This window comes from Eptesicus fuscus, chromosome 16, assembly GCF_027574615.1.
Source record: "Eptesicus fuscus isolate TK198812 chromosome 16, DD_ASM_mEF_20220401, whole genome shotgun sequence".
Lineage (NCBI taxonomy): Eukaryota > Metazoa > Chordata > Mammalia > Chiroptera > Vespertilionidae > Eptesicus > Eptesicus fuscus.
In genome coordinates this window covers 46168183-46312361 of record NC_072488.1, presented here as the reverse complement: position 1 = coordinate 46312361, position 144179 = coordinate 46168183, and the positions used below count along the sequence as shown (strand labels likewise).

At 44.5% G+C, this 144179-nt stretch overlaps 1 protein-coding gene and 2 non-coding genes across 6 annotated transcripts; 1 reads left to right on the top strand and 2 right to left on the bottom strand.

The window, feature by feature from the left end:
* Window positions 1-1155: 1155 nt before the first annotated feature.
* Window positions 1156-1364, bottom strand: LOC129151977 (small nucleolar RNA U3). Its single transcript, XR_008558684.1, has one exon. It is a non-coding gene; the product is annotated as a small nucleolar RNA U3 (small nucleolar RNA).
* A 51190-nt stretch (window positions 1365-52554) lies between these two features.
* Window positions 52555-111300, top strand: EVA1A (eva-1 homolog A, regulator of programmed cell death). 4 transcript variants are annotated; one of them, XM_054728244.1, is made up of 4 exons: window positions 52555-52818; window positions 81290-81423; window positions 88335-88500; window positions 109955-111300. In XM_054728244.1, exons 3-4 carry the CDS (start codon window positions 88449-88451, stop codon window positions 110329-110331), a joined length of 429 nt encoding a protein of 142 aa, XP_054584219.1. In that variant the 5' UTR covers window positions 52555-52818; window positions 81290-81423; window positions 88335-88448; the 3' UTR covers window positions 110332-111300. The 4 variants fall into 4 exon arrangements, with proteins under 4 accessions (XP_054584219.1, XP_054584217.1, XP_054584218.1 ...); XM_054728242.1 differs by having other exon boundaries at window positions 88332-88500; XM_054728243.1 differs by lacking the exon at window positions 52555-52818 and adding an exon at window positions 80810-80827 and having other exon boundaries at window positions 88332-88500.
* Window positions 111301-113684: 2384 nt separating this feature from the next.
* Window positions 113685-113791, bottom strand: LOC114233724 (U6 spliceosomal RNA). Its single transcript, XR_003619879.2, has one exon. It is a non-coding gene; the product is annotated as a U6 spliceosomal RNA (small nuclear RNA).
* Between the last annotated feature and the right edge of the window lie 30388 nt (window positions 113792-144179).

The window sequence follows — 144179 nt, the reverse complement described above, 5'->3', positions numbered from 1 at the left end:
AATATGTATATAATAATTTATAATATAATTTTAAATTATTTTTTTTAGATTTTTAACATAATGAGTAAGAAAAGAGGATGCAAATTCAACGATGATCTAAGAAGTGAATTTCCTTTTATTAAAAAACCAAAAACGATTACAATATAGACCAAATTTTTAATCAAGAACCCCCCCCCCCCCGCACCTCCCCCCACCCACCACCACCACCACCCCCCGCCCCCGACCGAAACCGGTTTGGCTCAGTTAGTGTCAGCCTGTGGACTCAAGGGTCCCAGGTTCGATTCCCAAGGGCATGTACCTTGGTTGCGCACATCCCCAGTAGGGGGTGTGGCAAGAGGCAGCTGATCGATGTTTCTAACTCTCTATCCCTCTTCCTCTCTGTAAAAAATCAATCCCGAGCCCTTGTCTTTTCCCAGTTTAAAGCTCTCCATAGTTTTCTGTTGACCATGGGATGAAAATCAAGTTCTCAAAAAGCAACCAACCTCTGCAGCCTCCTCCACACTCCACTTTGCCATCCTGCAGATACACGAACTCTTACAACAGCCTGAGAAGAAAGCCATGTTTTGAGGACAGAATTCAAGGTACTGGGAGGAGATAAAAACAGTAATTACATACTGATGTGGACATTCAGTGAGAAGATATTGATTCAAAAATAAAACAGTATTACACACACACACACACACACACACCCAACAGTATTACATACTGTTATACAAAAATAAGCAGAATGGCCCTGGTCCAGTGGCTTGGTTGATTGGAGCATCATCCCATACACCAAAAGGGTGCTGGTTCGATTCCCATTCAGGGAGTGTACGGGAGGCAACTAGTCAATGTTTCTCTCTCTAAAAAAAATAAAATCAACTAAAAAAAAAAAAAAACAAACAAAAAAAACACACACACATATCCTTGGGTGAGGATTTAACAAAAATCTAAAAAACAAAAACAAACCTGCTTTCCCTGATAAAGGAAATTTTTGGTAAAGAGTATCAATGAGGAGTTAAACCTTTAATTTACCTTTGTGAGAGTTTTATTACAAAATATACCAAATAAGAAATTGAAATAAAGCAATATAACCAGATGTTACCCCTTCCCTTGACCGGAAATGAAACAACCTTGAGAAGGAAGAACAAAATGCAAGCAATTACATCAGAAAGAATCCCTCAATCTGTGTCCTCTGCCTTTAAGGAAGAAAAGAACAATTTTCAACAGAAAGGCAGAGGTCCACCAGGTGGCACTACTGGCCAACAGCACACAGAGAGAGCGCCACAGCTCTTCCTCGGGGTTTCTAATGCCCCATGCTCTGCTCCTTTCAGACCCTTCTCTAGTTACACACTATGAACAGTGGTCCCTGAAAGTGTAGTCTTAAGCACCTGCCATTTGCCTCTGTTGGGACTGGGAAGCCTATTTATGTTTTGTTGATGGGGAGAGTTCTCCCATCCTCCACCCCCACCCCCAGTGGAAAAATATAATTATCATTACGCTATGCAAATTTAACAAAGCACTTTGGACTCCAGAGAGATCTTAGGACACTCGATACCAGTGAGCAGGCAGTGATATGTCTGTGGGAAATTGATGGTTAATTCTCAGTGGCACAGAGGAGGCCGAGAGCTGTGAGGTGGGCAGAGATGAGCCACAATATACTGGGATTAAATTTCCACTCTTCCTAGGGAATTGGTGGCAGGGCTGACGGTGTTGGGACTCCGAACAGAAACAGAGTGGAATCTAGATAAAACTATACTTTTCACATGAATTTCAGGGCTGAAATTTCTCCCTGAAACACAGACAGGTCTTGTTTTCTTAATGCTGCACAGTCATACTAATTAATGGGGGGAAAACCTGGAACATCTGTGCTTATTCATCAGGAGATGGCCACATGGCTCCCTTGTTTCCTGAATGAGGTCTGGAAAAAGAATTACAGATGTGGAAAGAAACAACGTACTAGTTGAAAACTATAAGCAACAAGAGGTCACTGGAGGTTGACTGCAAGGAAAGAAAGAACAGACATCAAGGATCACACTCCAGTCACACTTGCTGCTTCAGTATCTTCTAGAGAATCTCCTAGGGCAGTGGTCGGCAAACTCTCATTAGTCAACAGAGCCAAATATCAACAGTACAACGATTGAAATTTCTTTTGAAAGCCAAATTTTTTAAACTTAACTTCTTCTAACGCCAATTCTTCAAAATAGACTCGCCCAGGCCGTGGTATTTTGTGGAAGAGCCACACTCAAGGGGCCAAAGAGCCGCATGTGGCTCTCGAGCCGCAGTTTGCCGACCACGGTCCTAGGGCTCCCGTGGAAGCCTTATCTCCTCAGGCAACACATTCTACTCAGCAGAGATCCCAGCTTATGTGTTGTTTCAATAAGCATCTCTTTGCTGATGGCTTCTTGATCTACTTCTTCCCAGACACCTGCGCCCAGCTTCAGATACATACCTGTAACATCTGCACGCTTATCCCAGTCCTATGTGTACTGGGACTCAGTGCATCCAACCTATCATTCATCTGTTTCATTTATTCTGTCTAAGACTTAAAACAAAACAAAACAGAACAAAACTACCAGGCTCAGCCAGTATTGCTCAGTGGTTGAGAGTCGACCTATGAACCAGGAGGTCATGGTTCAATTTCCAGTCAGGGCACATGACTGGGCTGTGGGCTCAATCCCAAGTGGGGGGTGTGCAGGAGGCAACCAATCAATGATTCTCTCTCATCATTGATATTTCTATCTCTCTCTCCCTCTTCCTTCTCTGAAATCAATAAAAATATATTTTTTTAAAAACTATCAGAACACCTAAAAGAAACAAGTGTATTAAATTGCTGGACAAGGAGCACATACCAGTGAAAAAGTTCACTGAGAAGTTTGCAGATGGGGAAAAGTTTGGAAATTTCTAACTGGTTTTGCTAATTAAGGGTTAAATGAGTCCAAATGTCTGTTCCATTGTTCACTGGTCAGGAACGGTCTTCCCATAGGTCTGTTAGGGTCTGATTTCCCAGGAGCACTTAAGTTGAGTGAAATATTCAGTGTGATCATCTCCAAGGCAAGTGTAAGTGAAAAATTTTCCTGTGACAATTTTTCTTTTCTTAAATGTTTGCAACTAAAAATCAATGGTGGGGTTAAATCTGAATACTGCTTGTTTTGTAACTACAGGATAGACCCTTAAAATGAGATTTCTGTGCCAAAAGGTATGTGGATTTGGGATTTTATTGGAAATTGTCAGAACGCCTTTCCAAGTATGATAGCAATTCACCCACCAACAATGTGTAGGCATTCCTGTTTATTTCCTCTTTGCTTGTTCGTCTTGTTAATTCTTTAAAATGTTTTTAAATTTAAAAAAATTTTTGTCATCTCAGGTGTGAAAAATATCTCATTCTTATACTAATTTACATTTTCCTATTAGTGAGATTGAGTTTCTTTTTGTAGGTTTGTTAGTTATTTGCATTTCTTCCTGTATCAATTACATGTTCACATGCTTTTCACATTTTTTGGGGGGGTCTGTTTGTAAATAAATGTGTGACCTCTCTTTGGGTATTAGATATACTAATCTGTTACCTGTGTTAGAAGTATTTTATTGACTGTATTGTTGGGGTTTTTTTGTTTGTTTGTTTTGATTCCATTTTCTTTATGATAACTTTGATCATTTATGGTTAAAAAATAGTAGTTCAAAACAGCAGTCCTCGAATAACATAATATTGTTCAATGTCGTTTGGTTATAATGTTTAAGGAGATGCTGTAGGAACTTGACTTGTTTACATCAGTTGTCCTGTGATGAAAGTGGTTCTGCTATATATCACTTCACTTAGAGTCACGGGACTTACCGAAGATGTTAAGTGAGGACTTAGAGAGTATGGCAATCTTTTCCTTCATGGTTTCTGGACGTTGTGCCTTCTCAAGGATTCCTCATACCCACAGTTTTCAAGTAGTCTTATAATATCTACACAAATACCCTCATCCTATGTGATTTTCATCTTTTCTCGTGTTATTTTTCTTTCCCTTGGTAGGGTGCCCAAAGAAATGGTTTATGACCCTCCTGCAGCCTGGCAGCCCTTCTGACTCTCGGGGACTCTGTGGTTGGCTGAAGCCCTCGACTTCACTGGAACAGGGTATTTGGTGACGCCATATGCCAAGCAGGAGCCAATGCTATAATGCCCAGACTCTGGTGACGGGGGATATGGGTGGAGGAGTAGAAGTAGAGAGGTGTGGCTGAGGCCAGCTGGCATGGAATTTAGCACCCTAGAGAGGAATTGGAGTGGGCAGAGAGTGGGTACTGAGGACCCACTTTTAGAAAGACCTCAGATGCCCACTTCCTGTTGGGTCCAAGTGGCCACTGCCTCTGTCTCTCAGAATGATACACTTCATGGAGGGTAAGGAAGTTTGAAGACTTCCACCTCCAGAGCGGAAGACAATGAACTTTGCCTTGTTAGTGCCCACCGTGTGGGTGTCCGGCCTTTTCCTACACTTGTAAGCCCACGCGAGATAAGAGCTGAATCGCCCCTGTTCCTGTCCCTCTGAGATACCAGCCACGCCTGTTACTTCCCCAGGTGTGGGGAGTGGGCCCTGACTCTGCCCCTGTCCACGGTGCTGGAGATGCTCTTCACACACTCGCCTCTCACAAAAACCTGCTAGACACTGAGCCAGAGGCAGCCTGCGGATGCGGATGAAACCATGGTTGAGCAGGCCAGACTTTCTGCGTGTCCTTAACTGGCCGTGTGTGAGACTGGGCATCACCAATGAGCAGCTCTTGTATGGAGGACGCACACGGTACCCACATCAAGGTAAGCGCAAGAGGGAGACCCACAGGCTGCTGTGTGTGGCTGCTCACCTACTCTTGGTGCTTCCCCTGATCCTTTTTGCCGTTATGACCTGGAAACCCACCACCCGCTCTACGTAAAACATTCATATCTTTCCACTGCACTATGGAGTGATGTAATTCTACCATGGAGTATTTGGCTCTCTCTTTTTTCTCATTCCTAAAGTCCTGCACAAGAATCTTGTGTAGCATGTGTCCACAACAGACCTCAGGAGAACCGGCTTCGCTCACATCACAAAGGACAGCCTTACCCCCTCACTCCCCCTCTGTCTTTTTTGCTCACCTCAACCACTTCGTTAGGATGCATGTCTCCTCCTCGGCCTGAGAATCCTCTCTGGAACATGGTGCTTTTCTGTTTGTTCTTCAGCTGCACTGGCATGGCGAAGCTCGGGCAAGAGTTGCTCATGTAACTGGATCTTTAGAATAAACTAAGAATGCTGCTTCCTGCCTTGTTCAGGGATGGAGAGGGGGCAATTTTGGCAAAAGACAAAGGAAGTGTAAGCAGAGTCCATGGGGAAAGACCAGGAGAGAGTGGTCACATAGAAGCCAAGGGAAGAAAGAATGTCAGGAAGGAGGATGCTCCCTATGCTTAGAAAAAGAAACTCCCTGGCAGAGATGATGAAAATGTGGACATTTCAAGGTGCCTGACCACTTTGGGTTCCTAAATGGAGCAGTGTTTACCGAGGTGGGGGCAGGGTGGGGGGAGGGGACAAGGGTAACAATGGAGCATGCCCAGTAGGGAAGAGCATTTTTGTTTTATTGTTGACACTATAACATATGTCCTCATTCCCACTTCCAACCCTCAATCCCCCTTCCCTCTGGCCATGGCCACCCTCTTGTCTGTGTCTATGAGCTATGCCTATATGATCTTTGGCTACTCCCTTCAATTTCTTTCATCCAGACCCCTCGTCCTCCCTTGCCTCAGGAGTATTTTATCACTGACATCATTTATAATTGCTGGTGCATGATGATAATAGAAAGCAGACCAACATTTAGTTAGTTTTATTATTGTTTTTAAATTCTTTACCAACAAGGCACTCTCTGATTGCTTGCACCCAATCTCATCTCCATCACTCCTATGGTACACCACTGAAATGGAGGAACCCATTGGGAATATTGCATTTTCCCAATTGGGATGTGTTTGGGACAGGCAGAGAGAGGACCAGAACTAGAAAGGAGAGCTCTAAAATTACCTACATAATAAAGCAAGTTATTGATTCTTAAGGAATACCTGAAGAGAGACTCATGTCTGACCTAAAAAAAAAAAAAAACCTGAAAAGAGAACACCTAGAAATATGGAAATGTAAACCCTCTCCATCACCCCAAACTTTGGGAGAAGCCCTGTAGATAGGCTTGAGGTTGGGGTAGATGGCAAATCATGGAAATTGGGGCAGAGAAAAGAGCCCCTCATGGGACATAAACACAGTGATATAAAGAATTCTCAGAGATTTGGGACTCAGAGCCAAAGAGACCAGGAGGAATCTGCAGGAATCTTGGAGAGGGCACCCGACTTCGCACAGCGTCGCATGCAGGACAGAGCCTTGTGGGTGTCGGTGTAAGGAGGTAGAGAGCCATAGGCTCCCTCTTGGCTTCAGTGTAGTAAGAGGGTGAGGCAAGTGGGCCCAGAGGGGGGAGAGGACAAGGAAAGAAAGCCTGAAGCAGGCAGGCCTGGCCTCTAGGCCTTATGCTCATGGTGTTGGGTCCTTGAGGCTGGGAATAGTAGATCAGACAAAGGGACCTGAGCTGGAAGACTCACAGTGATACAGTGTGGCTTTGGCTGGTGGGTCCCATGGGACAAATTTCTCAAGGACTAAATCCGGCAGATAGAGCAGTAAAAACCAATTTGAGATTTCGATTTCAAACATTACTCACAGTGTGCCTTTAACAAAAGTTAATTGCATGAATTAAAAAGAAAATAGACCCTGGGGGAAGTGAAAAGTGATGAAAAGCAGAGGAGGGGAGGTGGGTGGGGGGGGAGGGGGAGAGAGGACATAGAATCTCAAATTTACATAATTTAGTGGTGGATAGGGTTGGGCTCAAATAAGTCCTGGGGTAATTACTGTGGGAACCCATACCAAGCGCTTAGTGAGACCTACCGGTGTCAAACATGCTAAGAACTGGAAATAAACAATCGAGTAACACCAGTCCTCAGCCTCCTGGAGGTTCTGTTACAGAGCATATATTTCTGAAAGGGAGTGAAACCCGCCTTTCTCTTGCTTCTCTACCAATGATTTCCCGACAATCCTTCAAGACTTGGTTCAAATCTTACTTGCTCTATGAAACCCTATCCAAGAATTCCATGAAGAAAAATTAGTCCTGGTGGGGAGCTCACTTAGTTGGAGCATAAATCCCATATGCCAAGGTTGTGCATTCAATCACCAGTCAGGGCATATACAAGAAGCAACCGATGAATGCATAAATAAGTGGAACAACAAATCAATGTTGTTGTTTGCCCTCTCTCTTCCTTTCTCTGCAAAAACAACAATTTTTTTTAAATTAGCTCTTTTTCCTATTTGCACTTAGAGCATTGTTTTAAATCTGTATTCTGTTTGTCTTTTATTGCTACTATCTATTTCTATGTTTGTTTTCATCAGTAGACTGTGCAGAAGAGAAAGATTTTGTGTTGTTTGAATGTAAATCTGTTGGATGATGATGTTTACTAAGATGTGCACATTGACTCACGAATGGGTGGTGTCAACAGTAGATGAGAAGCAGTATATTCTAAAACTGGAGAAGAAGAGGAAAGCATTAAAGTGATCCACACATTATAAAGATGAGTAATGTTTCATAAAATTTGTTTCCCTTATCTATGTGGGTGTTCTGAGTCAGAGTGTAAAATGTTCTTAGTGAGGATTTTTAAATATCAAACACTGGAAACTCAGTTATGGGTAGACCCTAGGAAGAAAACCAAACCCAGAGGTTCTGAAGCTTTCAGACCACAGCAGACCTATACCCCACACAGAGAACAGTAGGTGATTTTACACATGTTTATAGCTTAAATGAGCAAATAAAATACCTACCATGTCATATGGGTTATGGCAGAGATCACAAACTATAGGCATACCTCAAAGATATTTTGAGTTTGGTTCCAGACCACCCTAATAAAAGGAGTTTCACAATAAAGCAAATCATAATCTTTTTGCTGGTGGAGGGTCTTGCCTTCAGTTCGTAAAAAACAATGCAACATTTGTGAAGGGCAATAAGGCAAGGAATTGGCCAACCCTGGGTGGGGTCCTCAAGGCCCCAGATGTCAAAACATCACAATGCAGAACAAAAGGCTTGGTTAATACACATGGCCATATAAAAACAGAGCAGGCCTGATTTGGGCCATGGGCTGGATTGCCAATGAATGGGCTAAGAAAACAAAGGCAATGTCGAATATCAAAGGTGTGTGTGTTGTGAAAAATAAAGACTTTCTAGTGAATGTAGTAAATCATGAGGCTTCTTCATCCTTGCCAGTAAACAATGAGGAAAGAAATAGTAATTTATGGTAGTAAGAAACAACCCATGCCCGTTTAAATTTAAGAAAGACCTTTCCCTATTTGGCTGATGTAGTCCGTTCATTCTGCCCCTGTAATGCCCAGACCATGATCATTCCCTCGCCTGCTCGTTCTTATGTTTACTTAGAAGAGCAATAGCCAGAGAACTTGGAATTCTAAAGTAGCTATCAACTTGATTATAGCTTCACAAGCCCTCTAGTAAAATGTTAGTGTGATCTTTCATCCCGTCATTCTAACCAAAGCTAAATTAAAGTTTTGAAGCTCATAACCTAATCATAGTGTTGGGAATGCCTCAAGGGCAAGGATAGTTAGTTATTTCCTTCTCATGCTGCTTCCTGGCTCACATCCTTTCCCGGGCTGTGCATTGCAGTCAGGAGAAAACCCCACGTCCTGCCGGTGGCCCTACGCCATCCTGACCTGCGCCTGCCCCTGCTGTTGTTCTGGGTGCATCTCTTGACAAGTTCCCTTTCCTCAGTAGCCACAGTGATGGCCTGGAGAGCCCCAAATGTGGCCTTTTATTTGATGCTCCTCCGCCTGCAATAATTTCCATCCTTTCCTCATCTCGTTCCTCATTCTTGAGGTCTTATCCATCTCATCTAAATCTTACCCATCTCCCCCTGCAAGTCTTTCTCATAGCTGCCTCTTCTCTTCCTTCACAACTTGCTTCAGTACAATTATCACTGTAATACCCTTTTATTTATTTTTTATTGATTTCAGAGAGGATGGGAGAAAGAGAGAGAGATAGAAACATCAGCTGAATCATTGATCAGCTGCCTCCTGCACACCCCCTCCTGGGGACCAAGCTCACATGTGACCTTCTAGTTCAGTGGTCGGCAAACTGCGGCTCGCGAGCCACATGTGGCTCTTTGGCCCCTTGAGTGTGGCTCTTCCACAAAATACCACGGCCTGGGCAAGTCTATTTTGAAGAAGTGGCGTTAGAAGTTTAAGTTTAAAAAATTTGGCTCTCAAAAGAAATTTCAATCGTTGTACTGTTGATATTTGGCTCTGTTGACTAATGAGTTTGCCGACCACTGTCCTAGTTCATAGGTCGACACTCAACCACTGAGCCACACTGGCTGGGCTGTAATACGTTCTAATGTGTCCCTCTTCCGTTAGGTCCCAGGTCCTAGAATGCTAAGGGTATGGTATACGGTAGTGACTCAATAAATATCCACTGAGTGGATGAATAAATGAGTGAATGAATGAGTGAGCAAAAGCAAATGCCTAGCAGCTTGAGGAGCAGGGAGAAGCCTGAGTGCTCGGTAGGAGTGAGCCCTGTGCTGTGGGTACGGCCTTGAGTACTCCCAGTGGCTTTTAAATCCTCGTTCACATCTGAGAGATTATGAAGCAGCAGCAGCTTGGAGAAAAGTATGTCATGCAGACGCTGGGAGAGAATTCCCAGGGAGGGAGGGAATAGAGAGAACTTTAGGGCACTTAAAGGATGATCGTAAGGGTACAGACAGGGGTGAGCCAGGCCCCTCCGTGAAGCTCTGTGACTGTATGAGACACACAGTCCTTATTTAGTGTGGTCTGACTACAATGCTAACACACCCTTAGGACACTCTCCTCAGCAACAACCTCTTGTCACAGTTGCTTCCCTGTCACCCAAGCATCAGCTGATGGCTTTACTAATATGCATAATAGCTCCGTTATTCTGGATATGATAAGCAAGGGAGGAGTATCTACACTGTGGGCAGATTTAGCGTCACTCCTTTTTTCTACTTTATTTTCAACATGTTCTATACTATGTGTGTGCTCATTGGGTAACAGAATAAGAGGTGAACGCACAGTTCATACTCAGCTCTCCTTTTCACCACGAGCTCTCTGTGCAGCGCTGCCTGGACAGCTGTAGGGTGGTGTCAAGCACGTGGGCTCCGGAGCAATGGTGCTGGGTTTACATGTTGTGCTTTGTGACCTTGGGCTTCTCACTTAACTTCTCTGAGCCTCGATTTCCTCATCTAAAAAAAGGGGGATAATCGGAGCACCCATCTCCTATAGTTGTCATGAAGAATTAATAAGCAAATATATGTACAAAGTTCAGAATGGAGTCTGCAGCAGAGTAAGTAACAAAAGTAAATGCTAGCTATCATTACAATTTGTATCTGAAGTTAAGATGTTTCCCCCAGTCCATTGGAGTGCCTCCCCCAAAGAAAACATAGTGAACCTAATTTGACACAAAATGCTAACAAAACTGTATGCATTACTGTAGTCATTTACAAGACAGTTTAGAATAGCTTTTATTCAAAATAATAAAAATGGCCCTGGCCGTGGCTCTGCTGGTTGGAGTATCATTCTGTACACCAAAAAGTTGCAGGTTCAATATCTGGTCGGCGTTCGTACAGAAGGCAGCTGATAGATGGCTCTCTCTCTCTCTCTCTCTCTCTCTCTCTCTCTCTCTCTCTCGCTGATAGATGGCTCTCTCTCTCTCTCTCGCTGATAGATGGCTCTCCCTCTCTCCATTCCTCTTCTTCTAAATATCATAGAAACATATCCTTGTGTGAGAACTTATAAAGGAACAAAATAATAATAAAAGAAAACAGTTGTGTTGCACAAAATGTCGCTATGGGGAGAATCCAGCCCGGACTTTGGGAGACCGTGGCTTGGGCCTGTTTAGACCGCCCTCTGGTGAGGACCTCGTAGGACCGCTGGTGGCTGGAGGACCACCATATTCTCACTTAACACAGCAAAAGGAAAATACGTGCTGTGCACACAACCCCTCCTCCCTGCGTGGGCCAAGTGATTGCCAAATGAAGCTCTCTGTCCCGTTAGTGAACAGCCGGGGGATGGGCTGGAGGGAGAAGGTGTGGAATGGACTCCAGGTCTGGTTGTCAGATGCGCCTCGTGGTGCGGACCACGGATCTCCATCATGCTGTACAGCGAGTGCACAGAGCGTTCGTTTAACCCTTAGGGCAACTCTCGATGGGCACACTGATCCCCGTTTTAATGATGAGGACACTGAAGGGCAATGACATAGTAAACAACACACATCAACGGGTTGAGTCATTCATTTATTCAACATGCAAAGTAGATCTGGGAGCAAGGAGGCTGGTCATCCCTCATAAGGGTGCAGAGTGCTCTATGAGAAAACCATCACAATACCATCTTGTGATTCCTGGGAAGAAATTGGGGGCTCCAGTGGACTGGGGGAAACCCTCAGAGATGGCATTTTATACAGATTTGGCAGGAAGAGTCCCCAGAAGTAGAGCAATTGAGCTAAGTCTCTCTCTCTTTTTTTTAATTTTAGAGAGGAAGGGAGAGAGAGACAGAGACAGAGAGAGAGAGAGAGAGAGAGAGAGAGAGAGAGAGAGAGAGAGAGAGACATAGATATGAGGTAGAAACATCTATCAGTTGCCTCCTGCATGTGCCCCAACAGGGATTGAACCTGAAACCTGGGTATGTGCCCTGACTGGGAATTGAACCTGCCACCTTTTGGAATACGGGATAATGCTCCATCCAACTGTGTCACACCAGTCAGGGTGAGCTAAGTCTTTGTCACCACTGCCAGGTGACAAAGCTGGGGAATCTAGGCCTCCTGCCTTGTAAAATCTATCTTGTGACATAATACCTTAAAATATCAATGTGACCCATGATAAACTAACTATAATTCTATATATTTCATCTTTGTGCTTTAAAACTTTAACTTTTAAAAATTAATTCTTTTTCACAATTTGAGATCACTTTTAAAATTTTAGAAATAAGGAAAAATAACAAATACGTTTGGGTTTCATATTTCAGATCATTTTCTGCATAAAGAACCATATGTGTTTCCACCTAGCAAGATGTCAGGAACATTCTCCATGTCAGCAAGAATGGACCTTTGACATCATTTTTACTGTTTGCAGAGTGTCCAATCCTGTGCTTGCACCACAAGTCACTGGGCTGCCACCCTGCTGATGGGCACCGGGGCTATTCACTGAACAACGCTGAAGCTGTGCCACCTGAGCTGGACAAGTGGCCGAGACAGAGGCGCCTGGGGACAAATCAGGTGCTAACCACTCAGTGACCCACCCTTGTCTTTCTTGTAAGTTATTTGCCTTAGATTTAGCTGCAATTTTGAAAGCCGATCTGGGTGTTTTGCAAGAAAAACAAATAAGCAGAAGTGCCCTCGGGAGCCTGAGATGCAGACATGGTTTGTGTGCAGTGAAATCTCAGAGCCTCGCGCCGGGAGGGGAGGGGCTGGGGCAGGTGAAGAAGCCAGAATCCCAGACTCTTCATCTGCTTGCGGATGAGTTCATCATGGGGGTAGATTCTGAAATGTAATACAACCTTGAACAACAATGAAAAATCAGCCGAAACCGGTTTGGCTCAGTGGATAGAGCATCAGCCTGCGGACTGAAGGGTCCCAGGTTCGATTCCGGTCAGGGGCATGTACCTTGGTTGCGAGCACATCCCCAGTAGGGGGTGTGCAGGAGGCAGCTGATCGGTGTTTCTCTCACATCGATGTTTCTAACTCTTTATCCCTCTCCCTTCCTCTCTGTAAAAAATCAATAAAATAAAATTTAAAAAAAAAAACAATGAAAAATCATAGGATATTTTCCATGTCTCCGAATCTTGCTTGGAAAATGAAATGTATGTCCACAAAAAATAGTGCGTTTATATCATAATAAAACACTTACATAGTCTCTGAGTTCCAACATGGGTGCTGTGAAGAGTCTCGGTGGTGTGACCTTGAAATCAACCGCTGGCTGCTGCTTCCTTCCTTCCCTCCTTTCCCCACCCTCTCCCAGTGGTTTTTTCTGAGTGCCCACTTTGTGTCAGGTGCTTTGCTGGCACTAGGAGTACATAATGGCATTAGGCAGACCTGACTCATGAGGACCTTTTGCACAACCGCTCAAGGCAGTGGCTACAGAAACAAATCCATGGTGCGTGGTGAGCCCACTGCGCGTCGGTCTGAGGGCAGCATAACTGTGACTAGGGAAGACAGAAGTCCGCAGATGCCTGAGCTGAATCTTTCCAGGAAACACGGGGGAAAGGCTTGTGCAAAGCCGCTGAGGGTGAAATCACAAGCCCTACAAGTGCAGGGAAAAGTACAAGGCATCTGACATGTTGGGGACCCCCTGGACGTGGGGCTGAGGCTGGAGAGTGAGCAGGGCTTTGTGCCACAGGAGAGGGAGCCATCTGAGGATTCTTCGTGGAGAAATTACACGATTGGTCATGGTCTTTCTTGGTTCTTTGCTTGGTTTCAAGCATACCCTGCCCTGAAACTGCCTTCCAGTCTCCCCTTCCTTTTCATCTGGTTAACGTGCATTCATCCTCCAAGTTTCAGCTCAAAAGTCACCTCCAAGAATGGGGTGCCCTTCCCAGCACTCTGCTGGACCGCATCTCCCCTGGTCACGTACCAGCCTCACTGTGAATACACAGCCTGTGCTGGAAACAGGCCTGTTTGCTCTTGGATTCTTGCAGCTCCCCGCTGGGCGTCACACTCTGCAGCCCTTGCAAATGACAGATCCCAGGACCACTCGTCAATTGGCTTCCTGCTAGGTTGGGCCAATGGGAGGCACAGGTGGGAGAGGGAAGGCCAGGGTGTGTCTCTGCCTCTCTCTGCTTGGCGCAGCACCTCTGGCAAAGCCTGCAACTCCTCCCAACCCCCAGCTCCTGCAGGACAACCTCTCTCTCCACAGTCAAGTTCCGGCCCTGTGGCCCCTTCTTCCAGGCTCCGATAACACCCCCCCTCCTTGGGTACCTCCCACCATAGGGACCTCCTGCGGCCGTTGCTAATCCTGGGTTGCTTCATTGTTCTCTGCTGGCCTTCTGGGCTCACCCTGGACCATTGTAAGTGGTCCTCTGCATTCCGTTCCCTCTGTGAGCTCCCTGGCATGGATCCTGCATTTCAACTGGATGCTGATGTGTGCCCAACAGGGGTGCTCGATCCACGTGAACTGGGCGAATGCTCAGGAAGAACACTCCCCAGGGAGTGGGGGGCCAGGCTGGGGGGGAGGGGACTGATACAAGGAGGTCGCTTGGAGGGTATTGCAGTTGTCTAAGCCCTGAGGCCTGGGCTGAAGCAGATGCAGCAGAAATGGCAAAGAGGAAGGGAGAGGATCCTGAGGCAGGAAGAGTGCCACCCAGCAGACCTGTGGTGGGTGGAAACCCTAGTGGGCTGGGTCAACTCAGAGATTCTCAATTCACTCACTCAAAGGCGGGCTCCCTTGTCACTCCACTGCACCTGTCCTTTGTCAGGAAGCTGGAAACCCCCAGGGACTGGACAACCCTGATGCTTAAGCAGTCCGTACTCCATTCAATTTGGATTGTCTTTCGTTTTAAATATGTGTTTATTGACTTTAGAGAGAGGAAGGGAGAGAGAGAGAAATAGAAACATCAATGTTGAGAGAGAATCATTGATGGGCTGCCTCCTGCACGCTCCCTACCAGGGATTGAGCCCACAACCTAAACATGTGCCCTGACCAGGAATCGAACTGTGACCTCCTGGTTCACAGGTCGACACTCAGCTACTGAGTAAGACTGGCTGGGCAATTTGGATTGTCTTTAAGTGATCAATTAATTCTTGGGTAAGGCTACTGGCTGGGACTCCATTCAGCAAAGAGTATGGAAGGGCTCAAGATTGCTCCACCAACTCCGGGTGCAATGTGGGCAGATGTCTCTCGTTTTTCCAGCTTCAAGGCAGGGAACTTCCACCTACCTAGCAGACACTCAACTTCTCCTTGAAATCGCTCCTCTCACCTACCCTGTAAGATCCAAGGTCAGGTGTGTGAAGGAGAGCGCGCCGGAATCGCTGTGTCCGCCGCTGCCACACGGTGGCGCTATTGAACAGCCCCTCCGCTCTCCACAAAGCGGCTTTTGTCCGTGTCCGGAGCAGCCTTGCAGGTTCTCCCAGGGAGGATGACCCCATTCCCTCAGGGTAACCTCAGCCAGGGGTGACCCCTCTAGAGCTCACGAGGTTGCCGCTCAGCTGAGTTCTGCCGCCGGTTTTCTCTCACAGCCGCCGTCCAGGTGCCAGCTGGTCCCAGGAGCCCCAGGGCAGACCAGGCTCCCAGGATCCCAGCAAGCCTTTGTTTTCAGCTCAACACACAGAGCTCCCCTTATCACCTCCTCTTCCTGGATATCTGGGCTACTTGCCATCCATCTAGACCTCTGAGATGTGTCCCCTCGGCGCCTCCCTAGGGGATTCCAGATGCCCTAGCTCTTCCCTCCCTGCCCCTGGCCTCAGGGGAACAGCCCCGGAAGGCCAGTTGGTTTTTCTGGGGGAGTCTACAGGCTGAGAAGTTGGCGCTTTGCTCGCTGAAGAAAGGGATTGCAGATGTAATCGTTTAATCTTTCACAGGCACCCTTCTTGTAAGTCACGCTGTCTCAGAGTGTGTCTAACAAGCTCTGAGATCTAGAACCATCTGTGGCCCTGACCTTCACAGCCGAGCCCTGGGAGCGCTTTTGACAACCGCCCAGCAGTCCGACCCCTCTGACTTCAGGAAGTGACCTCAGATTCCCAGGGCTTGCTCATGCATGGCAATTAGTGTTCAATGCTTCCAAGAGCAAAGGGGAGAGTCCGTGGAGGTGCGGAGTGGGGAACCGAGTGTTTTTGCTTCCCTGATGGAAGTCACGGGGTGCTGGGTGTCATGCCGGTGACTAAGCCGCCTCTCACCTTTACTGAGTCGGAGTCAGGCACCGAGGGGAGCACAGGGCCCCCAGGGGGAGACAATACACCCCACGATTCAGGGTAACAACAGCTGCCACCTTTGGACACGGGCTGTATGCAAAGCATCCGGGGGAGCATGCTGCACCGGTTATTTCTAATCCTCAAGACCACTCTCTGTGTGGATATTCATTATCGCCATTTTACAGATGAGGAGGTGTGGCTCAGAGAAGTTAAGCAACCAGCCCAGAGTCACACAGCCAGTCATTCGTGACGCTGGGATTCAAACCCAGACCGTAGGACTCTGCAGCTCATTCATCTCCTTTAAGCCTATGTTATCTCTGGAGAATGGCGTCCACCTTGTTAATCTGGTGTCTTCTTTTAGATCTCCGTGCCTTTGCCCTGCTGCTCCCCTGCCTGGAGTGTCCATGGCCTCCCACCCTCCCCAATGGGGGAGTCTGACCGTCACCTCGGTGGATGGAAGAAGGCGAGGGCTCCCGCAGCACACAGGTGGAGTTAGGCATCTTCTCCTCCCGGTTCCCATTGTTCTTGCCCAGGCACCGGAGCATTGTTGGAGGCAGAGTCATTGTTTGTTTAGGCCCGGGGCTGCCTGGGTGGGCGGGGAGTTCCCTTTCACCCAACACAAAAGCAGATGCCAGGCATGATCAGAGCCCCAATCATCCAAGAAGGAAGATCTGAAGGGAGTCCGCAGAACCCCCAAGCCAAAGGGGGTGCTGGGGGGAGGGGGTGAAGCTGGGGCCGGGAGCCAGGAACCTGGAGAGGCTAATGGGAGCAGGCACTAGCAGGCAGGCCCCAAGGCGCAGATCTAGCACAGCGCACACAGATGGTGGGTTCTCAGTAAGCGGGTGATGAACGGCGGAGGAATGGATGAAACAGGATAAACAGCCTTTATTCAGCCAAACCTGAGGCTGTATTTGTCACAGGCAGTTACCGCAGTCTGGGTTGATGTCATAATTCCTGGGAGAACTCGTCATGCTTCTGGAACTTCCCATGTGCTTCCCAACGGCCCTCCCCACCAGTGTGACCAGAGACCTGGGGCCCTGGAACTGGTAAGCACACCGACCACGCTGGCCAGGCGCACTCTGCGCAGCGCCTCCCTCCCCAGGCGCCTGTGTGCAGCGCTGGGCACAGCGGAGCCCTCCCCGGTGAGACAGGGTGGCCCAACCCCTCATTTGGGGGCCAGGCCCTACTCCAGGCCATGAGTCTAATTGTGCCCAACACCCCCTTGTTTTTCTAACTGGGTGTTGGGAATTTCCTTGGTTAAGCCTCAGGTCTTCCCTCTTTCGGGATTTAATGAGCTCATTTATTTTTCTTTTTCACTTAACAGGTTTTAGGGCTGGTTAATGAGTGGTGGGTTCTCTTTAAGAGCCAAGTTGGGCCAAGCTCAGGGCACTTTTCTTGCCATTTCCAGCTCGCAAGTCCCCAGTGTCTCATCTGTGGAAGTTTCTGGAATACAATGACACACAGGCCTCCGGGGCTTGTTTTATTTTTCTTTCTTCAGGCATCTTCGCTGGCACAGTTGTTTCCAGATGAGCTTGTGCTTTCTAGAGAATAGAAGCTGTTGAGCTTCAGGAGAAGAGATCATTCGTTTAAAAAATATTTTCATTGCTTGATTGATTTGGGAGAGAGAGGAAGGGAGAAAGAGAGAGAGAAAGACATCTGTTCATTCACTGGTTGACGCTTGTATGTGCCCTGACCGGGGACCGAACCCGCCACCTTGGTGCATTGGGACGATGCTCTAACGAACTGAGCTACCTGGCCAGGGTGAGAGAGCATCCATTTTTAAACACAGCGTTTCCTCTCTGAGTTTTGTCTGAAGCTTTTGGTGGACTTTGGGGTGGGGGTGCTGGTTGTGAATTCCAGGGAGACTTGCCAGAAGCTGTTTAAACCTCCTTTGTGTGAGGCTGTTGTGAAGAGCTGCCAGGAGGGAGCACTAATGGAAGGAACTTGGACGCCTGGCTGTGGTGGTTGGCACTTGGGAAGCTTCCAGCCCCGAGAGGATGAGAAGGAATGCAGGGGCTGCATGGCAGGAACAGGAATCCACAGCCTCAGAGGCTGACTCCGTTCCTACAAGCTCCTCGAGGTATTGACTTCACGGCTGCTTTGTTGAATCATGTACCACAGAAAGTTTATCCCAAAGAGTCTCCTTGTGCATTTATCCATCCATTCATCCGTCCATCCACTTATCCATCCATCCACCCACTCACCCATCCATCCAATAAACGAAGTCTGAGCACTTACTGTGAGGCACTGTGATTGCAGGAGCAATGACTGGGTACAACCCTAGTGCATGCTCCCAGGTCATCTCTGCACGTTTCCTAGAGCGAGGATTCCTGTGTGGTGGAGGCCAACAGAGAGTTGGGAGGCACTGAAGGCTAAGTCACAGAAACCTGGGTAGTTTGCAGAGCAGTTGTTAATTCCTTGTCTCCTGCTGAACCCTTGATGCTTGGGCACAGTGCCCCCCTTTCTAAGCTACACTCACCTCCCCTCCCCCCACCCCGTGAAGCCACAGCCCTCAGCCTGCATCTGCCTGGGGTCCAGGCTGCGGGTGGCAACTGGAAGCCTGAGGTGCTTTCGTCCCAGGTTGAGAGCCACAGCTCTTGGGACCCGTGCCATTGAGGCCAAAATCATGGCTCACCCAACCCCGGTAAAGATCAGAGCAAGGGGCGCAGTTGGGGAGGCAGCCTGCCTGCAGCTGTGCTGGGTGCTGGGGATATTACTTTGCTGGGGCTGCTGTAACAAAGCACTTAAACCAACAGAAATGTCTCCCAGTTCTGGAAGCTGGAAATCCAAGCTCAAGGTGTCGTAGAGCTGGGTCCTCCCGAGGGCTGTGAGGGAGAATCTGCCCCAGGCCTCTCCCCCAGCTTCTGGTGGTTTTCTGGCAATATTTGGTGTTTCTGCACCACCCCAATCTCTGCCTGTATCCTCACATGGCATTCTCTCTATGTGTGTCTCTTTGCCTACATTTTCCCTTTTTACACAAATACCAGTCCTATTGGCTGAACGCCCACTCTAAGGACTTACTAATGACATCTGCAACAACTCCACTTCCAAATAGGGTCACGCTCTGAGGGCCTGCGGGTTACACTCCAATGTGTGGATTTTAGGAGACAGGGCAGCCCATGCCCCATGCTTCTCACTTCATCCTCCTCCTGCTGCCAGCAGCAGTGCCTGTGAAGAGAAGACCCGAGTGACTCCACCCCAGGGAGGGTCAGGGGTGGTGCCCGGGAGATACCAAAGAGAAACTTCTGCTGGAAGGAGCGTTGTGCTAGAGAGCAGCATGGTCTGTGGGGGCTCAGGAGCAGCTGCAGAACGGGAGCAGCAGCTGGTGGGGAAGGGATGTGGCCCTCCTTGCCTTTGTGCTCACAGCTGGCAGGAACCGAAGGGCAGGAAAGCCCCCAAAGGCTGCCCTTCAGCCTGGGACAGAGCTGCCTGAGCAGAGTGGGGCGAGGAGGGAGGGGGGGGGGGCCAGGATGCCCCTGTGATCTGGGTGAGGCGACCCCCAGGGCTGGAGGGAATGGGGAGAACAGCAGTCAGGGTCCAGTGTCCTAGGGGACTTTCCAATAGTCTGGTGAGCAGGGAACCAGAGTGTGAGACTGCGTGGGGGTGGGGGTGACTTGGTTTTCATTCCTGCAACCATCCAGGATTCACTAAGACTCTCTTAACCACATCCTCTTCAAAAGGCATATGAACATAATTAAAAAGGATAATTATAATGGGGCATTGTAGAGCACTTGTAGAGTTTGACAGATCATTTTGGTGAAAAAAAGGAAATAAGGGACATTTGCCTTACCAAATATTAAAATTTCAAATACATATTCAAAAGCATATATTTTAGCCCATGAATAAATAGCTCAGTGGAATAGGTCAGATTTCAGGAATGGACACAGTAGGTTTATATACTTAAAATTTTATAAAAGTGACATTTCCATGGGGTGGGAAAAGTGTGATTGATTTAAGAAATGGTCTTAACCTAATGGGCTCTCCATCTGGGGGTGAAGTGAGATAGATACCATTTCACACCATATTCAACAATAAATCCCAGGTGGTTTTGAGTATAAGATCTAATTGTAAGTAAACAAATAAATATATACATAGAGTATTTAAAGAAAATGTAGTGGGAAATTCATTTCCCCAACTTGTATAAACCTTGGGGCAGAAGGGTTATTTTTAATAATAGTGGACATCCCAAAAACTATGAAGGGAAAAAGAAAACAGCACATGATCATGCATATTCTGTTTTCCAATTTGAAGAAGAAAACACATATAGCAAACTATAGACTGAGATAAACATTTGCAGCACATATGAAAGATATTACTCTTAATTTGCCCAAAGCTCATATAAACTGGTAATAGAATGGCAAAGGGCAATGAGAATATAGGAAAAAATACGAACAGGCAATTCACAGAAGAGGAAATGAAGATTTAATGGAGTTGAGAAGGATTCGCCAGAGAAAGTCAAATTTAATTATTTATTCATTAGATTGGCAACAATTAAAAAGACCGGGAACATCCTGTGCTCGAGAGAACGCAGGGGAACAAGCACTTTTATACGTTGAAGTGGGAGTGTGAACCGCTGAAACGTCCAGGGAAAAACGCTCTGGCAATGTTTATTGAAGTTCACAATGTGTACCAGGGCCTCAGCAGCCCCATTCTGGGCCATCATTCAGGTTGATATAAAAGCCCTAGTACAGCCCTAGCCGGTTTGGCTCAGTGGATAGAGCATTGGCCTGAAGGGTCCCGGGTTCAATTCCAGTCAAGGGCACATGCCTCGGTTGTGGGCTGGATCCCCAGTAGGTGGCATGCAGGAGGCAGCCGATCAATGATTCTTTCTCATCATTGATGTTTCTATCTCTCTCTCTCCCTTCTACTCTGAAATCAATAAAATATATTAAAAAATAAAAAAAATAAAAGTCCCAGTACCTAAGAATATAAGGACAAGGGTGTTTATAGAAGCACTGTTTGCTGAGGCAAAATATTGGGCAACTCTCGACAGTCCATCAGTAACAAAATGACGGAGTAAAATAGCACCTCCCTCAACATATTCACATGGAGAGATGCTATATATTAAGTGCAAAAGCAAGTTGTAGAAAAATGTGTTTACTATGACCCCATTAAAAAAAAAAAAAAAGCCGAATAAGCAAATAAAACCCAATACGTATGCCTGTTCTGTGTTTGCGTGTATTTACACAGCTTGGAGAAGCCAGGCTTAACAGCACAAGTTACCTCAGGGCATAGGAATGACGGGGAGTGATTTTGAACTTCTTGTTGCTATATCTTTGGCTTTTTTGCTTACTATAAGAATCATGGGTTTCCTTTCTTTTTTTTTTTAATTAAAAGCAATTGGATAAAGACCATATTAAAAGGGAGAGAAATGACCAAGTGCCTAAAACATGTCTGTGACTCATTGGGCTCTCAGGATAAGTCCACTCTCTTTAAAGGACTTATAAGGCCCCTTATAAGGGATCTGGGATCTGCATACCGCACCGGAGTCCTTTTCCTTTGTCCTACCCTTTTCCCTTTGTCCCCCTGGTCTGTGCCCAGGAGCACTCTTGATAGGTCTCTGCCCTCCCCACATACCTGGACCTTTCTTCCCCTGGCGATCCCTGAGACTGGGCAAAGTACATGCCCACCTATTCCTATAGCATCGTGTGCCTGTGCCCCTGGTGGCGTTGCTGGCCTTCCCTGTAACTGTCTGTTCCCTTAGTTTTATCCCCCACTGGACAGTAAATACCCAGAGAGCAGGAGTAGTGCTTCTCATGGGGTCCCCAGGCCTTGCCTAGCTCATTGCAGATGCTAACTACAATACATGTTTGTTGAATGAATGGAGAAAAGAGGAATGAAATGAATGGATGCTAAACATTAAAGATACAAAGAAGAAAACCCTCTGTGCCATCAAAATTGTGTGGTGAACAGACAGGCCTGTAAACAGTCCCGTTATAATACAAGAAGGTAAGTATCCTTGAAGGAGAGAGGAAACAAGCTACGCACACTTGCCTGGGGAAAGACGGGAAGGTTTCACAACTGAGAAAACATTTAATCAGAGATTTGAAGGATGAATCGTCCTTTACCAGGAAAATAAGAGGATGGATGTTTTTGGCACAAGGATCAGCAAGGGCGTGGAGGCATGAAAGAGCATGGCATATTCTGAAAAGCTCAAGAGAGCATCAAGTTGGTAAGTGGAGGCTGTTATAATGGAACCAAATCATTGGGGAAGTTCTCTGCAGGCTATGCCCATGAGTTTAGAGTTTACTGGGGAAGGTTTTAAGTGGGGGTGTGACATGAGGGGTTTTAGCTCACAGGGGCAGAATGTGGAGGTGGGTTGGGCTGGGAGCAGGAGCTGATCAGATGGAGGGAGATTGGCCAAATGGAAAGGCGGTTACTACAGTCTTCCACTGCGACCAGGTCAGAGAGTGGGCTCGAAGGAAGATCAATCAGTCACGGTTGACATGACTCGGTGCCTGATGGGCTGGCCTGGGGATGAGGAGGAAGTCAAAGTGGACTCTCAGATTTCTGACTTGGTAACTTGTTTCATTTATTACAATAAGAAGTTCCAGAAGAGAAGCAAGTCTGAGAAAGGTAGAAAATGACAAACTCTATTTGGGCCGTGTTGAGTGTATTTATTTCCCAGGGTGGTTACATTCCACAAAAGGAAGGTCTTAAAACAACAGAAATTTATTCCCTCACAGTTCTAGAGTCTAGAAGTCCAAAGGCAAAGTGTCAGGAGGACCGTGCTCCCTCTGAACCTGTAGGGGAGAATCCTTCCTTCCGCGTGTTTTTTCTGGCCTCAGTGGTGGCCGCCAGTCCTTGGCCTTCCTTGGCTTGCAGCTGCATCACTCTAATCTCTCCCTCTGGCGTCACATGACCTTCTCCCTGTGTGTCTCTGTCTTCCGATGGCATTTTTCTCTTTTGTAAGAACACCAGTCATCGTGGTATAGGACCCACCCCAATGACCACATCTTAACGTGGTTATATGTGCCCATTTCCAAATAAGGTCACAGTCACACGTACGGGGGTAAGACTGCAACACATCTTTTGGGGGACACAATTCAACCTATGACACTGAGTTTGAAGAGCTTGGGTGGACATGTCCAGGAGGCCTCTGGATAGATGTGAGTGAGAGCTCAGGGAGAGGCCTGAGCTGTAAATCTCTCTCCAGCGCCTGCCAGCAAAGAGACAACAGCAATGGAGTGATCCCAGCACATAGCCTAGCAGACTAAGAAGAGAAACCTTGGGAAAGGTCATGGTTAAGAAGCTGCAAGGGGTAGAGGAGTCCATGCAGGGGGTGCCTGAGAAGGAAGGGCCAGCGTGTGTGTGCCTGAGAGGGACTCCGAGGGCGTGGCCACTATGGAGCTGGCCTGCATCCATCCTTTGCTAAGAGCTGACTGTCACCCACCGAAGCACCAGACTATGTTTCCTGTTGCCTGGTTCTTTCACGTCTGGATGTGTCCCCCATATGTTACACGGCTTTTCTTCCTTATTCAGGAAGAATAAGGCAGCAGGGATATTACAAGCTGTTGTTGGGGCAGCCGCCTCCCTAAAACTAGCACCACAGTACGGCATTGATCTAGCAAACAAGGCCGGCTTGTTTGTGTTTTGCATTTCTTCAGAAATGAGCTGGCAGTTCTGGCATAACATTGAGGAACTGCACTTTACTACTTCACCAAAATACTCCCACATGGTCATAAAAGTGCTGTCCAGAGCATGTACAGTCTTTTCCTCCAATCCCCCTACCCCCACCCTCACCCCTAAGAGAGGCTGCAAGGCAAGCTTTCAGGTATCAGAAAAGTTGCAGATTCTAGAATGTGAGACTGAAGGTCAGGGCAGAGGGGAATGGCTCAGTCATGGGGCTCTGAAAGTAGTGCTTTCCAAATACGGTAGAACAATGGAAGGGCTCTCCAGGAGGGCAGGGGCCTTGGCAGCTCTGTTTTCCCTGCTGCATCTCCAGCATCTGGGAGGCTCGTGGTGGACACTCGACAAAGGCTCTGGGTAGCCGAGGAGGTGAGAGCTTCGTCCACACCGGGATCAGAAAATGACTGACCAGCGGTGCTCAGCTAATGGGTGAGCAGACTTGAGATGTTTGCACAGTCATAGTTCCTTTTTCCCTGAGGAGGCCAGTGGCCAGTGGCCAGGTCTGCTATAGTATGTCTTGGGCCTCACATCGCTTACTCCAGGAAGATCCGTCTTCACTGGTTCTGGAAAATACACAACAAACAATGACCAGAGTGACTATTGCATGAGGACAATAAAAACACTGCCTATTTACCAAGTGCCTGCTACGGATCAGGTTCTGTGCTAAGTGCTTTATACACTTCATTGCGACTAACTCTTGCAACAACTCTATGAGGTAGGTGCTATTTATATCACCACTTAAAATCAGAAAAATGAAATTTAAACTGATGAAGTCATCTACCCAAGTTCTCACAGCTAGAATGTAGTGTTGGGTGGGTGTGTTTGAACCCAACTGTCTGGAAATAGAGCCTATTCATTGAAGCCCTTCATTGCATTCCTGAGCATTGCTAATCTTGTGTTGAAATTTCTTGTCCACTCATTGCATGTGTAGCTTATGAATTATTGTCCAAGAGATGGTGTAATAATTATGTGGATGGTTAGGGCAGCTGCTGTCAGGTTCTAGAGATTAGGATATGGCTGTGGCTTTGTAGTGAAAAATAGCGAGTCTGAGTTTAGCTGTCACCACATGCAGGCCCACAGAGAGCAAGGACTCACAGACTGGGCTTCTTTGTCAATCAGCAAATTATGCATCAGAACCTGTGACTCATAGCCTTTGGGGATTGGCAGGGCCCTCAGAGATAATCCAATTTCACTCATTGATTTCACAGGTGAGAAGCCTGATGCCCAAAGGGCAGAGCAAGGACTATGGCAGATTAAGGGTGGCTGCAAATTCTTTGATACATCTCCCAGTGAGAGTGAGAGCTCTCGCCCCTTGAATCAGGGCAGGCTCTGTAGCTACTTAGCTACTAGAGAGCTGCATGAGTAACACTGTGCCAGTTTCTGGACTGAGGACTTAAGGGACTGGCCGCTTCCACTTTCTGCTCTGTGAACATGGACTCTCGGAACTCAGATGCCATGTTGTGAGGAAGCCCAAGTAGCCCCATAAAGACACACATGGAGAGGAATTGGGCTTCCTGCCCAATATCCCCTGCTGATAGTCAGCATTTTATGGCCAACTTGGAAATGGATCCTCCAGCGCCAGTCAAGGGTCCCTTGCTGGAAACACTTGGAACAAGAACAGGGCCCTGCCCAAAATGTGGATTTATGAGTGAATGAAATGCTTGTTGCTATTTTAAGCCCCTAACTTTGGGGATGGTTTGCTAGAGTCTAGTGTGTACTATGGTGCTCAGTGGTTCCCTTTGGGTCACCCAGGTCATTCACCAGTCTCAGTGGTCTGTGACGTTGGAAAGGCTGGTGCATTGCCTTGCATGAAGACTGCTGAATGGAATGTCTTCAGCAAAAGTCACCAAACCTAATAATTATAGGAAACTCTGGAGCCCGAGGGTGAAGTATATAGAACCTTAAAGCCCACTCCAGCCATATATTGAATTAGAATCCTTAGGAGTGAGACCAGACATTTCTAGTTTTTAAAGCTGCCCAGATGATCTGGATGATTAGCCAGCTTTGGAAACCATTGGTTATAAATTGTTAGTGAGCAATTGGGAGGAATATCCCAGCATCACCCACATGCATAAATTAGTTATCCTATTTGGCTCAGTGGATAGAGCATCGGCCTGCGGACTTAAGGGTCCCGGGTTCGATTCCGGTCAAGGGCATGTACCTTGGTTGCGGGCACAACCCCAGCCGGGGGTGTGCAGGAGGCAGCTGATCGATGTTTCTCTCTCATCGATGTTTCTAACTCTCTATCCCTCTCTCTTCCTCTCTGTAAAAAATTAATAAATTAATTATCCTAAACTGGACATTACTGAAAATGTTTCTATTTATGTTAAGGTTCCTAGGCAGAATGAATTATTTCTACTCCCTGGTTCAGCCAACCTGAAGCTCAAAGTTTTTTTTTTAACATACTTGCCCTTCATTTAACTTGGTGTTGGCCTGAGATCCTCAGTGTAGATGTCTCTGACACTCCTATACCAGCTAAGGTGACAGTCATTAGTTTTATTTGCTAAATATGTATGGTTCTCTTCTTGGCACATAATAGAATTAAAACTCCTTGCCCCTATGACTGAGTGGGACCATATAAGTAATTCTCATCAATGAGCAGAAATTATGTGTATCACTTCTGGGCCAGATCATTTTATTAGAAATGCAAGACTCTCCAAAATCCTATCTTCCCTCTTTCCATCTGCATTGTGAGTAGCGATGTTCCAGATGGTGATTGTTCTATCAGCACAGGCTCCTGAGTAACAGTGATGTATAGGGCCTCCTTGCTGACCTACAACAGATATATGGTATTTGCAAGAAAGAAATTTTTGTTGTTTGAAGCCACTGAAATTTGGGGGATGTTTGTTATTGTAGCACTAGTGGTCCGGTGCACGAAATTCGTGCACGGGGGCGGGGGGAGCGGTGTGTGTCCCTCAGCCCAGTCTACACCCTCTCCAATCTGGGACCCCTTGAGGGATGTCTGACTGCCCGGGCAGTCGGACATCCCTCTCACAATCCAGGACTGCTGTCTCCCAACCACTCGCCTGCCTGCCTGCCTGATTGCCCCTAACCACTTCTGCCTGCCAGCCTGATTACCCCCTAGCCACTTCCCTGCCAGCCTGATCAATGCCTAACTGCTCCCCTGCCAGCTCAATTGCCCCTAACTGCCCTCCCCTGCTGACCTGGTCACCCCTAACTGCCCTCCCCTGCCAGCCTGATTACCCCTAACTGTCCTCCCCCGCAGGCCTGGTTCCCCCCAACTGCCCTCCCCTGCTGGCTAGGTAACCCATAACTGCCCTCCCTTGCCAGCCTGGTTGCCCCCAACTGCCCTCCCCTGCAGGCCTGGTCCTTCCCAACTGCCCTCCCCTGCTGGCCTAGTCACCCCTAACTGCCCTCCCCTGCAGGCCTGGTCCTTCCCAACTGCCCTCCCCTGCTGGCCTGGTCACCCCTAACTGCCCTCCCCTGCTGGCCTGGTCACCCCTAACTGTCCTCCCCTGCAGGCCTGGTCCCTCCCAACTGCCCTCCCCTGCCGGCCATCTTGTGGTGGCCATCTTGTGTTCACATGGGGGCAGCCATCTTTGACCACATCGGGGCGGCCATCTCGTGTGTTGGAGTGATGGTCAATTTTCATATTACTCTTTTATTAAATAGGATAATCTAACCTAACCTGACTGATATAGCCGGTGATGATAAACTTATCACTACAAAGCCTCCTCTCTCTTCTATGTCTACTGGGAAGGAGCATGCCCCCTAATCAATTTGAATTTTTATGTTTTTCCACTTCAAAGATTTATTAATCACAAAGTTCTATTCCCCTTCTTGCATGAAAGAGCACTCCCTCCCCCTACCCCCCATTAAACTGGTTAGAGACCTATCAGCATCTCAGAACAGCCAATAAGTGTTGAGAACATGAGGTTATGTGTTGAAAGGCAATGGCTTTTGTTTGCCTATCCCATGGGACTCTGATAATTATGAATAGTGAGGCATAAAGTAAGTTAAAGAAAATGTATGGCTGATAAAATACTTTGTGAAATATTATCCTTCTAAAGGCTGTCTCACAAGGCATGTTTCCCATTTTCCTGAAAAGCCAGTGGTGAAATGAGAATAGGTTTCCTACATTCAGCAAAGGTGAGCTCTATGTTAAGACTTTATTTTTAGAGATCATTTTCCCCTCATTTTGCAGTAGAGAGAGGAGGTGTTGTGTTGTCTCCCAAGCAAGCACGTGGTGCTCTGTCTCTGCAGCTATGATTTGTTGTTGATTATTATTCTTTTCCTTAAGACAGAAATTGAGTGGCTGCTTTCTTTTACCTTGTTTGCAAAAATAGTCACCAAATGCTTTTAGGAATCCTGGGTGGTGGGTTTTCTTTATTATCTAACAAATAAGTATCTCTCTACTAGATCAACATTTGAATTTTGTTTCTGAATTTAGAAGCTTTAACCTTTTATTCAAGTAATATGTGTATGCATTCTGTTAATAATAATTCAAATATTGCAAATAATGCTGAAATCCCTCTTTGCCACCTCCATTTCCCATTCTCTTCCTCAGTGTAAAGTGCTGTTCTCAAGCATATGTGTAGCCCTTCAAATTTTATGTACATATTTACATGCAAATATGTACCTGTAAAGTTATATAATATTTTTGTTTTAACTTTTTTACATATGTGGAATTTATTGTATGTACACAATAAATTGCTTTATTAACTTAACAACATATCTTACAGAGTTTTCCGGGTAAGTTATAAATACAGAAATCTCATTGTTTTCTGTTTGTTTTCTATAATAAGGATGTGTCATAGTATATTTAATTATTTCCCTATTTGAAACCAGTAAGGTTATTTCCAAGATTTGGTATTACAAATAGTGTGGCCACAAATATTGTTATATGTATAACTTTGTGTACATATGTCAATGCTTCTCTTGAGCTGACACAGAAAAATGGGATGGCTTTCTCAAAGGATCTGGAACTTTCACTTAGTAGATACACCTCAAACTCTTTCCATGTGGCTGGATCTGATATAAGAGCAGCCATTTCCCCTTATTTTTGCCATCATTTTATATTAAGAAGCTTTTCTCTCAAAGGTAAAAACAATATTTCACTGTCATTAGCATTTCTCCAATTAATAGTGAGATTAAACAGTTTTTATATGTTTATTTGTATAAACTAGAGGCCTGGTGCATGAAACTTGTGCATGGGGGGGTGTGTCCCTCAGCCCAGCCTGCACCCTCTCCAATCTGAGACCCCTCTCACAATCCAGGATTGCTGGCTCCCAACTGCTCACCTGCCTGCCTGCCTGATTGCCCCTAACCACTTCTGCCTGCCAGGCTGATCATGCCCTAACCACTCCCTGCCAGCCTGATCGATGCCTAACTGCTCCCCTGCCGGCCCAATTGCCCCTAACTCTCCTCCCCTGCAGGCCTGGCCGCCCCCAACTGCCCTCCCCTGCAGGCCTGGTTGCCCCTAACTGCCCTCCCCTGCTGGCCCGGTCACCCTTAACGTCTCTCCCTTGCCAGCTTGGTCGTCCCTAACTGTCCTCCCCTGCAGGCCTGGCTCCCCAACTTCCCTTCCCTGCCAGCCTGGTCACTTCCAACTGCCCTCCCTTGCAGGCCTGGTCCCCCCCAACTCCCCCTCCTGCAGGCCTGGTTCCCGCCCCCCCCCCCCCCCTCCGCCCAACTGCCCTCCCCTGCAGGCCTTGTACCATTCAACTGCCCTCCCCTGCAGGCCTGGTTGCTCCCAACTGCCCTCCCCTGCAGGCCTGGTTGCCCCTAACTGCCCTCCTCTGCTGGCCCAGTCACTCCTAACTGCCCTCCCTTGCAGGCCTGGTCCCCCCCAACTCCCCCCCCTGCAGGCCTGGTTCCCGCCCCCCCCCCCCCCCCCCCGCCCAACTGCCCTCCCCTGCAGGCCTTGTACCATTCAACTGCCCTCCCCTGCAGGCCTGGTTGCCCCTAACTGCCCTCCTCTGCTGGACCAGTCACTCCTAACTGCCCTCCCCTGCAGGCCTGGTCCCTCACAACTGCCCTCCCCTGCTGGTCTGATCACCCACAACTGCCCTCCCTTGCTGGCCATCTTGTGGCGGCCATCTTGTGTCCACATGGAGGCGGCCATCTTTGACCACATGGGGGTGGCCATCTTGTGTGTTGGAGTGATGGTTAATTTGCATATTACCTCTTTATTATATAGGATTACTTTAGAATATTTCCTCATTTCCTACTGGATTGTTCATTTTTTACTTATTGACTTATTGGAGTTATTTTTTATTCTGCATACTCATCCTCTATCTGTCATATTTATTGTAATTATTTCCTGAGTATCTTTCTTTTAACTTGGTTTGTGGCTGTTTTTTCTGGTTGCCTCCTTATCTCTGTTTTCCATTGGCCAGTTCCTCTATTCCCTGTGTCTGGTGCCTCTTTATAAGAGCATTAGCTTTCCTCAAAAGTTGAATGATTTGTGATTGTGAATAATTCTTTGTATTTGTGTTTCCCTGTTAACTGCTCTGCCTGCATTGCCTGCTTGGACTGCATCAGATAGGGTGAGAGTAGGAGAGGGGCATTGCCTGCCGCTGTGCGTGTGCTAGTGTGCACAGTGAGTCTAGGGCAGGACATATTGCTGCTAGGTGAGTTACTTCGATAATGAGGCTCTTAGGCAGCAGAGTTCCTCATTCTGCAGGAGGTGATAAGTTGCCCAGGGCAACAGTGCTTCTCTCTCCAAGCGCACATGCTCATGGCTCATCTCTAAGCACAGGCAGCTTTTTTTGCTGCCACATCCAAGTGGATCAATCCAAGAAGAAAATGGGAAGGTGGAAGGATAGGAGGGATGGCACACACCTGCTGGCTCTTACTTGGGTAATTACCATGTTAGGGAGTCCCGGGCCCCTCCTTCTCTACCTTCCTGTGTGTAGGTGCTATCTCCTGTGTAGCTGCTTCACCTTTTGTAGCTGCTCTCTCCTGTGTGCATTTTGGTTGTGGTTTTCTTCTTCAATCCAATTCCACCTGTATTCCATGTTTCGGTGAATTCCTCTCCCCGAATTCTGGTCTACGGAGGGTACATCTTCTTTTCCAGAGAAGATGATCCTTTCTGAGAACTTGGAGTGAAGGGAGCGTTGCCTGTGAGACTTTCCAGTATCTTGAGTCGGAAGATCAGAAGTCACCCTTCCTGGTTTATGACACTGTTCAGCCTGGTGACTCTGAAATAGTAAATGCTTCTCTTGAGCAATAGAGAACGGAGGAAGATTAGAGGGTTGCTTCACTAATGTAAATATCCTTATCTCGCCATAGTTGTGCTAACCATTTATATATGCTAACGAGGGTAGATAGAAGGAAGGAACCCAGACAGCATAAAAAATCTCTCTTCAAATTTATCTCTGACAGTTTTGTCTACGGGGATTTCCCCAAAGGCCCTATCCTGACTTCTGAGCTGCATGTTTCAATTGTGTTTGAATATAATTTGCATATTCATATCCTAGTCTGTTTTCAAGTTGCAACACATCTATAGCCCTGACTCACTAGTAAGTCCTCTGGGAACAAAACTGTCCTCTAACAAACCTGAATGAAGTGAAAACAAACTGGCCATGAATCTCACAGAACAGCCTTGGCTTGCGGCTTGTGGCTTGTGGCTCAGGGGCAATACTTTTGTAAGTTGCTCATGCCCTTGACAAACATGTGCCCTTTGAAACTCCTCCTTGAGTAGGCCTTGCTGTGGGTGGGCAGGGAAGAGCCTGCTCATGGACTGTGGGCCTTGGCAAGCAGCCCTAGATTTCTCTCTGTTACTCCCTCCCACCTATGAGAACGGGAGAGGGAGGGAGCGACAGAGAGATACAGACAAACTGTTATCTGTATATATGTTGGTGTTATTTGATCCTGGGGTGTTACCGCCTGGGTTTGGCCCCTCTTTATTAATATACAGAATACCTTGGAGAAATTGAGTTCACACGTCACATCACAGATGAGCCACTACAGTTAAAAGTAGAACTAACATCTACATTTATGTCAACAGAGAAGGTGGAGGACCCCAGCTTCCATTAATCTCCTGTCGGGAAATTTTCTCTGTGAAGATTTTCTTACCTGATGAGATAAAGAGAGTAAGGCTGGCTTTTCTTCAGGACTATACCTTAGAGATAATTGAATGGGTTGAAGCAGAGAATTAAAGCTTATTTTGTTTAATGTCATCAGAAGAGGTTCACTGAAATTTGTTTTCAGATAAAAAATTGGGGGATATAAATATACCCCGAGAGACTTCATTTATCAGGGTCTCCATGGCTCAGAGAATTTTACATCCTTGGTGAAATGACAAGACATTATGTTAACCTTAAAACTGTGGGAGGCAAGAATGGGGAACCTCTAATTTATGGAACGAAGTGAAGGTATTCAGATTAAAACTAAACATATTTTCCTTTGTCAAACTGCCCCGGGTTCAGAGGGAATGCAAACTTGTAGAAATTGTAGATATTTTCTGGAAATGAATTCAAAGTATTAAAAGAGTCCTAGATTTTTTTTAAATTAATTTATTTTTTTTTAGTGCATACGAGTCATTCCTTAAGTTTCGGTTGCTCTTGGAATGGAAAGTTTAGGGTATTCAGAACTACAGACCATCCGCGTTAACCGTGTGACTATTGGGATTAAAAGTGTATTATATCCACTGGGAAGAAGTCATAATTCTGAAGTTTTGGAGACAGAGATATGCATAGTAGACCAAAACTAGAATATATCCCATAAGTTTGATAACAACTAGGCCTGTTGGTATCAGTTCTACAATTAATAGGGAAAAAATTAACCTGAAGTCAGTAACAGGCATTTAAATGTTTTATAGACGCAACATTTATTGAAAAAAAAATTTCCCTTTGATATTGGAGCTAAAAAGCCCGTATTTCTGGCTTGCAAACAGGCTATCAGTAAAACTTACTGAAAGATGAAACAGAGGGCTGGAGACCATGGGATACCAGGACACAGGCTTTATTGGCGATCACCCTGCCGGCCGCCTTCCAGAGGGGAAAGAGAGAGAGAGAGAGAGCTTGCCGGGGTGAGAGTGCCTTTTAAGAGGAGGAAAAGAGGGGACGGGGCTTAGGGCACTCAGCACACGCTGATTGGTGGTTTCATGTAAGGTACATGGTTAGGGGCCTAGGGATTTAGGAATTGGGGGTTTAGGGTATATGGCAGGTGCTGATTGGTGGTTCAATGTACAGTCCATATAAGGTGTTCAGGAATGTCCGGCTGCAGGTGGAGTTTAAGTCATACTCTGTCCATCAGTTGGGGGAAGGGAGGATCTATCACTTAAATAGAGTACACACATACACACACACGTGGTTCATCACTGGAAAAATGAAATGCCTGGTGGGATGGGGTGCCGTTGGAGGGTACTGATTCCTAGCTGGTGTCTGCACCAGTCAGTCTTCCTAAATACCCGAGGATGACTGCCAGATGGGCACAGGCGTGGGTATCATCTGTCAGGCGTCTTTCCCTGTACCAATGAGATGATGCTCTCTTTCATCTTTGGGCATGAGATTCTGCTGCCATCCATGTTCTTAAGGAGCCCTCCTGGAGAGGGAGTGACTGGCTCAGCCCAGCAAAGGCTCCGTGTGATGCAACGCAATCCCCGGCCACTTCGTGTTTGGTGTTCTGCCTGTGGCATTTCAGCTCCCTGATGTGGGTTTTCTCTGCTCTGTACTTGACGGTTGCATGAAGCATTTTTGGTAATGAGACTTAAATCTTTGTTCTGGATAAATGCCATCCTTAAGTATATGTTTTGGGGCTTGGATTATTGCCACACACTTATTTTACGAACGTTTGTCTGCACTAAGATGTAATTTTGTGTTGTTGTTTTTTGTCCAAGGTCTGTGACAGATTCTAATCCCTCCCCTCCCCCAGCCCTGCCCCCTGCTTTGTTTTTCGTCTTTCTGTAGGGGACACTCGTCAGCAGTTGAAATATCTTTGGCACACTCTTCTATCTTGATGGCTTTCTTGCCTCTAAGCCATTTATGACTGCTTGGAAGCACGGAGACAGGTTATTTTTTCCCCAGCTCTAATGGATTAAGCCATAGTTCATGTTCTTTGAAAAAAAATCCTTATGAGCTACTTTATGCTGTACAATCTTTAGACGTTCGTGCTCAGTCCTTTAACAATTCTCTAGTCAAGCAAAGCCTGGGGGAGAGAAGAGAGAGGTCAGCCTCTAAACTGTTTACATAATGAAGCTCGCTCAAATCTTTTTATGAGATTTCTTTGATTATGAAAGTCATATACACATACCTTCTAGATAAAACCAGAAAATAGAGACACAGACAAATAACTCAATAGCCAGAGAATATGAAATGTGTATTTGTTTTCCGCATCTTTTTTTCTATTTGCTTAAATTGCATAATTGCTTAATAGAAGCTAGGGTTACAAGTCAGATTTGCATGCAGCTTTTAAATTTCATATTTCATCATAAATACATCCTCGCGTTAATATCTACATTTGTAACTGCTTCGAGACATTAAATCATAGAGCTGTAGCATAGTTTGACAACTCCTATATTGTTGAACACTTTGCTTCTAGATTTTCATAAGTGTGCATAATGATGTAATGATTATCTTTGTGCATATGGCTTTTAAAATTTATTTTCCTAGGTTGGTAGCATACTGCTTACAATTAGACTCACAACTTCAGAAGAAGTCTTACCAACATAAAGTTCAGATAGTTAAAAAGAGGAAATAAAACAGGGAAATCAGAATACACATTTTCATAACCATGGTATTTTTAACAAAACTCAGATAATTAATATTGACTCAAGTGTGAACTTTTTTCAAATTTCCCCTGTTTTTTTGTTTTTTGTTTTACTGACGTCTTCTTTCTGTTCCAGGATGCAACGAAGGATACTGCAGTGCATTTAAAATTAGACTTTTCGTTTATTCAGAAAGGGAACTGAGTTGGGTGTTTTCTGGTCATTGTCTAACTAACGCTGTCTTCCTCTGACCCTAACTCATACATGACAGCCTTGCTGTGGGTGGGCTTCTTGAATCACAATTTCCCTCCTTTAAATATTTGACTGTAAGGATCATGTTCATTATACGTTTCTTTTCCTTTAGTCTAATCATTCTGAACCCCTTGAGTTTCCTCCTATGATCTGGTTCCTCAGGTGATCTGGCTTCTCATGTGATGATATTTGGCAAAGTCTTCACAGCTCTGGTTGCGTGCAGCTTGCCAGAGCCTCCCTGCTGGCCTGCTGGCTAGAACTGGGCACCGTCAGGAAGTCTCACCAACACAAAGTGCGTTAGAATTTCCACTACCATATTCAACACTTGGCTTTGGGACACAGCCCGTGACTATGATACCTCCTTTAGCAGCTGTATCTCTTTGTTGACTCACATTGAACGTCTATTCAAATAAAATGTTAACACCAAATAAAAAGTTCATATCAATATGAGGAAATGCTCACGATGCGCTATGAATTTGAATATTCCTTATTCAAATAAAATAAAGTTAGTGGGTTATTTATCCTATCTGAACCCGTGCATTCTTAATAGGAGTGATTAGTGAGAAAAATCTCTACCTTACAATGGTTTCAAGGCCGTATCTCTCTTAAAGGCTCTCCAAAGCTTGGCCTTGCCAAACAAAATCCTATTCCTTAGTATTTAATTTCTCTCAGAGGAAATTAAATAAAATTAAAATGTTTTCCTTAGGGACGGTGATAAGAGTTACACAGTCATCATCAACAAAACACAGGTTGTCCCAATCTGACAAAATAATTTTAATTTTGTGGAGGCTTAAGTGTATAAATACCTTTATTATTAATTGATCCAAACAATCAGTAAACAATAAACATATTAAGCAAGGCAGCACCTTGGTTATAAACATCTTGGCTATCCTCAAGATTGACAGTCTTAGTGGCTTAGTATGATTATTCACAGATCAAAGATTCTTCCTCATAGATAACATGATATTATTTTGAGTTAGAAATATGATATAATGAAAGACTCTGATAAATGTTTTAATAAAATAAAGACAGATTAGGGATAATAGTATTTCCTTGGTTAATCAATTTAATAACCAAAATTAAATGAAATCAGTCTGAAACAACTATTAATTAATCTTTCTCAGTCCCTAATTCTCATTGCATTCTCTCTCAAAGCTATAAATCATCATCATTGTCAACATCATCATCATTACTACACTAGAGGCCCAGTGCACGAAATTCATGCACAGGTAGGGTCCCTAGGCCGATCTGTGGAGTGACCAGTGGGGCAATCAGAGGGGGGTGGGGGTGTCCACTGGCACCCGCCTTGGCTGGCCTGGGGCCTGCAGGCTGGGGGCAGCTCCTGCATTGAGTATCTACCCCTTGGTGGTCAGTGCATGTCATAGTGACTGGTCGTTCCGCAGGTCATTCCTCAGTTCAGTTGATTTGCATATTAGGCTTTTATTATATAGGATTTTTTTATCCTCACCCAAGGATAGGTTTACTGAATTAGAGAGAGAGGAAAGAAGAGAGAGAGAAAAAGAGAGAGAGAGAGGGAAAGAGATGGATGTGAGAGCGAAACATCTGCACACCGAGACCAGGGATATAATCTGCAACCTAGGTATGTGGCTGGACCAGGAATTGAACCAGCAACCTTTTGGTGTATGGGATGACACTCCAACCAACTGAGCAACCTGACTGGGGCCATCATCACTACTTTTTATTGGGCAACTGGTATATACAGTTTTATTGTAAACTAGAGGCCCGGTGCACAAATTCGTGCATGGGAATTTCCACCTGGCCAACAATCGAGGCCTGTCGGGGGCCATCTGCCCAGGGGTAGGGACTACAGGAGGTTGGCCTGCCAGCCTCCCACCCTGATCGGGGCCCAGAGGGAGGGACAGTGGGAGGTTGACTGGCCAGCTCTCTGATCGGGACTGATGGGGGCCCTGCCGGGAGGAAGGGCCATGGGGGGTTGGCTGTGGGAGCACACTGACCACCAGGAGGCAGCTCCTACATTGAGCACCTGCCCCCTGGTGGTCAGTGCAGGTCATAGCAACTGGTCGACTGGTCGTTCTGTCGTAATGGTCGCTTAGGCTTTTATATATATAGATACCTTACATTCATCACCACTTTAAATCTTGTGAGGTAGTTATTAATATCCTCATTTTACAGAAAAGGAAACTGAGGCTCAGGAATGTTAAGTAAATGTTCAAGGCTGTATCTCTCTTAAAGAGTGGGGCAAGCCTTCAAGGCTTGGCTGATTCCAAAACTCATGTGAACATTACCTCTCATTCATACTTTCATTTTTTTCATAGTCACTAATATGTTCTAGATTCCATCTGATTGGTATAATCCTTGTGGTCCACTTTATTCCCTGTTTGAAAATTTGGATATTATTTTATCAATCTCTATTCTGATTTCTTGGGAATTACTGACTACTTCCTTGATCATATTCTGCTTGTTCTTTCAGCAAACTGGCCCTGGCATGATATGGATTGGGGCTGGAGAATTAATTCACTTAATTGGAACCAGCTTACTACTGCCAGCACAATTAGGGTTAGAACTTAGTATAGGAAGAGTTTGGAACCAACCAGATTGGGTAATGAAATCCCACGGAGTTCAGCATTTTCTGAAAACAAACAACCCTTCCTCCTCCTCTCCTTATTGATCCTGGCTCTGAGAGAACTCTGCCAGGTGAATGCATGCTCTAGTTTAGGCGTTAGCATCGCTGCAAATTCTATGAACCACTTGGCTCTCTCCTATTTGCAACCGTGGTCAGGTTTCCTAAGTTTTGCCAAACGGTTGACCTGGCCATGGGAGGAAGGTAGGCTCTGGGAACAAGAAGACTCCTTGAAGGCAGCTAACGTTGACAAGTTGGTGCCATTCATCATGGCTCTTGAAGGATATGGAGCCCTCTGACCAATCTGGAACACCAACTCCTTAGAACTGTTTTCCCTTAGAACTGGGGCTTCTAGCTTCAGCCTCAGTGTGTAGTGCTATTCTGTTGGACTCTCAGTGAATCTTAAGACAGAAAATCATTAAAACATTTTCTTAAATTTTTAAAAATTGATTTGAGAAAGAGAGGAAAGGAGAGAGAGAGAAAGAGAGAGAGAAACATTAGTTTGTTGTTCCACTTATTTATGCATTCATTGGTTGATTCATAGGTTGTGTGCCCTGACCGGGGATTGAACCCATAAGCTTGGCGTATTAGGACAATGCTCTAACCAACTGAACTACCTGGCCAGGGCACCTCATTAAAACATTTTGATGGATTCACATACTCTGATAGAAAGGGCAATAGCTCTTTGATTTTTTTTTAATTGGTGAAAAAACAAAAAACAAAAGAAGTATAGAAAATAAACATCAATATACCCAACTCCAAAAATAAATAATAAATGCCAACATTTTATATTTGCTTTATTTCTTTCTAAAGAAATAAAACATCACAATAAAGGTGAACCCTACTTTGCTTACCTCCCCAATTCCATTTACCTCCTCTCTCCCCAGAAGCAAGAACTATCATGAATTTGTCATGTGAAAGCATAAATACATATATATTCACAAATATATAATTGTTATTATAGAACTTATATAAATGGTATCATATGGTATATAATTTTATGCAACTTTTTCCACTCAACATTGTGTTGTTAAAATTTATTTTTGTTGATATATAAAAAATACAGTTCAGTCATTTAAACTGTTATCATATCATATGTATATACCAATATTTATCTGCTTTTGTTCTGATGGACATTTGGGATATTTCCAAACTTTGTAACTATAGCGCTCCCTTCTAGAGCACAGGTTCATCCGAGGTCTGAATCTAGAGTTGGAATTGCTGGTTGTTACCGTCCAGGTTCCAATGATTATGAAACAGGTCTCCAAAGTGGTTGAACTAAATCATAACTGTATTTGCTGTATTTGACAGTTCCTGTTTTCCTGTATCCTGGCCAACAAGAATAGGTCAGACTTTCAGCTTTTATCCCATTGAAAAACGTTACAAGGAAGTTCACTGTTGTTTTATTTTTCTGTTACTAGCATTTTCATATACTAATTATCCATTTATGTTCTTCTGTGAATATAAAAATGGAACACTTGTCTTTTCAATAAAGTGGCCTTTATTATACTGAAGCTTTAGTTTAAATTTAGTTCTAATTAATCAACTCTATGATTTCTGCCCTCTGTGTCTTGCTTAGAAGTTCCCTTTCCCTTTCCAAGGTCATATAGATATTGTTATTATTTTTTTAATTTGGAATTTCTTTTTTGAATGGTGTGAGGTGGAGATCCAATGATATTTATGATATTTTTCAGCTATGCAGATTTCCATATGGAAATTACAGTGTGGCAGGTCCACTTATGGAATAGTCCGTCTTTCCTCCAATGATTTACAATGCATCATCTACTTTATAACAAGGACTCATACCTGGGTTTATTTCTGGGCTTTTTATTCTATTCCATTGATCTATTTGTTCATGTCTGGGCTGTTATTATCTTACTATCTTACTTGCTATATTATTTTATAGTAAGTCTATATAGCTTGTAGAGTAAGTTCTTTGTTTCAAAAATCTCTTGGTATATCTTGTCCTTTTGTTTCTTTGATTAAAATTGCATAGAACTTATAGTCTAATTTGTTAAGAATAGTGTACCAGATATCTTCCATTTTTTCTTTGGCCTTTTGTTCTTCTGATTAGAATTGCATAGAATTTATAGGTTAATTTGATAAGAATATTATACCATATATCTTCTATTTCTTCCTTCAAATTCACCCTTTTTAAAGAAATAAATCTCTCTATATAAAAGGCTAACATGCAAAGTGTCCCTTCGGGAGTTTGACCGTGAGACCGGTAGTTTAATCACTTGCTATGATGTGTGCTGACCACCAGGGGGCGGCGTGTAACATGGCCAGTGACCAGCGGCGGCAGCAGGGCGCTGAGGGAGCGAGGGAAGGAGGAGGCAGGGAAGCAGGGAACCTGATAGGCCCCAATCGCCAGCCAGGCCTAAGGACCCTACCCTTCCTCTCTTTCTAAAAATCAATTGTAAAAATCTTTTTAAAAATGTAAAAACTGTTTATTACTTCCTTTGGAGCATAACAGTGAATTTCAAGCCAAAATACATAGTGTTATGCATGTTTCATTGACTGAAAACCCCCCAAAGCCTAGGAGGGATTATCTGTTGTCAGCTCAGCATTATCACCACCTGTTTCCACAGACTCCCTACCTCATTAAGGAGAGGCCAAGAGTAACATTTCCCAGAATCCCCTTCTCTCTGTAATCCTAGAGTAGTGTCAGCCAATGAAAGGCATTTGCATGAGATTGGAAGGCAGATGTATAGGAAAAACCACACTCTCTGTAAGCAGATTTGAGGTTTTCAGTAGCTTCGGGGTACTCTCTAGTGAGTGGCCCTCTTTGGTACTGTAGGCAGTTGAGATAGCCAGCAGTGGCCTTTAGAAAATCTCTCACTTTAGAATTGCGGGCTGAGATAGATGGTTGAAATTTCTCAAAGTTTTCTGATATTTGAAGCAGTTTTCAAGTAAGCTCTTCAGAACCTCTTATGATGACGATGCAAGCTGAGATCATCACAAATGGCCTCCTTGACCTTTGCTCCTAGTCCTGCAAACAGACGTGAAAGCCTCAAATATCCTTTTTTAGAGCCTTTAATACTTGGAGTAGATTGAGGAATGTGGTAGCCAGCCTCCAAAATCCACCCCTCTCACTCCCCTGCCAATGCTTTCTTTCTCCTGGTATTTGTGACGTTGTGGAGTCCCTTCCCAGACTGAGTCAGGACGGCCTGTGTCATCCACAGAATAAGGTGGAAGGGATGGTGTGTGGCTTCTGAAACTACATCATAAAAGGCACCGTGGCTTCTGCCTCTATCTTTTGAAAGAAATGCTCTGGGGGAAGCCAGTTTTCAAGACATGAGGACATTCAAACAGCCCTCTGGAGAGGCTCACCTAATGGGGAACTGAGCCCTCCCACCAACAGCCAGCACCAACTTGCCAGCGGTGTGAGTGAGCGAGCTGCCTCGGAGATGACCCTCCAGTTCTAGGAAATTCTTCAGATGACTTACACTCCAGTCAACCTCCTGAGCTACTCCAAGCTAGAATTTCCCCATTGAGCCACTTCTAAATTCCTGGCCCATAGAAACCATGACAGATAATAAATGATTATTGTCATACACCACTGTATTTTTGGGGGGGAGGGATTATTATGCAGAAATAGATAATACAGTAGCTTCTATTTTCCTACCAAACCCCCATTAAAAACTTCCAATTCTCAGTCTTTCCAAATTGTCTTATGTATCTATACAGTCACAAAACAAAGGGAGTGAGACCCATTGTCATTTTCTTGCCTGGAATTATTTGACAAGTCCAGGCAGCTTGTGTTTTTCAAACTGGTTGCCAGTTTCCAGCTGGAAGAGTTGCTTGTATCTCCCAAGATTGTCAGCTTATTATCCTGATAATAAGCATTGCTTATTCTCTTTGCAGAAAGAAAATGACAAGTTTGAGAGTGGTCAAAATGTAACTGGTTGAATCCCATCTCTACTATTTTCTGGCTGTATTATCTTGAGCAAATTTCTAAAACTTTCTAAACTTGCATTTTCTTGACTATTAAATATGAATAATAGTACCTACCACACAGGTTCATTAGCAGGTTAAATTTTTTTAAATATATTTTATTGATTTTTCACAGAGAGGAAGGGAGAGGAATAGAGAGCTAGAAACATCGATGAGAGAGAGACATCGACCAGCTGCCTCCTGCACACCCCCCACCGGGGGATGTGCCCGCAACCAATGTACATGCCCTTGACCGGAATCGAACCCGGGACCTTCCAGTCCGCAGACCGACGCTCTATCCACTGAGCCAAACCGGTTTCGGCACAGGTTAAAATTTAAAAGTACGTTGAAACGCAGCCCTGGCGGTGTGGCTCAGTTGGTTGGAGCATCATCTCAGGTTCGATTCCCGGTCAGGGCATATACCTAGGTTTCGGGTTCTCTTTTCCTTCCTCTCTCTAAAATCAACAGACATACCCTCGGGTGAGGATTTAAAAAAAAAAACTTACAACACAGTATCTGTCACATAGTTTTAATTTATTAATCATTTCTATGATGATGATGATAATGATAAAGTATAGACTTTGGGGTTCGGCATTCAAGGCCTCCCACAAGTTCCTTTCTGTTTTAATTATCTATTGTTGTATAACATATCACTCCCAAAATTTATATCCCAAAATTCTGTATTATCTCTTACGATGCTGTAGGTTGACTGGGATCAGTTGGGTGGATCTTCTGCTCCATATGGGTATCAACTGCAGTCATCTGGGGGCTTGACAGGGTTGGAATATGCAAGATGGCTCACTCACGTGGCTGCTCTTAATACTGCCTGTTGGCTGGAAGCTTAGTTGGGGTTTTCATCAAAGAGCCCACTCCTGGCTTCTCCATACAGCGTGGGCTTCTCACAGCCTGGTAGCTGGATTCAAAGAGGCAAAGTCTTAAGAGCAAAAGTTCTAAGAAGCAGGAAGTAAAGCTACTGATTCTCTTAAAGACTAAGTCCAAAACTGGCACAGTATTATGTCTGCTATGTTCTATTTGTTAATCCGTCATGGAACCTGCCCAGATTCAAGGGTAGGAGAAGTCAAGTCTGCCTCTCGATTGGGACAGTGACAAAGAATCTGCCATTGTCTTTACTATATCCCCCAATTTCCTTTCCAAATATTTCCCAAGTTATCCCTCAGGGGAGCCTATGAAACCCAGTAAGTCTGTTAGCTTTTCCAAAACACGTCTGGCTGTTCCTTGGCTCTCCGTCCAGAGCAAGCCCAACCCCCTCCATAAAGCTTTCCCTCCCAAGCCCCTAGCGCTGACTGTCAGCATTGGCCATTGATCAGCGCCTCCTGTGAAGTTTTATTTATGACAACACATGTACCTGTGACTTGACACTTTCCAGACTCGATTCCTTATTTTGTATGTCGTTTCCCATTGAGTGGGTTTTATATGTCTCGGCTTTCCATATAAACCTGGTACCAGTCTTACCATTAATCAGGGCTCAGTGTTTTCTGGTTTGAATGCTGTGCTGTGTGGACGCAGTGGTGGAAGGAAACTGGCACTTATTGAACACCGAGTGGAGCAAAAGGCTAGGTTTACACGCATCATTTCACGTTGCTCCTGAGAATCCTGCGAGTATGACCATTCCCACCGGGCCGACGAGGAAACCGAGTACTTCACTCGCCTGACTTCACAACTGGTGAGTGGAAGAACCAAAACGAATGGCAGGTCTGTTTGATGCCAAGGCCCTTATCTTTCACTGAAACTCCCTGCAAATAAAGCTGTCTGGGGAAAGACAGGAAACCCGTGTAACTATGGCCTGTGGTTCCTAGAGCATGTGAACCATAAACTCCCCGTGGAGAGGGCAGGCTCGCCTCAGCCTCGCTGCGTGCAGGCATTTACCACCGCCTGGGACCAGGGCTAAACATTAACCCCCCTTGAGCTCTGCTTTTTCTTAACTTTCCAGCTCTTAAGGCTCCAGTGGCTTTGGTCACAGACCCTCTCCATTATGGCTCCATTTTAAACAGCTTCTGGGCATCACGATGACATGTTTGGAAACACTGTGGCATATTTGTGGTGATTAAACGTTACGAAAACGTCTAGACCCTCCTCCCTCCCGGGGCCTGTGGCTCCAGCATTGCCGGGAGCCCTGCTGATGCCTCCGTTGGAGGAATCTCAAGAGAGTGCTTGGGGCCCCTTCTCCCCAGCCTCCGAGGGGAGCAAAACTGCCAGCCAGGCATTTCCAGAGGGTTTCGAAGGGATCAAAGAGAGAAAAGCAAACACTGAGGGAAAATGTGCTATTTATTCTTGGAACAAAGTTACACTGGCAGCTCTCTCCTCTCCAATAATGCTTGTTTTCCTGAAAGGATTACACACACGTTTGCTTCCTCCCATAGGATTTACCCCCTGCTCAACTCCTGACCTGCAATGTCTATCTCCTGCCCCCTCCGAACCAGGCTTTCAGTTTTCTCACAGGCTGGGCAAAAATGAAAGAGATTAAAATCATCCATGGGAGAAAGTGGGTTAGTGCAGCTGCGGCAAATGCCCGCGTCAGCAACCCAAGTCAGCAGCTCAAATAAACCCGGCCACGTGAGTGGCCCTCCTGGGCCACAGGCGGGAGGATCCCTGACATGTTGGGCCTCTTTCCCGGGGAAAACAATGAGAAGGCTGCAGTTGAGTGTGGAGTCCTGCCAGGAGGAGGTGTCTCTCGTGGGGAGAGCAATTGCATTCATTTTTTTTTTTTTCATGGACATTTCAGCTTTTATTAAATAACCGAACAAATTCATTGAAGGTTCTGGGGCAGAATAGCTTCCTGAGATAGCCTTTTGTGTCCCATTCTCTTCCCTACAGGTACCCTTCCCTCCTCGGCCTCAAGGAGGTGGGAAGACTCTGGTGTGCCCTTGTCTTTGGGGTCTTTGTGCTGTTGCAGAGCTGAAAACGGACTTTCTAGTAGGAGAAGACATACTTCCTCCTGCTTTTGTCTTTGCTGCCTATACTCATTGAGGGACTGGCAGGAAGGGGGCTGTGGGTTTCTGAGGGTGCGCAGCCTGACTGAAGACTGAGTCCCTGAGAAGGAAGGAAAGAGCAGGATCGCTGGGGGTATCCATGAGGTATGGGCACCTGACGCACAACACCCACAACCGGGGCAGGAGTGGGGTGGGGTAGAAATGACTAATTAAGAGCTGTGGCCTTAAAAATCCTGTGTGTGGGGGGGGGGGGTGGGGGTGGGTGAGGGAATCCCAAGGCCCAGGCCTCAGAAAAACCTGCCTCCTGGTTCCAGGCCGGCTTGGACTGAAGCCTGGAGGAGGTGCTGGTGTAGACACAGTCCGGAGAGCCCTCTTTCCCTCTTTGCGTACTGTGTTTGGCACAAGTCACCAGAGACCTCCCCGTGACCCTGGGGAGGAGGCGTGCCCCAATAATGACAGATTAAATTTCAAGGGAGAGGGTAGAGAGCTCAGGGCAAATCCAATTCAATTTAGAGAAACACAAGAAGTGTGAGGTTTCTTGCTAATCAGAGAGTAGCACCTACTAAGTGCTGGGTACTCTGCCAAACTCGAAACAGATAAACGAGCACCTACTGCCCTCCCGGGACTCAGATTCAGGTGAGGTGACACAGTGCAGATCTCAAAGCGAAGACATGTCACAGATGCCAGGGACTCACGGGGACAGGGAAGGCTTCCAGCATTGCTCACCTTTGTTCTGAGTCTTAAAAGATGAGCTGGAGGAGGATGGGGGTGGAGTTGAGGACATTCTTCAGGGGAGGATGGGAGTGGAGTCGAGGACATTCTGTACAGAGGAACAGAAGCATGAAATAGCCTGGCATGTTGGGGAGACTGGAGAGAGATGGCTACTCGAAGCGTAAGACAGGTTGTTACTGGATGGGTGGGGGAGGCAGGCGGGGCCAAGGGGGGGAGGGCTGTGCACCCATGCACAGGAGTCTAGACTTCATCATGTGAGAGAGCGGCTGACCCCTGAGGTTTCAGTGATGTGAACAGATGCCTTTGCTATGAAGCAAAGTCAGTTATGGGAGGTCACAGAGGAGGAGTGATCCCAGCGGTGGGCGGGGATCTGGGAAGCGGGGAAGTGCACTGTGAAGAGAGGAGAGCCTGGGAACGGGGAGGAGGCCAACAAGGAAAAGCACTGCCAGAGGTCACCGCCACAGGCCAGCAATGAACACGCTGCCAGAGGTCACCCGCACCAGCGCAGGGGCAGCCGCTGGATTTCGACAGTGGGAAGCGATTTGGGACTTTAATGAGGGCCGTTTCCTTGGAGGGTTGGCAACAGAAACCGGACTACAGTAAGCTGAATGACTGAATGGACGTTAAGAGATTGATTGATAATAAATATGCCTGTTTGTTTGAGGTTTGGTTATGAAGAGAAATAAAGATGGAAACGTGGAAGACCTATTTAATAGCAATTTGTTAATGTGTTTTAAATGATGGGGCAGGTTTGGGCAAGTTCAAGGTTGAGGGGAAGGAGGCAGTGGGAAGATCAAAGACAAGGAGTGAGGAAGTGGATGGAGGAAGAAAGGCCCAGCAAGCAGGGGCCTGAGGCACAGAGAAGCCCCCCTGACCTGACCAAACTTCCCCTGTGGCCCTGGGCTGGGGAGTTTGAGGTCACATCTGTGTGGAAGCTCTGTCACTCTGTACATCTCATTATAGTCGTCCCCCCTTATCCATGGGGGATATGTTCCAAGACCTCAGTGGATGTCTGAAACCGCAGATGGTACCTAACCCTATATAGACTATTTTTTCCTATATATACACAGCCATGATAAAGTTTAATTTATAAATTAGGCACAGCCAGGATTAACAACAACAATAATAAAATAGAACAGTTATAACAATATGCTTTAATAAAAGTTATGTGAATATGGTCTCTCTCTCTCTCAAAAGATCTAATTGCACTCACTATATTAGGAGGGACCTTTTCACTGAAGGAAGTCCTTAAGGCTTCTCTGTTGCATATCTGAATTGCCAGCATCACTGCCCTTGCACTTCGGGGCTATTGTTAAGTAAAATAAGGGTCACTTGAACCCAAGCACTGTGATACTGAGACAGTCAACTGGAAAACCTAGATGGCTACTAAGTGGCTAATGGGCAGGTAAGCATATACAGCCTGGATATGCCAGGCAAGTCACATCCTGGGTGAGCAGCAGTGGGGCTGCGTGAGATTTCAGCATGCTCCTCAGTACAGCACACCGTTTAACACTGATACAGGGTTTATTTCTGGGATTTTCCATTTAATATTTTGGGCCACGGGTAAATAAAACCTCGAAGTGAAACTGCAGATCAGGGGAGACTACTGCAAAGTAAACCCTCTGCTTCTGAGAAGTATAGTAAACCATGAAAAACAAACCAAAAGCATCATATTATAAATACTTTAATGGCTAATTTAAAGGATTCCCAGCGTGGACCTGTTGGTGAAGCAAATGAATCAGACTTTCATTTATGACATTCTCTGATTAGGACCATAATCTTAGACTCCTTGTTCACATCCAAAGTATATGCCCCTGTCCTTTCCCTCCTCCCCCTCACCTCCTCCCCACCCCCCGCCCCCCGAAGAAAGCAGCCTGGCTGGGTGGCTCAGTTGGTTGGAGCATCATCCCTTGCACCAAAAGGTTGTGTGTTCTATTCCTCATCAGGGCACATACCTAGGTTGCGGGTTTGATCCCTGGTCAGGGGCATGTGCGGGAGGCAACTGATCCATGTTTCTCACATCAGTGGTTTTTTTTTCTCTCTCTCTCTCTCCTTCTCTCTCTCAAAATCAATAAAAACATTATCTTCAGGTGAGGATTAAACACACACACACACACACACACACACACACACACACACAACCAACCAACAAAGTAGATCGCAAACTTCATCGCTGTGTCCAGACACAGAGGGCTGAGTGGTTGCTGGTGGCAAATGGAAATCACTCCAATTCAGGCGCCGGGGTAATGAACAGAGTGCCGTGCACTTGGCTGGATTAGGTCTAACACACCTGTGCATAAGGACACGGTGTTCCAGAAGTTGCTACCACGAAATTTATGAATCTGAGAAGTGGGTGCTCTGTGGGGTTTTCAGAAGTCCCACCGCCTGCCACAACCATCGGTTCCAGTCAGTGCACACCCTTCAAGGAAATGAATAGTTTGATATGTTTTGTCTTCTGTTCTGTGTTTGCCCATTTATCTCTCGGAACAAACCACTCAATTGATTTCTCAAGCTCACACCTTCCACAGTTACAGGAAAGAAGTCCCTGAGGAATCTGGAAGGGTTGCAGGCAGCCTTGGAACAGGGCTCAGTTATGCTGTTAGGTGAAGCGGCTTTAATTCAAAGTTTATACTTAATCGTGAACGCTAGTGTTCCTTATTCCTCTAAAAATGTGACTGTTAATAGGTTGCTACCTATGACGTATAGTTTTTAATGGGTCATGGGCGTCTCAATTTTATGAGAATCAATAGTATTTTCAATATAAAAGGAGACATGCTTATCTAACAGACAGCTATTTAGGGTCATATGTGTGTTGGTAGGGATCTAACATGCATTTTCTTAAAGATCAACTGTTCGTAGTTTCACTGTTCCACGTTTTATTGTGCCATTGCCTCATTTTTTTTATGATTGAAACCTCTCGTTTTTACAGTGGCTTCCTGTTGGTTATAACGGAGTGTTTTGTGTGGATGATTTATTAAAGTGACGTTTATGCTTATTTAACCTTGTTGGCCAAGATGAAAAAGTAGAGGAGGTGTCAGCCTGGGCATGAAAATCTCCCTATGGAACATGAAGGGGGGAAAAGAAGCAAAATTTACACTCAGCTATGTTTATAGTTTAACTGGGGAGTGTGTTTTGATTTAAAACCTGTCATTAATCAGAGGTAACGTTGTACTGGGCAGCAGCAACTGGCTAGAGAAATATTTTGATTTCTACTCTATTACCCCCGAGCAAGATAAAGTGGTTTAGCCAAGAGTATTTAGGTCTCTAGTCTGCTGACTGGGGCCATGAGGAAATAACTCAATGAAAGATAAGCTTCCACTTCGAAGTAGATTGAAGACATGCTTAATTGATGCTTGTTCCTCATTATCTCATCCCTTCTGGGCACACAACATTTTAAGAAAGGTGGGGGAGGTGATTAGAACGCTGTGGGGACTCGGCTGTGCACTTATATTCTCTGGGATTTTTATTCCTATTAAACTTTCATTGAAACAACCGACATGGTGTTCCCAGCATCCCCTCATATACCTCAGTACAGGAAAGACATCGCTCTCTGAAAAGGAACAGAAGGCCTGGTGAACATGGATTTCATAATTTAGTTGTCTACATCTGGAAACTAGAACTTCAAGGGGGCACAACCGTCAACATTGATTTATTTGGTGATTAAAGGCATCCATTAGACCTTGTAAAAAGTTGGACTGTACATGTGCAGTGCTGTCTTCTTCGACCTTTGGTGTCTAGGAGGTGTTAGTGGCTAAGACTATCAAATGACCAGTTTCATTTCAGCAGGCTGTTATGGAACGAATGAATTTAAATGCCGCCTGGTTAACGTCTATCCATGGACCTTAACAGAAATCCCGTTACTTGGCCAGGGAATAAAATGGCAAAAGTGAAACAGTGGGTTAAAATGAAAGAAAGAAAGAAAGAAAGACAGAAAGAAAGAAAGAAAGAGAGAGAGAGAGAGAGAGAGAGAGAGAGAGAGAGAGAGAGGAAGGAAGGAAGGAAGGAAGGAAGGAAGGAAGGAAGGAAGGAAGGAAGGAAGGAAGGGAAAGGGAGAAAGGAAAAAAGAAAGGGAGCGAGAAATGGTCCTGCTTCTCTAATATTTTGAACAAGTACCCGTTTTCTTTTCAAGCTTACTTTTGCTAAGGTGAACAAATATGAAATGACCGTAGGGCAGAACATTTAAGTCCTGGCCTCCTGATTTTCCTGAAGTGACATAACTAATGGTGACACATTGGTCTCTGCACATCCATTAGCCTCTCGTTGGGCCATGAGGCACTTTCCTTGGTCTTTCATTATTCGGTTCACATGGCTGCCTTGCTCCTGGAGATCATTGGCCACTTCTGGAATTCATAAGCACTGACTGTTTGAAGGCTTCTTGTAAATAGCAGTGCCGTAGGAGAAGGGGGCAAGGATTCTGGTTTCAATCATTTGTACTTTCTGGAGATGGAACGAGAATTCCTACCCTTGACCATGTGGGGATGACCTCACTCACTCAAGGTTGAGATAAGTCCAAGAATTTTCCTCAGCCTGGCATTGTCTTAGGATGCTTTGGGCCAGGGAGCAATTTTGAGATTTTTCTATTCCTGATGACTTATGGAGATCTCTACTAGAATGAGCTCCTTCTGTTAGGACCTAGGCTCTGTCTCTGCATTTCCTATAGAAGTAGTGCTCAAACCTCACTGCATGTGGTAATTACCTGCAGAGATAAAAAAAAAAAAAAGCCCCACCCCTGGAGAGTCTGATTCAACGGTCTGGTCTGGAGCCCAACGTGTTATTTCAAAACACTCCCCAGGTAAGGATTAAGTGTAATGTGCAGGTTGCCTATGGTGTCTTGGACACACGAAACTGGGGTTGCAGCGACAAACAGATCTTCATTTCATGATGTCTAGGTTTATTTATAAAGTAAGAAAACCGGGTGCTTAACCTGTCAGGATGCTATGAGGATGAAAAGAAATATATCTGAAAAGGACTGGGGTTTGGCACCTAAGGAGCTCTGGTTAAAAGGCAGTATGTGCACACTCATGTACCCACACACACACATGCACCATGAAGTGGGTAGCTTTGAGGAGTCCCTTTCCAAGGCTTTGCCGTGACCCATGGGTTCCCAGGTAACTTCTGGGAGCATCTGTTTCTGGAGGGCCCTGGAATAGTCATTCTACAACCCTTCCTTCAAGGATGCATGCTCTAGAGAATGACCTGTAAGACGCTCCAGGGGGGGTCTCCGGCCACCTGTGTCCAGTTGCACAAGAGGCAGAGGCTGCTCTAGATGGCAGTTCACATCCTCCATCTCTGTGGTTCGTTAAACCAGTTGGAGTGCAAGGGTTCAACAGTACCTTCATCATTACAATGAAACTGGGGGCCCGGTGCATGAAATTCATGCACGGGTGCGGTCCCTAGGCCTGGCCTGCGATTGAAGTGTGAGTGTCTGGTGTGGAAGGGCAGGTCCCAGCTGACCTCTGGGCCCTGGGCAGCACCTGGGCCCCTGCGCGCTCCCCTCTGCCTGAGTCATTGGCCCCCGCCCAGCGCCTTCAGCACTTGGGAGCCAGGCGGCAGCCCCGCCCCCCCCCCCCCCCCCCCCACACACACACCGCTGCCACTGGTCGCTATCTGCAGGGCGATCAGTGGGGTGATTGGGCCCCACTCACACATGCCTTGACCTGGTGATGCCTGCTCACCTACTCCACCATCCCACCACAGTCCCACTCTCATCAGGGCCCATGGGGCTGGCAGCACCTCCACTGCCACCTGCTGCCAGCGCTGTATCGCCAACACCTGCCATGTTCTGCACCACCCGCTGGTGGTCAGCACATGTCATAGTGAGTGGTTGAACTCCCAGTCAAACTCCTGGTCGAGGGGACAATTTGCATATTAGGCTTTTATTATATAGGATGAGTACATACAAATTAGTACACGCAATGACTGGTATGTGCTAAGCATCCAACAAGTGTTAGCAGTTCTTAATGCAGTAGTTTTAAACCCTAAGTTAGATTTATGGGCCACAGTGCTTCCAAATATCCTTCCTCTGGCTTAGGGGGCAAATGCATAGGCTCTGGAAGGGGGCCAGTTCACAGAAAGTCTATGCCACCTCCTGGCATTTGTGCCCTATTTATTTATTCATTCATTTAGTACACATTTATTGAGCACCAATTATGTGTGTGGCCCTGTGCTTGGCACACAATCCTTTGATCTATGTGTGTGGCCCTGTGCGTGGCACACAATCCTTTGATCTCTGGTGTTCATGCATGGCTGTGAACACGGCAGGTACACACACTACTACACCAGGAAAACCCTCCTCTCAGCACCACCGCTTCCTTGGTTGCTGATAAAGCTGGGGAGTCAGGGAAGCTCTGATGGCACCTTGCACCCCAGGAGGTAGAGTGTAAAGTTAGTCAGATGTGTATTTTACAGATAAGGAAACTGAGGCCTGATAAGGGAGCGCTGGTCCACGTTCAGACAGTAATTTAGTGGCCATCTGAAGCTAGAATCTGGTTCCCTAAACAGAGGCCCTTTCCAGGTGACGGTTGCCTCTGTATTAGGGCTACAACTTGTCATTGTATTTTCACCCACACACAGGTGTTCTTTGAATACGTCTAGAACAGTGGTTCTCCACTCTGACCATATTAGGTCATCTGGAAAGCATTTAAAAAATACTGATGTTGTAGCCCCATCCCAGACCAATTACATACGCATTTGTGGGGGTGGATCAGGGGCCTCATATTGGTTTTTAAATCTCTCCAGGTGTTTCTAATATGCAGTCACTAATATACAGTCAGTGGTGTAAAACGCAGTGGTTCCAAAATGCTAATGAACTTTTGAATCCTTGGGGATTTGTTACAATGCGGATTCTGACTCATTAAACAAGTGGAGCTGGAGGGTCCCCATATCTAACACACGCCCAGTTGGTGTCAACATTGCCAGTCCCAGGACCACATGTGGAGTAGCAGCTCCAGAGATGCTCTGGGCTTCTGGTCGCCCACTGTCACCATGAGCCTCTAGGCTCTTGGTCACAAGGTCTTAATCAATGCCACCCCACTGCTCCCTGCTGCTCTATGCTCTCTTGATGGACTGGTTCAACATCCTCTTCCCTCTTTGCCCACCATCCCTTCCCATCCTGGCTGGGTTCTCTGCTGGACTGCCTCCCCGTGGGGCTTTCTCCTGCCTTCTTGCCTCTGCCCAGGCTGTCTTTACTCCACAGGAAGTTCTTCCAGTTCTCGACCTATCTCTGTCTGTACTCATCACCTATGACGATTTTAGGAACGATATTCCCTTCTGGGTCATTTCTGCCCAGCTCAGGGCCTGTTAGGCTTTCAATACTCATTCAATACTCAAAACCCCACTCGAATGAGCAAGGCCAAAGACCTCAGCTGCTCTCCTTCCAATCCAAATGAACACTCCTTCGAGATTATACATCAGGTTTTAAACTCCCCACTGGGGGGAAAAATAGTTGATCAAATTTAACAAAGTAGGTATTTATTTCCTGTCTGGGTAGAGTGGTTTAATACAGGCTCAAAGCAGGCAGCGGCACGGGAATGAGAGGCAGGATGCTGGCAGGCGCTGAGAGGTCTGCTTTTCAACCTGGGCTCATCCCAGCGGGGAAAGACCAGAGCACCCAGACAGGGGGCACTGCCGACCGGGAACTTTCGGGGCCCTGGGGACTGTCGGAAGCGCGGGGAGGCGGGCAGGAGGCTGGGAGCGTGAACTAACTTGGCGGGGAGGGAGGCGCCGCACGCTGCAGCCGTTCAGGTTTCGCGTCTTCCCAGCGCCCACACGGGCCGCCGGCTAGGGGAAGGGGGCGGGGGAGAGGGAGGGCAGGTCCGGAGCAGAGGGGGCGGAGGAGTGGGGAGACCGAAGGAAATGAGACAACCTTTTCCTCCCACTGACTCAGGCTCCTCCGGCGTCTGCGGGACTCGGCGCGATCGCCGGCGAGCGCCCAGGCCGGGACCCCGCTCTCGGCGCCGTCCCCGGCGGCTCCTCCGTGGGGATTTCTTTCCCAGGCGCCAGCGCCGGCCCAAGCCCCAGGCACCGGGTAGTCCCGCTCTTCCCTGGGGGACCCGCTGCAGGTCCCCCGGCTCGGCCCCGCGCCCCCCGCGCGCAGCCCCCGGAAGTGCGTGCGGGCGGCCCCGGCGAAGGTAAGCGGCGCCCGAGAGCGCGCCTGGGGCGCTGGGACGCCCCGCATCCCCCAGCCCCCCGCGGCTCCCCGGCGCCCCCTCTGCGGAAACGCCCCGAGCACTGCTGACCTGAAGCCGCAGCTTTGTCCCCATCCCTGCCCAGGTGTTGGAGGCTGGGGTCCCCCTCTCCCGCCGCCAACTCTGCTTCCCAGCGCTTTCTTTTTGCCTCTTCTTCCTCCTACTTTCCTGTTGCTTCCCCCGCCCCCTGCCTTTTTTTTTTTTTCTCCCCCCTTGTCTTTTCTTTTTCTTTCTTTCTGACCCAATCACTCCCAGCTCACTGCCTTTGCAGCCTGGCTTCGGGGTAGGTGCTTTCCAAATCTCGGCGCCTCTCTGCCCTCGGTCTCCGGGGGTGGCGACTGGGCTGGCGGGCCAGCGGCGGTGGCTGGCTTTGACCCGCGCCCGCCCGGTGCGGACCTGCCTGAAATGTCCGTGGCTCACGTTGAACTCAGTTATCTGGCTCCTTTCGGAGGCACCCAGCTCTCCACGCGCTTGTAGCGACTCCCAGAACCCCGCAAGCAGAGCAGATTGGGGAGTGAATAGGCTGTGGGCGCCGCCTAAAGCCCTGGGGGGACGCTCTGCTGGTGGAGAGAGGTGCAGTCGGCTCCCTGCCGCTCTGGGGTTCCCAATGATTGGGTTGGGGCGGGTGGGGGTGGGGTGGGGGGTGGGGGTGGGGGTGGGGGTGGAGAGGAGTACTGGATACAGACGTTCACCGGGCCGTGGAGGTAATAAGCATGGTTCCCTAAGGCGAGGGGGGGTGGGCAATCACCTCGTGCGAAGCTTGGCATTTTGCTTTTAAGTCCCTGAGTTCTCACATCAAGTCTAAGAGTAGGAACTTTCATTCCTGTTTTGCAAAGGGCAAAGTGAGACGCGGAGAGGTTACCTAAGGAGGCCAGGGCCAGAGCCACAGAGCTGGGAAGGGGCCCAGCCAGGATTTGGGTACCAGCTGGTTTGTAGAACGTATCCACACCCAGTCCTACAGAGGTCTCCTCTCTTCTGTCTGAGCAGGAACCCACCACCACCTCTTGCTGGCTTATACCGGGAAGGGGTGAGGGGGTGGGGGGACACGACCAAGTTTTTTCCTTTTTGAGCCAATACATCTTGATTCTATTCAAATCTTAAAAAACGTATTTAGTACCTACTATTCTCCCAGTTCAGTGGCCAGCACTGAGATTTCACCTTTGAACCTCACTCTTCCATCCTCTTCTCCTCATCCAGTCTGTCACCAAATCTATAATTCTGCTTCAGAAGGCTGGATTGGTCTCTCTCCCTGACAGCCAGTCAAGCTAGGTGGCTAAGAGTGTGGGCCCTGGAGCCAGACCACCAGCGTTCAAATCCTGGCTCTGGCCTTGCTGTGGCTGAATTTCCTCGTCTGTGAAATAGGAACGGGAGGATTTAAAGCAGTGGTTCTCAACAAGGGTTTTGCTTTCGCATCCCCAGTGACATCTGGCAATGTCTGGAGACATTTTTGGCTGTCTGCGCGTAAGTGGGGGAGGATGCTCTTCATGTGGTGGGCAGAGGCCAGGGATGCTGCTAAATTTCCTGGGATGCACGGGACAGCCTCCGCCCCCCTCCCACCCCCACACCCCGCGCACAAAGAATGATCAGTCCCAAATGTTAATAGTGCTGAGGTTGAGAAACCCTGATATCATGTAGCAGTTCATGAAGAGCGCTATTATTTCCAGCTCTCATCCTCTTATCTGCTCCAGTTTGGACAATTATACGAGCTTCTGTCCCCAATCTCCCTTCATTCCCGGGCAAGAATTCTGTTGTTAAAACCCCAGCAGGCCTTGCTACTACAGTCCCTTAAGACCCTTGTTGTCCCACCCCCTCCCGCCGGGAGATAACACCAGGGGTGGGAATCTACACCTGTTTTATGAAGGTAGATCCTGTCCATAATAAAGTTGACGAATCACTGTCTCACAGATAAAATCTAACCTCTGATGTTGGCACACATGGCTGTTCATGACCGGCCTCCACTTACCTTCCCAGCCTAACTTTATGCCGTGTGTGCCTGTCCTACCATACCACCCAACTCACTATTCTTTAAAAAAAATAAAAAATAAATAAATAAAATATATATATTAAAAAGAATAAATAAATAAATTAATATATATATATTTTTATATATATTTATATTGATTTCAGAGAGGAAGGGAGAGGGAGAGAGAGAGAGAGAGAGAGAAACATCATTGATTGGCTGCCTCCTGCAAGCCCCCTACTGGGGATCGAGCCCGCAACCCGGGCATGTGCCCTTGGCCGGAATCGAACCTAGAACCCTTCAGTCCGCAGGCTGACGCTCTATTCACTTAGCCAAACCAGCTAGGGCCCAACTCACTATTCTTCTGCTATTCTAGGTCCTGAGTTTTTGGAATTCCCTTCCTCCTTGCCCGGCAAATTTCTCATCATTCTTGGGGCTAGAACTCAAGTCCCCTTGTGGGTGGAGCATTCTTCAGGTCCTGCAGACTGCTGCTCCCTGTTACCGGAGCCCCAGCCCTCCTCCCCCTCTTTTTTCTTTCAATATCTCTCTCGTGTAGTGTGGACTGCACAGCATAGGGATCCCTAGTTCATCTCCCACGGCTCTTTATGTCCCTAGAACCTAGCACAGTGCCATGCTCAAGGTGGTGCTTAAGATTGTGGGCTTTGGAGTCAGGCTGCCAGGGTTCAGGTCCCAGCTCTGCCACTTATTAACTCTGCGGCCTTGAGCAAGTTGACTCAGTCTCTCAAAGCCTTATTGGTAAAATAAGCAGAAACAGCCCGCCTTCTCTGCAAAGTAGTGTGACTAACTAAAGGGCTAATAATTGTTCATTTTAGTACTGAGTGCTTATTCTGTGCCAGGACATGGTTCAGGTTTAGCATTTTATGCTTTTACTCATTTAGTCCCCAAAACAACGCTCTAAAGTTAGTACTGTTATTACCCTATTTTGCAGATAAAGAAATGGAGGCACAGAGGCTAAGCAGTTTGGCCAAAGTCACACAGTGAATGAGGGGTAGGGCCAGGATTCACACAGATATCTCTTCACACTATGCAGGTAAAGGGCATAACCTAAGGCTCTGCACATAGCAAGTGCTCAATAAACGTGAGCTGAGCTTTATGTGCATTACTAAGAGCTGAAATCAACTGGGCTTTCTACCTATACCATACTTGGGATCTAACACTGTGGCATTATTATTATTTTTTTTTTTACAATCCCTGTTCCTTTCCTCTCCTCCTTACCCTGCCCTCAGACACAGAGGAGCAGGACATTGGGGTCAGTCCCCTGTCACAGTGCCAGGTCAGCACCAATGAACTTGATGCTAAATGGAGCCTTAAGTTTGCCTGGTCAGGGTCAGAAGAGCATTAACCCTTTGGAGCTGGGGCGTGGGAGTCAACATAGCTGCGTGGAGAAGAGAGGTGCAAAGTTGGGGCAGGAACCACCTGACTCCAGCCTTGTCCTTTCCGAGCGCGTGCCCCCTGCAGTGTGCACCTAGCACATAAATATTGGTGACATCAGTCAGCGAATGTGGGATGGGTGGGTGAATGCCACCAGCGGGGCCTCCTACCTTATACTCGATCAGGTGCAGAGTACGCCTTCTCTCCAAGTATTACGAGGAACACGTATATATTAAAGGTAAACCTTGTTACGAAGATTTAATGACCCATATGGGGTTTGAACCAGTCACTGACCCGCTGTGTGAATGGTGTGTGGCACCGGATACTAGGTTATGGCTGATCACTTCATCACTTTGGAATCTGTTCTTTCGTTGACTGCATCCCTGGGCCTTGAGAGGTGAGTCGTTGCTGGTGCCTTGGCCACTTTCTCGGGAGGCCAGACTGCCTTGCCAAACTACCTGCACCTCTGAGTACTCTGGCTTCCTCCACAGCTGCTCTGCACAGCTGTGATCCCCCGAATTTGCTTTTTTTTTGGCAGATTATCCCCCAAACTTCAGTGGGATGAAGGTCCCTGGTGCATGCAAGGCCTCGTGGTTTTGTCTGGGGTTGCAGAAATACTCTAGCAAGGCTGCTTGTGAGGGTGGACAGGGTCAGACTTCCCTGCCCATCAACACATCAGAGAACTTTCAGACCCTCCCTCCCTCTCCACCCCCCATGCCTTTTCCCTTCAGATGGAGACTCCTACTGCCTGCTGGCATTATCCTGGTCTCCCGAGTCACCAGCTGCCTGATCTGAGAAACAAATTGCCCTTCTCCGGGGTGCTAATGCCTGGAGGAAAAGTCAGACCCGAGATCGTTGGGCATCACTTGCATTTTCGGGGAGGCTTTTATAGCCTGGTCCCGAAGATAAACTGGCCCAGCAGGGCATGTCGGGCCTGGTGCCAGGCTTTCAGGCCTCTGATGTCACACTTTGTTGGCTGCCGTCTTGGGAAACACCATTTCGCTGACCAGGTTCTTAATGAAGCTGGTTTCTGCTTGTGTGTCTGGTTCTAGGGGAGATACCTCACCCTGTTAGGTCTTGGACTATTCCCTGCGAAACGGACCTTCATGGTTTGACTCTGTGTGAAATCCTGTTTGGTGCTGTAAGGGGCATTTGCTCTAGACCAGATTAGACCAGAGTGGTGATGGGATCTTGAGGTGTTCGGGTGTGCTTGGGGAATGAGTAGCTCTGTGTCGGTTGCCAGAGACACAAACATGAAGAAGACATGGTCCTTATCATCAGGGTCACGGTCCATGACATGTGATGGACACATGAACAGGTCACCAGGGTGTATTTAGCAGAATAGGAGAGATCTGGGAGCTCAAAGGAACCAGCCACAGTCTCTGCTGGAGGAGTCAGGAAAGGCTCTAGAGCAGCGGTCGCCAACCTTTCGGACCTCACGGACCACTGGTTGGCAACCGCTGCTTTAGAGGGAAGAGGATGTTTGAGCTGGGTCGTAATGTAGGAGCTTGCTGGGTTTGGTGGGACTGGCGATCATGGCTGTTACACATAGGAACCTGCATGTACACTCACAGAGCCAAGGAAGGGCCTGGCAGACGTGGAGGTGATGGCGGGACTGGGGCGCTGGAGATGGGCCTGGGGAGGTGGCTTTGACTTTTCAGCGGCCCAGGCGTCTGTTCCTGCTGTTGGGAGACAGTGGTGGGGTGACATTTAAAGCTCAGGGGTGCTGAGCTCTTTGAATGGTGGCCCTGCCTCCTATCTCTGCTGGCCTGCTTCCTCCTGGGGCAGTGGGACCGGAGCCCAGGGCCCAGGGGAGGGACACTGTCTCCAGTAAGCAAAGAAGCCACGGTCACAAACAAAGCTGTGCTCCGCGGTTGGGGACTGTTGTTTTGTTTTCTTTTCAAAGCCCTGGCTGATGAACTGTGATGGCCCCTTCCCAGTGTGGACTTGTGAACATTACTTTTGGAGCATCCAAAAGTCTGGGTGAATTGCTAAGTAATTGAAAAGTTTTTCAGGACTTAGAGGGAAGGAGGGAGAGAGGGACTAATGGAAGGAGGGAGGGAGGAAAAGAGAGAGAGAAAGAGAGAGTCAGATTAGAGAGAGAGAGAGAGAGAGAGGCAGAGACAGAGAGATATGTACACACACACACACACAGATAGGCAGAGATCAGATCTGTCTTAAATAAACTCAGCATGTGACCCAGCAGATAACTGTCAGGATGGTCACATTTCCTGGGGGTCAAGTTCGCACTTGCAGTTCTTCTCTTTGAACCCAAAATCTTTGCATATGTCTCACCACAGGTGACAGGTACATATGCTTGTTTTATTTTTATTTGTTTATTTATTTATTTTTTGTTAATTCTCACCTGAGGATATTTTTCCATTGATTTTTAGAGAAAGAGGAAGAGAGAGGGAAATACTCTAGAGTGAAACATTGATGTGAGAGAAACGCATTAATTGGTTGCCTTCGGCATGAACCTTGACCAGGGCCTGGGCCAGGGAGGACCCTGCAACCAAGTACACACCCTCGACAGGAATCGAACCCGGGACCCTTTGGTCTGCAGGCCGACACCCTAATCACTGAGCCAAACCGGCTAGGACTACATATGCTTGTTGGTTGGATGCTCTGTATAGGTGTTTCTATAGGTTGTCCCCAGACTTCATTCATTTACTCACCACTTAGTGACCTGCTAGTACATAGTGAGTGACAAATGAGCGAATGAATGTTCTAGCATGAAAGTCACATTCTGACTCAAGGTGCTCGTGGCCTGAATGGGGAGACAGACAAGAAAACAGACCAGCACAGCGCAGGGGACCAGGGCCAGGTCAGAGGGAGACCCAATCCAGCCAGGAGGCAGGAACAGATGCAGAGGGAAGGGTGGTCTCTTCCGAGCATCCTCCCTCCAGGGAATGTGGTCCCGTGGGTGGTTCCTAGTGTTGGTGTATAGTAGTGACACCTGGGGTAGGTGCCAGGCCCCGTGCTGAGGGCTTTATGTGCCTGTTTTGCAGCGATCCCCACAGCCACCCTCTGAGGTCGGTATCAGAGGAGAAAAAAGGGTCCCACCCGTAGCCCAGAGGTGGACCTGGGACCATATTCAGGCCACTGGACTCCCAGCCCTTCACCATGGCGCAGACAGTCTCAGGATGGTCATATGATCATCAAAGATGCTTTTAGAAAAATCTAGTGTTCAGAAAGGAAAGTCCAGGTGTGCGGGCTGCTGTGGCCAGGGAGGAAACAGCAATTTCCTCCCAGGTTCCCCCCTTCCCCTCGCCCCTGCCTGGTGTCTGAGGCCCGCCCCGGGGCAGTTGGGAGCTCTCTGCTCTGGGGCTCAGCACCTCTCCTTTCCTCCTCCCGCCCCCTCTTTGATCACCTGGGCTGCTTGCACTTTGCCCTCCTCCCCCCCCCCCCGTGAGAGGAGGCGGAAATGCCGCTCAGCAGAGAAGTCCCCATAAACTTGGGAGGAAAAGAAGGCTTTTACCGAACACCTGCTGTAATTTAAGCCTCTCCACTTTGCCCTGTGCCCTCCTGCCCGTGTCACTCAGACAGCGGCCCCGGCAGGGAACAGCTTTCAGGGGATCTTGTTTCTGCACAGGGACCCCGATCAAAAGGGCTGCCTGAGGCCGTCCTGCCCCGGGCACGCACGCAGACACGGCTGGCTTGTCCTTTCACTCGCTCATCCTGTTAGGACCAGACAGGCCCCAGCTGCCCGTGGGAGGGGGCGGGAAGGGCTCTCCCTGGCAGACACGTGCGTTTGCTTCCTGAAGCGCCTGTGCTGTGGGCCACATGGCTGAGCAGCCCTGACAGCAGCTCCCTTTGCTGCGGTGAGATGGACAGGGAGCCCGGGGGCGGTCAGCACCTCCACTTGCCTGCTGAGGGGACTCGGGGCCTTCTTCTCTCAGCAGGTCAGTTCCAGGGGCAGGGATGGCTGGCCTGGAAATTCTCCAACGCCAGAGCCTGCTGCATGTCGGAGCAGCAGGGTGCGCTGTGAGGGCCTCGTGAAAATGCAGACAACGACTTGGACGTGTAGAGTCTGGAAAAGAGCACATGGAAGTGGAGTGTTCCCGTGGGTGGGCTTGTGTGCTCACAGATCGTTCGGTAGCCTTTGCGTGTCTGCTCAGCTCAAGCTGTCAGTGTTTACTGACACCCTTGTGTGCCCAGCACAGTTCTAGGCCCTGCGGAGACAAGGATGAACAGATGCTCTTCCTACTCAAGAACCTTAGCAATCCAGCGTGGAGATGGGAATCAGAGAAAGTACCGCAGCCTTGCACTGTCCCTCTCTCTCGTGAGAGTGAGTTCCCATATCACTGGAGTCTAATGGGGACTCTGGCACATAGTAGGTCTTGATCAGTGAATGTTGCACCACTCTAAAAGGCTGTGCACCCAGATGAGGGATGCCTAGATGAACTCAGTTTGGACAGCAGGTGGTTCCAAGAAGACGTGCATCTGGGAGGCTGAACTGGAGGCATTTGGTCTGATAAGAGAAGGGCATCCCGTGCAGAGGGACTGGTGAGGAGTACAGCATGGCTGGGTGTGCTCCAAAAAAGGACGGGAGGGAGGCATGGTTGGAGAGCAGGGAGACAGATCTGTAAATGGACAAAGTGACCACATCAGGAACAGCCTTGCTGAAGAATTTGTGTTATTCTGCAGGCACTGGGGAGCTACTGCAGGATTTCACACAGAAGAGAGACTGGGTCAGTTCTTTTCCAGTTTCATTGTAAAAATAGACCTCTCTGGCAATAGAGTCGACATCGAAGAGGAATGAGACTGGTGGCAGGAAGACAAGTTAGGACACCAGTGCGGTTTACAGAGTGGGGAAAGCTGAGGTGCAGTCAGCCAGACCTCAGTCTGCATCCCAACCCCACAACGTCTTTGTGTAATAAGTCAATAGGCTGTTGATTAAACGTCTCTGAGCCTCTGTGTTCTCATCTGAAAACAGGGACTCTAATTCCTCCCACATGGATGGTATGGACAGTGGTCAGGATTGTGTATAATGAAGTATGTGAGCTGTATTACACTGATCAACCCATAATTGGCATGTGATAATAGTGGCCAATATTATTTTTAATATTATGGTTACTTATTATCATCCAGGTGAGAAATAATGAGCTTCTATCTAAGACACTGGTAATAGGTGTGGAGGATTGGGAACAGACTCAAGAAATTCTTTGGCAATAAAGTCCACACGATTTGGTGACTGATCTAGCGGGGGAGTAAGGGTGGGGCAGGAAGGAGTCTGTGATGACTTGGGGATGTTGGCCTGGGCAACCAAGAGGCAGGATCGTGCGGCTATTCATTACAAGAGGTAACGGAGGAGGGGGAGGAGGAAGGAGCAGCCTTTGCAGAAAAATGCTGCAGTTTCTGACACACTGAATCGGAAGTACCTCAGGGATGGCCTGGGAGACACATCTAGTGGACACATGGTTCCGTAGGTTTGACATTCAGGAGCGAGGTCTTAAAGCAGATTCATATGCAAACTTCCGGCAAGAGTAATAAAGTCACAATGTGTCTCAGTTGCTCAAGGAGCGTGTAGAGCACGGGGAGAGGAATTATAATGGCTGATGCTAATTGAGTGTGTGCTGTGTTAGTACTTCATGTGTGTTAATTCTCTCAGTCACCATTGCCAGGAAAGGCTATACTTATACCTATTTTTTAAATGAATAAACTGAGGCAAAGGGATAGTCAGTAACTGCCTAAGGTCATACCGATAGATATAAGTGATGGACCTGGGACTTTAGCCCAGGCTGTCAGGATCCAGGGCCTGTGCCATCAATGTCTGTGCCAGATTGCCTCTGGGAGAGTGGGGCTTGGTCACAACACTGACCTCGAGGGACAGAGAGGAGAGGACCTGGTGGAGGCAGTGGGGAGGGGCTGGGCAGAGAGATAGGAGGAAATGGGACACTGGAATGTGGGAATCAATAATCTCAAGGGGTGTGGAAATCACCTAGAAAAGAAAGAAAATATCATTGGATTTGGGAATTAGGGAGCTATTGGTGACTTAGTGAGTTTGAAAGATGAGGTGGGTTGAGGAGCAAATGTAGGGAGACACCAAGCATAGACAGTTCTTTCCAGAACTTTGGCTTTGAAAGTATCAGGGAGAGAAGATGATCACTGGGGTGTTAGGTAGAAAGAATACTTTAGAGATGGAAAAGGCCTGTTAGATACAAATGGGGAGGGGCAGAGCCAGAGGAGGCCCCACATAGTGGCCACAAACGCACTGTGCACGCTGGGAGAAGTATCTCTATGTTGATTTTCTTCTTCCACGCAGATCTGAAATGTTTCTCCCTATGTTCTGGACAGCTTCCATAGAGATGGTTAGAAATCACTAACAAGTCCCTGATAGGTGTTTTGGATTGCCAGTTTTATTCGGTGGAATAGAGAAAAGTTCTTGCACGATACTCCACTGTGAATCATTACATGTTAAATCCAGACCATATCAACATCTCCTCTGAATTGTCTTTCAGTCATGCACAGGGAATTGGTGTCTGCTCTGTGGACCTCAGGGTAGTACAAAGCCTTGAGAGGAGAGAAAGGGACACAGCACAGTGGGGTGGGGGGTGGATTTGAAGTGGGGAGAGGAGGGAACACTGGCTTTGAACTGGACATGAGCCACCTGATCCTCTGAGCAGAAGGAAAGGTGATTGGTAGAAGGTAAGTCTATAGAAAGAGACAGTTGCTTGGACCTTAGAGGAAATGGGAGACACATTATAAGGAGGTTTGCTGGGTGACAACCCTATGCTTGGAATAACCCTCAATGATTTGGCTGCTGCCATTTAAGTTCTCAATAGTGGAAAATACTGACATTTCCTTATGAATGCTTTGTTACCAGGCTTAAAGGACACAGTTCAACAGGCTCTGAGAAGATGTATTTATCTAGAGCCAAAGACAGTCTCTGTGTTTTAATACATAAGATTCTTTTGTTGACCGCAGGTAGGGACCACAGAGGGTTAATGTTCAACTTAAACAGGAAACTCAGGTTTGCCTTAGTTCATGGTGCTGACATCTCTGAGGCTCAGGACTAGAATTAGGGTTTGACTGCCAACTTCATAAAGTTGTCTTGGTTGAAAAAGTATCTTTGCTCTTCTTGGGAACTTCTCATGCAATGCACACACCTACCAAAGAGAAACTGTCCAGAATCAGAAAGGCCACACAGGAAATGGCCTTGGGAGATACACACACACACACACACACACACACACACACACACACACATACAGGTTGTCCAAAAAATGTATACACCCTTTGAATAATTATAAAGTCAGTGTTTGTTAAAATACATTTCATTAAAAAATGGAATATACAGACATTGTGTGCATACATTTTTTTGGGACACCATTTTCCATATGAAGCAACAACTTAGCTGAATTCTTTGCTTGATCTTGAGCTTTGGGTATCAAAAAAAGTGAATAGTACATCTCTCAAGGGTCACATTTCAAGCGTGAAGTTTGCCTGGGTACCAGACACTGTGCGAGGCAAGGGAGGGTCATTTCTGCTTGACCCTCTCTCACCCCATCTTGCCAAGGTCTCACCTGGATGTGAGCATGGAGCGGAGTGCCTTTGGCTGGGTGTGGGTGTGGTGGACAGACAGGACACTCTCCTTAGGGACAGAGGGATGAGGCTGCAGGAATCTTGCCCACCTTTCTGCAGTCGATAAGGAATGGAGGATGTCCTTTGCCCAGAGGGCGTGGCTGGGATATTACATGGTTCAGTGCAAACATGGACTCAGTGATATCATCATACATGGGGCTTTATTCCAGTTCCATGGGGTTTGAATTTGTTCTCCTGGGAAAGGGCTACGTGAACATTCCACATCGATTTCAAGAGTGAGTGACTAAGGCTGTATACATGCTCCAGAGTTATCTGTGGTGCTTATTCCCATCCAATCTTCTGGACTGTGGAGTTGCAAGAGGGTCTCAGAGGCAGAATTCGACATGCTCAGAAAATAACAGTTTTGATACCTTAGCTTCTTTCATTTGTATTTGATTCATTCATAAAATTTTTTTATTCATCCATTTGTTCATTGAACAAATAGAGCAACTACTATGTGGCTGGCTCCAGACAGGTGATGGTAATGTGGTGATGAATCCAACAGCCTTAGTTCCTGCCTTCTTGGAATTGTCTTTGTTAGAGAAAGACAGTAAAGAAATAAATACACAGCCGAAACCGATTTGGCTCAGTGGATAGAGCGTCGGCCTGCGGACTCAAGGGTCCTGGGTTCGATTCCGGTCAAGGGCATGTACCTTGGTTGCGGGCACATCCCCAGTGGGGGGGGTGTGCAGGAGGCAGCTGATCGATGTTTCTAACTCTCTATCCCTCTCTCTTCCTCTCTGTAAAAAATCAATAAAATATATTTTTTAAAAAAAGAAAGAAATACACAAAGAAATGCATGATTACAAACTGTTGTAGGTACTATGCTGGAAAAGAACAGGGGAGGGAACGGGAGAGAACAGTTAGAGTGAGGTGTCTAGTGAGGAAGACTGTTATGTAGACCCATATTTACAGTAGATGACCTGCCATTTATTGGTGGGATATCACCTTCTAATGAGTTAGTGCCTGACCCTTGGATAGGACTGAGGGGGCAATTCGGGAAGGCTTCATAAAGGAAGGGGTATTTAAGAAGAATCTTGAAGAATAGGTAGAAATCTTCTGTGCGGAAAGGGGTGGCAGTGTCCAAGGTGAAGGGAACTTGGTGTGTTTGGAGGAATCGCATTCAGCGAAGATGGAGTTTAGGCTGTACAGGGGGAGTGGTGAGGATGAGCCAGGAAAGCGAGGCGAGGGCCCATGAACATGGCTCAGACTTCCTCTTAGAGACAAGTCACTGGAGGGAGGGATGAGCTAGCAAGGCACGTTACCAAGGGTCCAGCAAACTTTTTCTGTCAAGGACCAGATGGTAAACATTTTAAGCTTTGCTGGCTGTGTCGCAACTACTCAATATAGGGCGAAAGCAGCTAAGGACAGTATGTAAATGAATGAGCATGGTCCTGTTCCAATAAAACTGTATGTACAAAAAACAGGCCATGGGCTGGATTTAGCTGTGAGCTGTAGTTTACCAGGCCCTGCTCAGGAACGATAATTCTGGTGGCTCAGCGGAGGTTGGATTGCAGGGTGGAGACAGACTGGAGGGAGGGGGGGCAGTTAGGAGACCCTGCTTTCATTCAGGGAAACTAAGGGAGAGACCATGGGAGAAATGGCCTGTGACATGCTTCAACATTACAATGACAGGGCTGCCCTGGCCCATGTGGCACAGTTGTTTGAGTGACAGCCTTTACACCAAAAGGTCACCAGTTCGATACCTAGTCAGGCATGTGCTCAGATTGTGGGTTCGGGGGATACAGGAGGCAACAGATCAATGTCTCTCTCTCTCTGTCTCTCTCTCTCTCTCTCTCTCTCTCTCTCCCTTCCTCTCTCTAAAATCAATAAAAATATATTTTAAAAAAATGACAGGACTACACGACCAATTTGAAGGGAACATGTCTAGTTGTTTCTTTAATGCTTACTGGACTGATTCCTCCAGTGAAGAAAAAAGTTGTGGCTGTTCTGGATGTGTGACTCAGAGCCATGTGCACATCCCGGGAGTTTACCTGCTGGTCACAAGACAGGACACTGGGTGCATCACATGGATGACCTCGTTGTCAAGCAGAATTCTTAAGGCTATTAAGTTGTATTTGCTATTTTCCAAACTGAACTTTAGAAGTGGTAAGTCATTTGCCCAAAGTCACATAGCTGGTTAATGGTGGAACTGAGACCAAACCCTGGTCTAGTGTCAACATTCTTAAAATGTAGTCTTCTCCCCTCTTTGCCTATGCAGCCCCCTCCTCTCCCTTCTCTGTTCCTGTTCAAACCCATCTAGCTTTTTAGGGTTCTTAATAGGTCTCTGGCATTGCAAGAACTGAAGCTGAACCCTGGCTGATGTGTTCAATGGGTAGAGCGTCAGTCTGTGGACTGAAGAGTCTCAGGTTCGATTCCTGGTCAAAGGCTTGATCCCTGGCCCCCAGGTCGGGAGACAACCAATCAAAGTGTCTCTCTCACACCAATCAATGTTTCTCTCCCCCTGACTCTAAAAATCAATGGAAAAAATATCCTCAGGTGAGGATTAACAACAAAACAAAAAGTACTGAACCTCTGTTTTAGATACAAAAACTGGTAGGCGTGAATTATTGTGTGTTTGATGAAGGACATACCTGGACTTGTAGTTCTAACCTGACGATTTTGTTCGTGTTGCAATCTGGAGAAAATACTGTGGTATTAGGTTATGGATTAGAGAATCCCTGAACTTAAGTGCCTAGATTAGAACATTGTCCTATTCACTGAGTAATACAGAAGCACAGGAGATAATTTGTCAAATTGAGGTAATAATATCAGAAATGGGAACATTTGTAGGTTTAAATCCTGGAGATCAGGTTTAGCCTCTGAAAGGACAAATTTAACAAGTTTCAAGGAAGTCGGTTCAGTTACCATTGTCCATCGGACTGTCTAGTAACCCCACTGATTATTAGTTTAGTGTCTGTCCAGGTTCAAATAGAGGTGGCCTCTGTGCTGAATGTTTTAAACGGGACTTTGGAGACACAGAAATATTCGAGAACAACTGAATTATATCATGGACAGAGGTCCTCCTAGTGTAAGGTGACCAGATTTTAACATTGGTAAAGCGGGACACCATTGATGGGGGGGTGTTTTAATATATTTTATTGATTTTTTACAGAGAGGAAGGGAGAGGGATAGAGAGTTAGAAACATTGAGAGAGAAACATCGATCAGCTGCCTCCTGCACACCCCCTACTTGGGATGTGCCCACAACCAAGGTACATGCCCTTGACCGGAATCGAACCTGGGACCCTTGAGTCCGCAGGCCGACACTCTATCCACTGAGCCAAACCGGTTTTGGTCTGGGGGGGGGGGGGTTCTTGATTAAAAATTTGGTCTATATTATAATCGCTTTTGGTTTTTTTAATAAAAGGAAATTCACTTCTTAGATCATCGTTGAATTTGCATCCTCTTTTCTTACTCATTATGTTAAAAATCTAAAAAAATAATTTAAAATTATATTATAAATTATTATATACATATTGCTTAAAAACAGTAAGTAGGTACATAATTACATGAACATATTTTATTGTTAGTTTATAAATTGAATTAATTTGATTGTTATAAAGTAATTATATTTTAAAAATTATTTTAATCCTATATTTCTTTATAAATAATAACAATACTAACTTGTATTATTTTTCCTCTGAATTTGCCGTAACGTAAGTCATAAGTGTCACTCTCAAGGCCGGCGCTAGACTTTTTGCCGCCACTATAAAATATAAATAATACGAGTACTGTCTGCTAAATTCAAGAAAATTTATGTATTTATGAAATAAATAAATAAATACTTACCTAAATTATCTGAATAGCTGATTTGTAATGACATCACTTGTTTAACTAGCTTACTCGCACGCAGTACGATGTGTATCGTCTGAGAGACAGTTACAAAATATTTTCGTTGTTGCCAATCCCCAAAAATGCCATTGTTCATTAAGTCCAAACAATGGTGGTCGAATTCTAACAACTGATCAACAATACGAACTTTGATAAGCAGTTCTCTATAATCAGTTCTCAACAATTATTTGTTATTATTAAAGTTTAACATTATAAAATTAACAAAAATAATATAAAACTCATATCCTGGCTAAATAGCCACATGGCCGCTGAAAACCATATATTCCCTTCCCGTTCTCCCGCTGTTCCCTAGCTTGTTGTGCATTCTTTCCAAAAATCGGGACTTTTTTAAAACGACGCGGGACGCGGGACAAATTGTTAAAAATCGGGACTGTCCCGCCAAAAGCGGGACATCTGGTCACCTTATCCTAGTGAGACCTGTTGGCCAGGATTGGGGCCCATGGTAAACCAATGGCAAGGAGACCCCGTGAGTGATGTGAATCAATTGTGTGACCCACACCTTGGGCCAGGGAGGATGGACACACAATAGAAGTGAAGCTCGCCCAGCACCGAGGAGGGGGATGCCTGTTGGGGGGATGAATGTCATTGTCTGCCATAGTTTTTGGTCTGTTTTGACTACCAGCCTTAGTAATTCCCTAAGCCGCCGTAGCAAAGCACTAGTGGCTTAGAATAACGGAAATGTATTGTCTCACAGTCCTGAGGCCAGAAAAGGTATCAGTGGAGCCGTGCTCCCTCTGAAGACACTAGGGAAGGATCTGTCCCACTTCTCCTCTGGCTTCTGGTAGCCTTTGGCATTTTGTCTTCCCCAGGTGGCTCTTGGCATCATCTTCCCTCTGGGTGTGTGTGTCTGTGTCCAAGTGTCCCCTTTTAATAAGGACCCCAGTCATCCTGGATGAGGGCCCACTCTAATGACCTCATCTTAACAGAGTTAAATCAGAAAAGACCCTATTTCCAAATAAGGCCTCATTCTGAGATACTGGGATTAGGGCTTCCGCATATCTTTTTTGAGGGACATAATTCAGCCCACAGCACAGTCCTTTCCCATGAAGAATTCAGACTGCTTCCTCAGACTGAGGTGACTAAGTGGACTCAGTCCGGATCCTACTTCAAAGTGTGTCCATCTGTGGTCATTTTCTGCCCACCTCCCGCACATGATGCTCGGGAGATGGGGGCTCTGTCTCTGTTTACTCACAATTGATCACATTTCAGATGGTTTCCTGTCCTCACTGCAGCCTTGGCACTGGCCAGCGTTCTCCAGGTCACGCTGCGTTTGTGCCCCCAGCCTCTCCTTTCCCTGCTTTTCACTTGGCTCATTCCCTTACTAGTTCACATAACAGTACGTGTTGAGTTCCTGTTGCATTCCAAGCATGCACTCAGCTCTGAGGATATGAAGGTGAAGAAGACAGTTCATGCTCTCAGGGAGTTCTCCTGGGAGGCCACACAAGCAAACAGTGTGACACAATTGAAAGCAAAAGATTTCTACTGTGCTGTTCTCAGCATAGCATCTCCCTTGTCTCCCTAGTGCTGACAGAAGAGGGTTCAAGCCAGCAGAGCACATGAGGCCCCTTCAGCAGCTTCATCTCTTGCGATTCCTCCCCCTTCACTTTATGCCATACCCAATTCTGATCCACTCGCTCATTCCCAACTCTACAGTTTTCCGTTTCCAATCTTGTCCACACGAATGCTCTCTCTGTTGGAAGGCGCTCCCCCTCACTATCCTCAGCTATTATCTACGCAATGAACTCCTGTTTCTTCTTAGAGACTCACCCCTGGGGCTGCCTCTCCCAACAAGCTGACGATGCCCCACACCACATCCTCTCTTAGTTCCTCTGTGCTCCCCTCCCCCGAAGAGACACTGAACCAGGGCTTGTTTATCTCCGTAACTCCCGTTACTAACATCACGCCCGTATGGATGGTGCTTAATCAATAAAAGAGGAAACGAATGATTCCCAGCCTGTGCTTTGCTTCTGCCCTCCCGGCTGTACGTTTCCCTTGGCGTCTTCCCCTCAAAATCATGTGTCTGTTGCCACTTTTTTCTCTCCCACAAATCCAGAGGCCTCACCGCTCATGACATTCTTTCTGTTTTGCTGACACCTCAGCTACGCTGGCTCTAATGGTCAGCGGCCGCATGCGGTTTCCCACTGGCCGACATCTCTTTGGTCTGCCCTGCTTCACACAGAGAAAGGCCTGCGGGCTTACTTGTGGGGAAGCGGTTCTCATAGGGCAAGCAGAACTTCCTCTGTGGCCTTCCCCGTTTCTCCATTTCCCAAAGCCCCCACCCCAACTCCAAAAGCAAGGAACACACTAGTTCTGTTTCACTGATTAATTCAACAAGCTTTTTCTTTTTTTGGCCCCCAAGTTTGCATCTGGGGCTATGTGTGAAGCACACTAACTCACATCTGGTTTCTTCCTTTCTATCCAAAAAATCTGTGGGTTTTTTTTTTTTTTTATCCTTTCTTGCTTAATATATTGGGTTTCTCTTGTGTATTGAAAAACAAAGTGATTTTCAATTTTTTTTAAAATATATTTTTATTGATTTCGGAGAGGAAGGGAGAGGGAGAGATAGAAACATCAATGATGAGAGAGAATCATTGATCTGCTTGCCTCCTGCCCACCTCCTACTGGGGATCAAGCCCGCAACCCGGGCTTCTTTGACTAGAATCAAACCTGGGATCCTTCAGTCTGCAGGTCAACGCTCTATCAACTGAGCAAAACTGGCTAAAGCTGATTTTCAGTTCTTTAGGCTTAAAACTCTTCAAATGAAATCTTACAGGGAATACCAATGAGGAAAGAAGAAAAAACATATTTTTGTATACATTAGCATTTTATTTGATAGTTCTAATTGATAACATACAGTTAATGAGTGAAAACAATGAGATTGTTATGATGAGCTAGGAAATTTGAAATTGAGGGTTTGGGATGACAGTTGCAGCCCCATAGCTTCCTTACTCTTAATGCGTCCCTGTATTTTGTATGCTGGCTGGACAGCCTGGAGAGAATTGTGACAGCTAGACATCGGGAGTGATGACGCTTTTAAGCAGAGTCAGGTTATTCTGATTAAAGTGATCCAAAAACTTGAAAGAGGAATACAGCAACATTTGGTTTTAAAATGGACTCACTAACGCTACGTGACTGTTTGCATGTCTTAATTATAAAGCATCTAAATGAAATGAATAGATGAACAGGTTCTTCAACCAAGTTATATCTTTGTTTGACAGAAAATACTTCCCCAAAATATACTTGCCATTACGAGTTGGGAATTATGTTATTTAAATTATTTTCAGAAGCTTCAGTGCCTGCTTCTCTTGTAGTAACCACTTAAAACCTTTAACACATTAAAAAAAATTAATTTGACATGTTGAGTCGAAACTCATCAGGACACTTCTTGGGGTGAGGAGGGATGGTCACAGCATGGCCCTGCATTTCTGAGTTGGTCTTGTTTGGATTTTTAAAAGCCCGCCAAGCACTCTTAAGGATTAAATAAGCATGAAAGCTACTGACAATGCTTACCACTGTGCCACATGTCACTTTTACTGTCCAGTGTATTATTACATCTTTATATGAGCCTGGGTACCCCGGGCCTTGCCTGGATTTAGCTGAGTGTGAGCCCGCGTGGTGGAAGCGTGCTTGATCGGACAGTTTCACAGCACGAGGAGACTTGTATGGGTGTGAACTGTTAGAAGACATGTTTGGAACTACAGCTTTCCTAATTCATGCCCTATCCACATGTGTTCAGACATATTCACGGCGTTGGCAAGAGAGCCTGTATTTGGAGGTGGGTATGACTATACTAACCTGTAGTTCGTGGGGTCTGTGATGGTTCACATTTGGCATATCACACACTTGAGTGTGTTTGCAGTTTTAAAAATGACTTTTAAAATGGTATTTAAGTCAAGCCTTTGTAGAACCCTAGAAACAAGCAGGTGGAACTCCATTGTGTTGGGGGGAGGTGTAAGACCATTGTGGTTTCAGGGGAGCTGCCGAGCTGGCTTGATGGGGCCTCCCTGTTAGACTCAGAAAGGTGTCTGCCCAGCTCAGGGCTGTCACATCCCAGGTGCTCAGCACCTTGTCTGCATTGAATTGAGCTGGCGCAGAGCCGGGCCTGTGTGGCTGTGGGACTAGCTCCCCCTGGTGAGGAGCCAGCAGGAGTCTCAGGTGGAAGCTTCCCACCTCCATCAGGATCCACACAGTTCCTGCAGGAAGGCTGGTACCTGCTACATAGGATTTCCCTTTTCTCCTGCTCCGTGAGGGGTTGCTGGGCTTCCAGACTCCCTATAGTCAGGGTTTTTAAAAACATATTTTTAGTGATTTCGGAGAAGAAGGGAGAGGGAAAGAGAGAGAGATAGATAGAAACATCAATGATGAGAGAACATTATTGATTGGCTGCTTCCTGTATGCCCCCCACTTTGGATCAAGCCCACAACTCAGGCATGTGCTCTGACCAAGAATTGAACCCTGACTTCCTGGTTCATAGGTCGACGCTCAACCACTGAGCCATGCCAGCTGGGCATATAGTCAGGGCTTTTGATCCATCTCTCTGACTTCATCAGGGTCCCTGTGCTTTTGCTCTGGTTTTTATAATTGTAATACGCTTAGAAGTTAGCTTGAGACTAGTAGGCCAAAACAGAAAAGCATCAGAACCTGAAATGCTCCTTGTTCCCCTTTGCACGGTCCTGGTCGGGCATTATTTCTGCGTCCACATTTGCAGATGCCTCCGATATGCTGGACTTGGGAGACCTCCCTGGTGGTAGTCTGAATGAAGCCTTTGCTTAAATGCTGGTTAGGAATCAAATGGCAAGTGAGTCGCCTTTTTAATGGCCTGGGATAAGGATCCACACGTCTGCCAACATGTCCTGCCCTACTTGCAATACTAGAGAGAAAGCCACACAGGATTGGTCATAATTATTCAAGCACATATGGTGGGGCTGACCAATGGGGCTGAAATTCTTTTCATACCCAGTGTGGTCTGAAGGCCGTGATTCTGTCTGACCACTTCCTGCCAGTCTCCATGACGCGTTCTTCCTTCTCCAGGGTCCAGCCTTGGCCTTTGTCAGGGTTACCTCATCTATTTTCATGCTTCAGATAATGACTCTGAAATGGCTTTAATTATCACTCCAGGATCTCAGTATGACTCCAAGCTTCCTTTCCAAAGCTTTTTCCCAAAACTTCTTTATATTTCTTACAAGCTGGCCAAACTCGGTGTTCCTGGGTCTGCTTGTGCCTCCTCCATGAAGGAGACTCTGATATAAGGCCCCTGTTCTCAAATAGTGTATAGCCTAATACAAATAGATAAAAAGCGTGGACTCTTACTGTCTGCAAAAGATTGGCACACAGGATTATGAGAGTCCAAAGGAGGGAGCAATTATATACGTAGGGGAGGATCAGAAAAATGTTCTTGCAGGAGGGGACGTGACATGGATCTTGAAGGATGGGTAGGATCCAGAAATGCAATCATATAGAGAAGTACATTTGGCAGAGTAAAACCCAGAGGTGGAACCAGGTGGGAAGTGTATGGAGAAGAGAATGACTCCACTGGCCTGGACACTGGGCTGGGAAGAACCCATGAAGAGCCTTGATCTGCAGGCTCACATTTGAATTTTACTCCGCAGGTAACAATCTTAGAACAGAATAGTGGCATTATTAGAACACTTGTTTCAGAAGGTAGAGCTCTGACACCAGTATATGATATTGGGGTAGGGGGAGAAGAAAGGGAAGGAATTCCTGAGTTAGGTGAGTGGTAGTGGAGATGGAGAGTTAGAATGGACATGAGATAGAATTTTCAGGCCAAGAGAGCGGAAGACGACCCCCAAGTTTGAGCCCGAGTGATTGGGAAGCTCAGGATATTATGAACACTGTAGAGAGCAGAGAAAGTGCGTTGGTGGGGGCAATGAATTTAGGACACTCTGGGCTGGAAAGATCTCTGGGAAATCCAGGTTGAGTCTTCCATCCTCCCCTTGTCCAACCTCAATGTTCTGGACTCCCCTTTCAGGTCAGGACGGTCTGGCTCCCTGCCCTCCTCCTCCCAGCTAGAACCAGACCCATCTTATTGCCTGACTTTATCTGACTTGAAGCAGTAAATCCTTGAGACCTGACCCTCTGGGCATAGGTATCAGGGCATCGGTGCTGGTGGGCCAACCCAAAGCTCTAAGGCTAGTCATGAGAACCTTCCTGCCCACCTCCAGCCAGGTGCTTTGCCTCACAGGACCAGCTTTTGCTTGTCTCTTTTCCAAACTCATGTCCATTTCTGATGTTCTCCTTTGTAGAGGCCTCCTTCATGGACAGAACCCAGAGGCTGAAAACTGTTCTATAACTTCCTGGGTTTTTTGTCTGTTCCGCCAACCTAGGGGATACCTACTCATTGATCAGTTTTAAGACCCTTAGTGTTAGCTCAACGCTTACCTTCAAGGACCCGTCTCCAGTGCCTATATCATCCTCAGGGATGGACCCTGGCCTTCTCTTTACTGCCGGGTACTACTTCAAGTCCTGCACTTCTTCAGAAACTCCAGTGAAATGTTAGGTGTTCTGCGGATACACAGCAAACACTGCATTTTGCACTCACCTGTGACCTCTGATGAAAACATCTTGCATCCTGCCTCTCAGGTTTTGAAAAATTCCTTTGGAGTCTCACCCCTCCTTCTGTCCCTACCTTGATGGTTCTTCCCCACTGGGCACCTGACCTTCACACTGCACGGGAGGTCTTTGGACTGCTGGTGCGGATGTTTTCCGTCTTGGTTGTTTTTCTGCTGGCTGCACTGTGGTTCCGACAGTGCCATCATCCAGCTCCATGGGGGCTTCCTTTGTGTGTGAGGTTTGGGGGCTGCAGAAATACACCGAACCCGGGGAGAGAGCTGGGAGCACCCAGAGCTTTTGTGATGTAGTCAAACATCTTCAACACTTTGTTCTCATTCCGAAGGCTTCACATAATTAAAACCGTTCCTGGCCAACACTAAATACATTTTGCACATGCTGCTTGAATTACTGTGTAGTCTTACCCTAGTGTGGCTTTCTCAGAGATTAATATTTCACTGAAACGATTCCTCTGGGTAGACTGCAGCCAGCAGCTGTGAAAACTCAACATTTGCTTTATACAATGAAACTTTAGGACAGGGCTGCTTTTCACGTTTCTCAGATATGCTGCTCATTTGGAAAAAAAAAAAAAAAGGCATTCTTGGCAGAGTGCTTGTGGCATGAGCCAAATATCCCCACTTGAGCTTCTATGTATTCAGATACAAAGCAATGAGAAAATGTGGTTCAAAATGCCCATTATAAAAGTCTGGCCCATATACGTTATAATTACCATTTATTTATTGAGCACCTACTATGTGCTAGGCATCTTATATATTCTGCATCCTCACAAACCTCCTGTGACTGTGCCAGCCCTGGGTCTGTTTGCCTCTGACCCCTGCTCTGCCCTGGAGAGCAGGGGCTGACCTGGAGGCTGCCCCTCTCAGGCTCAGGGGTGCTCTGGCTTCCTGTTGGGTTTGGCCCATGGAGGCCTCAGTGGCAGGTTGGGGTAGAGGGAGGGAGGAAGGTAGAGCACATCCTCCCTCTTTCTCTTCATGGAGCATCTCCTCCCATTAGTGACTGCCTCTCCATGGCTCCAGCTCCCACTGTTTGAGTCTCCATGTTACCTGGTGACCCTGGCTCCTGGGTAACACCGCCCGCCCCCCCCCCCCCCCCCCCACCCCCCGCCACTTTGTTCCTTCAGCCACCTGCTGCTTGTTGTTGCTAATCTGTGGATTACCTCAAGGTCCTATCCTGTACGACCTTACTCCAACGAATTTGTCTTTTTAAAGCCATCCAGTTTGAGATCTTTAAACTCTTGGTTTTGCCATCATCGCAGCAATCTGCAAATCTCAGCTTCTCTATCACCTTCGACATGTATTTCCATCTTTATCACTGCAATCAGTTCCCTGCACCACATTCCTTCTTTTGCAAGTACTTGGCGCAGTTTCTGTTTCCCTGCTTAGCCGCTGATTGATGGATTGAGATAGAAATCATAAGCCTGGTTTTTCTGACAAGAAAACAGAGGGTCAGTGTTAACTGACTGGCCCAGTCTTAAAATAGGAAATAGCGGCACTTGGGGGTAAGCTCAGGCCTGATCAATGCTGAAGCGTGTGCCCTTTCCCCCACATCAGCCTCTCCGTCTCCAGGTGCCACACAAACCAAGCGTAATCTCTCCGGTTTAATCCCTTCAGAGTCTGGAAAAAGAAAACTTTCATAATGTCAAAGATTTCCCAAGATGAAATGTTCTCTTCCCTTCAACTGCTCCTCATGAAAATGAATTTTGAGTTTCCCCTAACATCCTGGTTGAGTATTCTAGATGAATGCTTTTTAAACTTCAATGCGAAGGTTATGATTCCGGATGACTCTGGAGATCATGCACACTTGTTTTTAATTAGACTTCTTTTTGGTGGGGGGAGATCATTTCAGAGTTACATGCATTTACAAGAGTCCGTATAGAGATCCTGTGTTCCATTTAACCAGTTTCCCTAATAGTAACATCTTGCAAAATTATAGTACAATATTACAACTGTGATTTGACCTTGATAGAGTCAAGATATAGAACACTTCCTTCATCACAAAGATCTCTCGGTTGCCTTTTTATAGATACACTACCTTCCCTTCTAATCCCACTCTTTCCTTAACTCCTCATTTGTTACCAAATTAGAAACCACTCATTTGTTCCCATTTCTATAATTTTGACATTTCAAGACTGTTATATAAATGAACTCATACAATACGCGACCTTCTGGGATTGAGTTTTTTCACTCAGCATAATTTTCTAGAGATTCATTCATGCTGTTGCATGTGTTAAATGTATGTTCCCTTTTTTCTTGCTGAGTAGTGTACCATGGTGTGGATGTACCACAGTTTATTTGAATATTCACCCGTTGAAGGAAGTTTGAGTTGTTTCCAGTTTGGGGCTATTACAAATAAAGCTGTTATAAATGTCTGTGTGGGTTTTATGTGGACATAAATCTTCATTCCTCTGGGACAAATCCCCAAAATGCAATTGCTAGGTTGCATGATAATCTATGTCTAGTTTTTTTGTTTGCTTTGTTTTGTTTTTTTACAAAATGCCAAACTTTTCCAGAGTAGCTGGGTTTTTTTTACATTTCCACCAGCAATGTATGGATGATACGGTTTCTCCACATCCTTGTCAATATTTGGAGGTGTTAGTTTTTAGTTTAGCCATTTTGATAGGTATGTAGTGGTATCTCATTGTGGTTATAATTTGCATTTTCCTAGTGACTAATGATGTTGAATATATTGTCATGTGCTTATTTGCTAGCTGTATATCTTCTTCTGTGAACTGTTTCTTCATGACTTTGTCCCTGTTCTAAATGGGTTTTTCACTCTTTTCCTGTTGAGTTTTGAAGGCTCTTTATATATTTTAGATACTGTTCCCTTTAGTAGGTATGATTTGCAAATAGAAATGGACAAAAGTAGACAGTCATTCGTATGGAAAAAGACATGCAGGTTATGATGCTCAGAATAGTTTTATTAACTCTGTGTTTTGTGTACTCACAATTATAAACCTACATTTCCCCCCACTCTATAGCTTGTCTTTTTCATCCTCTTAACACAGATTAAATGTTTTTAATTTTCATGAAGTCCAAATTATCAATTTTTCCTGTTTTGGATTGTGATTTTTGGTGTCAAGTCTACGAATTCTTTATCTAGCCCTAGGTCCCAAACGTTTTCTCCTATTTTTTCCCCAAAGTTCCATAGTTTTAAATTATACATTTTGGTCCATTCTGAGTTAATTTCATATAAGGTGTGAGACTTAGATTGAGGCTTACTTTTTTGCCTATGGATGCTCCAGCACCATTTGTTGAAAGGGCTGTCTTTCCTCTATTGAATTGCTTTTGCACCTTTGTCAAATATCAGTTGGGCGTAGTTGTGTGGGCCTACGTCTGGGTTCTCTGCTCTGTTCCATTGATCTATGTGTCTATCTCTCTGCAATAACACACAGTCTTGATTAATATAGTTGGGTGGTAAGTCTTGAACTTGAGTGGACTAACTTCTCCCACTTTATTCTTTTTCAAACTAGTTCCTTTGCATTTTAATATAAATTTTAGCATAATCTTACCTATAGCTACAAAAAAATCTTGCTGGTGTTTTTTAACAGAGATAGCGTTATACCTGTTTAACAATTTGGGGAGAATAGCATCTTTATTATGTTGAGTCTTTCAGTCTGTGGCCATGGTATGTCCCTTCATTTGTTTATATATTTTATTTCCACAGCATTGTTTTCAGTATTCAAGTTCTGTACATGTTTTGTTATACTAGAGGCCCGGTGCACAAAATTCGTGTACTGGAGGGGGTGGGAGGATCCCTCAGCCAGGCCTGTGCCCTTGGGGGATGTCCGACTGCCGCTGTGCTCACCAGCTATGAGCCTGGCTTCTGGCTGAGCCGTGCTCCCACTGTGGGAGCACACTGACCACCAGGGGGCAACTCTTGCATTGAGCATCTGCCCCCTGGTGGTCAGTGTGTGTCATAGCCACCGGTTGTTCCACCGATCAGTTGATTTGCATATTACCCTTTTATTACATAGGATCTAAGTTTTTTTTTTCCTTTCTTTGTCCTCACCTGAGGATATGTTTATTGATTTTTACAAAGAGGGGGAGGAGGAAGAGAAACATTGATGTGAGAGAGAAACATCGATCGGCTGTATTTCATTTTTTGAGCAATTGTAAATGGTATTATACTTTAAATTTCACTGTCCACATGTTCCTTGCTAGTATACAGAAGTAAATTTGATTTTTGTATGTTTTGATTGTCTCTCTTGTGACCTTACTGAATTTACTTATTAGGGCTTTTTGGTTTGTTTTTGTTTTGGCAGATTCCTTGGGATGTTCTATGTAGACCACCCTGTCATCTGCAAATAGAGACAGTTTTACTTCTTTCTGATCTCTCTCTGATCTATAGCTAAGACATCATTTTCCTCAGGTTGCTTTCAAGATTTTTCTTCTTTGTTTTTTATTTTCAGGAGTTTAATTAGCTTGTTTGGAATTTGCTCAGCTTCTTGAATCTGTAGGTTTATGTCTCTTGTCAAATTTGGGTAATTTACAACCATTATTTCTTTTATTGATTTTTCAGTTCTGCCTATTTTCTACTTCTCTTCTGGGGATCTGAATGTTAGATCTTTTTTTTGGTCTGTTTTCACTTTGTTGCCCCATTGAATAAGTTCTATTGTTCTATCTTCCAGCTTACCAATTCTTTCCATTGTCCCTTCCATTCTGCTATTTGAGTCCATTTACTAATTTTTATTTTGGTTATTATACTTTTTAATTCTAAAATTTTAATTTTTAAAAATGTCTCCTATTTCTTTATTGGGATTTCTTTTTATTTCCTTGCTGAGAATTCCATGTGTTTTATTTGTTTGTTTTTTCCCCATTTTCTGCATGTTTATGCATATATACTCCTCTCTGTATATGTATTTCACATATACAGAGAGAAGGGGACAAGAGGAGAAGGAAGGGAGAGACAAAGTTTGAGGCAATTTATAGATATAGATATAGATATAGATATAGATATAGATATAGATATAGATATAGATATAGATATATAAAATCTCTTTTCTCTTTCTCTTATCTATTATCTATCTATCTATCTATCTATCATCTATCATCTATCTATCTTTCTATCTGTCTGCCTGCCACTATAGAGAGAGATGGAGATCAGTCAATAAAGGGAAGGTGAAAGAAAGATAAATCATTGATGGAATGGAATCTTATAGGAAGAAGGAGGAAATTATTTGATTAAAAGCACAGGTAAAATCTCCCTTAGAGATGGGAGGGAGAAAGGTCAGGATCAGATGGAACAGGGGGAAGTTACAATTCATGGAGGTTGGCCCCGATTTTCTCTGGGAAGATGGGGCACATCAGAGAAGAGGACTGGAAGAAAGAGGTAGAGGTTTGGTACATTTCCTCTTGAAAATGAGAAAGTGCCATGCCAGGGACATGTAGAGTTTCCTAGCCACACAAGGGCCTCACTGAGGATATAAGCCAAACGTTTGCAATGATGCTAATAAGAATGATTTTTTTTTTTCAGAAGCACTCAGCCTGTGGGCAGTAAAGTGGGCAATGAGGGCTGGAAGGGTCCTGTGCTTAGGCTCTGGGTGGGGGAAAGGCAGCAGAAAGGTCCTGGTAAGAGCTGAGTGTGCTGTAGTTACAGTAGCCAGGCTGTGCAGAGAAAAGTGACTGTAGGATGAGACTTGTATCCTGGCTGAGCTGGAGAGTATAAGGAGCCAGAGATCTCAGACAAATTGGGAGCATGTTTACTTTGATTCCAGGAGTGAAAGGCAGAAGGATGGGAGGTTCTGGTTGGAGAGTGGGATTTCTAAGTGTGAGTCATTCATTCATCAACGGTCACTCAACGCCAGCTCTGGGCACTTACTGTGGGGACTCTGGGAACTTAGCGATGAACAAAAACACAGTCTCTGTCCTGAAGGAGTTCACAACCCCAATTCCAGAGTCAGCACTTTGCAGGTGACGACATGGTCCAGGATATGTCCCTGGAAATGGTTTGCTGCAATCGGCTGGGGGGAAGGTTGGCCGAGCCAAGGGAGCCGAGCAGCTGGCGGGCCAGCATGTTGGATGTAGCATCCACAGGTGTTTGTCAGTCCCGCAGAGAAAATCGGGTTTCCCTCTGCACCGTTGGGGGCCACGTGTATCCTTTTTCCATCCTGTGCTGTGGGAGCCATTTTCCACTGAAGCCCTTGCATCTCAGGCTCTGTGTGGCCACGCTGGGGTCAGTCCTGAGGGCGGTTTTCCTTAGTGTGGGGTGGAGGGTGAGCACGGCTCAGAGAGCTGCTTCCACACGTTGGTGCACGCGTCTCCAAAGAACTACCAGGGCTGAGCTGCCAGTTTCCTTCCTTCATTTCTTCACCGGTGACGTGGAGATAGGAAGGTGCCACAGGTCCTTGTGAGGCAGAGGCAGCGGGGTTAAGTACCTATAAAGACGCAAACAAACCATCAGCAGTCGGATGCTGTGGGAGTCAGCAGGAAGCAGTGACGACAAATGAATGAGTGTGTCTGGGTGGGACCCAGGCCTCCCAGAGGCCCCACTGGCTCCCCTTGCTGGGTGAGCAGAGGCCCTGAGACTTCTGGATGACAGGCACAGGCTGCGGGAATCCACACGTCGGCGTTTCCAGGTTTCTCATGCCCACACAGACTTCATGAGACTTCATTTCACAGCCCATCTGGGCATTGCTATCTGGGAACCGAGTCCCCTCCCTTCCTGTTTCAGAGAGGCTGGCCTCAGACTTCACTGACGAGGGCCCATGTGGACACATCCCACTCTAGCGGTTTTGTGGGTTTTGGCTGACAGGAGGGAAGAGGAAGCGTGTGTCTTTGATCTTCTACCCGTTGCTTTCCTCTCTGCTATGGCCTTGGGAGGTCGGTTTCTCTGGCTGTCTGGTTCAAATTCCAGATTTAATTGGCAGGGGGCTTTGCCCTCTCAGGGGATGGTATTCCATCTCTAGAGGGATCCAGACAAACATCGCCAAGGCACTCTGCTCAGTGGTTCGTGATGACACCAGCTCTAACGCGTGCTGTGACCACCTGGGCGTGTGATGCTCTCTGATGGTTGTTGTGCCATTTCTGTTTTCTTTCAGAGCCCGATAAGCCAACTGGGGCCAACCAAGTTTCGGGACCTGTACTGCTGGATACTAATGTCACCAGAGATGAACTGTTCTTACCAGAGATTCTTCTGTTCCTGACAGCACACCTCTCCCCAGGGAGCTAAGGGGTAATGAGATTTTTTACCAGCCTCTGCACACTATGATGTAATAAGATAGTCCTCTGCATGGGGGCTTACATACCAGGGGTGCTCACTGTTGATACTGCAATTTAAGATGAACTGTATCATCACGAGGTACATTTCATTTTATACATTCAGTGATTACACTCGATGTAAATGGGTTCCAGAGAAGATGGATTTGCAGCACTGGAAATGAGGTTACCTTGAACAGGAAAGCCAGTGAGAGATAGCATACAATGCATACAATTAGCCATTCAGTCTAGAAGGCAGTACCCATAGGATGGGTTGTTAACTTCATCAAGGAGACCAGCATGTGTTCAGGAAGGCAAAATTCTGAGATGTGAGTCATGGACAGGAGCCATCTCTTTTCAATCATGTTGCAGTTTGTCAGCAATTAGGCGAAGGAGCTTTGGGTCACAGATGAAAGGAAGCTGTTGGAAGGGAAGACTTACAAGAATTGGTAGGCTCTGTCCGATGAGAGCGTGCTGTGATGCTGGGTCACTCTCCCTAGAGTTTTCTCTAGACCTGATTTTCCCCTAGAATAGTGTAAGATTAACCAAGGGGTCGTCACTAGAAGAAGAAAGCCCCAGCTTTGGAAATCTATAGGTCCTTAGTCCTAATTTTGCCCTCACCAAGATAATCCCCAGGGTCACATTGCCCAGAGGAGGACCTGATCTAGATCTTGCGGCAGGTGGCTCTCCAGTTATCCTATATAATAAAAGGCTAATATGCAAATTGTCCCCTCTACCGGGAGTTCAACCAGGGAGCAGAGCCTGCCAGCCAACCGCCCGTAGACCCCCTCCCCATCGCTGGCCCCTGCCCGATCGGCCCCAATCAGGGCGGGCTGGCCAGACCCCACCTGTGCACGAATTCGTGCACTGGGCCTCTAGGGAACGAATAAGCTGGTATTGGTTGATGTTATGTTCTCTTGAGGGCTTGGTTAATGGGGGTTGTTCTCCCAGAGCCTGTTCACTCTGGTCACTGGGAACACTGAGTTGCTGGCCCAGGGCTTGGATTTGTGATGCCCTTATCAAGGCTGCCAGGAGCTGACATGCAGCCCATCTCTCGGACACATTTCTGATTGTATTGGTGATGTGCATGAGGTTCACAAACACTGAGGGGCACTTAGACTGGTCGGTGAAGTAATGATGTTTGTTCTAGAACAGGGTTTCTTAACCTCAAGATATTAATATCTTGGGCCAGATAGTTCTTTGTTGGGGGTGGGGGAGCTATTGTGCATTGTAGGATGTTTAGAAGTGTCCTTGCTCCCTACCCACTAGATGCCACATCAGCCCTCACTGCAATTGCGGCAACCAAACATGTCTCCAGACATTGTCAAATGTCCCCTGGGCAGGGGGCAAACTGCCCAAAGTTGAGAATCACTGTTCTAGGAGCTGTAGCCAGTGACAAGGAGCTTCCTTGAGGAATAGAGCACAAAACTGCACTTTGGGGTGGATCAGCGCTCCATGCCCCTTTAATATTGGCAGGTGTATTAATTAGGGTTCTCCAGAGAAACAGAACCAGTGGGATGGAGATTTTGTATATATATATATATTTTATAGTTATTTTTTTTAATCCTCGCTCGAAGATATTTTTCCATTGATTTTTAGAGATAGTGGGAGAGAGAAACATCAATGTGAGACACATCGACTGGTTGCCTCCTGCACGTGCCCTTGACCAGAATTGAACCCAGGACCTTTTGGCCTGCAGGCCAACGCTCTATCCACTGAGCTAGGGCTATCTGTAGATTTATTATGAGGAAGTGGCTCATGTAATCACAGAGGCTGACAAGTCCGAGTCCGTAGGCCTGTGAGCCAGGGGAGCTGATGGCCTAAAGCCCAATCTGAGGGCCAGAGAAGATGAGATGAGATGGGATGTCTCAGCCCAAACAGTGAGGCAGGAAACAAGGAGCAAATCCCCTCTTCCTCCACCTTTGAATCTATGCCGGCCCTCAGCAGATTGGATGATGCCCACACGCTGGCGAGGGCCATCAACTTTCGTGAGTCCATCGATTCAAATCCTAATCTCATCTGAAAACACCCTCACAGACACACCCAGAAATAATGTTTGATCTGGACGCCCTATGGCCAGTCTAGTTAACTCATAAAATTAACCATCACAGTAGGAGGTGGGGTAATGTTTTTGTTGTTGTTTGTTTGTTTTTTAAATACTTTATTGATTTTAGAGAGAAGGGAGAGAGAGAGAGAGAGATAGAAACATCAATGATGAGAAAGAATCATTGATTGGCTGCCTCTTGCATGCCACCCACTGGGGATCGAGCCCAGAACCCAGGCATGTGCCCTTGGTGGGAATTGAACCCGGGACCCTTCAGTCCGCAGGCCGATTCTCTATCCATTGAGCCAAACCAGCCAGAGCTTAAATAGAGGGCAAACCGCCAGTGGAAAATGTGCAGAGATACCTGGAGCTGTCCCACCACCCCTAAGGGAGGGCTCAGGGAGAAGGGTCGAGGCACAGCATTTGGGGTTCTTCACTTCTCTGACTTCTGTAGACCTGTCTCATTGGCAGCTCTCCCGAACAGGATCTCCTCTGCCCAGACCTGCCCTCGGTCTTGGTGTCCTCACTAAGGTGCTCTGAGCCACTTGGAGAACGGACTGTATGGCAGGGCCAGCAAGGAGTGCTCTCCTGCCCTCGATCAGATTTATAACGGAGGCACTAAGCGAAACTCCACCTGGGCCTGTGCTGTTATAGCATTTTAGTGCTCAGGCTGAAGCGGATCACAGATCTACTGGGCAAACTCTGCTGGGCATCTTGTAAAATGAGATTTTGACTCTGAGGGTCTTGGGTGGTGTCTAGGATTGTGCAGATCTAACAAGCTCTCCTGTGGTGTCCATGCTGCTGGTCCTTGAACCGTATTTAAGGAGTAAGAACCAGTCCAGAGGTCTGGAAACTATGGTCCATGGACCAAATTGGGTCCACTTCTTTTCAAAAATAAATTTTTGTTGGAACACAGCAGTACTTATTCATTTACATAGTGTCTACAGTGGCTTTTGTACCACAATGACAAGGTGGAGTAGCTGAGACAGATTCCATGGCCCTCAAAGCTTGAAATACTTACTCTCTGGCCCTACAGTAAAGATGTCCTGACCCCTACTCTAGGCTGACTTGTGCCAACCGTGTCCTGATTGTCTTTAGGGTGGACCACCCAGAGGTTGTTTTCCTTCACCCTTGGCCTGCTTTCTTTTCCCTCTTCCTCTTGCCTCTGGCTCTTGTAGGCCTCTCGGTTAGCACCTGGGGCATGAGGAGAGGCAGGAAGAATTTCTGTGCCACTTAAAGCTTCCATCTTGCACATGGCCATGGTCCTCTCATAGACAGAGGAAGCGCTCTGCTTGGCACCCCGCTCACAGCCAGTCAGCCCCAGTATCCTTTTAGAGTTCAAGGCAGCCCACCCTCAGACCTGCTCAGAAATATGCTCTGAGGCTTAAGCATACACAGCTCAGGCCTAATTGTTCTTTCTGTTTTTCAGCCAGCAAGTCAGCCAGAATTTACTTAGAACCTCCTTTCATTAGCATTGAGTTAGGTGCTTGGGTAACAAGGATTTGCATGTTGCCTCTCCAGTCTTGGGGACAGACATATACACTGATCATTCTAATTAGTATGCCATAGGTGCACTATTAGAAGAATATTTGAATACTTTGATAGCAAAGAAAGAAAGAGTCAGGAGGATTTGGAGCTTCACTGCAGTAGACTTTCTTTTAAATTATGAAATTTTATTAAATTTTACACAAACACATTTTTGCATTTATTGATGCAATGTTTTTTATCTATTAATCTATAAATGTGATAGATTTTAATTACTTACTATCCAATTTTTGATATGTGAGATAATGTCTTTTTCTAAAAATTAAGCCATATTCATAGTCTGATATAAATTAAAATGTTATTGTCTTCAACTGTAATATCACTACAAAATAATTCTGCTACCATCCCTATTAACACCAAAATTTGATATCAGGATTCGTTATATGAATTAAGGTTCAAAATTTCCTGTTGTGCATCATCAACACCTTATTTTTATTAATTTTAAAATTTGTGGAAAATACATGTGACATAAAATTTACCATCTTAACCATTTTTAAGTGTATAGTTCAGTGACATTAAGTACGTTGACATTGTTGTGCAACCACCATCCATCTCCAGAAGACTTTTCTTCTTACAAAACTGAAACTTTGTACCTATTAAACAATAACTTCCCATCCCCTTCTAACCCTAACCACAGACAACCACCATTCTACTTTTATCTCTATGAATCTGATTATTTTAAGTACTACTTTATATAAGTGGAATCATACAGTACTTATTCTTTTGTGATTGGTTTATTTCACTTAGCACAATGTCCTTAGGGTTCATCCATGTTGTAGCCTTTGTGAGAATTTCCTTCCCTTTTAAGGCTATGAGTAATATTCCATTGTCTGTATATACCACATTTGGTTTATTCATTCTTCTATGGCTGGACACTTTGATTGATTCTACCTTTAGGCTACTATGAATAATGCTTCATAATAATTGGTGCGCAAATATCTGAGATCCTGTTTTCTGTTCTTTTGGATATATGCCCTGAAGTGGAATTGCTGGATCACATGGTAATTCTACTTTTATTGTTTGAGAAATTGCCATACTGTTTTCTATAGTGCCTCCACAACTTAATCTTTCCCCAACTAATACAAGGGGTCCCATTTCTTCACATCCTCTCCAGCACTTGTTATTTTCTGTTTCTTTGTTTGTGTGTGTTTTTTGTTGTTGTTTGTTTGAAGGTAGCTATTTTAATGGGTGTGAGGTGGTTTTGATTTGGATTTCTATACTGATTAGTGATGTTAAGCATCTTTTCATGTGCTTATTGATCATTTGTATATCTCCATTGGAGAAATGTCTATTCAAGTTCTTTGCCCATCTTTAAATTAGGTTGTTTGTTTTTGTTGTTATTGAGTTGTAATTCTTTACATAATCTGGATAATAACCCCTTATCAGATATATGGTATGCAAATATTTTCTCTCATTCCATGGGTAGACTTTTCACTCTGTTAATTGTGTCCTTTGATGTACAGAAATTTTGTTTTGATGTAGTCCAATATATCTATTTTTACTTTTCTTGCCTTGCATATCTAAGATATTTTTGCCAAATTCAGTGCCATGAAGCTTTCACCCTATGGTTTTTGTTTTTAATTTTTATTGATTTCAGAGAGGAAGGGAAAGGGAGAGAGAGATAGAAACATCAATGATAAGAGAGAATCATTGATTGGCTGTCTTTTGCACACCCCAAACTGGGGATCAAGCCTGCAACCAGGGCATGTGTCCTGACTGGAAATTGAACTGTGACCTCCTGGTTCATAGGTCGGTGCTCAACCACTGAGCCACACTGGCCAGGCTGTTTTCTTCTAAGAGTTTATAGTTTCAGTTCTTATGTTTAGGTTCTTGATACATTTTTAGTTATTTTTTAAGTATGGGGTAAGGTTAAGGTTCAACTTTATTCTTTTGCATGTGGATATCCAATTTTCTCAACACCATTTGTTGAAAAGACTTTTTTCCTTATTGAATGGTCTTGGCACATTGTTGAAAGTCCCTTGATCACATATGTAAGGGTTTATTTCTGGGCTTTTTTTTCTATTCCATTGAACCATATGTCTGTCTATACTAGTACTACACTGTTTTGATTACTATAGCTTTGAAAATAAGCGTTCAAATCAGGAAGTGTGAGGCTTTTAACTTAGTTCTTTTTCAATATTGTTTGTCTATTTGGAATTCCTTTAGACTCCGTGTGAATTTTGGTATGGACTTTTCTATTTCTGCAAAAGAAGTCATTGGGATTTGGGGACTGCCATAGGACTTTTGAATTCTCTCTTAAAGGAAACATTTGCCAGACAGGTTAGGGGAGGTGGGCATTTTAGGCCAAAGGAAGAGCACAATCAAATGCTTAAAAAGATAAAAGGGCTTGATGTATTTGGGGCACTAAAAAAATCTGATATTTTTGGAGCATTAGGCAGGCTTGTATCTCTGTATATATGCGTGTAGCTGTAGACTCTGGTAGGAGATGAATTGGGAGCTGAGGTGAGGATCAGATTTTGTGGAAGTGGGTATGTGTTGTATTAAGTGTAATGGGGATTCGTTAAAGGGTTGGGCTGTGCAGCGAAGTGGTCAGATTTACACATTATCAAGATGACCCTGTTGGTGAGAGTGGGTGCTAGATTGAGCAGGAGGTAGGTGTTGGCCGAAGGACTAGGGAGGAGACGGGTGCACAACTCCCGGAAATGAAATGATGAGATTTGCTCTATGGCGAATGAATGAGGAGAGATAGGAGGGAACGGATCTGAAATAGCCTCGTCCCACTACAGGTGGAATCATGAAAATGTGGGCGGGCCCTAGCTCCCAAGTTCTTGGGGCATTTTAGAGTGGGAACCACTTCGGCAGGCCTGGAGTAGCCAGCTCGACTCATTGCCAAGGACACACATTTGGTGATCTGTGGGATGAGGCAAGCTGATCAAAGTACACAGGTGCCGTGGGAGCAGGGGGAGCAGAGCCAGGCGGAGAGCCAGCTGGGCGTGGGGTTGCAGGGCAGTGATTAAAGTGACCGTGGGCAAAGGCAAACAGGGAGAATACAGTAAAAAGTACCAGAAAAGGTGAGGGAGGAATGCAAACATGTAAAGTTGGGAAGATACGGGGAAGAGAAAGGAGAGAGGCCAGGAAAAACAGAGATGGAAGGAGGTGCTCCTTCCTGGAAAGCCAAGAAGCTCGCCAGAGCCAAGAGGACAGGACCTAGATGCCTGGTGGGAGGCTGGCTGGCATTTAGGAGACTAGCTCTTTGTTTGGGGCCCAGGCTACCTGGAGCACAGCCTCAGGAAAGCGGAACGTGTTCTCACCACTCACTTTGTGTTCCCAAACAGAAGAGAAGAGAGGGAGGAGCCACAGTGATCCAGCTGAAGCATCCCTGGGAGGCGCCTCTGGATGCCACGTGGAGGCTGCCCTTCCGCCGCAGCACGGAGCCTCTGACTGCCCAGCGCATGGACATGGCTCTGCTCAGCAACATCCTAGCCACCTATTCCTTTGTCTCAGGTAGTTCTCCGGTCTCAGCTGGGCCAGGGCTGAGGCCTGGGGCTGGGGCAGGGTGCATCCAGGAGAGAAATGCTGTGCGATGGGAGCAGAAGGGCTCTGCTGTGCTGAGTTTTGAGATGAAAGGTCCTCTGGTTTGAGAGTGAAGTATGGCGTTCTCTAATTGGACAGATGGGGAGGTGACAAGAGTTTATCTTGCTGAAAATGTTTGGTTTCCTTTTGGGCTTAAAAGAGTGAATTAAGTAGCTTGGGGCTATTGTGTGCATCTTTTGCATTTGACTCTGATGTGAAAGACCTGGATGGAGTATCCTCAGCCTGGCCATTTCTGTGCAGTGGTTCTCAACCCCACCCAGTGTGCATGTGCATGTGTGTGCATGTTCATGTGTGCATGTGTGTGTGTGCGTGCGCATGTGTCCTGCATTCCAGGGCTGTGTGAGGTGTTTCATAACCTTCTGGGAGACACGGAGGCAGAAGGTGTGTGGGTCTGGGAGAGTCTGCCATTTGTCCCACCCCTGGGTCAAAGTTGTGCTTTTTTCGGAGGATGGCTGACTTTCTCCTCAAGATCATTTCTTGGGAACAGATGCTCTTCATCTGGAGTCATTTAAAAATACGTGGAAATATACCCGAATCAAGCTGAAATTTAGAAAAAATACATGAAAATGCTTACTGGTTTGAATGACCAAATGGATTTTCTACTGCTTGAGTGCGTTTTTAATTGTTTGCTGGTTTGTTTTTACTTCGTTTTGCTTCACCTGCGGTCTCTGGATGTTGCATAGAAGGAAAGGGGCTGGAGTTCCAACTGGTATCCTCTGGGCAAGGACTGGTTTTGCTTTCTAGTTCTCTAACCAGGGTTGATATGTGGGGACTTCGGAGTTCAGACGCAAAGCCTGGCATTTCTACTTACAATGGAAACTGGGAGCCAGGGTTGAGGATAAGGGAAGCTCGTGGCTTCTCTTTGTGAGATGATCTTGGATGACGTGCAACCTGATTTTAGAAAGGAGGGCTTCTCGGGGCATACTGGGCTGGCCCCTTTCTGTTTCACAAGATGCAACATGTACTCCGCACGTGCCTCAAGTTTAGGCTTCTCCCTTCTCTGATCAGCAAAGACCTGGGCCCTCAATCAGCTCCTTGCCTCCCTCAGGAAGGAAGCTCAGTGCCTGAGGTCTCCCTTTCCTGGCGCCCACCATCAGAGGAATCCCAGCTTTGCTCTTGCTTCAAGGTTATTCTTGGGGAAAAGGACACTGGGGCTGGAAAAGAGATGTTTGAAACTCTGGTATCATGTTTTTACAAGCAATTGAATATGGTCCCTCAACTCTATAGTGAAGACACCCCCGAAATGAAGTGTGTGTCAGAGAGGGTCTGGAGTTTTCAAGGCCTCAAAGGACACTTGCAAATCAGCTGTTGCAAGAAAATATCTCTGGTGAGAGCAAACAGGGTACTGGACTTTGGAACTCTTCTCAGCACAGGAGGTTCCTGGCAGCCTTCCATTTTGGCCAGCATGACCCTGAGTTGTGACCATCGAGCGTGGTAACTCATTGAATGGCTTGGTGTTTACCGGGTGTCTTGTGATCTTGTTAAGACTGAAAGGGTGCTTGGCCCTGTTTTGCTCTCTCTTCAACTTTTCTCCTTCCCACCCCATATTCTGGAATTAAATATTGCTTGAGATGCAGGAAGACAATGCTTCTATTAAGTAAGTAGGGGCTAAGATAAAAAGAGGATGCAGGACCATGGAAAGTTGAGTGTCTGAAATATAATGTGCTCAATCCAATCAATAGATGTGATGGGTGAACATTGATTCTGATTTTGATGGGGAACACTGTCTGACTGTAAAGGAAAGGAACAAAGAAACTGTAAAATGTGAAGGTAAATGTGACAGATACAAATACATTGTTGTTTTAAAAGAAGAAAGAGAATAAATGGAGCAGAAGCAATAAGAAAAGTTTGCTTATCTCAGTAAGAAAATTGTAGAAAACTTCCTAACCTTGTAGCTCTCTCATGATCTCATTCTGCTGTGTCTGGCTTTCAACTACAGGGGAGCCCTGACCCTTCCCAGCATATCCATTATCTCTTATCTTGTCCCATGTGACCCATTATTTCAGCAACAAACTTGCTAATACACATAACTCCCTTCTTAGTGCAGGGTCTGATTAAATCAAGCAAATACAAACTCTGCGTGAATCTTACTTTCTCCCCTTTCTCCCTCTGCACTCAGATAACCAAATGCTGGTCCAGCTTTGCAGATTGACCTCATTAGAAATGCATGGTGTCCAACCTCAGCTGAGCCTTTCCAATAGGGCTTCAGTCTCTCTGTTTGCTTTTGGATACATCCTGTTCCCATTCTTCACAATAGCCAATTCAAACCATGAACATTCCAATACTTTTAAGTATCTGCTGATCAAAACAAACCCTCAAATTAAATGGCAAATGCAAACTAAGAAAGGTAGCATTGGCAAAGGGTTAAAGTTTATAGCATATAAAGAGCTCTTACAAATCAATAAGAGGTAAACATACCAAAAGAAAAGGGGACAAAGGACAAGAAACAGCAGTCTACCAAAGAAAAAATACAAATGGCCGATAAAACACAAACAGCTCAAATTCTAGCACTTAAACAAATGCAAAAGGAAAACATCAATCAGATTAACATTCTATTTTACAAATTTCTCAAAGATTTGAGTGATTAAGTATTTAACTTCTGTTTGGGGGAAAGTGTGGGGAGGTGAGTACTTGTATGCAGTGCTGATGGGATTGTAAATTGCTATAACCTCTCTAGAGAATGATTTAGGACAGTGATGGGCAACCTTTTGAGCTTGGTGTGTCAAACTTCGCCAAAAAAACTGAGCATAACTCGGGTAGTGTGTCACTTTGAGGAAAAAACATTATTTCACGATATTTATAGTTTAAATAACATAAATGTTTCATCCTCAGCATGCGGCCGCCTCAGCGGCCGCGTGTCATCAGAAATGGCACTGACACGCGTGTCAGAGGTTCGCCATCACTGATTTAGGAACATCTGTCAAAAGCCTTAAAAACACATATGCCATATAGCAAGCAATTCCACATCTCAGAACTTATCCTGAGGAAATAATTAGGGATATGGGCAAAAATTTTATTATGAGGACAGTTGATCTCAGAACCGTTTATAGTAGTAAAAATATCAGAAAATTGAGTGAATATTAACTGAAGTAGAAAGATGTTTATGATATGTTGTTAACTGAATAAGGCCTGTTGTCATTCAAAATTTGAGGTATAATACCATTTATGTGTGTGTGTTTACATGTATATGTAACCACATTTTACTGTAAATTATACCTGGATGCTGGGTTTGTGTGAATATCTGTGTATTTTTATTTTCTTTTGCTTAGCTATATTTTAAGTATTCTATACTTCATTGATACTACTTAAGTCATAAGTGATATTATTTTATTGTCACTTAAAGTTTTGAGTTCTATCATACACATATTTTTAAAATTACTGCTATCTTACTCTCTTCTGACTTTCAAATTGTGTATCTAAATGCCTTTTACATTACCAATTGGATGTGCCATAAGCATTTGAAATTCAAACTAGCCTAGAATGGAATATTGTTCTTCTCTTTAAGCATGCTCCTTCTTTTGTGTACCATCTAGGGCATTACCTACACAAGAAATATAATTTTTTAGCCTTTGATACATCTTCTTCACTGCCTATATCCAATTGCTTAGGGTTGGTCCATTTTGCCTCTTAATGTCTCTGGAATGTGTCCTCTCCACTTTATTCTCACCACTACTGAGATGGTTCAATCCCCATCGTGTTTTTGTCTGCCTGGCCATAATGGCATTCCCTAGGACACCTGCCTCCAATCTTGCTTTATAGATTGTATTTTGTAGCAAAATGATCTTTTCAAAATGTAGGTGTGATGATCCAATTCGTTTTATTGTTTAGAAACCTTTAGTGGATCTTCACTATCTCTGGGATAAAACCCAAAAAACTTTGGTATGATTTCACAGTTATAGAATTGTTTTCAGCTACATATAATAGAAAACCTTAACTTGGCGGCCTAAACACACAGGCATTATCTTACCCACAAAACAAGAAGTCTGGAGGTAGGTGCTTGCTAGCATTAGTCCATGGACTCAAATATGTAGGAGTGAACCTCAGTGTGCTTTTCACGGCCTTTCTTTTATGCTTTGTCATCTCATGGTTGCAAAGTGACTGCTGCTGTTGCTGTTGTCTTCATTCAAGAGCAAAAGAAGGCAGTAAAAGGAAGTATGTTCCATCTATCTACTCTCATATTTCATTGGCAGGAACTGTGTCACATGGCCATCTCTAGCTGCAAGAGAGGCAGGAAAAATGAGAATTTTTGCTTTTTTAACATCCGAACCAGTGGTTCATAATCAGGGGTGATTTTGCCCTATGGTGGGATTTTAGGCCACATCTGGAAACATTCTTGGTTGTCACAACTGGAGCGGGGAGGGGTGGCTGCCACTGATATCTAGCAGGTAGCAAAACACTTAACAACTCCCTACACCAAAGAATTAACTGGTTAAAGATATCAATAGTGCTGGAGCTGAAAGAACATGCTCTAGCATAGAGGCAAGCCAGGGAGAAGAGGCTTGGGGGTGGTTTGAGGTACTCCAATCTGTGCGGTTTGTTTTGTGCCTTCCCAGAGCTTTTCGTGTCTGACCTTGACATTTCCATGCCCTTATTTAGTTATAGCCCTCCCTGACCAAGGCCTCACTCTAGTCCTTTTAAACCATTTGCCAGAGCTTTCCTCGCCTCTTTGCTTTTGCACAATCATTTTCTTTTCCAAGAATTCTTTCCTCCAGGCCTGGACCGGCTAACTCGCTCCCAGTCTTCAGAACTCTCTCAGTGTCATGTTCTCCCTTCACTCCCCACTTTGGCTTAAGGGCCCATCTGTGTTCTCCATACACAATTTTTTTGTTTCCCTCTATCTTAGCACATGGATTAGAGGAGTTAGCATTTCTTGTTTCAACAATTTGCAAGCTACTCCTTGGGATCGTACTATAATAATTTCTAATGAAAGTGATCATTTCGTTAATAATAACCACAATAACTTCTAATAAAGTTGTTGGAAAATTTAAATGGAATGATTACTTTTTTAAATTTAATTTAAAAAAATCAATGTAAAAAATATACTCCAGTGAAGATTAACTAAAATAAATAAAAGTTTAAAAAAGATAAATATTTCCAAATTGTCATTTAAAGAGTTTTATCAGTTTACTCTTTATAAGAAGTATGAGAAGGTCCTGCAATCGTATTTTCAAACTGATGAATTTTCAACAGTCTGATGGAAGAAAAATAACATTCAAATGTCATTTAATTTCTGTTTTTCTAGGTCACGGGTCAGCAAGCTTTTTCTGTAAAGGGTCAGATTGTAAAGATTTTCAGCTTTGCAGGCTGTAGGGTCTCTGTTCTAACTATTCAACTCTGCAATGTAGCCTGAGGCAGGCCCAGAGAAAACATAAATGAGTGTGCATGGCTCTGTGCCAGTAATGCAACTAGCTGGCCAGGTTTGGCTTGCGAGCCATAGTGTGCCATCCCCTGCTGTAGGTGAGCGCCTTTTCATATGTTTAAGGACCATTTATATTTATTATTCTGTGAACTATTCATGTCTTCTGTCCATTTCCTTTATTGGTTGTTGGTCTTTTTCTTTCTTTTTTTTTTTTTTTTTTTTTTTTTTTGAGAGCCCAATTTTTTATTTTTTATTTTTTATTTTTTATTTTTTTAATATTTTTATTGAGGTATTATATGTGTACATATCTTACTATTACCCCCCCCACCCCACACCCACACATGCCCTCCCCCCCCAGAGTTTTGCGTCCATTGTTTATGCTTATATGCATGCATACAAGTCCTTCGTTTGATTTCATAACTCCCCCACCTTTCCCAAACTTTCCCCCTGTACTTTGAAAGTCTGTTTGATGCTTTACTGTCTCTGTATCTATCTTTTTGTTCACCATTTTATAATGTTCTTTACTATCCCTAAATGAGTGAGATCATGTGGTATTTTTCTTTCATTGACTGGCTTATTTCACTTAGCATAATGTTCTCCAATTCCATCCAGGTTGCTGCAAATGATGAGAATTCCTTCTTTTTTATGGCAGCATAGTATTCCATTGTGTAGATGTACCACAGTTTTCCGATCCAGTCATCTGCTGATGGGCACCTAGGCTGTTTCCAAATCTTAGCTATTGTAAATTGTGCTGCTATGAACATAGTGGTGCATATATCCTTTCTGATTGGTGTTTCTAGTTTCTTCGGATATATTCCCAGGAGTGGGATTACTGGGTCAAATGGGAGATCCATTTTCAGTTTTTTGAGGAAACTCCATACTGTTCTCCACAGTGGCTGCACCAGTCTGCATTCCCACCAGCAGTGCACGAGGGTTCCTTTTTCTCCGCATCCTCGCCAACACTTGTTGTTTGTTGATTTGTTGATGATAGCCATTCTGACAGGTGTGAGATGGTACCTCATTGTTGTTTTGATTTGCATTTCTCGGATAATAAGTGACTTTGAACATGTTTTCATGTGTCTCTTGGCCTTCCTTCTGTCTTCTTTTGAAAATATTCTGTTTAGGTCTGTTGCCCATTTTTTTATTGGATCATTTATCTTCCTCTTATTGAGTTGCATAAGCTGCCTGTAGATGTTGGAGATTAAACCTTTATCAGTGATAGCATTTGCAAATATGTTTTCCCATGCAGTGGGCTTTCTTGTTGTTTTGTTGATGGTTTCTTTTGCTGTAAAAAAGCTTTTTATTTTGATGTAGTCCCATTTGTTAATTTTCTCTTTAGCTTCCATTGCCCTAGGGGCAGTGTCAGTGAAGAAGTTCTTGTGGCATATGTCTGAGATTTTGTTGCCTGTGGATTCCTCTAGTATTTTTATGGTTTCCCGTCTTATGTTTAAGTCCTGTATCCATTTTGAATTTATTTTTGTGTATGGTGTAAGTTGGTGATCTAGTTTCATTTTTTTGCATGTATCTGTCCAGTTTTCCCAACACCATTTATTGAAGAGACTGTCTTGACTCCATTGTATGTTCATGCCTCCTTTGTCAAATATTAATTGAGCATAGTGGTTTGGATCGATATCTGGGTTCTCTATTCTGTTCCATTGATCAATATGTCTGTTCTTGTGCCAGTACCAGGCTGTTTTGAGAACAGTGGCTTTGTAATACAGCTTGAAATCAGGTATTGAGATCCCACCTACTTTATTCTTCTTTCTGAGGATTGCTGAGGCTATTCGGGGTCTTTTTTTATTCCAGATGAATTTTTGGAGAGTTCTTTCTAGGTCTGTGAAATATGCTGTTGGTATTTTGATGGGGAGTGCATTGAATCTGTAGATTGCTTTGGGTAGTATGGACATTTTAATGATGTTGATTCTACCAATCCAGGAACATGGTATGTTCTTCCATCTGTTTACATCTTCCTCTATCTCTTTTTTCAGTGTCCTGTAGTTTTCTGCGTATAGGTCTTTTACCTCCTTAGTTAAGTTTATTCCTAGGTATCTTAATTTTTTTGGTGCGATGGTAAATGGGATTGCTTTTTTAGTCTCTCTTTCTGTAAGTTCATTATTGGTGTATAGAAAAGCCATAGATTTCTTGGCGTTAATTTTGTATCCCGCTACATTGCCGAATTCATTTATTAAGTCTATTAGTTTTTTGATGGAATCTTTTGGGTTTTTTATGTACAATATCATGTCATCTGCAAATAAGGACAGCTTCACTTCTTCTTTTCCAATTTGGATGCCTCTTATTTCTTCTTCTTGCCTAATTGCGATAGCTAATACTTCCAGTACTATGTCAAACAGGAGTGGTGAGAGTGGGCATCCCTGTCTTGTTCCTGTTCTTAGGGGAAATGGTTTTAGTTTTTGCCCATTGAGTATGATGTTTGCTGTGGGTTTATCATAAATAGCTTTTATTATGTTGAGGTATGAGCCTTCTATTCCCACCTTGTTGAGAGTTTTTATCAAGAAAGGGTGTTGGATTTTGTCAAATGCTTTTTCTGCATCTATTGATATGACTATGTGATTTTTATCTCTCAATTTGTTTATGTGATGTATCACGTTTATTGATTTGCAGATATTGTACCATCCTTGCATTCCTGGAATAAATCCTACTTGGTCATGGTGTATGATCTTTCTGATGTACTGCTGGAGCCGATTTGCTAGAATTTTGTTGAGGATTTTGGCATCAATGTTCATGAGGGATATTGGCCTGTAATTCTCTTTCATTGAGTTGTCTTTATCTGGTTTTGGTATTAGGGTGATGCTGGCTTCATAGAAGGAGCCTGGAAGTGTTCCTTCCTCTTGAATTTTTTGGAATAGTCTGAGGAGGATAGGTTTTAGTTCTTCCTTGAAAGTTTGATAAAACTCTCCTGTGAAGCCATCTGGCCCCGGGCTTTTGTTTGCCGGAAGCTTTTTGATGACTGCTTCAATTTCTTCCATAGTTACTGGCATGTTGAGCTGTTTAGAATCTTCCTGATTGAGTTTTGGAAGGTTGTATTTTTCTAGGAATATGTCGATTTCCTCTAGGTTGTCCAGTTTGTTGGAATAGAGTTGTTCGTAGTATTTTGTAACAATCCTTTGTATTTCGTCGGGGTCTGTTGTTATTTCACCTCTTTCATTTCTGATTTTGTTTATTTGGGTCCTCTCTCTTTGCTTCTTGGTGAGCCTGGCTAGAGGTCCATCAATCTTGTTTATCCTTTCAAAGAACCAGCTCTTGGTTTTGTTGATCTTTTGTATTGTTTCTTTGGTCTCTATGTCGTTTATCTCCGCTCTGATCTTTATTATTTCTTTCCTTCTGCTTACACTGGGCTTATCTTGTTGCTCTCTCTCTAACTCTTTGAGTTGTTGGGTTAGGTAATTTATTACCATTGTTTCTTGTTTTTTGAAGTAGGCTTGTAGAGCTATGAACTTCCCTCTCAGGACTGCTTTCATTGTGTCCCATAGATTTTGGATTGTTGTGTTTTCATTGTCGTTTGTTGCCATGATGTTTTTTATTTCTTCCTTGATGTCTTTGGTAACCCAGTCATGGTTTAATAACATGCTGTTTAGTCTCCAAGTGTTTGATTTCTTTGGGTTGTTTTTATTGTAGTTGATTTCCAGTTTTATGCCACTGTGATCTGAGAAGATACTTGATATGATTTCTATCTTCTTGAATTTGGAGAGACTTTGCCTATGTCCTAACATATGGTCTATCTTTGAAAATGACCCATGTGCACTTGAGAAGAATGTATATTCTGTGGCTTTGGGGTGAAATGTTCTGAAGATGTCGATTAATTCCATCTGTTCTAGTGAGTCATTTAGGATTGATGTTTCTTTGCTGATTTTTTGTTTAGAGGATTTGTCCAATGGTGATAGTGGGGTATTGAAGTCTCCTACTATGATTGTATTACTGTCAATCTCTCCTTTGATATCTTCCAGGAGTTTTTTAATGTATCTTGGTGCTCCTGTATTGGGTGCATATATGTTTACCAGAGTTATTTCTTCTTGTTGGATTTCTCCCTTAAGTATTATGAAGTGGCCTTCATTATCTCTTGTTATGTCCTTCACTTTGAGATCTAATTTGTCAGATATAAGTATTGCAACCCCAGCTTTTTTTTCATTTCCATTTGCCTGGAAAACCTTTTTCCATCCCTTTACTCTCAGTCTGTATGCATCCTTTTTTTTGAGGTGGGTTTCCTGTAGACAGCAGATATCTGGGTTTTGTTTTCTTATCCAGTCTGTTACCCTGTGTCTTTTGATTGGGGCATTCAATCCATTTACATTTAAAGTTATTATTGATAGGTACTTATTTGACGCCATTTTCATTCTATACCCCTGTGTACCTTCTTTGCTTCCTATTTCTTTCTTTCTTTTTTTTTTTTTTTTTACAGCAGACCCTTTAGCATTTCTTTCATTGCTGGTTTGGTGGTGATAAACTCCCTTAGTCCTTTTTTGTCTCTGAAGCTCCTGATTTCACCTTCAATTTTGATTTATAGCCTTGCTGGGTACAGTATTCTTGGATTTAGACCCTTCCTTTGCATGACTTGGTATATTTCATTCCATTCCCTTCTGGCCTGATGAGTTTCTGTTGAGAAATCAGTTGCTAGTCTGATGGGGGTTCCTTTGTATGTAACTGTCTGTCTCTCTCTGGCCGCTTGTAAGATTCTTACTTTGTCGTTGGTGTTTGCCAACTTAACTATAATGTGCCTTGGCGTCGGTCTTTTGGGGTTCATTTTGCTTGGAACTCTGTGAGCTTCTTGGATTTGTGTGGGTTTTTTCTTCCCTATATCAGGGAAGTTTTCTGTTATTATTTCTTCAAACAGGTTTTCTATTCCTTGCTCAGTTTCCTTTCCTTCTGGCACCCCTATTATCCTGATGTTGTTTTGTTTTGTATTGTCCCGAAGTTCCCTTACGCTCTCCTCAATCTTTCTAATTTTTGTTTCTAGAAGCTGTTGTAATTGGGTATTTTTTTCCATCTTGTCTTCTAGCTCACTTATGCGGTCCTCTGCTTCATCTAGTCTACTCTTGATGCTTTCTATTGAGTTCTTTACAGCAGCGATGTCATTTTTCATTTCTTCTTGGTTCTTCTTCATTTCTTCTTGGTTCTTACTCATATTGTCGAATTTGTCTTCCATCCTTTTCAGCCACTTTATGACCATTTCTCTGAATTCTTTCTCTGATAGGTTGTTTGCCTCTAAATCGTTTACTTCCTTTTCTGGTGATGCCTGCTTCTCTTTCCTGTTTGGGCTGTTTCTTTGTCTCCCCATGGTCTCTCTTCTCTGGATGTCTGGTTATATAGATTTCTCTCTCTGGCGTTGATTTAAAGGTATAAAATACAACACAACCAGGCACAACAGACAAGGCACTGAACAGAATTGTATTCACGATATTAATAACCTCCAATAAAGGTAACCACCAGAGAAAGACAAATTAGGGAATAGGAGTGGAAGAGGGAGAGTAAAAAGAAAGAACAACAACGAAGAAAAAAAAAAAACAACAAAGAGTGTGAATCTAAACTTGGGAAAAGAGCAGAAAGAAAGAAAAGAAAAAACAGAAAAGAAAAAGAAAAGAAAAAAAAAGTAAGAGAGACAAGAATGATACTAAGAGAGAAAAGGGGAACAAACTATATATATGGGGAGTAAACTCCACTAGAACAACCACTATTCCCAGCAAATTCCAGCAACACGAGCCTGGAGATTAATACAAACTGCAACAGCAGCTAATATCAAGTGAGGCAAGGGAAAACAAAAGTAAAAAACAAACAAAAACAAAGCAAACAAAAGAACCAACCAAACCAACAAAAAGAATAATCAAAACAATCTCATAAAAAAGCATAAAAATTCAATCTAATCAACATTCAAGCAAACAACAACAAAAGGCCCGAGAGAAAAATAATTTTTTAAAGGTAGCGTAGAGAGAGGTTTGTATGGATTTGGAGCAGGGGGTTGGGAATTAGATATATAAGTAGGGTGAAGTTTTAGCAGGGAGTAAACTGAAAAAGTAGGGAAAATCTAAAGCCAGAAAGGGTTAAGATAACCTGGGGACCAAAAGGGGAAAGGTTAGGAGGAGAGTGATGGCATAATTTTAGCTTTGAGATAGGGTAAAGCGATTGTAAGGGAAAGATGCAAATCGAATGTAGGACACTAATCCAAAAATAAAAGAAAGGGAAAATCTAATGACAGTAAAAAGAAAAAAAAGTAAAATAATAGTAATAATAGTGCTGATTGAAAATAAAAATGTAATAATTAAAAAGGTGAAAATCAAGTGAGGAAAAAGAAAAAAATATTAGTTTCTTAAGTAAAAGATGCAAAAAATGAAAATAAAAAAATATGAGAATAAAAAAATTAAAAAATTGAAAAAAGAATTGAAAATTAAAAAATAGGAAGACTAAAATGTGCAGTAGCGGCTGTCATTCACTTCCTCTATTATTCTGTTTGGTACGCCTTTTTCCCAGTCTGGGCGGTATTTCAGTTCAGCTTCATTCCAGGGCTCCTCAGTGTTGGAAGCCAGTCCTGCTTTTTAAGCCAGCCCTGTCTTAATTTCTCATATTTATTTTTGATTACACCAGAGACAATTAGCGTTTCAGCCCCTGGGTGGCAGTGTTTCTGAATTGACTTCCGGGCCTCTCTAGCTCTTTTTTCTTTTTCTTTTTTCCCCCTTCTATGGCACTCACTACCGGTTTGTAGAGGTGTGCGCCTCAGAGCTGCCTCTCTGATGGTCACACGCAGCTCTGGCCCCAGGTTCCGAAAAAACACCTTCCCCCTGCAGTCTTTCAGGGTTTCCACCTGGGTTTACCTCTGTATTGGGCTTAGCAATCAGAGTCGGAAAGAGCCCAGGTGTGCGGACCGTGGGTCTGTGCCCCAGACTAAGGAGCCTGCACTCCTTTGAAAATTCTTAGTCTGACCCTCCTCGTCAGATTAAAATGAGTTGCTTTCAAGAGGTCACTTCTGTTAGCAGCTCAGAAGACCCCCCTCCTCATTCACGGATCACGGCAGTTCCAACTGCCGCTGATTTTTCTAGGCACAGACCTCCCGGCTCCTGCCGGTCCTGCGGCTGCCGCACTTCCCTCACCCAGCGCTTCCCTCACCCAGCGCTTCCCTCACCCACTGCGGGGATTAGAAACCGCAGCTTATTTCAGACAAAATCTGACCTTTCCGTGGTGCAGTGAAGAGTTTCTTTGAATCCGAGTGTTTGCGCTGATAGGGGACCGGTGGTCTGGTGCTCCCAGCAGTTCAGTGTTTGCAGTTGTCGCAGAAAGTCAGGTTTCCACTAAAATCCTCTTTTTCTTAATGCTCTCCCTAAGTGCTCTTTATATATCAGTCCTTTGCCTCTGTTACATATTTCAAATGTTTTTCCTATTTGGCATTTGTCTTTTGACTTTGCTTATAGTAATTTTTTTCAATTCAGAAGTTTTGGGGGATCATTTATTTTTTTTAATTTAACCAATATTCTTTGAGAGTGCAGCAGTGTGTGCATGTAGCAGTTAGCCAGAAAATGAATCACTTTTCCTATGAGCTTGTCATGAATAAGGTGGTCTCTTCTCAGCAGGGGGCCCTAACCCACCACAACTCAATCAATAGTCTCAAACTTGGGGATTTCAGAAAGTACTGTAGTTTCTGTTTTATATTATTTCCCTTTATACTGGGAATCCTGTGAGGGCTGAGAACCTTTATGGCTCTAGCCCCAAAGGCATTATAGACGAACAGTAAATTTTTGTGGGATAAATAAAGGAACCATTTATTGACCTATAAAATCTTGGGGGGAAATTTTAGCAGTGGAATATCCCCTCCTGGAGAGGGTTTGGTGAAAGTGGTACTTTCATACACAACTAATGGTAAGATAAATGAATGTATCACTTTTGAAAAGCCACTTGGCAATATGTATCAAAAGGCATAAAAGTATGTATCCCGTTTGATACAGAGATTCCTTTTCTGAGAATCCATTATAAGGCAGTAACTAAAAGAAACAAGCAAAATTAGAAGTGTGTGAAGCACAAAAAATATTTCTTCCATCATTACTTTTAGTTTAAAAAAAGTAGCCACCCTAAATAAAGATAGAAAATGCCTTTTGTAACTTGGGGTGGATTCATGGGGTAGAACGCTGTGTAGCCATTGTTAGGCCTCTTGAGGGGAAGGTGATGGGCCAGTAAAGAAAGATGTTGGACACTGTAGGAGATGTGTATCCTGGAGGGAGGGAGGAATAGGTGGAGCGCAGGAGATTTTTAGGGCAGTGAAAACACTCTACGTGACATGAGGACATGTCACCATACTAATACATTTGTCCAAACCCATAGATTGTTCACCACCCAGAGGAAACCTTAGTGTAAACTATGAGCTTTGGGTGATAATGATGTATCATATAGGTTCATCAATTGCAACAAATGTACCACTCTGGCAGGGGGATATTGGTAATGGGAGAGGCTAGACATGTGTGGGGCTGGGATTATATGGGAAATATCTGTATTATAATCAAGTAGATATAAATAAATATCTACAAATTTATATGAGGGAAAATAGAAGAGAAGGAAATTCACTTTACTACCTATTCAGTTTGTGAGATTATAGTGATTTTATAAATGTTTTCCATCCTCTACTCTTTTAATATTGTACTATTATATATAATATATGTATTTTGTATACATGCACATGCATATATACACATACATACATCTGTGTACATATTTACCCACATATAATAACACTATTAACTGGACTTTTAGAACTCGTGTATTATTCATGATTTAATTCAGTAATTAAAGAGATACACGCCATAAGCAAGGCACTGTGCTGGATGCTCTGGAAATCCAATGTGACTCATAGATTTTGCCTTCAAATTTCTCACTGTTTATGTGGGGGAAATAATGATTACATAACTAATTGTAATACAGCTACATAAAGTGCTGCCTAGTTTGGAGGGGCTAATTAATCACACTCTTCCTCCCTTTCAGACTTAAAGGAGCGGGAAAAGCGTCAGAATACAGTATCTGCTTCTGCAGCTCTAAAGCCGTTAGGCCAGATCAGAGAATGAATGGGTCAGGGCTTCTGTCTAGCTCCCCTGAGTCCTAGGGCTGTAGGACTACAGGTCTGTCCCACTGCAGGGGAAGAAAAGTGAGTGGTTGGACCAGGAGGGTGGCCTGGCAGTGGACAGCCTATTCTGGGGTGCTTTTTGCTGGAGTATGAGGGGTGGAGGATAAGGGAAGAGCGGGGGGTGGGGGGGAATGAAAGAGGTAAAAGCAAAGGAGCATACACCACAGCTTGCCTATGCGGACAGTGATTCTCCAACACGCCTTCTTCCTGGGAAACAGCAGGCCAGGGATGGGAGGAGAAGGAAAAAGCTTATCCAGCGTTCCGGGGAGGGCAGGAGAGTTAGTGGGAGTCTTCACTTTTCTATGCGGAGGGGCAGAACCCCATTAGGAGACACCCTGCAGAGCCTTAAAAGTTCAGAGAAGGGATTATGCTGAGTACTCCCTGATTCCACACAGGCTCCCATTATGATTGTGAAGGCCTATTTTTAACACTTTTTTTCTTTCCACTGAAGGGGTTACAAGCTTTGGGGTGAACAAGAAAGTTCAGGGAGGGAAATACATGTTCCACCTGCAGGGCCACCGGCAGACCCGGCCTGGCCTGGTGCTGCTCTCTGCCCCCGAGAGTCTGCAGGGCATGGTCTGGTCTGACCTCGGGGGTGCAAATGATATTAGCCCCAGGACCTCCACAGAGAGCCTCTTCCTGCCCAGGAAAACAATGACCCTGCAGGAAGCAAGATATAGCAATACATTTATTTTTATTTATTGAGGGAAGACAACGACAATAGCCCTCCCCACTCTGCTTCCTGGGCCATTAACAGCTGTCTGGATCTGCTCAAGACCAGGGTAGATCACTGGCCAAGAGGAAGTGACCTGGAGCGGAGAAGAGAAAAACACAACACGATAGAGCTACAGTTTTGATGTTTGCCGAAGAATGACGAAGAAAGACAAAACAGTTTATATTAGCTCTGAAAATGAGCCCTGAGTCACCATGCAGGACCCCGTGAGGCCCCATAGACTCCCTGGTCCTTTGGGGTTGCTTTTAGCGGGCTTCTCTGGGAATCCATGTCTGAGATTGCTGGAGGCAAAAGAGGATGTTTTCTGATCAGCTAGCAGGACAGGATGGACTAGTTAAGCTAGAGGGAGAACAGTGGTTTCCAAGGTTCAGTTTAGTAACCATCCTCAAAGTTAACCTTTATAATAGGTGAGGTGAGGACAGGGTATGAAAGAAGACAGAGACAGAAACTCAGAGAGATGAGAGGGTGGGATGAGAAAAGGAAGGAAGGAAAATACAGAGGGAAAGAGGGAGGAAAACAGATTAGATAGATGGGTGGATGGGAGAGAGGGAGATAGAGATGATAGATAGATAGATAGATAGATAGATAGATAGATAGATAGATAGATAGATAGATAGAGGAAGGAAGGGAGGAAGGGAGGGAGGGAGGAAAGAAAGATGAAAGAGGAAGGAAGAAGGAAAGAAAGAAAACAGCCCTAGCTGGTTTGGCTCAGTGGATAGAGCATCGGCCTGCAGACTGAAGGATTCCAGGTTCAATTCCCAGTCAGGGCACATGCCTGGATTGTGGGCTCGATCCCCAGTAGGGGGAGTGCAGGAGGCAGCTGATCATTGATTCTCTCATCATTGATGTTTCTATTTCTTCCTCTCCCTCTCTGAAATCAATAAAAAATATTTTTTAAAAAAGAAAGAAAGAAAACAGTGAGTTATTTATTTAATGCCTCTCTTTGCCAGGATCTCGGATAATCCCTTTATGCTGGTCACCTGTCATATCTTTAACCTTTACTACAATTCAGCAGGCTAGGTAGGTAGTGTTATTTTTGTTTGAAAGATGAGGCTGAGCTGAGGCTTCAAATGCAGGTCTGCCTGGTGGGTTTCCACTCTGGTAAAAGCATCGGTTTGCAAATCTTTTCTAGAAAGCCCTCTCAGATCTCCATATCTCAACTTCACTTTTTTACTCACTTTTGTGTTTTCAGAGATCCTTTGGTACTGGAACCGACGGGTCAGCTTCCCTGCTGGAATGTTAAGCTCCTCAATGCAAGAGCTCTCTCAATCCTCCCAGTGTTTGCTGAATATCAACTGGGCAGAGTCAGTTTCAGCCTCCTTCATTGCATTCATTAATTTATTTTTATTGAAATAGAATTGATACATAATATTGTATAGATCTACAGTCATAAGGTGTTGATTTGATACATTTATATATTGCAATATGAGTCCCATCATCACATTAGGTAACACCTCTAGCCTGTCACACAGTTATTATCACTGTTTAGTGCTAGAACAATTAAGATCTACTCTTAGAAACTTTGAAGTCTGTAATACAATGTTGTTAGTTATAATCACTACGCTATGCATTAGATCTCCAGAACTTATCTACTAATTGCAGATTTGTACCCTTAAACAACATCTCCCCAATCCCCCTATCCCTCAGCCCCTGGTAATCAGCATTCTACTCTGTTTTTATGAGTTTAACTTTTTAATCCACATATCAGTGATATGATACAGTATTTGTATTTGCTAACTTATCTCAATTTTAGCATAATGCTCCCCAAATCCATTCATGTTGTTGCAAATGGCAGAATTTTTTTCCTTTTTATGGCTGAATTTTCTTTATTTATTCTTCTGCTGATGGACACTTAGGCTGTTTCTATTTGTTGGTTATTGTGAATAATGTTGCCATGAATATGGGAATGCACGTGTCTCTTTGAGATAGTGATTTCCTCTCCTTCTTTGTCCTTGATCATCTCAATAGATGTAGAAAAAGCATTTGACAAGCTACAGCATCTTTTGATGGTAAACACTCAACAAATTGGGTATAAAAGGAACATACCACAATATAATCCTATATAATAAAGAGCTAATATGCTAATTAGACCGAACAGCAGAACAGATGATCTTCCAGACGAAGCTGGGGCTGTGAGGGGCTGTGAGGGCCGAGCCCCTTGCATGAATTTCGTGCATCAGACCTCTAGTAAAATCATAAATGCCAAACCCTCAGCTAACATCATCTGCTTACAATTGCATACAAAAGCTTTCAATTGCATACAAAAGTTCCACCCTTTTACTTCCCTCTTTATATTTTTGCTGTCACAATTTACCTCTTTTTGTATTGTATATTTATTAACAGATTATAGTAATAGAGTTATTTTTATTACTCTTTTCCTTTAACCTTTATCTTATAGTTAAGTGGCTAACACACTATCCTATTACAGAACTAGAGTTTTCTAAGTCTGATTGTATATTTACCTTTACCAGTGTGTTGTATACTTTCATATGTTTTCATGTCACTAATTAGCATTTTTAAATTTCAGCTTGAAGAACTTTCAGCATTTCTTGTGATGAACTCCCTCAGCTTTTCTTTCTCTCTATAAAGTATTTCTCCTTCAGATCTGGATAGCTTTTCCAGATAGAGTATTCTTGGCTGACAACTATTTTCTTTTAACACTTTGAATATGTCATTATACTTTCCTAGTTTGTAGGGTTTCTGCTGAGAAATCTGTGGATAGCCTAATGGGGGTTCCTTTGGAGGTTGCAATATTTTCTCGGCTGCTTTCAGGATTCTTTCTTTTTCTTTGATTTTTGACAGTTTCGTTATAATGTATCTTGGAGAAGGTCTTTTTGCGTTGAGGTAGAAGGGTGATCTATTAGCTTTGGGAACTTGGATGTCTAAGGCTCTCCCCAGGTTTGGGAAGTTCTCAGCTACTACTTCTTTAAATAAACTTCCTAACTGCTTCATCCTCTTTTCTCTTTCTGGAACATAAATTATGTTAATATTTATAAGATTGAATCCCATAGATCATGTAGGCTTTCTTCACTGTTTTACATTCTTTTTCTTCCCCTGTTCACCTCTAATTTGGTTATTTCAAGGTTTCTATCATCTAGGTTGCTTATTCTGTCTTCCATTTGATTTACTCTGCTGCGGATTCCCTGTATTGAATTTTTTTCAATTATTGAATTTTTCAGCTCCAGAATTTCTGTTTGGTTCTTTTCTGTAGTTTCTATCTCTTTGATAAACTTCTCATTTTGTTCATGTATTTTCTTTTCCTGATTTTGTTGAATTGTCTTTTGTGTTTGTCTCTCATTGTTTCTTCAAAACAGCTATTAAATTTTTTATCCACTAGATTGCAAGATTCTATGTTTTGAGCTCAGTTATTTGGAAGATTATTATCTTTTGATGATGACGTGTTTTATTTATTCTTCATGTTCCTTAGTTTTGCATTGCTGATTTTGCTTTTGATGTAGTGGACACCTCCTCAAATCTTTACTAATTGTCTTTACATGGGGTACACTGTTTGTTGATCCTGTTATATCCGGGATACTCTCTGACCTTGTATTTATACATCTGTTCTGCACTTCTTGCTTCTTCTTGTAGCAAAACTCTTAAGCTTTTATGTCTTTCCTGCTTTTTACAACTCACCTGGCTGGTTGCTGGAAACCTTTCTTTTATTTCCAGAAGGTGGTGCTATAAATCAAGTTTCTGTATTGACTATTTATGTTTTCTATTTTATTATCTACTCTTCTCTTTGTATCTATAATTTTTATTTATTTTATTTATATTCCTATCATTTGGTGGCGATTTCAGAGAGAAGGAGGGATAATAAACACCTATGTTTAATATGCTGTGTTTAGACTGATAGAACCTTTTGGGTACAGCTTAGAAAGCATAAAACTTTGAAATGCTTATGCCCTTTGATGCCGCTATTTCTAGATAACTAACCTGTAGAACTAATTCTGCTTGTACATAAAGAGATGTATTCAAGGATGTTGTCTCTAACATTGATCATAATAGTGAAAAATCTGAAGCAATAAGAAAATGATTACATAAACAGAACATTATTGCAGCAAGCAAAAAGAATGCTGCCCTGGTGGGGTAGCACAGTTGGTTCGAGAGTTGTCCCATACACCAAAAGGTTCGATCTTTGGTCACGGCGTGTACTGGAGGCAACTGATTGGTATTTCCTCTCTCTCTCTCTCTCTCTCTCTCTCTTCTCTCTCTCCCCTCCTCTCTCTCTAAAATCAATAAACATATCCTCGGGTGAGAATGAAAAAAACGTTTAAAAAAGAATGCTGTTGACTTGTCTGGAAATCTCTATAAGAAACATTTTTAAATTTAGAAAGCAAATGTATATCACATATGATCTCACTTAGAGTCTTAAAACCCCTCCAAAACAATGTATATTGTAATTGATAATTACCAGTGAATATAGATTATGGAGAACTTAATTGCTGGTGTCAGTTGTAGGTCCTGTCAGATTGACCATGTCCTCTGACTCAAGGCCAGGCATGTCCCATGTTCTCATACTTACCTAGAAAGGGAAAGCTGTTCACCCAAAGGCTCTCATTCTGTTGAGCACATCATATAGGGGATCATCACTGGACACACTAAGGCGATTGCTTATCTATGGGATGATTATTTTCTTCTCTCACCAAGGAAGGACTCAAATTCCTCCTCTGCAAATTAACCTGTTGAGGTCATTCCAGAATGCCTACACTGGCTTTCAATACACGATTGTATAAATTATCTATTACTGCATGGGAAATGACCTCAACACTTAATGACTTAAAGCAACATACATTTACTATCTCTGTGTGTCTGTGGGTCAGGGATCTGGGTTTGGCTTGGCGGGTTCTCTGGTTCAAGGTCTCCCACCAGGTTGCTTTCAAGGCCAGGGCTGTGGCCACCTCAAGACTCCACCAGGGGATTCACTTCTAAGCTCACTGACATGGCTGTTGACAAGATTCGGTTCTTTGCAGACTGTTGTCCAGAGTCCAAGCTTAGTTCCTTGCTTTGTGGACTTCTGTAGGGCAGCTTGCAACATGGCAGCTGGCTTCATCAGAGTGAGCAACTAAGAAAAACCAGAGAAAGAGCATGAGCAAATTGGAAGTTAGCCTATGTCACCTAATCTTAGACTCATCCATCATGTTTGCTATGTTCTATTTATTGGAAGTAAGACACTGGGTCTAGCCCACTAGGTCCAGCCCTCAAAGGGAGGTGCTTACATAAGTGTGTAAGACCAACAGGTAGGGGGCATCTTGGAAGCTGCCTACACTTGTTGACAAGGCCTGTGATGCTATATTTAGAATAAACAAGATAGTTTGACCTTGCCTTTATTTATAAACTAGAGGCCTGGTGCACAAAATTTGTGCATGGGGAGAGGCTGGTCCCCCTCAGCCCAGCCTGCACCCTCTCCAATCTGGGACCTCTCGGGGGATGTCTGACTGCCAGTTTAGGCCTGATCCCTGCATGTCTCCTGGCTCCTAACCACTCACCTACCTGCCTGCCTGATTGTGCACTAACAGCTCCCCTGCCGGCCTGATTGACACCTAACTGCTCCCCTGCCAACCCAATCGCCCCAACTGCCCTCCCCTGCTGGCCGTCTTGTGGTGACCATCTTGTGATGACGTGAGGGCCCTCCTGCGAGGGCGCAAGGGCCACCTAGGCTTTTATTAGTATAGATTTGTCATCAAAAAAGAAGGAGAAGGAGGGGGTGGGGGAGGGAGGAAGAGGAGAAGGATGAAGGAGGGAGAGAAGAAAGAAGAAAGAAGAAGCCCCAAAAATGTGATTAATAGGTTATTCAAGGGATTGCAGGAGTAAATTCAAAGGCAAAGATTTTTCTAGTATAGGCCAAAATAAACTTTAGACTGGTACACCTCTTCATGAAATGATATCTAAGCACAGTAGCTTGCTTATCACGGTGTTAAAATTTTTTCTTTTAACTTTTTGAAATAATTTCAGCTTTAAAGTTGCAAGAATAGGAAAAGAATCTCATCACTCTTTACCCAGATTCATCATTGGTGGATAATTATATTTTGAATGCATTATGCATTTTGTCACTTGGGAAGGCAAGCTTTGTAACGCTAAAGGCTTTGGGGTCTGGTGAGAGGTGTTCACGGCGGGCTGGGGTTGCCACCTCTCAAGTGCTCTCTCCTCTCTCCTCCTGCAGAAAACCCTGAGCGAGCAGCCCTGTACTTCGTCTCGGGCGTGTGCATCGGGCTGGTCCTCACCCTGGCTGCCCTGGTGGTGAGGCTCTCCTGCCGCGTGGACTGTCGGCGGCATTCCCGTTCCCGGAAGAAGTTCCTGCCGGACCAAGAGAGCAGCAGTGACAGCAGCGACAGCAGCGACAGCGAGGATGGCAGCTCTGACATCTCGGTCCGGAGGCACCGCCGCTTTGAGAGGACTCTGAACAAGAACGTCTTCACGTCGGCGGAGGAGCTGGAGCGCGCGCAGCGGCTGGAGGAGCGGGAGCGCATCATCAGGGAGATCTGGATGAATGGGCAGCCCGAGGTGCCCGGGACCCGGAGCCTGAACCGCTACTACTAGGGCAGGAGCAGGCCCCCCGCACCGCCGGAAGCAGGACCCCGCACCGCCGGAAGGAAGGGAGCGGGGCTGCAGGGAGGGTGGGCGCAGAGCTGAGCGCAGTTCTGCTGAGGGTACCGCGGACGCGGGAGACATGCAGGTCACCCCCGCTTTCTAGCCAGGAGGACTGGTCCCCCGCTTTCGAGCCAGGAGGACTGATTCCTCCTTTTGACTAAATGTTTGGCGAAGCAGAAAACCCAAGTCGGTCCCTCCACCTTTCCGGGTCTTGGAATGGTGCTGAAAATCCCTCTCCAACAATGGGGATGGGGGTTAGAGAAACAGGACTGTGGTTTCTCTTGATTTCTGAGGATCCCAGAAGTTTCTGCAGACTTCATTGCCACGTGGTCTTCCTTTACAGAAGGAAAGCTGTGCCTAGCGCGAGGGCTAGGGGCTGCAGGGTGAATGCGGCCCGCCCAGTCAACGCAGTTTCCTCAGTGACTCCGTGCGGTGGAGGGATTCTGATGCCGATAGCATGAGCCATGCTCATTATTTAAGGCTGATTTTTTTAAAATCCTGTGTTGCAATTGCAACCTCGTCCGTTTTAACTGGCACCTCAGGGATTCAAATCCTATATTTTAGTATAGTTTCCACTTCATTCATGAAAATGAATAGAATTAATGTATTATGGGAGATGTGTCAGTGAACTAGACAAAGGTCAGTAACCTCAAAGGATGAAGGGTTTTATTTTAAATAGTTTATTAAAAATATATATTAACATGGGTATTTGAAAATGCTGCATAAGAATAAAAGCTGTGTCCCCCCCCCCCCCTTTTAAAGAGCAGAAAATTTTGTTATGACTTTAGATAATCATGATTTTAAACATGTTGTTAAAAAAATAAAACACCACAAGTTTGGATTTCCAAGAAAAGAATTGAAAGGGGAGGTGAGGAATAAAGTCAAAATTAGAATGGGAGAAAAAAAAATAAATGTTACATAAAATCTTCTTGTTTCATGCCTGTCTCTGTGGTTATCTTCAATGGCATCCCTTTTGTCAGACCCTTCAAATAACTGGAGAATTGGTAGAAATGGAGAAACTGGAACATGGGGCAATGGCCCCCGTGTGATTAGGGGCTTTTCATTTTTGTTTGTTATATGTTACGGTTACAGTCCGGTTGAGTAACTGTTAAGCAGATAGAGAACTAGAAGGCTTACCGGATGCTGGAATTAGATGGTGGTCCCACATGGAGAGAAGTTGGTAGAGCAGGAAGAGAAAGCACCTCACCAGCCTGATAGAATCGCGCATTCTGTCTGCTCGCTCCCTCCTCTTGACATGCAGTGGGTTCCACAGTCTGTCTGGATGCTTCAGAGCCTTCCTGCTATCCACTGGCTTCATCGCCATGCCTGAGAGGATGGACCGGAGACGTCCTCTGCTGGGAGAAATGGAGAAACTGGAACATGGAGCAATGGCCCCTGCTGAACGAGGAGTCTCTGAGGTCTCTACTACTTACCAACCGGCTCTCTGAGGTAGGGGCTTGAAGGCTTGGAGGGCTGTCTCAGAAGTGAACAATCACAGTTCTCTATTTGACAAGGGGCCAATACAGTGTGTGCTTGAAGCCCTCAGTGGCTGGCCCAATTATATCATTTTTGGGGGGCTCCATTGGCTAGTAACAACTACCAAAATTAGCATCTCTGAATCTGGGTCCCAACCTTGTGGTTTCAGTCCCTGGACAGCAGTGCAGGAACCATCCCATTCCCCTGGGCTTTAGGTGAACAGATCTATCTTCGCCTCTGGCTCTTAGGAAAATGAAACAATGGGGCGCTGCCGCCATCCCCTGGATGCATCCAAAGCTGGCAATGGGGAGGGATAAGGCCCTTGTAAAGCAGCGGCTACTGGGACTGCCGCGGTGGAGGTGTTTGGGGAGACTCTGGGGCACCTGGCTTTCCCAGTTCTCCAATATCCTGATGCCTTTCTACCAAGTTCATAAGGTTTCAGTTTTTAGGGTTTTGGGGGGTTTGACTGGGGGAAAATGCACTAAGTAGCAGTTCCACCCACTGCTTTACTTCTAGATCCCAGGGATTCCAGCTTTTCAGCCAAAGATAGGGAAACCTCCACTGTTATCTTCCCTGTCTTGGCAGTTTTATAATTTAGGTCTGTCACTCACCCCTGGTTCCAGTTTCTATATTAGGGCACTTTAATTTGCAACAAAAAAGATACCTAAGAGCATTTGTTGATTATATAACCAGGAAGGGAAGCCCTGGATCTGGCTTCAGGGATGACTGGGTCTTAAGGATCAAATGCTATCAAAAAGGTTAGTCTTTCTCAGCTCTCAGCTCTGCTTCTCTCGGTTGCTGGTCTCATTTTCTTCTACTTCAGATGAAACTGTAACATGTGTGCCAGTATACTGTGTTGGATTGTTTGCTACTGATCAAGCTCCCACGCAGCTCACATGTTCTGTGTGTGTGTGTGTGTGTGTGTGTGTGTGTGTGTGTGTGTGTGAGAGAGAGAGAGAGAGAGAGAGAGAGAGAGAGAGAGAGAGAGAAGAGAGATGCACCATTTGCTTAGTTCAGAAGACAGCATGAAAGGGATGTTTTCAGTGCAGCTTCCCTGATTGTCTTCCATGATTCCACAGAGAAGCACTAGCTGACAGTTGAACATCTGAGAAGACGTGAGGCAGTGTAGGTGCCTTAGAAAGCTCCCACCAACTGCCCTTAAGAGCCTCTTCCTGTGCTGCAAGCACAAGTGGTGATTATCAACGCATGGCACATGTAAACCCACCCAGCTGAACCTTTGCCATTGGCAGGGAGCGTACCATAGGCACTTCTGGGTTTATTGACATCATTCCAATATAAGGAAACCAAAGGAAAGAAACATCTTGCTTCAAGGTTCGAAATTAAAATCACAGGGAAGGACTACTTGGCCTACCTTTTGTAGTGTGGCCATCCATGGACCAACCACTGTGGCCCAGCAGATGGGTCTGTCTAAGGAGAGAGTAGAGATAAGGTGTTGGGCAGACACCAGCAATAGCCACTGCACCACCCTTTCCTTTCTTTCTTGGTTCTCCTACTATCTCTCTTGATTTTTTTAAATCTTTCTTTTAATTCTTTATTCTTTGAAGTATTACATATAGTATTACATAAGTCTCCTTTCCCCCCATTGACCTCTCTTCGGCCACCCCCCTCCCCTGCACATGCCCTCCCCCACAACATCCAGTGTCTGTGTCCATTTGTTATGCTTATATGCATGCATACAAGTCCTTTGGTTGATCTCTTACCACCACCACTACCACTCCCTCCCCCCCCCCCCCCCCCGCTGCCTTCCCTCTGAGGTTTGACAGTCTGTTCCATGCTTCTCTGTCTCTGGATCTACTTATGTTGATAAAAATATGGAACACTTCATGAATTTGCGCATCATCCTTGCACAGGGGCCATGCTAATCTTCTCTATATTGTTCCAATTTTAGTATATGTGCTGCTAAAGTGAGCACTTATTTTTATCTTTCTTACTGTTATCCCTTTTTCTTACCCTCTTCAATATGGGTCTGTACTTCTAGCCTTGACCCTCTAATTTTCTCATTCCAAATATCCCAAGACATCTCATAGATTGCAATGGCTCTAACGACCTCCTACATGCTGATAATTTGCAAAGTCCTTTTCCAGTCCTGGCTAAGTTTCAGGCACATATAGCCCACTGGTCCTCAAATGGCTGTAATAGGAGATAGTTGTCCTTCAGGCAATATTGGCAATGCCAGATATTTTGGTTGTCACAAGTGGGTGGGTGGGATGCATTTGTTATCTTGTAGGTAGAGGGCAAGGATGCTGTTAACCATTCTATAATGCTGAACTCAACCTTCTAACCATTCCCATCAAAGCCCCAGCCTGTGAGTGAAAAATCTCCTTATGATTCCAGCCATATGTTTCTTACAAACTAAAGCCCCAGATGTGGTAGAGTAGACATAAAGCATTTCTGCTGAGCCCTGTCCAATATCTTGGCCTGCAGAATCCATGAGCATAATAAATTGGTGGTTGTTTCATGTCACTAAGTTTCGAAGTAGTTTGCCATGCAATATATGACTGGACAATTCTCCAAACTGCACTCACCTTCTCTAAGACCTACTGCTCTATCTATATTTTTATAGGTTTATGTTTCTATGTCAGGTATGACAAGTCAAGTTGTAGAGTTACCCAAGTCAGAAGTATGGGACTGATTCCAGTCTCTTCTATTTTAACCTTTACATATAACCAATTAGCAAATTTTCCCAATTTTAAGTTATTTCTATTTCTTGCATCAATCATTTCTTTACAGTCTAATTCAAACCCTTATTATCTCCTGCCTGGACACTTGTAAAAACCTCTAAACTATTCTCTGAGTCTTGCCTCTTTCCATATCATCCTGAATATAGATACCAAAGTGGTCTCTATTAAATATGTCTCTGCCCATGTATCCATCCCTTCCCCACCCAACTTTCTTCCCGTTGCTTATTGAAACTCTTCAAATGCCTCTAAATATCATGCCAGGTCCCCACGCTTCATCTCCTGCTCCTCCTTCCTGCCCATTCTTTTCACTCTAATAATATTGAATTGCTTATAGTCCTCTTCCACACAGAATGATCTAGTCTGATCATTGTTTTGCCTAAAACACCTTCCCCCAATCCATTTCTCCCACTCTTCTACCCATCCTCAAGATTTAGCAAAAGAGTTTCACCTACCAGGGAGACACATCCAAGCCTTCTCCAAGCAGAACTAAGTCTCATCTCTAAGTTTCCATGTACTGTGTCTGTTATGATCATTGCTCTTACCACGTTGTTGTGAAATTATCCCTCTGTGCTTCAAAGGCAGGGACTCTGTCTTATTCCCTTGGGTCCCAGCAGGATACACAGAGCCTGCCACGTCATATGCTTTCAGCAATTACTTATTGAATTGTAGTAAAGCCTATGATGTATTCACCAAACACTATTTCCTCGGCCTCCTGGCCACATAGATGGGCTGCATTTCCCAGTCTCTCTTGCAGTTAGCTGTGGCCATGTGACCAAGTTCTGCCCAATGGATTACAGCAGTCTTCCCTAAGTGACATTTACTGCTTTCTCTACTGTTAATCATTTTCTCGTGTCTTTCAACTTTAGAGTCGCCCATCTTCTACTACATCAATTCATATGTGACCATGTGGTATGCCTATCATTGTACTTTTCAAGTTCAATTCAGCATTGAGAGTCGTACCAAGTTCTTATAGGTTTATAAGGGTTGAATGTTCCTTCTTGAAGTTACAATGGCTGTTCTTAACCTCACTGATGATCAATTTTCTAGTTCCTCTGGCTTGAAGACATAAAGGGAATGTTTTAAAGCTTAACCATTGGGAGTGTGCCTCTTGTTACTCCCAAATAGTCACATCATTTATCCTTTTTATCCCTACTTTCAAGATCATCGTAGTTTCACTTGATCTGAGGCACTTGACCCTCAGATGCATTTAAAATCTCCTTTGGCCGGGACCGGTTTGGCTCAGTGGATAGAGCGTCGGCCTGCGGACTCAAGGGGTCCCAGGTTCGATTCCGGTCAAGGGCATGTACCTTGGTTGCGGGCACATCCCTAGTGGGGGGTGTGCAGGAGGCAGCTGATTGGTGTTTCTCTCTCATCGATGTTTCTAGCTCTCTATCCCTCTCCCTTCCTCTCTGTAAAAAAAAAAAATCAATAAAATATATTAAAAATCTCCTTTGTACTGGAAAAAAACATCATTCAGTCAGTGCAAGAGGGACCTGCCAGATGAAAGTCTCTTTTCCTGGCCATCTTTCCTTCTTGTTTTCTTTCCTTCGGCAGTAGGAAGAGATCTGGGACTAACAGTGACAACAATAAAATAAAAAGTGACTTGCACTTCCAACTCCCATTTGAAAAACACAAGGAACTCAGAGGCACTAAGAAGAAAGATTTATCTGGGCCTAAAGCCAGGCCCCATACTGGGGAGTCCATTCAGACTCAGAATTGCACAACCAGCTCCACATAGTCAAAAAGATGTGGTGATGAGCTAAAATTTTTCCTTTGTACTCCTGTTAATTTACATTTTTTTCATAGTTTCTGGTCTTTTTGTGCAGAGTATCTGATGTCTTACACCCTGTTATGACACCAAGGCTTATGTATGTCTTTGGAATGGAAAAACTGTTACCACTCCATGTAATAGCTGTATATTTGTGAATGAATTCCTTGAATGGGAAGAATGCATTTCTGAATGAGGAACTTTTGATAAAAAGGAGAGATGCATGAACAGAAATATATTTTCTCTTTATGATGTTACAGTTACTTTGCAGAATTAGAGTTTTGCATCTTCAGGACTCAAGAGGCAGTTCCTGCTTTTTGAGATATTTCTCCAAGTGAGTAATTCATCAATATGTATGGCCGTCCCCAGCATTTTAAAGTAAAGGAGATTTGAATGACATGAGCTTCTAAGAAAGTATTTTATAAGAGACTTGAGAGTAGAATTTGGCAAAATACAGTCAATGGGGCAAATCCAGCCCACCACCTGTTTAGATGCCATGTGCAAGCTAAGAATGGTTTTTACATCTTAAAATAATTACACTTCAAATGGTTATACAAGTACCTACATAATAGCTTCGATTTTGCCTCAGGGCCTACAAAGCCTAAAATATTTACTGTCTTTCCCTTTAGGGGAAAACTTTATTGATACCTGCTGTAGAGTAATGGCCTGGAAATATCAACAGAGAACAGGATTAGTGCAGAATTCTATCCCCTCCCCAACTGTGGTTGACTGAATAACAACCCCAAAGATTGAAACCTGTGAATATAGTACCTTACATGGCAAAAGGGACTTTACAGATGTGATTAAATTAAGGATATATATTTTTGAAAATACATTTTTATTGATTTCAGAGAAAGAGAGTTAGAAACTCAATGATGACAGTGAATCATCCATGGGCTGTCTCCTTCATGCCCCTACTGGGGATCAAGCCTGCAACCTGGGCATGTGCCCCAACCTCCTGGTTCAAGGGTCAATGCTCAACCACTGAGCCACACTGGCTGAGCTAAATTAAGAATCCTGAGATGTGAGTTTATTTTGGATTATCTGGGTGAGCCCAATGTAATCACAAGGGTCCTTAGAAGAGGGAAGCAGAAGGGTCAGAATCAGACAGGATATGTGATGACAGAAGAGGAGGTTTCAGTGATGCAGCCAGGAGGCAAGGAAGTCTAGTAGCCTCTAGAAGCTGGAAGAAGTAAGGAAACAGAGTGTCCCCTGGAGTCTCCAGAGGAAAGCAGCTCTGCTGACACCTTGATTTTAGCTGCATAAAATTCATTTTGGACTTCTGAACTCCAGAACTATAAGATAATAAATCTGTGTTGTTTTAAGCCACTAAGTTTGTGGTAATTTGTTATAGCAGCCATAGGAAACCTATACATTTATCAGCCCTGCTCTTCTTGGGTTGTAGGGGAATCATAGACTTCACCTGAGAGTCTCGCAAAATATAGTGCGTTCCTATAGGCAAGCTGGGTAAGAGGGAGAGGTCAAGTTGTGAGAGGAAGTTTAGAGTGTAGGACATTAGGACATGTAGCTAAACTAACTGAGACGGATGTGTTAGAAAGCATTTGGAAAAGGCACCCAAGGACTCAGTTGTAATCCCTTAGGGAAGGAAGAACTGCCCAAGGAATGTGGCTGAAAGTCAAGGGGGGGAGGGGGGAGGAGGGAGGAGGGAGGGCTAAATGACTGAGGACCTGGAAGATGTGACACAGTTGCAGTAACTAGAGTCAGGTTTCAAATGGACTCCACCCAGGTGTCTATCTGAACTTAATGATATCTCCAGTGGAAAAAGAAGAGAGAGGAAGAAAGCCCGTATAGGTAGTTATAAGGGTGTGCTTTTGTCAGCCATATAAACCCTGTGAATTCTCTTCCAATCAGAATATTTATTTCCACCTGCCTCTTACGTTCAGATGAATTTTCATCCCTCCAACTAAGAACCCATCTGTTCATTGTGTTTTCTGTCATTTGCATACTGTGGTATCCTTGGCAACCAGTCATTTGTTGCAGATACAACCCTTAGAGTTCAAAATTATGACCTTATTCCAGAAACTATTCACTAAATGGAACAATATCTCTTAAGACAACATTTCTCAAATTATGTCCTGCAGATCCCTAATTACCATCCCCTGGAATCGGGAGTCCACAGAACACAGTTGGGGAAGTACCTTCTTAAATCATTAAAACTGAATGCAAAACACAGATTGAAACTGAAATTTGGAGTGAGTTCCTGCTTGTGTTCCAGACCTTGGAATTCCTGAGGCTTTTTCAGAAATTGTGGTCTATACTGGAACAGATCCTGCAATTCAAATTATTTATGAACAATGTGAATTTAAAAGCATGAAAATACCAAGATACTTTTGGAGGTTCTCTTCAAATATCTGAGTCAGTTTCAAACTTTCTGAACCAACTTGCATGTGGGTACAAGGACCCACAATGTCCCTTTTCCCAAGATGCCTGCAGGCCACAACCACCAGTTCCTTTTAAGTGATGGGGACCATAGGCAAGACTTCTCTAGGGACCAGGAAGGCAGCAGGTGCTGCAACGCTGCCTCTTTGCCTAACTCTGAAAGTGTGAAGGATTGTAAGAATGCCAGTGCTTCCTGATTGGATATGAAATAGAGTCCCATGAATCAACCTTGACATATTCAAGTAGAGAGATAGGCAATTTGTTGATTGAATTTAACTGCTTTCTGTCCCTGGTATGTAATGGGTATTTGACAGGTAATTTCTTATTTAACTGTCTGTCTCCTCCAGTAGATTATAAATTCTATGAGGTCAATAAATTAGCAAAGTCCTTTATAGATATATAAGGTGTTCTCAGATATGAGAAACTCTGGCTTAAAAGGGTAGAGTTTTGTGGGAATGGGTTTAGGCAGAAGATTTTTGCTATAGTTTTGTTACAGAATCTAGAAGGTCTGACAACTGATTAAATGTTGATGGATGGGAGACAATGGAGAGGAAGAGGAAGTCAAAGAGAAATGAAATTGTTGAAGTCTGAATTATTTAAACTTGTGATATCATTAAAATAGTAGTAAGATTAATAACATTTGACGATAGTTTCATTTACATAATGTTTTTACATACATTATGTCATTTAACAGACACAAGTAAATCAGTGGGAAAAAAACTTATTTTTTGGGGGGGATTGTAATTAATATCTGTTGCTTTTGTTTATTCAATATATTTTCTCAATTTTTCTATATTGGAGTAAAGATTATGTGATTGAAGCTAATCCATAGCTTCAAAGGTTCAATAATTAGCCAATTTTCATCCCAGTAGATGTGGTGCTAAAGGTGGTCACTGAGATTAAGACTTTTGGGTCCAGCCGACGTGGCTCAGTGGTTGAGCATTGAGCTGTGAACCGGGGGGGCGGCGGGGGGGAGTCACAGTTTGATTCTGGTCAAGGCACATGCCCAGGTATGGGGCCTGCAGGAGGCAGCCAATCAATGATTTTCTCTCATCATTGATGTTTTTATCTCTCTCTCCCTCACCCTTCTTCTCTGAAATCAATCAAAATATTTTTTAAAATATTTTTCAAATTATGTGTGACTTAACATCAAAGCCCCCAGGAACTATTGATTGGGAATAATACACTTTTTGTTCTATTAAAAGATATTTAACGTATTTCCACACTTTAGTTATGTGATTGGGTACAGGATGGCCAGTCCCAAGTTAGCCTGATGAAATTCAACTATAGGTTTACTAAGGCAGTGAAAGTAGAGCCTGACTTAGAAAAAAATAAGTCAACATGTACACACACACACACACACACACACACACACACACACAAACAAGATAGGGGATGTAGGTGAAAAAGGAAGAGAAGGAGAGGGAAAAGAAGGGGAAGAGAGGGAGGTAAAGAAGAGATTCAATTTTATACCACACCATTTGAGTTTCTAGATTGAGCTCAGTGTTCTTGTGGTTACAGAGGAAAATATTCCTCATCCCCCACTTAAGCTACTTTAAATTAGATTTTTCATTTGCAATACAAAATATTAGGTAAATACAGTGGTGGTGTGTTTGACTTTAAACATATAGAATCTCAGTTTCCAGAATGATATTTTGGTGAACTGTAACTCAGGAGAGAAGTTATAACCAGGGATAAACATTTGAGACCCATTTGCATGAAAATGATATTAAATCTCTGTTAGAGACTGAGGTCCACAAGAGAAAGGATGTGGAGAAAGATGGGTGAAAATAAAGAGCAGGATAATGCTTAGTCATTGGAACTGGCAGAGGCCACTGGAGAGAAGAAAGAAATGGTCCTCGGGGTTAAGTAGAGGTCAAATAGAATGAAGATTGCCACTGGGTGGCAACTGGAAGTCATTGGCTGTCACTGAGGCAGTGATTTGTAGTCATGGTCTTAAAAATTATTATTATAAGAGGATAAGATTTGGATCTCCCCTTCTATAGCACTTTATCCTCCATTGGCATTTGTATAAGACTTGAATAAGACATTATTATCTTATAAATCTTTTTTTAAATATATTTTATTGATTTTTTACAGAGAGTAAGGGAAAGGGATAGAGTTAGAAACATCGATGAGAGAGAAACATCTATCAGCTGCCTCCTGCACACCTCCTGCTGGGGATGTGCCTGCAACCAAGGTACATGCCCTTGACCAGAATCGAACCTGGGACCTTTCAGTCCACAGGCTGACGCTCTAGCCACTGAGCCAAACTGGTTAGGGCTATCTTATCAATCTTTAAAGCTTTGTATCTGACATCCAGTAGGTGCTCGATAAATGAATTAAAAAATGTAGCTGTATGCACAGAATGTTTTACTTGTGAAAATGGATTTTGTCAGGGAAAACATGCTACTTACAATGTGCTTCAGGTTGAAATCTGAGAATACACCTCTGGCATAACAGCATCCATGATTTAAGGCCAGTAGTTAGGATTAATCAGCCGAGGTAACTGCAGAGCCCAGTGAATATGAACAGGTCAAAGAACACTGGAGAGTTGAATTATAAACTCAGACATACAAAATAAGCATTGTGAAGGGATGGGAAGATTTTGTATTTATGACAAAAGAAGGGAAGAAGACAATCAGTCCTGCATCTTTAAGCTCTGAACAAGGATGAGTACTGTAAAAACTGGTACCTAAATCATTCTCTATTTTACACTTTTCTCCTTGCTTTAGAACCATTTGTCTACCATCCAGAACTGAAATATCATTGCTGTTATGTACACATAAAGAACTGTTGGACATAGAAATTGGGTCTCAAAAGAACTGTTGGCCCAGAAAGAAACTCACTATAGACTGATTCATTTGCATCTCAGCATAACCATTATTGCTTGTCTCATTTTCGGTTCCTATAAGTGTATTCCTAGTATCACATGAGCTCACTCATCTAGGGGAAATGCTGAACAACATAGACTGAAGAACAAGAACAGCATTGATCAGACTGTCAGACCTCAGAGGGAAGGTAGGGGAGGGTGGGGATAAGGGAGAAAGATCAACCAAAGGAATTGTGTGCTTGCATATGAGCCTAACCAGTGATCACGGCCAACAGGGGGGTGGGGGCATGCGTGTGGAGGGGTTTGGGATAGGAATGGGGGGTGTTTGAGGACAAATATGTGATACCTTAATCAATAAAGTAATAATAAAAAAGAAAAAAAGAAAGGAAGGCATTTTTGGAACAGGATGGAAAATAAGTCTAATTCTACATCTTGACACCAGCCAAATGGCAGTGATGACCTGGAGTGCTGTGAGAATTGTATGAATCCATGGAAAAGAATTGATGGCTGTGATTGATTATTGATGTCTGCCATGGACAAGAGAAAGGAGAAGGATCCCTAATTTCATTCAGATCCTTGCTCAAATAACACCTCCTTAGAGGGGTCTTCCTTGATTATTTTATCTAAAATTATCATTTTATTTTTCTTTGGAACACTCAGTGTGAGCTAATATTACCTCATGCCTACATGTTTTATTGTCTGTCTTCTCTTCAATGGAATATAAGATCCACAAAGAATTTACAGGTATATTCCCAGGTCATAAAACAGAGCCTCTTCAACAAACATTTGTTGAATGAATGAGTGATTTTTCATGCTCTGTTTTAGTGAAATTGGGCTAAGACAAAATTTACCTTTGAGACAAGAGAACTCACAAGTCAGTATAGTAGATGGACAGTTACACCCCTTTAAAAAATTTGTTTTATTATTCTTTAGTGAAAGGAAAGGAGAGTACAATCCCTATAACCCATGTGGACAAGTACGGACACCCACTGAAAATTAAGTTTCAGGAAAGGATAAGCAAGCATAACTTCCCTCACTGTCTGAGAGGCTGTATTTGGAGTACAAGGCTGGACCACCCACAGAGCCGGGGGGAGGGGGGGGTTGGCTGACACATACTGTGTGTGTTGTGTGCTGGCTCTTCCACCTTAATGGAAGACTTGCTTAAAAACAACAACCAGAATCTTGAGAGAGAGTGAGAGCAATGAATCATACCATTGTAGTGACACTAATTTAAGATTCAAAGGGTTTGGGAGGCACAACTGTCAAACAGCAGGATGAGCGATGCTGGGCTTGAAAGCCTCCATTATAAATGAGTGAGCACACATTTACCAAGCAGCAGGACAGAAATACACAGAGGGAGGCCCCAGTTGAGTTATTTCATTGCTTGGGGTTGGGAGCCAGGGTGTAAGAATCCCAGAACTAAGTCCCACTTAGGTCTCCCCTAACTGAATGCTTGATTTCCCTGGAGGAATCCTTTGTGGACAGAAAGGTGACTCTGATCCCATTCAAATGGAACAGGTGTCATGGTGGCCAAGATCTGGGAGGCAGAGTGAGACATCAGAGCCAGGAAGAATGCTGAACACTAAACTTAGGGGCCAGGGCAGGGGTGGGAGCCATAGCAAGGCCAGCTAGTGGGAAGCAAGGAGAAAATGAAGGGAATGAGAGGTTCCAAGAGTATGTTGGTGCCTACAGTGAAGAGTAACAAAGGATTATTATGGAGACTGGGGGAAGGCCAAAGGAAGAGGCAGTGTTTACAAGGCAATGTGACTGCAGTCGCAGGAGAGTTAAGGGATTGCCGGGTGGGAGAAAATGGACACATGTGTTCTATTTATTCATAATTTATATCTGCATAAAACTTCCGAAAATTTAAGGCAGCTTTCAAGAATAGAAACAGTTGCAGTACAGCTGTTAAAAATAGAAATTAAAAAAATGTTTTAAAACAACAAGAAGAAACAGGAAACAAAATACGTAGGAAAATCTGATTATTTTAACTGGACATTGACCTTAGCTATGGATTTCCTAATAGTCAAGGAAAGGGGAGCACGGGAGAGGACAATTTTCATAGCTGGCAGTCAAAGAAAAGAGAACAAAAGGCTTAAATCCCAGGTGTTGTTTTTTTAATTCAAATTTCAGAGAAGAGAACCTACCTGTAGGAAGAGGTGGAGTACCAAGAGGAACAGCAAAGGGAAATTGAGGGATGAAATGGGCAGGACCACACCACATAGATGTCTCTTTCTCCCTGTGACATGGGCTCCACACTCATGCTCACTCCTGGCCATAAACGTTCTAGCTGCAGGCTGCACCATGGGAACGCCAACTTCTTACCACCCCCTTTCTGCTGTGCTCCCAGCAAGCCCACCTCCATTTTGACTTTCTGGCTTTTACTGCCTGTTACTCTGGGTGAGGCTTCGAATGCCACAGAGACTGGAAAAGTGGCCCACCTCCAGCTGACATTGACATGGAAATGGTCCTGGACTTCCGTCCTCATCTCCTCATGCTGTGGATGGTGTACAGTTCTCTACACCCTTTGTATCCCTCTGTTACTCTCATGGGGGCGGTCCAATCTGCCTCCCACCTCCCCTGTCCTGAGTCTTCTTGGGTCTGACAGTGTGTGAGTGCCCATGTGTCTGTACCAGTGCAAGGTGGGGGAACATCTGCGCCTGAATGATAAATATGGGAGTGTCAACCGGTAACAAAATTACCATGCACAATATTGGCAAGAGCCCAGTGGCCTTCAGATTCACATCCACAAACCCTAATATTATTCTCACCACCCTTTATCATCATACTCTTCACACTTTACACTAATTGCTGGTTTAGTCTGCTAAGTCTGTTGTCCCCTACTAAGCTCCCCCAAATACCCAAGGCCATGAACCCAATGGGCCAGCCTGGTTTGTGGAGTATCCCCTGCGCTTAGGCCAGTGCCTGGCACAAAGTAAGCATTCAAAAAGCATTTTATTTAACAAGTATTTATTGTCCTAGCCAGTATGACTCAGTGGATAGAATGCTGGGTCTGGGGTTAGATTCTGATCAAGAGCGTGTACCTTGGTTGCAGGCTCCATCCCCATCCCAGGTCAGGATGCATGTGGGAAGCAGCCAATCCATGTGTCTCTCTCACATTGATGTTTCTCTCGCTGTCTCCCCGCTTCCCTTCCATTGTCTCTAAAAACCAATGGAAAAATATCCTCTGGTAAGGATTAACAACAACAACAAAAAAACTAACAAAACAAAATCTAAAAATCAAATATTTATTAAGCAATTACTATGTGAGTACTCTTCTAAGAATTTGGATCTGTCAGTGAATAAAACAGACATATCCGCTTTTCCTTGTAGATCCTCCATTCTCATGGCTCTTGGTAAGTGAATGACTGAAGGTCATGGAGGAAATAAGGACCATCTATTAAGGAGAAAGGACAGCGGTGAGGACATTCCAACAGTGTGCGGGCTAACAGTGCGGAGAGCACAGGGGGACTTGATAAACATTCCAGCCGCGAGGCTGGGAGCAGGGGCTCTCTCCCGTGGGTGGTCCTGGGACCACACTTGGAGGAATCTTGCCTGGTGGGGGAAGCTGGAGGGAAGGCTATTGATGAATGGGGTCAGGCTTCCCTTTCAGGTTAAAATTGACGCTCTTGACAGCGCACTGAGCTGTAAAAAGGTTTAAAATCAACGATGAAATCAGGTGCGGCTGCCTTTGGTCACAAGTGAAAGGACTCTGGCTGGCTTCCGCCCTGGATCCCATCGGGATCTCGGCACTGAGTACTAGCCCACGTCCCGGCCACTCGGGCTCTGGGAGGACATGGACAAAGGCTGTGCCGTACTTTATGGAGCGGCCGGGGCTCCTACCAGCTTCTGGCTCAACGCTCCTGCTTTCTGCTCTCACGTACGTGACAGTGGGTAGACAGCAGATCATTTTTTCGATGTCCACGTTCTTAGGAACTTGAGGCACATGGGTGGGCCACCCAAAGGCACCATTTCTCCCCCCCCCCCCACCCCGCACCCCTTCCCCGCTGTGCTTTCTCTACCCTACACAACTTTCCTGTCTCACCCTCAATCCTTCCTGTGATTCACACACACATTGGAAATGAAAGAGAGGACCCTCCCTCCATTCCCTTTCCCCCTACCCCCTTCCCACTGGGCCCTAGTCAGCCCAGACCTCAGTAACTGAGGACCAGATGCCAGAGATGCCAGCACTCTGGAAACCCAGCCTAAACTGGCCAGGGCACACTCGGGGGATCTGTAGGGCAGGTACCTCCCCCTCCCCCACCAAATTCCTCCAATGCCTGTAATGAAGCCCTCAGACCCCATACAGTCCTTGCTGGCTTTCCTCTCTCCTTTCCAAACCTTTCTCCTATGCCCGATGGAAGCCCCATTGTGAGGTAAAAACAATTTATCCCAGATCATCAACCTCTTTCCCGAGGGTTTCCTGCACATCTTGTTGGACTGGAAATCTAATTTCTCTCTCTGGAGCGCCCCTTCTCGCTGCTGCCCTGGGTGGAGGCTGCCTAGCTTCCCAGGTACGGAAAGCACGGGATCCAGGACCAGAGAGGTCTGCCTTCCCCAAGCTCCTGCTGCTTCTTTAAAACCATCCTCTGTTCTTGTGTTCAAAGCTCCATCTCCTCTCCAACTTTAGCAGATATTGCTCAATTTCCCTCTAAAATGACTGCTTTCAACTCCTAGCATTTGCATTGAATAGTTCCCTATTTCCTCCGCCCTTGACAACACACAGTGTTATCAGCTCTATTCATGTCACCGCTCTGGTGTATGAAATGCTGCCTAAGTGTTTTAAATTGCATGTCCCCGATTACTAGTGATTTTGAACATCTTTTCACATATTTATTAGCCTAGATGGTGTGAATTACCCATTCATATTCTTTGCCCTTTTTCCCTTCTGGGTTATTTTGCTCTTTTTGATTTGTGGTAGTTCTTTACAAATTCTGGATGCAACCCTTTGTCGGTTGTATGCTTTGTAAATCTCCCAGTCTGTGGCTTGAATTTAAATTTGTATGCGTGTTCCTGTTTAATATACGTTTTTATTTTAGTGGGCTCTGATTTATCAGTCTTTTTCTTAGAGTCTGTACCTTTTTGTGTCTTGTTTAAGAAATCTTTCCCTACCTTGAGACCAAAATAATATTCTCTTATATTTTCTTCTAAAAGTTTAAAAATGCTATTCTTCATACCTTACTTATCTTGGAGTGAATTTCATTGCTAAAGCAAAGAAGGAATCTAACTTCATTTTTTTCCCTAGGGATAACCAACTGTCCTAGTTTATCATTTATTGACTATTCTATCCTTTCTCTCAGGGCTCTGCAGGGGAACCACACTGGCCAGTGTTACCCTTTGTTTGTTTGTTTTTCTTCTTCAAAATTGTCTTATTGGTTCTTGGTCCTGCCTCTTCTTCATACAAGCACTGAGAGTAAACCAAGGAGTGACGCCTTCCTCTGGCCATTTCTTCATGTTGTAGAATTTCCACTTTTTCCTCAGGAAACTTCATGCATTGCTTGTGACACGTGACCACTGATGCACAGACCAAGTGAAGGAGCCATCATCAATTTATGTGATAAGTACTTATAAAGCTTAAATTTCTTCTTTCTTTTCTAAATAAAAATAATATAGAAAGCAGTTAGACTATTTTCTCCCTGCAGCTTAGTGGATACTTACACTCCCAAAGAGTGCAAGCCCCATTTGAAAACCTCGTGTCAAGATTAATGTGCCTCTTCGACTTTAGCAGAGATTGCTAAATGTCTCTCTAAAATGTCTGGACCAGGTTATACTCCCAGCATCTGCAAAGCAAAGTTCCCCTTTCTTCCCACCCTTGCCAACACATGGTATTATCAGCTACATTAATGTTATCACTCTAGCATATGAAATTGTGCCTTGTTACTTTAAGTTGCATTTTCCCTATTACTAGTGATTTTGAACATCTTTTTGCATATTTATTAGCTGTCAAGGTCTCTCTACTGTGAATTGCCTATTCATGTTCTTTTAAAATAATAGATTTCCGATCCCATCATCTGACTAAATCAGAATTTCTGGAGATGAAGCCTGGCTGGTTTGACTCAGTGGATAGAGCGTCGGCCTGCAGACTGAAGGGTCCCAGGTTTGATTCCGGTAGGGGGGTACATGCCCGAGTTGCAGGCTAGATCCCCAGTAGGGGGTGTGCAGGAGGCAGCTGATCAGTGATTTTCTCTCATCATTGATGTTTCTATCTCTCTCTCCCTCTCCCTCCCTCTCTGAAATCAATAAAAATATATATTTAAAAACAAAACAAAAACAAAGAACAATGTCCTGTATAAGTAATTCTGTTGTACTTCCAGGTTTGAGAACCACTGTACTAACTCAGCTAGAGCAAAATGCATCATTGTTCTACGAGTGACATTAGATTTTCTGGCCTCTAGGTGGCGCTCCGGCTTCTCCCTTCCCTATCTACCACTTCACCGCTCAGATTTCCAAGTAGGACTTGCAACACTCCATAACCCCAGGGCCAAATGGCCTCTCTTTGTATGGCTTGTGAGCAGCGAATGGCTTTTAAATGAACTTTAGATGGTTGAAACAAATCAAAAGAAGAAAATATTTTGTAACACATGAAAATTATATGAAATTCAAATTTCAGTGTCCTTATTGGAATACAGCCATGCCCATTATCTGTGTATCATTATCTGTGTATGTATTATCTGTGGTAGCAGTTGCACTACAATGGCAGAGCTGAGTAGAGTAATGCCCCTTTATCCACGATTTTGCTTTCTGCAATTTCAAGTCAATCATGACTTGAAAATATTAAATGGAAAATTCCAGACATGAACAATGAATAAGTTTTAAATTGCATGCTATTCTGAGCAGCATGATGACATCTCATGCCACCATCCCACCTGGGACGTGAATCATTTGTCCAGTGTCTCCACACTGTGTATGCTACCCGCCTGTGAGTCACTTAGTAGCCGCCTCAGTTATCATGTCCACTGTCGCAGTATTACGGTGCTTATGTTCAAGCAACCCTTATTTTACTTAAAAAGGCCCCAAAGTGAAAGAGTAATGATACTGGCAATCTGGATATGACAAAGAGAAGCAGTAAGTACTTTCTTTAAATGAAAAGGTGAAAGTTCCCAACTTAATGAAAGAAAGAAGATTATATGCTGAGGTTGCTAAGATCTACAGAAAAAATGAATCTTCTATCTAGTTCAGTACTATCTGTGGTTTAGGCATTCATTTGAGGTCTTAGAATGTACCCACCCCCCACCACCACACACACACACACACACACACACACACACACACACACACACAGATAGGGGTGACTAGTGTACTTGCAACAGAACCTATATGGCCCGCAAAGCCTAAATATTTACTATCTGGCCCTTTGCTGAAATAGTTTGCCACTCTTAGTCTAGAGTGATTGTCAAGGCTGTTATTGGGCCTTGGAGTGAGGGATGGCACCTTCAGGGAGGCCCGAGTTCGAACAGTGACTCTCCCCTGTGACTTTGTGCCACTTTCTTCTCAGGGTCTCTAATAAGGCTCGTGGGGCTCTAAGGGCCTTGGGCCAGAACCATTTTAAAACCTTTGCAGTCCCCAACCCCTCCTCCTCTACCACATCAAACTTTACTAAAATGTAATATATATGCAACTTCAGAGTTGCATGGGAGTGCAGTTTTTCCTAGGTGACAGAACACGAATCACATTTTGTAGACATTTTAATTAAAAATGCACCATTTAGAGGAGTGTTCTGGCTTACATTCAGAGTCCAGGACTCAGAAACCAGATGCTTGCCTTCAAATCCACTTTACTGGCAGAGTGACTGACCACGATGTGCCTCAGTTTCCCCAACTGTAGCATGAATATAGAAGTAACAGGACCAGAGGGATGCTGAGGAGCAAATGAGTTAGCGAGAGAGAAGTTCTCAGAACAGAGCCCGGGGCATAGCAAGTACATAGAAAGTTGTTTGCCAACATTTCAATTTCATTTTGTAGTTCTCTCTTCATATTTCAGGGCCTATACAATTTTCAAGTTCATTCTCACACACTTTTAAAATATATATATATTTTATTGATTTTTTACAGAGAGGAAGGGGGAGGGATAGTTAGAAACATCAATGAGAAAGAAACATTGATCAGCTGCGTCCTGTACACCTCCTAATGGGGACGTGTCCGCAACCAAGGTACATGCCCTTGACCAGAATCGAACCTGTCACCCTTCGGTCCACAGGCCAACGCTCTATCCACGGAGGCAAACCAGTTAGGGCTCACACACTTTTTATAATAAGCCCTTAAAGAGTCCATTGGACCACATGCGCTGTGTCTGTAGCACCGAATGGTTTAGCTGTGCCCATCTTTAGGGAGCAGCGATCTCCGTGTTATTCTGGGTGTGTGGTTTCCTTCTTGTTTGGTCACCTTTATTCACCATCAGAGAAACAAGACTGAAACTAGGGTTACACCCTTTGGAGAAAAGGACCAGGAAAGACATTAGGACATGTGCTTGTCCTAACCCTTGGCTTGGGACTCTATGAAATCAGCTTACTTCACCAGGAGTCAGTGTTGAAACAGTCAGACAATTAGGATGTGCTGTTCTATAGGGTGTGTAGGTTTAGAGGTCTGGGTGCTAGTCAAGACATTAATATTCAAAATGTTTCTTCACAGAATATATTCTGTAGTAAAATAATGCATTTGACCACCACCGTCTCTGACTGTGGGAATCTTCTAGATCTCATTAGCTTGAACTTCTTAGGATGGAGACCTGGTCCTTTGCTGGCCAGTCCTCCCTCAGATGGGGCTAGATGCTACTATCTTTCTGCAGTGATGCACTCTCTCTGCACTGAAGAGAACTTTGCAAGGATCTCCGAGAGCTTCATTGCTGTGTTGCTCTGTTTCCCTTTTCTGTCTGTTATATTTAGGTAGACTTCACTCCAACAATAACCCTAGTTGACATGATTTTATACCAAACCGTTTTTCAAGTGCTTCTTCTCATTCTCCCCGTGTAAATCTGAGTGTTACTGCGTAATGAATAGTATCTTTGTGAGCAAGTGAGAGACTTCCCTCTACTGGGCAGACACGCAACTGCTGCCCATATTTAGAATGAAGAATACTCGTTTTTATGTTCTATATTGAAAAGGAAAATAATTTATGTCTCTGGAAAAAAAACCAAAGCTTAATAAGACAGTTGGTCTTGCTCTAGGGTGAATTGTCACCAGTCTCTGCTCCTTCTCTGCTTTCCATTTTCCTTTGCCCAAAGCAGCTGCATGAATTTTTCAATGGCCCACTGTGGTAATGACCAAAACAACATCAGGCTGTTGTCAGCTTTCTCGGTGCAATGATGTGAAGAACTGATGCAGACCCAGCAGGCAGGGACAAAGTGCCCTTAACTTGGTCTTAATGAAGGAATTTATTCTAGAGCCGACTCGATTGTAAATTCAGGCTGTGCACTAGTTCAGATGGGTGCTGAGTTCCATGGCTTCCTAAAGCAGGGCAGTGTTTGTAATGCCTTGCCCAGGGAGAAATTCTGTAGCTTTTTTTACAGCTGGTTCTTATGACTTACCTCTTCCCCCACAACTCTTTGTCCTCATTATTAACAAACAGGTGTTGGCTGGGCAGATGGAACAGGATGTTCATGGGTTGAGAGGTACGAACAAGTTGGGTATATTGTGGCCATCTTCCATGAACTCAGACTAACTAGAATACTGGGATGCAGAAGAGAGTGCTGGCGAGGTGAGCTGGGTTCAGGCTAAGCATGGCTTTTAGGTTGACTTTAGACTTCATCCTGAGACAAGGGTCACAACCTTAAAAGCCCACATGAAACAGGTAGATTTGAAAGTGACCCAAACAGCTGAGTGAAGGTGGGAGAGAAATGGACTCATTCAAAGGACACAACTATAATATTACCAGCCAATGGTGGCCAGGTGCAAGTAATTTTTTCAAACAAATCTATTATTTTTTAAAATTTAGGTAATGAATAAAACACCTCACAGTTTAGGCTACCTTGTGAGAAAAGTCAGTAAGCTATCGGGACATACAGTGACAGGGGTCTAGATTAGGGTTTGGTCCGTGAAAACTAACCCATTTCTGTTGTTTTGTTCCTAGAGTCACCACTACCTGGTTAGTTCTTTTTATGGCAGATTTTTGAAAATGGTAAGGATTGAGTTCCTAGCCTGGCAGAAACGGCTCAGCTTCTCCTTAGTATGCCTTGTCTAACCATTGCCGGAAGCCAGATCCAGCATGTCAGCAGGGCTGAATCATCTGGGAATGGCTAAAGGGATTTTCCCAAACCTGAAAAGGATACATAGATTGATTGTTCGCTGCCAGACAGCTAAGGGCATCTTAATCTACATGCTATTGCCTCCTCCTAGCCAAACACCTGAATAGCCGGAGGTAACTCTTCCAATCTGACAATGAATTCTGTACCTAACCCTACCCTTTGATGTGTATATCTCCACCTTGCCTTAGGACAAATCCTACCTAATAAAAGAGTAACATGCAAATTTACCGCACCTCCACTATGCCCAAGCCACGCCCACCAGCCAGTCAGGGTGAGTATGCAAATTAACCCAACCAAGATGGCGGTTAATTTGCATACACTGAGGGAGGGAGGAGTGAAGACCAAAGACAGCATAGAAGGAAGAGGGAGGGAAAGTGGAAAGCAAGGCAGCTGCTAGAGGGAAAGCGTGGGCAGCGCATGCGGCCACAGAGGCGGGCAGCGGCGGGCGGCAGTGGCAGGCGCGGTGGGTTGGGGTGCGCAGGGGTGGCAGCAGCACGCGCAACCACGGAGGCGGCGGAGGTGGCTGCAGGCACTGCGGGGCGGGTGGGTGAGGTGGGGTGCGCCCTGCCCACCCTGCCCACCACAGAGGGAGAGGTGGGGGGGGGGGGGCGGGAGAGGTGGCCATGGCGGGAGGGAAGCCCTCTGGAAGTCTTGCAGGAATCTTCCTGCAAAATGGGCCTTTTTTATTAACACTAGTTGTGTTAATAAAAAGCAAGGGGTCCTGAGACAAGGAAAACTTAGTTCCTTTAGCTAAGTCTTCTCTGACTCCCTATAATGCCTTCCAAAATTATGTTTTGTCTCTGGACTCTTGATTAATTTATGCACAGCCCCTTTTCCAGATTGCTGAACCTTTCTAGATGCTAGATCAAAGAACCCTGGCATTATTGTCTATTGTTTATGACAAATCTCTTTTTGTCTGACTGTGGACCAGTGACTATGCACACAGTGGGTGCTCACTTCACACTAAATAAATAGATTAACGCAAGAATGCTTCACTTTTTCTGATGGAAAATACATTTTTTTTGGATTAGATGAAACCCTGTGCCTTTCGATATGATGACAGATGGCTATAAAATAAAAATTTGTATTTCCGGTTCATGGCAGACTCAATTATATACCAAAAGAGGGCACTGAAACCTCTTCTTTTTATGTGGGAGGAAGGGTAGATGGTGAGAAGAAATTTCAGGATAGACTGCCTTTGTAGGCTCTTGGGAATAGTCTTCATACCAGAGTAGCAGTACTTGGAGCAACAGAGAAGTAACACTTTCAAGGAAGTAAAAAAGATTGTCTTCCTGGAAAGGAGGTTCTGTTGTTAGAACGTACAGCTTGGGGGGACACTTTCTTTTGCTCACTCATCCAACGTGCCAAGAAAGCACTCTTGTCAGGTGTCAGGAGTGGGCAGCTGTCCTGGCCCTTATAAGCAGATAGTCATAACACAGAGTGATGAGTGATGGAAGGGAAGATGCAGCAGGGTGTTTGGGGAACTCTTATGAGGGTGGGATGGGAGTGCTGAAGGTGTTTTGTGAATAAGTGAATGTAATCCAAGAGAAGATGATTTTGGGGGGATTGATAGGGTGGGTAGGGGAAGTGTACCAAGAATAAGGAAGAGCCCAGCCAGTGTGGCTCAGTGGTTGAGCATCAACCTATGAACGAGAAGGTCATGGTTCGATTCCCGGTCAGGGCACATGCCTTGGTTGTGGGCTTGATCCCCAGTGTGGGGCATGCAGGAGGCAACCGATCAATGATTCTTTCTCATCATTGCTGTTTCTATCTCTACCCTCTCCCTTCCTCTCTGAAATCAATAAGAATATATTTTGAAAACAAGAGAGAGAGAATAAGGAAGAGTTTACTCAAAATCCAAAAGGTCAGAGCAAACTTAGTCTGTCCCTGGAAGGGAAAGAAGTTGATTCTAGGTAGACTGTAGAGTGTAAAAGGGAAGTTGTAATTTCTGAGGCTAGAGTCATAATTAGACTATAGATCCTGCAGGACCTTGTGACCACGTTAAGGAGTTTGAACTTTATCATAAGAACAAAGAGGCACCATAGAATTTTCATCAAGAAATTCATCCAGGAATTCACACAGTCATTCTTACACTGCAGAAAGGCCACTTTCTGGGAAGGCGCATGACCGAATTGGAACAAGCTTGAAGCAGAGGGATCAATTAGGAGAGGGACAGCTGACAGTGCCTGGGGTAGGAGAGTGGCAGTGGAGTTAGAGAGAACTAAATAGATGTGAAGGGTTTGTTGTTGTTGAGTGTCATTTCGGAATATGGGTCTGCCTCCTGTGTGGAGATAGTTATTGGGAAATCTGTTTCCCCATGTGACTGTGATCTCCTTGATCACTGAATCACTTATCTTGGTTTCCTAGCAAAGTGCTGACCTCACTGAAGGACACAACAATTTATTAATGTTTGGTGTATAAATGAATAAGCATGTAAATGAATACCCTGTTTTATCCCTTGTACTAGGGATGAAACGTGCAGTTCAGAAAACAGGATATGGTCACTGCATCTGGTCCTAGTGGAATTAAAGGTGAGATAGAATAGATCTCCATGAGGAATAACATAAGTTGGGTAGGATGCCCCAGATATTTATCACTTCGGGAGTTAGAAAAGAAGAGCGAGTGGTCTCTATGCAGACTGGACTTTCCTTGCCCTCGCCCCCATCCTCACCCTGGAAGGAAACTCCGCTAGCAGGCTACTAACACGGGGCTTTTCCTGGCAGGCTTTGTGGAAACTATCCCCATATGGTCGGCTAGACTGTGTATAACCATAAATGCCACTTAAAACATTTCTTAGGTTTAATGAGCTCCCACAGCGTTCGTTATATGGCAACCTTAGGGAGAGAGATTTTTTGGCAAGGGTTAGGGCTTAGTGGCTCAGCAATCTGGAGTGTGGGTTTTATTATCCATGTGGCAAAACCTCTGAATGCCGAGGTGACATTATCTGTGAAGCAGCTCTTTATTCCCTATCCTGTAGAGAGAAAAGCTACCCTTCAATTCCAAATCAAACCAGCAAGTTCTCACTAAGTTGGTTAGGACTCTGGCATGCTAATGAGATGGCCATGCTAGTGTAGCTTAAATATGGAAGGGGAAATTCTTACAAGAGTGTCGGACTGTCTCATGGAACCCAAGAATGAGGATGCAGTAACTGGAATGACCATGCCCAATAGGGCTCTGGTTCACCAATTGTACCTTCCTGCTTCTCAGCAGTATCTTTTGTGGATCAGCCATCTCTCCTTGTATGTGAGCGAGTTTTTCTTTTTAACAGTTTTGAAATTTTATTTTTTTTTTTTTTAATATTTTTATTGAGGTATTATATGTGTACATATCTTACTATTACCCCCCACCCCACACCCACACATGCCCTCCCCCCCCAGAGTTTTGCGTCCATTGTTTATGCTTATATGCATGCATACAAGTCCTTCGTTTGATTTCAAAACTCCCCCACCTCTCCCTAACTTTCCCCCTGTAATTTGAAAGTCTGTTTGATGCTTTACTGTCTCTGTATCTATCTTTTTGTTCACCACTTTATAATGTTCTTTACTATCCCTAAATGAGTGAGATCATGTGGTATTGTTCTTTCATTGACTGGCTTATTTCACTTAGCATAATGTTCTCCAATTCCATCCAGGTTGCTGCAAATGATGAGAATTCCTTCTTTTTTATGGCAGCATAGTATTACATTGTGTAGATGTACCACAGTTTTCCGATCCAGTCATCTGCTGATGGGCACCTAGGCTGTTTCCAAATCTTAGCTATTGTAAATTGTGCTGCTATGAACATAGTGGTGCATATATCCTTTCTGATTGGTGTTTCTAGTTTCTTCGGATATATTCCCAGGAGTGGGATTACTGGGTCAAATGGGAGTTCCATTTTCAGTTTTTTGAGGAAACTCCATACTGTTCTCCACAGTGGCTGCACCAGTCTGCATTCCCACCAGCAGTGCACGAGGGTTCCTTTTTCTCCAAATCCTCGCCAGCACTTGTTGTTTGTTGATTTGTTGATGATAGCCATTCTGACAGGTGTGAGATGGTACCTCATTGTTGTTTTGATTTGCATCTCTCGGATAATAAGTGACTTTGAACATGTTTTCATGTGTCTCTTGGCCTTTCTTCTGTCTTCTTTTGAAAATATTCTGTTTAGGTCTGTTGCCCATTTTTTTATTGGATCATTTATCTTCCTCTTATTAAGTTGCATAAGCTGCCTGTAGATGTTGGAGATTAAACCTTTATCAGTGATAGCATTTGCAAATATGTTATCCCATGCAGTGGGCTTTCTTGTTGTTTTGTTGATGGTTTCTTTTGCTGTAAAAAAGCTTTTTATTTTGATGTAGTCCCATTTGTTAATTTTCTCTTTAGCTTCCATTGCCCTAGGGGCAGTGTCAGTGAAGAAGTTCTTGTGGCATATGTCTGATATTTTGTTGCCTGTGGATTCCTCTAGTATTTTTATGGTTTCCCGTCTTATGTTTAAGTCCTGTATCCATTTTGAGTGTATGGTGTAAGTTGGTGATCTAGTTTCATTTTTTTGCATGTATCTGTCCAGTTTTACCCTTTGAGACAGTATGGAGGGGCCTGGAGAGTACTATACTAAGAGAAATAAGCCAGTCAGAGAAAGACAAGATATCACATGATCTCACTCATATGTGGATTCTAATGAACAAAATAAACTGATGAACAAAATAGATCCAGAGACATAGAAGCATAGAACAGACTGAGGAATCTCAGAGGGAAGGTGGGGCGGGTGGATGGGTGGAAAGTGATCACCCAAATAACTTGTATGCATATATGCATAACCCAAGGATACAGACAATAGGGTGGTGAAGGAAGGGGCGGGGGCTAAAAGGAGTCAATGGGGGAAGAGGGCGGCATATGTAATACTTTCAACAATAAAGATATTTTTTTAAAAAGAAAGCAACAAATGAACAAACAGAACAAGCAAACAAACAAAAGCTTATAAATACAGACAATGGGATGGTTGGTTACCAGAGGGAAAGAGGGAAAGGGGAGGGGTGGGTAAAGGTGACAAAAGGAAAATGACTTTGAGTGGTAAACACAATGCAATATACAGATGACATATCATGCACTTTTACACTTAAAACCTACATAATTTTATTAACCAGTGTCACCCCAATACATTCAATTTAAAAAGTATCATACAGTAAAATTTTCTTGTGAAGAATATTTAGGAATTTTGTGAATTTTAATACAAGTATAAATTTGTGTAACCACCACAATCAGGACACAAAACAGTTTCTTAATCCCCTAACTGCATTATGCTATCTCACCCATAACCGCTGGCAACCACTGTCTTCATCACTATAGCTTGCCTTTTTGAGGATGTCATATAAACAGAATTATACAGTATGTAACTTCTAGGGACTGGCTTCCCTCAGCCACCATAGTGTCTTTGAAATGAACTCAAGTTGATGTGTGCATCAATAGTGTCTTTCTTTTCCAGCTGTATAGTATTCCACTGTGTGGATGAACCAGAGGAATACCTCATCCATCCACCTACTGAACAATGAGATAAAGTTTTAAAGCTTATCTCTTCAATTGCCTGAAATAGTAGATTAGCTGATGTTTTTTGTTTCAAATCTAGAAACCCCTGGGAGGTACTCATAGGATCAACATGGATTAGATTGCCATCCCTGGAGAAATATACTATGACTAGAGGCCTGGTGCATGAAATTTGTGCATTAAGGGGGCGGTGTCCCTCAGCCCAACCTGCACCCTCTCCAATCTGGGACCCCTCAGGGGATGTCCTACTGCCTGTTTAGGCCCGATCCCACTAAACAGGCAGTCAGACATCCCTTTCAAAATCCAGGACTGCTGGTTCCCAACTGCTTGCCTGCCTGCCTGATTGCCCCTAATGGCTTCTGCCTGCCAGCCTGATCACCCCTTAACCACTCCCCTGCCAGCCTGATCAATGCCTAATTGCTCCCCTGCCAGCCCAATCATCCCCAACTGCCCTCCCCTGACAACCCAGTCACCCCCAAATGCCCTCCCCTGCATATTCCCTCTTTATTAGATAGGGTTTTTTCTTTAACATATTGGACAACCCTAACTGGTTTGGCTAGGTGGATGGAGCATCAGCCTGCAGACTCAAGGGTCATAGGTTTGATTCAGGTCAAGGGCATGTACCTTGGTTGGGTGCACATATCCAGTGGGGAGTGTGCAGGAGGGAGCTGATCGATGTTTCTCTGTCATAGATGTTTCTAGCTCTCTATCTCTTTCCCTTCTTCTCTGTAAAAAAAAAAAAATCAATAAAATATATTTTTTAAAAAAATAAACATTTAAGATTCCTCCATATCTGCCTGGTTGGTGTGACTCAGTGGTTGAGATCCCAGGCTGCCATCACTAGGAGGGGATAGCGCCCCTGACGGGCTGAAACCCCAGCCCAGGCTGCCGCCACTGGGAGGGGGATCGCGCCATGGGGGTGCACACCCCTGCCAGGCTGAGACCCCAGGCTGCTGCCACTAGAAGGGGATCGGGCCGTGGGGAGTGAATTTGTTTTTGTTTTTTATAAAGGGTCAGGAGGGCATCTGGGCAGCATTCTGCCAGGCAGCTTACTCTGCAGGCTCTCAGCAGCAGCCCTCCCTGAGACTGGGGGACTCTGGCAGGGCTGAGAGGACTGGGCGCCACCATCTTGTGGCTATGGGCACAGCCATTTTTGTTGCAGAGTGATGGTTAATGTGCATATTACTCTTTTATTAGATAGAGTTGTGTTTAAAAATGTTAGGATTTTCAGCTTGGGCCTATACTCAGCCCTGGTGTATCACCTGAAGCCAGGAGTGCAGAGTTCTGAGAGAACAGGGCAGCTGCCATAGAAACCATAAGGAGGGAGAGGGAGGGAGAGATGGCAGTATAATGCATTCTTAACCTAATCTCCCATGAATTTGTTCTTCGTCAAACCCCTTCCCAGATAAATCAGTCTAAAAGGTATGGCTCCACATCCTTAATTCACAAGCTAGAGAGCTGTGCTGCAAACTCAGTTTGGCAGAAACAATTACATTCCTTCACTGTCTGAGCGGTAACAGACAAAGGTAGTGATTGCCCCCAGGGCCCAGCCCATTCACCTTGGCTGGACTGCTCTTGCTCTCTTAGCACTGTGACTTGAGGAGGTGTCCTTAGCAATGACAGGTGTCAAACAAAAGATCAAAGAAACACCTAGTTTAAGCCCAACCTGGGGCGGGCACTTTGCTTGCAACTCATGTTCTCATTCTCTCACTTGTCTTTCCTTTCCTTGAAAGATGAAAGGTTTCTTTTTCCTGTTCTCCCAGCTAAGACATCTGTTTAATCAGTGCTGCACTGCCTTCAAAAGCCATTGTTCTAGTCAGTGCACAATAAAGGCTATGAGGGACTGAAGGTTGAAGCCAGGCTTCCACTCAGCTTTGTCTGTCACCCATCTATCCCACGCATCAAACAGAGCTGCCTCTGCTCAACTCCCTAAAGCCAAACAAACAAACAAACAAACGGAAGAGAAAAAGCCTAACCATTGTTGATCTCATTCTTAAAAGTGCAATCTCATTTGGGGGTGAGATAGAGGAGGATCCCTCAGGCATAAAGGGAGCAAGTGGGGTTCAGGGCCTCCTATCTCTTCAACCAGAACCATGCTCCTGTGACCTCTGTTATGCACATGGCTTCTGTGTAGATTTTATTGGAAGAATAAAATCCAATGCTGAAAACAAAAATCTGGCGAGCACTGCCCTTGCCAATCACAGAGACACGGAGATTCCTATTGCTAATACATGCCGACAGCTGGTCTTTCTCCTGTGTCACCTATTTTGCTCTTCTTTCGAGTTCTCTTCTTATTGGGTAGCTGTTTCTCCAGGATGTGCCTTGTACACAATCTCATTGTCCCTTTTTGGTGTACTTAGGAAGAACTTCCTTTTTTTTAGTTTTTAAAATGTTAAAGGAATTATTGAAATAATCAATGTTCATTGTAGAAAAACTATAAAATGTATCCACAGAAAAAAGAGGTGACTAAAATTTATCCTCCCATTCCACCACCCAGAATCAGCTATTTTTAACATTCAGTCTGACATTAAATCCTATCATTGGTACAGTCAACATATTTGGTAAATCCATCCATTTTATGTCATTTCTACTGTCAGCACCCTCTTCCCAGTCTCTTACTTGGTCTCTTAATTGGTTAAAATAGAAATCCAGCATATCAGTCCCCTGGTTAAAACCTTTCCATGGCCTCCATGGACAAGCAAAACACCCTTTCTGTGAGCCACAAGGGGTGGCATACTTTGGCCCTGGGAACTTCTTTAACCATGTTTCACTCTCTCCACTATGTTCAGAACTGTTATAACTTAAATTTCTATTGTTTAAATCACCTGGACTATGCTATTTTGTGATGGTAGCTCGAGTTACCTTCGACACTGGTCCAGCTGTAATCCTTAATCATTGAGAATCTCATCCAACACATTTCCATCCCAGGTGTCCTTAAGAAAAGGAAGGCTTCAGAGACCCACCTTGTCATGGACTATCAGTCACATCAATAAAGCCTACACTCCCTCCCCACAAAAGAAAAAGAGTGAAATGAAGCAAAACAACAACAAAAATAAAAAAGAAACAGTAAGAGTATCCCAAACAGTTCAAACCAGAAAACAGAACACAACAAAAGAAGAAAAGGAGGAGGAGGAGACGGAGAAGAGAAGGAGACGGAGAAGGAGAAGGAGAAGGAGAAGGAGAAGGAGAAGGAGAAGGAGAAGGAGAAGGAGAAGGAGAAGGAGAAGGAGGAGAAAAGAAAAGAAAGAAAGAAAGAAAGAAAGAAAGAAAGAAAGAAAGAAAGAAAGAAAGAAAGAAAGAAAGGAAGGAAGGAAGGAAGGAAGGAAGGAAGGAAGGAAGGAAGGAAGGAAGGAAGGAAGGAAGGAAGAAGATAAAAGGAAGGTAAATGCTTAGCAGCATAAATTCCCTGGCTAAAATCTCTCACTTGGGGGCAAATGAGATTTTCTGAGCAGAATCGGTGTCTATGGCTTGGGGTCTCCAATGGAAGACTTTTATAATAGAGAAAGGACCAAACATTAGACCTGAAGCTTCTTTCTTTTCTGACAAACAGATAGAGGCAACTTCTGCTTTTAGAAGTGCATGGTTCTAAAGTATCTGACAGGAATAATTTAGCCTTCGTAAACGACCTGTCTTGGGACCAATCTTCCCTCACACTTCACACATCACTCTATTTTTGTTTGAATATGTATGTAGCAATCTAAATATCTGTGTAGCAATATATAGTTACAAGTGATTTTCATATACATTATCTATCTAATTCCAGATCCTATATTCAGATACAAATTAGCCACATCTCAGGAATCTCCAGTCTTAGGCCTCTAATTCCAATATTTTCAACAATTTGCATTAAATAGGTGGGTCACCTTTGAGCATCCTACCTTCCCTTCCTATGTTCCAAGGCTCCATTCTCCCCTCGACTGCCCTTATCTGACAAAATGCTCAGAGGGTGCTCAATATGTATTTGTAGAGTGAATAAGTGAATGAATAAACACATAAATAGATCTACATTTAAATTAAAAGGAAAAAAGAGAGAGAACTCATGGACATAGACAACAGTGTGGTGATTGTGGGATGAGGGGGAGAAGGGTGGGTAGAGGTGGAAGAGGGCATAGAGAGGATAAATGGTGATTGGGAAAAAATAAAATATAAAAAATAAATAGCTTAATGCATTTTTTTCTTCTTGTCTGAGCACTTTAGTTAATTCTCCATAGTTGCATCCCCTTTGTCCACATCTCTTTTGTATCCTGCTTGTCCAAGTTGAGAGCACAGCAGGCACTAAATTGCCCACTGAATGTGCCAAGTACTTTCCCTCTAAGCATCTGCATGCAAGCTTTTCTCTCTGCCCCAAATGCCTTTCTCTCCCACACCCTGTCCACGGAATGAACTCCACTCATCCATCACTGACAGTCTGAGCAACATGTCTCACCTGTGGATTTCCCACTCCATCCTCCTAGTCCGTATTAATTGCTTTCCCCCATTGCACTTTATAGATGCTTCTATTGTAGAATTTACAACACTGAATTATAATAACTTATTTTATGGATGTCTTTGTCTCTTTCCTAGATTGGTGAATTCTAACTCAGACTGCATAGCAAAATCATGGGGAGAATGTCTATTGAATCAATTCTCTGGGATGAAGCCTAGGGAAGTTTATTTTGATTTAACAAGGACCTCAGTGGCAATCTTTTGCATTCCTTGGGTTGGCTTTAGAAAATTGTTGCTTAGACTATGGGGTCCTTTAATCAAGCAATGCAACTCAGCTTTGTATCCTAAGCCTAGCATAGTATTGGTCTACAAGAGGCACTCAATACATGTTGATTGACCCAAACTGAACAGATGATAACTTCCTGCCTACAGCTTTCAAGTTCTTGAATTTAACAGAGGAAAAAGGCAGGATATAAAGGGGGAGGAACAATAATTGTGGAATTTCCAGCAGCAGTTCAGTAGATGTTTGAGCCAAAGCAGTCTTTCTAATGACTGTCAATCTGAACCATAAATATGGCCTTTGCATAAAGGAAGGAGTCTCTCTCCCAAAACTTACTAGAGGCTTGCCTCCTGACTTTGATTACAGATTGTATGAACTGGTTACGGTAGTCGTCCCAATCATGTTTGTGCATTTATGGCTTTCTCTCATTCTGTCCGGTGGTTACCAGGATATAGAACCTCAGCAAGTGTTCATTGACCACCAGTCGGTGGGACAGCTTATCTGATCAAGTTATAAAAAGCATCAAACATCAGAAAATGAATTCTCTCCGGCCACACTTCAGAGAATTTAAATTAAGAACTTTCAGGAGTTCTTTGCTGTCTTCTTCTCTGTTTAAGAGCAGCAAAGTTTCCCAACCAATGGCAGAGAATCTGCTGCTCTAATAAAATGAAACAATAAAAGAAAGCTTGAAAGTACTGGTAACCCCGAGATCCCTTTATCAGAGTAGCTCAAAAGCACTTGCAGCATATTAGCCATCAGGACTATAAATAAGTCAAATCTTCATATATAATCAGATTATTTAATCGCTTGTCTGGGGCAATATTGACTTTGTGGTTATCTTGCTGCTGGCCTTGAAAACAACACAGTTCTATCCAATTAAAAAATACACCTGGCATGGCATGAGAGTATGGGCATATCTAGTCTCTGGCCTACAAGGTCAGACAGCTAAGTTTTATCTTCCTTATTATTCAAGCAGGCTAAAGCAGGCTGAAAAGCAAAGTTATTATTATTATTTAGAATAAGAGGCCATCTAAAAAATAGCAGAGAATTCCAAACAGTAGTTTTACAAAATAGGGGTTAGCCTTCTCAATTTCAGACACAGTGCCAAGAATTATTTTCTTCTTCTCCACAACTTTATGACTTAGGTGCCATTATTTTCTTCAATTTCCAGAGGAAGCAACAGAATTGGGTAATGTGTTCAAGATCGCACAGCTTGTGATGGGTAGAAACTTGGATAAACCCAGCTTTTCCTCGCATCCACCTTCACGTGGAACTCCCTGTCCTACACCAGGATACTCTGCTTCCTCGGGCTGCATCATTTTGGGGCAGACATTGCCGAGGTCTATTCATCCCAAGGCCTTATACTAGCTGCTAATACCCAGTTGGGTCTGGATGCTACTCACCCCTTGAGCTGGTTTGAGTTTCAGGCCCCAGGTCTTACAGTTTTCCTGGTCCTGCTTAGATAACAAGATGGATCGGCAACAGAATGCCCTCTCTACTTTGTAAATTACATCTTCTCTTTGATGCTCTCTCTACCCCTGCAGAATGTGTGCGCTTTTCAAAACTGACTCCCTGCCCCTTATTTTTACCTTGTATGTTTGATGCTTTCTACAACTGTATACCATCACACAGAGGTGGAACCATGTCATGTTTTTTTGTTTTATTCTGTTCAAATGCACCCCTTTACAACAGAACTGTGGTTCGGGGGGCCACATGGACCTGGGATCTCTACTTTCTGACTTCATGATTTTGGAGCATGTTACTTAACTTCTCTGTGCCTCAGGAATTACATCCACAAAACGATAATAATATCAACTTCATAAGGTTGTCGTGATGGTAAATGAGATAATGCACTTGTAAAATGCTGTGTCTAGTCAGTAATCAATACATCACAGCAGCAACTACTTGCGGTAGCATTTTGCCTGCCAGGACCAGCACCACCTCACTGAGGTGGGGATCGGTAAGGCCATACATGCCGGCCCACCCTGACCTGTGATGAATGCCAGCTGACAGCTTGAATCGATGGCCAGGTTGAGATGTGTTTTCTGCCCCAGCGACTTCCTCCTCAGGCTGTGTTTGGAACTGTGGCTTTTGTTCTGACCTCAGCCCCTCTTAGAGAGTCAGGCAGAGCATTTCAATTGCTCAAGCGTTTGGGCTT

Excerpts from the sequence above, each read along its gene's own strand:
- EVA1A (XM_054728241.1), top strand. The coding sequence starts at position 87,915 with ATGAGGCAAGCTGATCAAAGTACACAG. Across the intron at positions 87,942-88,334 it reads AAGCTGATCAAAGTACACAG|AGAAGAGAGGGAGGAGCCAC; the intron begins GTGCCGTGGGAG and ends CCCAAACAGAAG. Across the intron at positions 88,501-109,954 it reads CACCTATTCCTTTGTCTCAG|AAAACCCTGAGCGAGCAGCC; the intron begins GTAGTTCTCCGG and ends CTCCTCCTGCAG.